The 144,179-nt window shown below is 41.8% G+C and overlaps 1 protein-coding gene across 3 annotated transcripts; it reads right to left on the bottom strand.

Moving 5' to 3' along the window:
- Nucleotides 1–3,900: 3,900 nt before the first annotated feature.
- Nucleotides 3,901–91,058, bottom strand: LOC126284726 (chymotrypsinogen A-like). Of its 3 annotated transcripts, XM_049983861.1 has the most exons (4): nt 90,942–91,058; nt 37,986–38,084; nt 13,429–13,565; nt 3,901–4,275 (listed from the first exon to the last, which is right to left on the bottom strand). In XM_049983861.1, the coding sequence occupies exons 1-4, from the start codon at nt 91,021–91,023 to the stop codon at nt 4,111–4,113; spliced, it is 483 nt and encodes a 160-aa protein (XP_049839818.1). In that variant the 5' UTR covers nt 91,024–91,058; the 3' UTR covers nt 3,901–4,110. The 3 variants fall into 3 exon arrangements, 1 of the variants encoding a protein (XP_049839818.1); XR_007551534.1 differs by lacking the exons at nt 37,986–38,084; nt 90,942–91,058 and adding an exon at nt 34,815–34,865; XR_007551533.1 differs by lacking the exons at nt 37,986–38,084; nt 90,942–91,058 and adding an exon at nt 34,788–34,865.
- Nucleotides 91,059–144,179: the final 53,121 nt, after the last annotated feature.

The following is a 144,179-nucleotide window of genomic DNA, read 5'->3' on the forward strand; positions in this document are numbered from 1 at the left end:
CGATTCCCATTTGCAGTGCACAATCAGTGTAGACACAGTGCAAAACGCCATGTGCAGCAAACTAGATGAGTGAATGTACGTGGAGAAAAATATTTGTTGTTTGTATCAAGACCTCACAATGAGGAAACAAGTGTAGGTATATTATGTTTTACCTTACAGTAAACTCCACCGTGAATCATTCTTATCACGATTTCTTATGTTAAAATCTGTATATGCATATACATTATGTGATAAGAAGTATCCGGACACACCTAAAAACATAGTTTTTCATATTAGATGCATTGTGCTGCCACCTACTGCCATGTACGCCATATCAGCGACCTCAGTAGTCATTACACATCGTCAGAGAGTAGAATAGGTTGCTCCGCGGAGCTCACGGACTTCGAATGTGGTCAGATGATTGGGTGTCACTTGTGTCATACGTCTGTACGCGAGATTTACACACTGCAAAACATCCGATATGATAGTGCACAAAAGCGCACAGGAGGACCTCATCTGTTGACTGACAGAGACCCCCGACTGTTGAAGAGGGTCGTAATGTGTAATAAGCAGTCACAGGAATTCCAAACTCCATCAGAATCCATTGAAAGTACTGTGACAGGCGGGAGATAAGAAAACGTAGATTTGATGATCGAATGGCTGCTCATAAGCCACACATCATGCCGGTAAATGCCAAACCACACCTCTCTTGGTGTAAGGAGCGTAAACATTTAAATATTGAACAGTGGAAAAACGTTGTGTGGAGTGACAAAACACGGTACACAATGCGGCGATCCGATGACAGAATGTGGACACGGTGAATGTCCGGTGAACGTGATCTGCCAGCGCGTGTAGTGCCAACAGTAAAATTCGGAGGCGGTGATGTTATGGTGTAGTCGTGTTTTTCATGGAGAAAGTTGCAGCTCTTGTTGTGTTGTGTGGCAATATCACAGCACAGGCCTACATTGATGTTTGAAGCAGCTTCTTGCTTCCCATGTTGAAGATCGATTCGGGGATGACGATTGCATCTTTCAACACGATCGAGAGCCTCTTCATAGTGCACGGCCTTTGGCGGAGTTGTTACACGACAATAGCCGGCCGCTGTGGTCGAGCGGTTCTAGATGCTTCTGTCTGGAACAGCGCGACCGCTACGGTCGCAGGTTCGGATCTTGCCTCGGGCATGGACATGTGTGATGTCTTTAGGTTAGTTAGGTTTAATTAGTTCTAAGTTCTAGGTGACCGATGACCTCAGATGTTAAGTCCCATAGTGCTCAGAGTCATTTGAAACATTTGTTACACCTCTGTGATGTTTTGGAACGCCGACTTCGTGTCAGGCTTCACCGACCGACATCGATACTTCTCCTCTTTGCAGCCCTCCGTGGCCAATGGGCTGCCATTCCCTATGAAACCTTCCAGCACCTGATTTAAACGTATACCCAATAGAGTGAAAGATGTCATCAAGGCGCTAAGGGTGGACCAACACCATACTGAATTTCAGCATTATCGACGGAGTGCGCCACGAACTTGTAAGTCATTTTCAGCCAGGAGTCCGGATACTTTCGATCACATAGTGTACACATGTAAATAAGCAAAACAAATATTACCGTAAATGATAGATTTTGGGGTTCCCATCTGTGTAATATGTGATCGGGACAAACACAGAAGACAGTTCAGTCGAACTGTATATTGAGAACTAGAGACCTTGAGATATGTAGTGAAATGGTACACATTCATTAACCCAGGTGAGTGTATTCTCATGTTTAATTTATGATGTTTCTTGTAATGTATCGCTGTTTCTTTCTGATGAATTTATATTAATGATTAGGCACTCAGGTACTAAATATTTGAGTTGATTAATGTCAAATGCGGGAATAATTGGTCAAATAATGTCACAATGTCACTTTTTTATACTTCATTTATATTTGAATTTCCTTTTTGTTTTAATATACTAGTCTGTTGCTGAAAGATGATATAATATATTTAAAATCATGATTTCTGTATGACTGGCATTATGAGAATGGGTGTTAAGTGTCTGGAATAATTGAGAGGGTGTGGAAACAATATGTACAAGTAATTTGTGTACATAGTTAAATGGAGCCATCGTAGAGTGTGAGTGACAGACTGTTGCGACAACACAAGGGGCTTCGTTATTATGCAAGTGAAGGACAGTGTTTCATTTCGTAAAAACATGGGGGTGTGAATGTGGAAATAGCTAAATACTAAATCAAGCTGTTATGTGAAGCAAATTCTGAGCCTTCTGCAGAATGGATGGATATAACGTTGGATCAAATGTACGAATGTGGGAACACATGGGTCAAACTTGTAACCATCATCTCCTTTCTTTGCAGCATTTGGACTTGTCAGTTCGTTTTGAGAAAGTGCTCGGGGAAGGTAGCATCCTGCTTCTCAGTGTAATCCCCCCTGGTGTCAGTTTCTGTTATGAGTAGGGAGGTGATAAGCGTTGTCGGTCTTGTCTAGGCGTTCTCCTCACCTTTATATAAACATAGAAACATTTACATCGACTACATCTAGATCTAAATTATGCAACCGGCTGTGAGGTGCTTGGCAGACGGTACGTCCCACTGTACCAGTTATTAGGGTTCCTTCCGGTTTCATTCACGTATGGAGCGCGGGAAGGATGATTGTCTGAATGACTCTTTGAGTGCAGAAATTATTCTAATCTTAACCTCACGGTGCCTACGTGACCGATACGTAAGGTGTTCTAGTATACTCCTGCAGTCATCACTTAAACCAGGTTCTTTACATTTTGTTAGTAGACTTTCTCAGGATAGTTTACGTCTATCTTCAAGAGTCTTCCAGCCCAGTTTCTTCAGTGTCTCTGTGACACTCTCCCACAGATCAAACAAACTTGTGACCCGCCGTGCTACACTTTTCTGTAGACCTTCAATATCCCTTGTTGGTCCTACTTGGTACGGGTCCCGTACAATCGAGCAATATTCTAGGACCGGTATCAGGAGTGGTTTGTAACCACTCTCCTTTGTAGACTGACGAATCTTCCCCAGGATTCTACCAATGAACCTAGGTCTACCACCTGATTTACCCACGACTGAGCCTATGTGGTTCAAATGGTTCAAATGGCTATTAGCACTATGGGACTTAACATCTGACGTCATCAGCCCCTAGAACTTAGAACTACTTAAATCTAACTAACCTAGGGACATCACACACATTCATTCCCGAGGCAGGATTCGAACCTGCGACCGTAGCAATCGCGCGGTTCCGGACTGAAGCGACTAGAACCGCTCTGCCACAGTGGCCGGCGAGCCTATGTGAACATTCCATTTCATAGCCCTACAAAGGGTTACACCCAGGTATTTGTGTGAATTGGCCGATTCCAACACTGATTCATTGACATTATAGTCATACGGTAATACTTTTTCCTTTTTCTAAGTGCACAATTTAACATTTCTGAACATCTAAAGGAAGTTGCCAGTCTTTGCACCACTTTCAAATCTTATCAAGATCTGACAATATTTGTGCAGCTTCTTTCAGGTAGTACTTAATTATAAATAGCTTCATCACCTGTAATAATTCTGAGGTTACTACTAGCATTGCCTGCAAGATCATTAATATACGACATCAACAGCAAGGGTCCAACACACTTCCCTAGGACACACCTGAAGCTAGTTTTACATATGACGATGGTTCTCCGCCCAAGATAACATGCTGCATCCTCTCTACCAAAAAGTGCTCAATCCAGTCCCAAATATCGCTTGATACACCGTGTGATAGGACAACAAGCGTACGTGTGGTACAGAGTCAAATGCGTTTTGAAAATGAAATACTGCACCTACCTGCCTTGATCCAGGGTTTTCATTATGTCTCGTGAAACATATCACAAGTAGTTAACTTCTATGGATTACGATTTACTGAGTTAGCAGACAATGAGTGATTACGAGATTTGCAAGTAGTCGTTTTTTATTTCCGGTTTGATTAACTTTATTTCGCTCTAACCTTTTGAACTAACAGAATGGACTGAGTCTGTCCATGCCCTGGACGTGCAGTTCACACAAGTAAGGCAGTTTCACTACTGGCTCTCGCAGTTCAAAGAAACTACCATTGCAGCAGATGGCGTCACATTTGAACTGTGTCACAGAAAATATTAGTTTCTCATTTTGCCATTTCGCAGGTCGTGGTGATCCACTCGAGGAAGGACGTCACTCTGGTGTAGGCGGTCGGTATTCGTGGGTCGCAACACTCGGGACCAAAGCTAACGATGCCGATCTGCTTGTAACTTCCTCCGGTATTTACAACAAGTGCACTTCCGCTGTCGCCCTGCAATGTAAACAGCTATTTTTGCTCAAACATCTAATGAAGTTTTGCTACAAGTATTAAGGGAGGACGTGTGCAAAATTACAAACTCTTTGGAAAAAAACCTTATTAAGTCTAAAGTTTTCAAGGCAATGAATTGAATTTGACATAGTTCTTAAGAAATGTCACATGGATACACACATACGTTTTCTTGACTGTTGAAATTATACTTTTTAAATTATAAACAATTGATTTTTTTAAACAAGGTGAGTACAGTTATTGCTTTTAGAAGAATCTATCATAACGAACTTAATGTATTTTTTGTACAGAGTTTAGTATACCGTTGTTGCAAATATCTATGGAACAGAATATTGACACCTTCTTTTGAAAGACTTACACAGCTCTCCATATTTCTGTGAAAAAACTTCAGAGCTTTTTTCTTACATAAATGCCTTAATATTGTAGTAAATAAAAATTCCTTCCACAGAGTGTTTCATTATAGTATTGACTAATTGTATGCAACATTTAAGTAATGTAACGTCAGTTGTTTGTGAAGAAAAGGTACATTAAGTTGCCAAGCGTAACCTGAATCAAAGATTTCACACTGTTTGTGTTAGGCCTTACCTTATCTAAATGAACTAGAGGAAACCATATGCATTCTCCTCTTCGTCCTCAGGCGCCTTTCTTTGCCTATTCTCTTACGTTACCGTGTTTCTCGAGCTATTCTAGGGTAGCGTCTTTGAATAATTATCAAAACGCCCTCGCTAACGGGTTCGAACCCCGCCAAAGCTTAAATTTTGAATGATAATCAGCATTGGAGGCCAAGACTTCTTCATTTTGAAAATTGGGGGTGGGAGGGGGAGGAGCGGGAGCTCTATTTCCCTGGAGGAAGGGGAGGGGGCAGAATTCACACCTTCAGGAGAAGAATCAGCAATGATTAACGGCATGAGGAGGCAGAAAACAATGGAAACCACTGGATTAAAGATACATGACCTGTATCCAAAGGCCGTGTGCCCTCTAACTGACCGTGAAACTCGACCTGCTCTGAAAGTCGTGCAGCACCTCCGTGGCCAGTATGATCTTCAGAATTCTCTGTAACCAAGCACGTGTGGGATATTATGGGCTGAGAACTGACCCGTGTGACTCGTCAACCAACAACACTTACTTAAGTAGGTGGATAGGTCGAGCAGGCGTGACATAACGTATCCCAGGATAGTATTCACCACCTGTACAATCGACCGGATTCCAGAGTCAGTGCCTGCATTGTCTTATTTATACTGGTGTTTCAGCAAGGGACGATACCTGGGACCTCGGAACCACTTGTGCTATTGATCTGTAAATGTGATCATTTTGTGTACTCCACCAGCGCTGTTACACCAATACGTCTTGAGCGAATTGGAAACCTCTAAAAGAGTGTGCTGTTTTTTTTCCGGCAGTGTATACTCCAGAGTACGGTCTGAAGACCGTCGGTCTTTGGACTGAAACCGGGAAGCAGTAATTGTGATTTGTGCGATCGAGACTGTTTTTCCAAGTACAAACTATTTTTTGCCGTAACATCGCTAAAATATTTATGGTTGATATGAAATTAAGCGAATGCACGGACGGTGAATGTGAGACAGATCATTTCGTCTGAGCCACATGCAAAGCGCTAGACAACCATGGCTAGAGTACTGGTTCAGCTTTTGGAGTCCTTCTCTGGTTAGTAAGCAATAGGCATGAAATGAATTTAAAGGTAGTCTCTTAGGTTCGTAACATGTCGGTACTACACATTAAGAAAAAGTAAAAGAGGTCTAGGGGGTCTGAAATGGGAATCTTGGGGACAAAGCCGACGTAATTATCACGAAACCCTGCTCAAAGACAATATTATCATTCTGTTACCGCAGTAGTACTTCGAGGTTAGAGGCTGCATCTCAGGAATATGTGAATAAGATAGGAGACATCTGGATGCTCACAGAGGAGTGGAGATACTTATATCCCCCATGTCGCAGCCCCGCTCAATACACATATGGTTCAAATGGTTTAAATGGCTGTAAGCAATAAGCGACTTAACTTCTGAGGTCATCAGTCGCCTAGATCTTAGAACTAAACTAAGGACATTACACACATCCATGCCCGAGGCACGATTCGAACCTTCGACCGTAGTGGTCGCTCGGTTCCAGACTGTAGCGCCTAGAACCAAATGGCCACTCCGGCCTGCAATACACATATGGAATGGCATAGAAAAGAACTAATATTTGTACGAATTCTTCTACGCCATACACTGTACAGTGCCTTGTAGACCATATACATAGAAGTTCAAAAGGTTAAAGTGACGAACGACCCAAGGGTATGAGCCTGGTCATAGAGAGATGGGTTTTCGTGTTACCGTAAACTAACGCTTGCACTGATCTGGTCAACACTTCGCAGTTCTTCGGAGCCGAGCAGCTAACGTTACGTCATTACCTGTAGTCAGATAAAAGAAAATCTGACACTCTCCCTATCGAAAGATGGTTCTAATGGCTCTGAGCACTATGGGACTTAACATCTATGGTCATCAGTGCCCTAGAACTTAGAACTACTTAAACCTAACTAACCTAAGTACATCACAAAACACCTAGTCATCACGAGGCAGAGAAAATCCCTATCGAAAGACTGGAATACATGTTAAATGACTAATTTAGAAGGCATACTAATTATGCTAGTCTTCTGCGCCAGTAGCATCATTTCTTGCGTAGCGATACCACCACTTTAAAATTATCAAGGCGTTTATGTGATATCACGAGTCCTGTGCGTGCGTGCCAAGGAATGAGATACTGGCAGTCATAACATTCTCACAATTATGTCGTCTTGCAGAAGGACACGACCGACCTAAGTACAAAGATACAAGGATTTACATAATGGTTCATATTGCTTTGAGGAACATGGGACTTAACTTCTGAGGTCAGCAGTCCCCTAGAACTCAGAACTACTTAAATCTAACTAACCAAAGGACATCACACACATCCATGCCCGAGGCTGGATTCGAACCTGCAACCGTAGCGTTAATATAATGAGTGGTGCATACGTTCGTAGCCTTTTCCCATTAGTTTAATAAACACAACATAACAGAGACTTTAGTCATCACTAATGTATTGTCCTTCACTATTTACAACAGTCTGTCAACACTGGAGTAACTTCACGATTCTGCTACGGTAAGACTTGTCTAGCCATGTTCGAAACGCATTTCCATCTGGAAGGTAAGTTCCTTGAAGGTTGTTCGATAGAGATCGGAAAAGGTAAAAATCTAAGGGTACAAGATCAGATGAATAAGGTGGGTGTGACTGACTTCTAAACTCAACTCCTGCAAGTGTTTTTTGTCAGTGTAGCAGAATGCGGGCAGGCATTATCGTAGAGTAGCATCACTTCACGCAGTCTTTCTGGCCGATGTTCTTGGATTGGTCTGCAAGGGGTCTCAGTTGTTGACAGTAAACGTCAGCAGTGATGGTTACACCTCGGGAAAGCAATTCCTAGTACACCACACCTTCGCTGATTCACCGGATGCATAACATTATCTTTTGTGGATGCGCCCAGGTATTTGTAGTGGGAGCTGCTGCTTTATTTGAGCTCAGCCATTCCTCTTTTTTCCGTACGAAAGCAGAGAGACTACACTTATCGTCGCCATTCTGTCCATGCAGGATAAAATGGTCGGTGTTGTTCACGAGCCAATGGATGACGAGCTAGAAGAGGTGCACATATCGTCACCCGCCGATTTTTGTGATTTTGGCTTAGAGTATGCTGTACACACATCCGATCTTTCAACCTTCCCCATTTTATGCAGAAGTCGTACAACGGCGGAATGATCACAGTTCATCTCATTTGCCAATTCTCGAGTACAGAGACCAAGATTACTCTGGATTAATGAGTTCAAACGATTTTCATCGAACTCCGAAGATCTTCCTGCGAGTGGAGAGTCACTAATGTCAGAAAGATTCTTCTTAAAACGACAAAACTATGTTATTATCGTGATCTGTCCAACGACATGTTTCTGGCTGTGTCCGCTGCCGTCACCGCTCTATTGAACTCAAACAGAAGAATATCTGCATCTACATCTACATGGACGATCTGCAAATCACATTTAGGTGCCTGGCAGAGGGTTCATCGAACCATCTTCACAATTCCCTATTATTCCAATCTCGTATAGCGCGCGGAAAGAATGAACACCTATATCCTTCCGTACGATCTCTGATTTCCCTTATTTTATCGTGGTGATCGTTCCTCCCAATGTAGGTCGGTGTCAACAAAATATTTTCGCATTCGGAGGAGAAAATTGGTGATTCGAATTTCGTGAGAAGATTCCGTCACAAAGAAAAATGCCTTTCTTTTAACGATTTCCAGCCGAAATCCTGTATCATTTCTGTGACACTCTCTCCCATATTTCGCGATAATACAAAACGTGCTGCCTTTCTTTGAACTTTTTCGATATACTCCGTCGGTCGTATCTGGTAAGGACCACACACCGCGCAGCAGTAATCTAAAAGAGGACGGACAAGCGTAGTGTAAGCAGTCTCCTTAGTAGATCTGTTACATTTTCTAAGTGTCCTGCTTTTAAAACGCAGTCTTTGGTTAGCCTTCCCCACAACATTTTTTATTTGTTCCTCCCAAGTTCTTCATAATTGTAATACATACGTATTTAGGTGAATTTACGACTTTTAGATTATACTGATTTATCGTGTAATAGACGTTTAACGACTTCCTTTTAGCACTCATGTGGATGACCTCACACGTTTCGTTATCCAGGGGCAATTGCCACTTTTCGCACCATTCAGATATTTTTTCTAAATAGTTCTGCAGTTTTTTTGAGCTTCTGATGACTTTGTTAGTCGATAAACGACAGCGTCTGCAAACAACCGAAGACTGCTGCTCATATTGTCTCCAAAATCGTTTATATAGATAATGAACAGCAAAGAGCCTATAAAACTACCCTGGGAAACGCCAGAAATCACTTACTCGATGACGTTCCGTCAATTAGTACAAACTCTGACCTCTCTGAGAGGAAATCACAAATCCAGTCACATAACTGAGACGATATTCCATAAGCACGCAATTTCACTACGAGTTGCTTGTATGGTACAGTGTCAGAAGCCTTCCAGAAATCCAGAAATACGGAATCGATCTGAAATTCCTTGTCAATAGCACTCAACACTTCATCTGAATAAAGGGCTAGTTGTGTTTCACAGGAACGATGTGTTCTAAACACATGCTGACTGTATATCAATAGACAGATTTCTTCGAGGTAATTCATAATGTTCGAACACAATATATGTTCGAAAATCCGGCTACATATCGACGTTAACGATATGGACCTATAATTTAGTGGATTACTCATACTACCTTACTTGAATATTGGTGTGACCGCTGCAACTTTCCAATCTTTGGGTACGGATCTTTTGTCGAGTGAACGGGTATATATGATTGTTAGTTATGGAGCTACTGCATCAGCATACTCCGAAAGGAACCTAATTCACTTAAAGTCTAGACCAGAAGATTTGCTTTTATTAAGTGATCTAAGTTGCTTCACTACTTCAAGGTTCTACATTACTCATGTTAGCAGCTGTTCTTCATTCGAATTCTGGAATATTTACTTCGTCTTCTTTTATGAAGGCATTTCGGAATACGTCGGAAATGTTTCGATTTTTCCACTTGGCGCTCAATTTTATCTATTCACTATCTCCAAATGACAAAATGACAATGTGTAAACTCAAATAGCAGTAGTTAACCACAAATAAAAATGACGAGGACCGATAATTAAACACGAAGCAGCCGGAACACCAATAAACAAAACAAAAACGCAACGAACTTATACGCCAATCTAATAAATGCTGCGCAGTGGTTAGCACACTGGACTCGCATTCGGGAGGACGACGGTTCAATCTCGCGTCCGGCCATACAGATTTAGGTTTTCCGTGATTTCCCTAAATCGCTCCACGCAAATGCTGGGATGGTTCCTTTGAAAGGCCACGGCCGACTTCCTTCCTGTCCTTCCCTAATCTGATGAGACCAATGACCTCGCTGTTTGGTCTCTTCCCCCAAACAATCCAATTCAATCCCAATAAATGCTAGCATGCAAAACACTTGTACACAAATGTGGACGATAAAAGCCATCTTACGATAATGATAAGTACATTTAGTCAGAGAAAACCCCATTTTATTTAAAATTAGAAAATTACTAATAATAATGGCGTGTGACGAGGGCCTTGCGTCGGGTAGACCGCTCGCCTGGTCCAAGTCTTTCGATTTGACGCCACTTCGGTGACTTGCACGTCGATGGGGATGAAATGATGATGATTAGATCAACAGAACACCCAGTCCCTGAGCAGAGAAAATCTCCGACCCAGCCGGGAATCGAACCCGGGCCCTTAGAATTAACAGTCTGTTGCGTTGACCACTCAGCTACCAGAAGCGGACACTGTAATTTAAAAATCACAACGTGCACCGATATTGGTTGCTCTACGCTTCTGCGCAGTTTCTGCTCGTGAAATCACAGTCTACCTCAATTTACGCAGAACTTTTAACATCGTTTGATTCAGTTCTCAGACATATTCGGCTGATGTACCCTTATAGGTTTATTTTTAAATACACCCACAAATCAGGCGCGCCGTAACTTAGCTAACTGTATGTTCGTCGGAGAGGGCTTCATGAATACAAGACAGAGACTGGAAAGAAGTGTGACACGCAACTAATAATGTATGAGGATAAGAAACGGGATATCAGAAAGTTTCAAATTTGAGGTCTTGAGTGCGTAATAACACTGTATAAGTCTAAGACTCTGTCTTTACGAAAATCGCATGACAATTTTTTTTGTCGGCTACCAATAATTTTTCATAAAATTTTCGCAACCACCAGAACCAGAATCGAAGGGTTACGGTTACACTTAAAAAGGAGCTATCACCATTAGACATCCATTTTGTTATCGACGTTCGAAACCATTATTGACAGGAATATCGGAGATCGGAAACTATTGAAGAAATCCCTTAAATGAGACAGAAAGAATGCAAGCATCAGACATCCCTCAGATTTCACAGAATTCAGCACAGTTCAGTTGAATAACTTACAGAACGACTAGAAGGCACTCACTGCACTTTGAAGCATCAAGCTACAGCTCGAATTGAGACAAGTTACCACGTCCGTTACTTGAATAGGAGATTAGGTGAAGGGGGCAACGTGCTGCTTATGAATAGGAGCCGCATTTATCTTGGACATACAGCAGTCTTGATACTGCAGACAAATGTCTCTTCAGCGGGTAACAGGGGACGACAATCACGTTGAAGGGCTTTCCTAGACTGGATGTAGCGTCCGATACAATACAATAGAAAGAAGCTGGTAGAACACTTCACTTAGTGGATTTACTTCGAAACACAGATCTGCTATCAAGTGTGACGCATCTACCGTAAGTGGTCCTTGTGGCGCCTTGTTAGTCAACGGCCGGCCGGTGTGGCCGTGAAGTTCTAGGCACTTCAGTCTGGAACCGCTTGACGGCTACGGTCGCAGGTTCGAATCCGGCCCCGGGCATGGATGTGTGTGATGACCGTAGGTTAGTTAGGTTTAATTAGTTCTAAGTTCTAGGCGACAGATGACCTCAAAAGTTAAGTCGCATATTGTTCAGAGCCATTTGAACCATTTGTTAGTCAATGACTTTCAGTGTGTCCTATGGATGGCAGTAGCAGATTCAGGCTGGAGGAACCCGACACAATGCATGTCGGTGCCCCGTATGTCGGCGACAACGGACATTAATTGAGCATTCGGAGAAGAAAAATTTGTGACATAACAGAATCCGAGGTTTTGCACATATTGACATGATGACGCTGGAATACTTTTAAGGGATAAACGTTCTTGGCCGGTGTGTGTGTGTGTGTGTGTGTGTGTGTGTGTGTGACGCGAGGGTGAGTGGAGGGGCACGGAATAAGGAGTTACGCAAGAGCGACAAAGCTTTCTAAAAACTCGTTTCATTGGAAAGATAAAAAATCCACGCTGGTTAGTTAGATGAATATTCACGAACAATGACTGTTTTGAACGCAAGGTGAGAGACTTGCACGTGGTGTGGAATAGTTTCTGTGAGGCCTCTTGTGAGGTACTTGCACGCTTGCTCGGACGCGCAAGAATTTTCTTATGTGTGTAAACGATCTCGGTCAAGATTTTTCTGTCTGATATAGCGTCCGAAAGCCGCCTTCTTACCTTCTGTCGATACATTCTGCTACCTCAGGCGCACTGCACTGTAATGCCACTACGCCATCTCACCATCGCTGCAGAGACTAATAACGAAACTACAGCACTTCCATGAAAAGTCTGGGACGATTAAGATCCAGGAAAATAGTGGTAAGACAATTATCGCAGTTGGCATATTTCTACTACTTTTTTGTTTAACAATTAACTGAAAAGTCTTTAATGAGTGATAATAAGCATTGTAAATTATCACTACAATCGGTCTACATGCGATCAAAAAGTGGTTTGATGGAACTTAAATGACTGTAATATAAATGGCTCTGAACACTATGGGACTTAACTGCTGTCATCAGTCCCCTAGAACTTAGAACTACTTAAACCTAACTAACCTAAGGACATCACACACATCCATGTCCGACGCAGGATTCGAACCTGCGACCGTAGCGGTCGCGCGGTTCCAGACCACTGTAATATAATCTTTTTACGTTTCTCAAGGTGGTGCACGTAATCCTTTTACATGTTATAATTCAAGTACAACATTTTTATAATTTACAATTGTGATTAATGTTTATCAGTTTCACGAGTGCTTTTATTAAATACTTCCAACACCACGTAACTTTATTCTCATTGTGGGTACCAACAGGCTAACAATGGTAGTGGGAGAGAAACGCATTAAACGATTTCTAGGTCTTACATCTTCTGTTATAATCACACTCGCTCACGGTGACAGATCAGTAACAACTGAAAACTATGGAGATTAGATGTCGCACTAAATTGCGTTACAATATATGTTAGTAGGTCAACAGTGCGTGGAAACACAGAGTGAGCCTCAACCATCAATAGCAAATATTGTTAACCTGATATAACAAGTTGTGACAAAATGAATTAATTACAAGTTTGCATTGTACATAGCATTTACATTTTGACAACTACTGTATAGCTTGAAAGCCACAGGAGGTGTTACTAAGGAGTAAGTAGGATGTACTACTTTCCACTCACAAAGCATGCACTTGTGTCGACGTCATGGGCACACAACATACTTTCAACAATGATACCAGGTTTGAAGTACTTCTTGCATTTTATATTGGAGATGACATACACCGTAGTCCATTGAAGAGTCTCTTGAGTGGTTGAATCTGCAACGAAAAGAATTTGATGACATCGTACTTGTATTTCTTAGCAACGTGGACATCCATTTACTATACTCTTCCGCAGCGATTTAAAATAAATAAGTTAACAGTATCGATTCACAGATATTCTGTATTTAATGATCTGCGCTGAAGACGAAAATTATAATAATAATCTTTGAAATAATTAGTGGCAGTTCTTACTTCAGTTACTGAATCCCGTACTTCCAATTTGTTTCATTGTGATACAGAATCGATCAGTTCTTCTTTGTAAACCATAATATTTTGTATGTACCGGGTGATCAAAAAGATAGTGTAAATTTGAAAACTGAATAAATCACGGAATAATGTAGATGGAGAGGTACAAATTGACACACATGCTTGGAATGACATGGGGTTTTATTAGAACCGAAAAAATACAAAAGTTCAAAAATTGTCCCACGGATGGCGCTTCATCTGATCAGAATAGCAATAATTAACATAACAAAGTAAGATAAAGCAAAGATGATGTTCTTTACAGGAAATGCTTAATATGTCCACCATCACTCCTCAACAATAGTCGAGGAATAATGTTGTGAACAGCACTGTTAAGTATGTCCGGAGTTATGGTGAGGCATTGGCTTCGGATGTCGTCTTTCAGCATCCCTAGAGATGTCGGTCGATCACGATACACTTGCGACTTCAGGTAACCCCAAAGCCAATAATCGCATGGACTGAGGTCTGGGGACCTGGGAGGCCAAGCTTGACGAAAGTGGCGGCTGAGCACACGATCATCACCAAACGATGCGCGCAAGAGATCTTTCACGCGTCTAGCAATATGGGGTGGAGTGCCAAGCTGCATAAACATCGTACGTTCCAGCAGATGTTTATCAGGCATGCAGGGGATGATGCGATTCTGTAACGTATCGGCGTAGCTCTAATCCGTCTAAGTAGCAGTTACAAAACCAGCATCACGCATTTCCTCGAAGAAAAAAGGCCAGATAACGGTAGATGTGGTAAATCCAACGCATACCGTGACTTTCTCGTTGTGCAATGGAGTTTACACGACAGTTCTAGGATTTTCGGTAGCCCAAATTCTGCAATTGTGGGCGTTGACAGATCCTCGGAGCGTGAAATGAGCTTCGTCGGCCCACAACACGTTACAGTAGATGTGGTAAATCCAACGCATACCGTGACTTTCTCGTTGTGCAATGGAGTTTACACGACAGTTCTAGGATTTTCGGTAGCCGAAATTCTGCAATTGTGGGCGTTGACAGATCCTCGGAGCGTGAAATGAGCTTCGTCGGTCCACAACACGTTACGCAAACAATCGTTATTTTCCGCCATCTTTTGAATCGCCCACACCGCAAATGCCCTCCGCTCCACTAAATCGCCAGGTAACAGTTCATGATGCCGATGGCTTTTTTACGGATAGCGTCGGAGGGTACGCCTCAGTGCCAACCAAACAGTAGTGTATGGAATGCCGGTGCGACGTGCGACTGCACGAGCGCTGATTTCCCCGAGCGTAGACGAACCCGCTACAGTCTCCATTTCTTCCTGAACTGTCTCAGCAGCATTACGCCTTGTGCTCAGTCGGCCACTACGGGGTCTATCGTCTAAACAACCCATCGCTTCGAACTTCGAAATCATTCTCGCCAAATCTACATTTGTCAACGGACCTTTACCCGTTCGAATCCCCTTACTATGGCGATAGGATCGTAACGTTGACCTAGCACATTCTCCATTCTGATAATACAGCTTCACTAAAAGCGCCTTTTCAGGTAACGTCAACATGCTGCGACTGCTGGCGCATCTGTTTCTCTCTCTCATTACAGCTCCTTTTGTACACGATTGTCATGCGCAGTCACTGACGTTTTGCTGTCCAGTGCCATCTGTCGGACATTTTGTGAACTTTGTTTTTTTTTGTTCTAATAAAACCCCATGTCAGTTCAAGCATGTGTGTCATTTTTTACCTCTCTTACTACCTTATTCCGTGGTTTATTAAATTTTAAAATTTATACTGACTTTTTGATCAACCGGTATTTACATATTGGTTATTCACTGGCGAAAAATTCTAATTTTTATTGACGGGTTTACACAGGGTGGTCAGAAACAGTCTGAAAAGCTTGTAGGTGTGTTCCAAGGAAGGTTGTTCTGAAAAAAGATTGTTAAGATAAAACTTCGATGCGTAACGCCGTTTCCGAGTTCATAGGCTTTGAAATTATCCAGTCAGGCGTGCGCAAATTCAAGTGGCCTGCTCTGGACGGTGTCCCCAAACGTGTTCCTCGTTTGGTTTCCTAAAACTAAACAAGACAGCGATACAAAAACTGGCCATGGGACGGTAGTGAGGATCGAACCCGAGTCAAACGCTGAACAGTCTCGTGCGTTATGAGAGCAAATGATACTAATTGTAACTGGCGGCCGGCTTGAATGTGCGTTGGCAATAGCCCGATTGGATATCTTCAGTGCTATTTAATTCGGAAACGGCGCAACGTATCGACTTTTTCTCTTAACGGTTATTCCAATCACAATTTACCGTGCAGCACCCTTACAAGCTTTCCATACTGTTTCTGACCACCCTGTAAATATCACCCATCCAAAACGTTCCGAGACTGATTTCTTTCGGACAGATACTATCTTCATATAGATAAGACTTTTGGACTGATGACCTTTCTTCGGTGTGGATGCACTCACATTGCCCGAACTCTTACGGGACCCTGTAGATTGACTGTGGCGAGTAATGAGTATAGCGGGCACGGACACTAGAAATGTAGTGTGTCGGCAGTAAGTTGGAAATGTGAGTCTCACAGGGAGCGTGCCAGAGATAAGTTCCTGCAGTCGCACAAACCTCTGTGTCCTCGATGGCTCAGAGGGATAGAACGTCTGCCAGGCAAGCGGGAGATCCCGAGTTTGAGTCCCGGTCGGGGCACACATTTTCAACTGTCCCCATTGATATGTATCAACGTATGTAAGCAGCTGAAGGTCTGGATTTCACTGTAATTTCATAGATAATATGTAATCCTTCCTACCTGTTATTCCCGTTAGTCGTTTATTTCTACTCTGGTAGTCGGAATTATGGATTTCGTTAATCATTATAATAACGCTTATCATTCGCACACCCAATCAACTATATATATAAAAAAAGTAGCGAATGATATTCACCGGTCCTGGTTCATTAGGGTTAGCTCACATATCCCGGTCCCCTACTTTATTTCTTGATGCGAGGGGGATTTCCCTGGCAGAGCCATCACGAACACTATGCACGCATGATTAGTTCAGAAATCAACTAAGAATGTGTTCAAAAATGTTCAGAAACCAACAGGGAAGCGATTCTAAATCATATGAATAATTGACAGATCAACGAGCACTGGATGCTAGACGCTTTGTGAAACAAGATTTTTTTTCTTCAAGGATATGAAATTGGCACCTCCTTAAATTGCCGCCCCAGCTAGTCCTCAATCCCCCCCACCACCGTCCCCAAGACACGGGCCTGGCTTAAAGTAACAATTGACGTCCATTCGACCACTCAATTGCGCGTAGTCAGGTTTAAGTTGTGAACGTGTGATGATTGTCAATGTTGCTGTGTCACATACCGCAATGGAGCAACATCTCTAAGTCAAACATTTAACTATTCCCCAGAATGTTCTGAAGAAGAGAAAGCTGTATGCAAAGTTTGTCCCACGCCTACCGACTCCCGAACGAAAACGACGACGCATGGACTCTTGCCGCGACTGAAGTGCAAAACGTTTTTTTTTTTGCCTCAGAACGCCATCGCGTATGACCTGATTAGATGTTATCAGTACGAACCTTTCTCAAAACGATAGAGAGTAGAAATTCTCATAAAGGTACCATTCTTTGACGAAATAACCGAAACTGAAGCTAATGCGATGTGCGAGTTGAACAACATCCCAAAAATCACTTTTCTGTCAGTTTCACATGGTCGCGTAAAAGTTATGTGTATTATATTCAAGTTGTGAAAGACAATGAGAACACCTGAAATGTTAAATCTACCATATTGACTTGTCTCAAACTTTCATTAAACCAGTAGCTAAACTTTTAAAAAAATCTGTGTGAAGTGTTCAGTGATGAACTATTTGAAGGGGTGCCATGTGACATCCGTCCATACCAAGTGACGAAAATAATTAAGAACAAAATTTAAAGGAAAATAGGTAATGTGTAAGACTATACATCTGAAAAGGTCTCCCTTCTGACCCTGGTCAGTCATAGGATTTTCACTTGTCAGTTATCACTTCTTCCCTTTTTGGTAATCTTTGTTGAATGAGAAACAACGAGTCGCTCGGTGGTTCGGAATTCACGTTAAACTGTTGTTCCTTCTGCAACTGGGTGGACAAATCCGTCCCAAGATGTAAGAAAGGTAAAGCCACGCATCCTCTAATAGGACCGTGCCTATTAAAGTGCTGTGCGGTTGAAAACAAGCTTCGGATTGACAACAGCTTTATTTTACTTTTAAAGAAAATGTCTTTGTCCTCTTCCCTATGTATGTACACTGTGTTTAATCTGAATTCGTCAGTGGGATGAATAAAGTGGCCCAAACAAACAATTGCAGATTAAGTAAAAGGTGTCCGTCGCAACTGTCTAACGTCTCTTGCTATTAGGGATGATCTAGACGTCAGTGAACTATAAGGTGGGCTCTCTCTACAATTGTGAGGTCTCATGATCAAAGTCATTGACTTACCCATGCCAGCAACGGCTGGCCCACCTTACCGATAACATCTCTTATCATTGACATTATCACCCTAATAGTGACGACACCATTATTATCAAAAATGTAATCAAGCCCTGTTCTTTCCCCCCTCCCTCTTACCAGCCAATAAAAATCCAAGATGGCGGAACTAGACGAGTTGTACTGCTGGGAAAATAAAAAAGTCGTCGTGTAGTATTAAAATGAGGCAGTCAACTGCGTAAAAATGGCGCCAACATCGCAGATATCCAGTAAAAGATTATGTACCTTTCATTTGAATAACCTCCTCGGTCAAAGATAAACATTATTTCCGTGAAATGCAAAGATATTTGCATTCACTTACGTAAATCTATATTTAATGAGAATAATAATAAAATAATGTTAAAATTGTGTCACGTTGCGAAATATCTGACGAATTCAAACATACACTCATGCTCAAAAGAAACAGAAAACTTGAATGACTAAAAATAAGACGTTCATATTCACAGGACGTGTACATTAGTACACTACTGGCCATTAAAATTTCTACACCAAGAAGAAATGCACATGATAAACGGGTATTCGTTGGACAAATATACTGGAACTGACATATGATTACATTTTCACGCAATTTGGGTGCATAGATCCTGAGAAATCTATACTCTGAACAACCAACTCTGCCCAAAATAACGGCCTTCACACGCTTGGGCATTGAGTCAAACAGAGCTTGGATGGGGTGTACAGGTACAGCTGTCCATGCAGCTTCAGCATGATACCACAGCTCATCAAGAGTAGTGACTGGCGTATTGTGACGAACCAGTTGCTCTGCCACCATTGACCAGACGTTTTCGATTGGTGAGAGTTCTGGAGAATGTGCTGGCCAGGGCAGCAGTAGAACATTTTCAGTATCCAGAAAGGCCCGTACAGGAGCTGCAACATGTGGTCGTACATTATCCAGCTGAAATGTAGGGTTTTGCAGGGATCGAATGAAGGGTAGAGCCACGAATCGTAACACATCTGAAAAGTAACGTCCTCTGTGCAAAGTGCCGCCAATGTGAACAACAAGTGACCGAGACGTGTAACCAATAGCACCCCATACCATCAAGCCCGGTGATACGTCAGTATGGCGATGACGAATACAAGCTTCCAATGTGCGTTCACCGCGATGTCGCCAAACACAGATGTGACCATCATGATGCTGTAAACGGAACCTGAATTTATTCAAAAAAAAAAAAAAAAAAAAAAAAAGAGACATTTTGCTATTCGTGTACCCAGGTTCGTCGTTTAGTACACCATCGCAGGCGCTCCTGTCTGTGATGAAGCGTCAACGGTAACCGCAGCCATGGTCTCCGAGCTCCATGCTGGTGCTAACGTCGTCGAACTGTTCGTAGAGATGCTTGTTGTCTTGCAAACGTCTCCATCTGTTGACTCAGGGATCGAGACGTGGCTGCACGATCCGTTACAGCCATGCGGATAAGATGCCTGTTATCTCGACAGCTAGTGATACGAGGCCATTGGGATCCAGCATGGCATTCCGTATTTCCCTCCTGAATCCACCGATTCCATATTCAGCTAACAGTCGTTGGATCTCGATTAACGCGAGCAGCAATGTGGCGTTAAACCGCAATCGCGACAGGCTACAATCCGACCTTTATAAAAGTCGGAAACGTGGTGGTACGCATTCTCTTCCTTGCACGAGGCATCACAACGACGTTTCACCAGGCAACGCCGGTCAATTGCTGTTTGTGTATGAGAAATATGTTAAAAACTTTCCTCATGTCAGCACGTTGTAGGGGTCGCCACCGGCGCCAACCCAATATGAATGCTCTGAAAATCTAATCATTTGCACTCACAGCATCTTCTCCCTATCTGTTAAATTTCGCGTCTGTAGTACGTCATCTTCGTGGTGTAGCCATTTTAATGGCCAGTAGTGCATGTTCTGCTGAAATGATTCGCTCAGCCTGTGTCGAAGTAGGCGCAGACTCCGCCATGGACCCAGGAAACTTGTTGCACGCGTAATGGCATCGACACGTATGGTGTCCTGTGGTACCGCCATACATGCTGATTTCACATGGTTCCAAAGTTAATCTGTGGTGGTAGGCTTTGTGTCACAGCGCTGTTCAACACATTTCTGACTGGCGACAAACCTGGTGATCTGGCAGGCCAGGGCAAAAGGCTGACATCCTGCGACACCAAGAAGGCACGTGTTGGGGCAGCAACGAGTGGTCGTGCGTTGTATAGCTGAACAATGGCGTCTGGGGTGCTGTGTATAAATGGTATGGTTACGGGTCGCAGGACATGTAGATCACACTGGTTGCAGTTTCCTGGATATGTTCCACCTGTGATTTGTGTTTGTACCCAATAACACCGCACACCATATGGCATCGAGTTGGCGCTGTATGCCTTGTATGAATGCAATCACTGTGATGCCGCTCCTCCTGTCTGATGCAAACCAAAATATGGGCATCATTCTCAAACAAACAAAACCTGGATTAGTTAAAAAAACACTTTGTGATGCCATTCCCATTCCCAGTGAGTCGTTCCACACACCACTGCCGTCTAGCATGTTTCTGCACATTCGTCAAAGGCGGGAGGATATGTGGATGACACGCACGTAACCCATGCCGTAATAATTGGCTCGAACTGTTATCCTCTGATAGTGTACGATGTGTTACAGTGTTCCACAGTTGCGCCAGATCCGTCCTGCAAAGTTATTTGAGTGAGGTGTCGATCTTCTCGGGAGGTGTCGGCCTTCTCGGGGGTGGTGCGACCTAACCCATCTCGTCGTGTTCTATGGCCTTCAATGAACCATTCTGCACACACGTATTGCCGAAACACTTCGTTCATACGAACAGAAATTTTGCCGAATGATGCAGCGCATTCTCTCATGCCAATAATGCTGAGCCGTGCTGTGGCTCGAGGTGGTGCTGCTTGTAGGTTTGCGCCCTCTGATGGGTGCCAGACGGTATCGTTTAGTTGGCATGGTTGCAGTCGTTTGTCTTCTTCTCGTGTTGACTGGTGCCACTCGGTATAGCAAGCGTTGCCTGTCCGCTAGTGGCAGCAGTGGCTGCTATCTTTGGGGCGACGACGTTTTTTTCCGGGTCGTGTGAGTATGCCAAGTTCAGTTAGGGACTTAGGAGGAGCCAGGTCCGCGCAGTGCGAGAACACACTGGGACCGCTGGCGGCGCGCATTGACTGCCGGATGGAGGGGCTGTCGTTACGAGGGTGCACAACCTCGTCGTAAACCGGATTCAGCAAGCCTTAAGCTGAGTGCATATCAGTCCACGGAGAGAAACCTCCACCATTGTGATATCTCGGATTCTCCAGTGACTTGGGTTCGTGTTGCTGCTCGTAGTGTCACGGAGGTGAAGAGCAGCGAGCGGAGTGCTTTCTACTCTGGTGGTAGTGGTTCGTTTCTCGTTACGGGCGCTCTAAACACAGTATTCTGGGGACGTAGTGCACACCTCCGGCGTCTTGTTCCATCGTTGCATTTGGTTTATCGGACGTCAGGTAGCTTCAGCAGGATTATCATTAGGTATTCGTTAGGCTGTCACTAGTCTGAGTTACCATCTTGCGAAGTGAATGCAACTCTTGGCTACCTATCTCATCGCTCGCGAAAGTGTTTGTTGCCAAACCTTCTCAGATGTCGATTCCTGAAGCACTGTCTGTGGCCCCTTGTGTTACAAAGTTTACCATCATCCCATTTCACCCGTTTGATGCTCAGTTGCTTTCTTTTTGTTTTTTATAAAACTTTGGTATTGAATTTGCTGTTTTGCAGCAGGTTTCTAAATTTTTTCATATTGATGCCATTCCTGGTGTGTAAGGCATTCAGCCATGATTTTGGTCATTTGCCTTAAAATTCTAATTTGGTATCTGTAGTATAGCAGTAAGCCTTAAAACCTTATTTACTGCCATTCCTGGCGTCTGATGCCTTCTGCTGTGTTTGTGGTGACTTACCTTTAATATTTCAATACCTGTAAGTTGTAAATTTCAGCGAGTTCTTAAACAATTATCAATTTATTGCCATTCTTGGCGTGTAAGGCCTTCAGCCGTGATTGTGGTCACCTGCCTTGAAATTCTAATTTGGTGTTTTCATTTACACAGTAAGCTTTTAAAATCTTATTTACTGCCATTCCTGGCGCCTGATGCCTTCTGCTGTGTTTGTGGAGACTTGCCTTTAATATTTTAATACCTGTAATTTGTAAGTTGCAGCGAGATTTAAACAATTTTTAATTTATTGCCATTTCTGCCGTGTAAGGCCTTCTGTCCAGATCACAATGGCTTGTGTTTAAAACATTATCTGTATTTAATGATGATTTGCTAAATTGTAGCTCAGTAAAAACACTATTATTTGCACAGTTGTTTATTACTTCATTAACAACGTGCGGTATTTTATTTATTGTTGAGTCTGGAATTACTAGTTTAAAATAATTTGTGTGTAACTGTAAAAGGCAACCAATAGTAACTGATTAAAGCCCCATCCACAATCAAACCGAATTCTGCCTTCCCTTGGCTACCAGGTTTCAATTTTGCCCTCTTTAAAACTCACTGATATGACGGTAGGTTCGCTCATACGTCTGCGAGGCATCCTGCACGTCTGCTCAAATCACGCTGATCTGTTACCTTCGATTTACAGCGAGAAAGAGAGCCGCAGTCACATTTTACCAGTAGGTGGTGCTGAGCCGCGATGTCGTTGTTGACCTCGAACTCACAGGCAGACATAGCTGAAATGCTTATCACTTCTGCTGAACGTACTAATGTACATGTCCTGCGAGTATGAACGTCCATTCTAGGCGTTCTGTGTGTTCTGTTTTTTTTCTGAACTTGAGTGCAGTTTTGTAAAATACTAACGCGAGTTCTTCACAGACGAATGGAAAAACTGGTAGAAGCCGACCTCGGGGAAGATCAGTTTGGATTCCGTAGAAATATCGGAACACATGAGGCAATACTGACCCTACGGCTTATCTTAGAAGCTAGATTAAGGAAAGATAAACCTACGTTTTTAGCATTTGTAGACTTAGAGAAAGCTTTCGACAATGTTGACTGGAATATTCTCTTTCAAATTCTGAAGGTGGCAGAGGTAAAATACAGGGACGAAAGGCTATTTAAAATTTGTACAGAAACCAGATGGCAGTTATAAAGAGTCGAGGGACACGAAAGGGAAGCTGTGGTTGGGAAGGGAGTGAGACAGGATTGAGCAAGCAGCGAAGCAAAAAAAGAAAAATTCGGAGTAGGTATTAAAATCCATGGAGAAGAAAAAAAAATTTGAGGTTCGCCGATGACATTGTAATTCTGCCATAGACAGCAAAGGAGTTAGAAGAGCAGTTGAAAGGAATGGATAGTGTCTTGAAAAGAGGATATAAGATGAACATCAACAAAAGAAAAACGAGGATAATGGAATGTAGTCGAATTAAGTCGGGTGATGCTGAGGGAATTAGATTAGGAAATGAGACACTTAAAGTAGTAAAGGAGTTTTGCTATTTGGAGAGCAAAATAACTGATGATGGTCGAAGTAGAGAGGATATAAAATGTAGACTGGCAATGGCAAGGAAAGCGTTTCTGAAGAAGAGAAATTTGTTAAAATCGAGTGTCGGGAAATGGTTCCTGAAAGTATTTGTATGGAGTGTAGCCATGTATGGAAGTGAAAAGTGGATGATAAATAGTTTAGACAAGAAGAGAATAAAAGCTTTCGGATCGGTTGGTAGGGCATATTCTGAGGCATCAAGGGATCACCAATTTAGTATTGGAGGGCAGCGTGGAGAGAAAAATCGTACAGGGATACCAAGAGATGAATGCACTAAACAGATTCAGAAGGATGTAGGTTGCAGTAGGTACTGGGAGATGAAGAAGCTTGCACAGGATAGAGAAGCATGGAGAGCTGCATCAAACCAGTCTCAGGACTGAAGACCAGAACAAGAACAGAGTGTAGTTTAACAGCTGAGCCAGGTAATTGCATTATTCACCTTGTTACCCTACGAATGTGGCAGTGATATTTACTTTAATTAAATACATCTAATGACTGGCGTATCTGTTTAATGGCTCCACAAATGGGTCTGTGACGCGCTTATGTAAATCTGCATTCTCGCTGTAACCCGCGAAGCACACAAATCTTACATTCGTATACACAATATTTAATACACTCAATTATTTATTCATAATAACCACAAGTAACATATATATGTCTAATTTCAGTGTAAGCATTCGATGAAACTCATACACCTCCCACATTACACCCTCATAACAATTCATATTAGTCTCAGCACAGATTAAAATTAAGTCTATGTACATACATGGCATTTTTTCCCTTAAATTATTACGTGATTCATCTAGTTTCATTATCCAGTTCCACAGTTACTGACTGACTCAGCAAATAGTATTATTTTACTCTGTGACGTTATATGTAGAGTGTAAATGAATAACGGGCTAAGTGAGAAAAAACATTTTTTAGGTAGAGCCGAGAAACCAAACCAAGTTCCGAACTTCCAGTATGCTGGAGGAGATATCGGCCAGCAACTGCTCTTAATCAGTACAACAAAAACCGGACGAAATTTGCAAATTTTAATTCCTTCATTCACTTGATGACTAGTTACGCACCGAAGCCCATCTTCAAACCATGGTAACATAGAAATGGTATTTCCGAAGATTTGTAAACTATATCAAAATGTACAAAGAACAGTTACAGCGCTGTAACTTTTCGTTGGACATTTTTGACATGGTTTTCACATCTTCTAAAATACTATTTGTGACTAAGTTGCGATGATTTGAAGAAGGATCGCGGCCAGAAACTAGTTGTCGAATGAATTTTTTTAAAAAAAGTAAAATATGCTACTTGGGACTGGTTTTTCGTTGCACTAAATCTAAGTTCTGCTGCCAAAAACCTGCTCTACAATCATATCTAATAGTGCCTACAAGGTCGGAAAGACAGCGTGAGCGGTATGTGGCGGTCCACTGGTGAGTCCAAATTGGGCTAACTGGCATACAGCTTTTCTCATTGCTTGCAGCGTGTGACAGAGATTTTGCCCAAATTGAAAGACATAAGAGGTTGGAAGAACGTCTGAGTGTCAAGTAAGGTCCTTGTAAAACTTCTGCAGAATGCGACTCCTAACAATCTACTTGTGGTTTCTATTCTCCAATCTGAGGACGTATTTTTTTCTTTCTTTTCAAGTGAAAAAAATCGGGCCTGTTGTCGTCAAGATGAGAACAATTTTTAACGAACTTGATGACTGGCGCTCCTACAAGATCTTTATGAAAAGGATTAACACTGACATAATAAAGAACTTTGTTTTAGCATCACAACAGTCTACAAACAACTTGTCAGCTGAAATGAAAAAGGATCTGCAACAAATGCTGCCGCATTTGAAAGTAGCTAACAGAACATTTTCCAAACAGTCCATCAACAAAAATTTCTTTGTGCACAATAAAATTAAAAGAAGGAATAATATTAGTTTAATCACAGGATAGTTCATTGGTAAAATGTTTATTAAAAAAGCTGATAAATGCCTATCTATCTTTTGCCGATACCTCTATCACATTTAGCATGTTCTGCGTTTTTTATAACAAGACTTTTATTTTTATTTATAAAAGGAACTGAACTTAAAAAAATTTCGATAGTTAAGTGACTCTTACTGTAGACAATAAATAAAATGTTGTCAAGGATTTTTCAAAACAAAAAATCTGAATAATTCGGAAAAAGTTTATTGGCACTTAGCCAGTTATAGAGTTCCGTTGTACATATGTCAGTAACAGGAATACATCTCCCATTCTGAGCATATATTTTACTAAATGGATTAGTTTTTTCATATGTAATACCATGTAGCTCTCTTCTACTAACTAAATAACATGATATGTCTGTAATGGGAGTAAATCTTTCAATATGTGTATTTAGAAGTGCTAAAGTAACTTAATTCAGATTTCTATTAGACAAAATAAAAGTGCTACACTGAAGACAATAGGATAATAGTACATGCACTGATTATCTTTCGTGCCAGTGCCAGTGCAGTGCTTCCCTTATGTACTACCAATATTTAGTTATCTTTCATAGTTAACATCCTAAAGCATTAATTCAATGATCATTTACCAACTAACTCCACAAAAGTGACGGCTAAATTCATTTTAAATAAATTAAAAAATTAAATAAATTATGAAATAAATTTTAAAAAATTAAATAAATATTTCATTTTAAACAAATATTTTAAATGACAGGTCAAGTAAAGGGACCATCATATTTATTATGCAGCCATACAATGGTGCCAGCAAGAATTTTGTTCAACCTTATCCATATGCTCTTTTGCACTAAAGTAACGTTTCTGTAATTGCAAGTTACCTTTCTGCTACAGCAACTGAAAACTACTGAATATTTACAACATAATGCACTTGTTTCCAAGGCCATCTTGCGCAGCAATTGTTAAAATATGTTACTACTGGTTGTCTGTCTTGAGCTAACTGCAAGTTAATTAAAAATAATTGCACCAGACGCGTTCCGCTTTTATTTATAAAGCATCTTCCGTGGTTATTCTGCAAATTAGGTAGATACATTTCCACATTTTTGTTTTAGGTTAAAGACATCGGTTTGTTTATACCGGTGATTTGCAAGTTACTTACGGTGTTTCTTTACATACATTGCTCCTTCCCTCCTTACCAGCACCTGTTGACGCCGAAAGAGTTCGATTCACATTTGAATTAGGCAGTTTTCCCAATTCTTCAGTATTCATCGCCCTGAGTTATTTACATTCCAGTTTTGTACACTGTTTATCATTACACTCAGTAACAGTGTTTATGTCTGTTCCCTTCTTTTTCGTTGGCAGTCTGTGAGCCTACATTTGTGTGTGTGTGGGTGGGTGGGGGGGTTAGTAAAACTTTGTGAAAATGTCTTGTATGTTTGTAAGTTAAGTAGAGACGTGAGAGGAATGCAAGTGAGTTGTCAGTTTTGTTTTGTGAGGGTCGGGGGGAGGGGGGGAGTGAGGATGGGCCTAGGCGGTGATTATAGGACAGAATCTGGGAGGAGATAGTAGTGGTAATTGAAGCCTGTAGTTATACAATTGTATTTAATGGTGTAATAGGTAATCAATGAGTTTAAAGATTATGTGGTTTGCCAAGTTGGTCTGATCATTTATGAGTTGTTTCTTTTCTGTTATGATTTTTCGGATGTGGTAGTTTTCTTGTAACGTGAGGAGGTGTCTTTTGTTGTTGTTTATTCTTACGATTTTCATGTCTGTGTATCTGTCCGTAGTTTTATGTTGGTGTTGGGGTAAGTGTTCTGCAAAAGTTGAATGATTTGTCCTATACATCCATGACCTTACATGTTCTTTGTATCTGGTATCAAATGTCCCCCTGGTCTACTTGAAGTTTAGGAGAATGCATCTCTAACCTTCATAAAACTGTCCAAGAACATTTGCAGATCAGATACATAAGTGTACTAATGTACAGCTTAAATATAGTTCTCCAACGCACAAAAAACGAAACAAATAGCTTAAAAGATTTGGCTAAACAACGAAATCAAGTCTCTTTATGCCAAAAACCAAACCATAAATTGGGAGGTATATAAATCAAATTTTAATCTTGGGAGAGTTCTGAATAATGCAGCTGTTTCCTCCGATCTTGTGAGGAAAGTTGAAAATCGTACATATGCAATATAGAAAAAATAAGAAAATTCAGAAAATAAAGATGGCAAATTTAAAACCTAAACAAACACCCAACTCAGACACAAATTACACCCAGTCTATCGAAAAATATCACTTGTGTCCAAGACTGGTCAACATCATTGACACTGTTTTGAATACAGAAAAAATAAAACTGCTCGAAAAGGATCTGAAACACAAGGCAATCACACAAATACATAGAAAACCTCATAGTTACCTCAGAAAGCATTCTCACACTGGAAAACGGAAACGAAACAAGTGAGGTAAACACTGGTCTGATGACAGAGCTAATCGCTAATGAAATCAAAAACATAGTAACACAGATGAAAGAAAACAGACGAAAGCAAACCATTACAGATTCCATAACACTGACGAAACTTAGAAAGAAACTACAGGAACAAAACACCATAATCACAAGGACATGTGAAGGGAACACAGTGCTTCTCATGTCTAAAGAGCAATATGTTAATTATATACAAAGAGTTCATCACAAAAAGAAAAACGGATTCTAAAAGAAGTTGAGAAAAGCTCTGAAAGGCATTGACCACACAATAGAAAACAATGAAAAAAGAAAACTGCTACAAACAATTCACAGTGCACCTTCCCTCCGACGTCTACCAAAACTACACAAGGAAGGTCTCCCCATCAGAACTATTGTGAACTGTAGAGACACTCCCACTTACCCACTGGCAAACTACATGCTGAAAATCGTAGCAGAAAACTGCAAATTACAAGAAGACAGAACTACAATAAACACCTGACTATTGATTCAGTACATAAAAGACATACAAGTTGCAGACACAGCCACCCTGCTGTCATTTTATGTAGAGAATATGTAATCAATATACCAATAACTGAAACGATAAACATTACAGAACAAAATCTTAAGACACACAGTACACTACTACACGAATACATCAAGGAAACAGTCAGGATTCTAGAGATAATAACAGAACAGGACTATTTTCAGTTCAATAATGATCCCTGTTTGCAAAGTAAAGGATTACCAATGGGATCCCCAGCGTCTGGAACCATAGCAAACATGCTTATGAACCATGCAGAACCAATTAAGTTTAACAAAATGATGCCAAATAGGTACAACATCCTATACTGGGTTAGATATATGGATGACATCTTTTGCCTGAGGGATGAACCAAGCAATAAAATTTACCAATTACACACACATAAATTCTGTTCATAGTAAGATACCAGAACTACTGGCAGCCTTGGGAGAGCCAGGCCTAACAAAACCCTACCATCTAGTGAGCAAGATGTATGAGACAGGCGAAATACCCCCAGACTTCAAGAAGAATATAATAATTCCAATCCCAAAGGAAGTAGGTGTTGACAGATGTGAAAATTACCGAACTATCAGTTTAATAAACCATGGCTGCAAAATACTAACACGAACTCCTTACAGACGAATGGGAAAACTGGTAGAAGCCGACCTCGGGGAAGATCAGTTTGGATTTCTTAGCAATGTTGGAACAGGAGGAGGAGGAGGAGGAGATTATTGTTTAACGTCCCGTCGACAGAAATGTTGGAACATGTGAGGCATACGACCTATCTTAGAAAATAGATTAAGGAAATGCAAACCTACGTTTCTAGCATTTGTAGACTTAGAGAAAGCTTTTGACAATGTTGACTGGAATACTCTCTTTCAAATTCTGAAGGTGGCAGGGGTAAAAGACAAGGAGCGAAAGGCTATTTACAATTTGTACATAAACCAGATGGCAGTTATCAGAGTCGAGGGATATGAAGGGAAGCAGTGGTTGGGAAGGGAGTGAGACAGGGCTGTAGCCTACCCCTAATATTATTCAATTTGTGTGTGGAGCAAGCAGTAAAGGAAAAGAAAAATTCGGAGTAGGAACCAAAATCAACGGAGAAGAAATAAAAACTTGGAGGTTCGCCGATAACACTGTAATTCTGTGAGAGACAGCAAAGGACCTGCAAGAGCAGTTGAACGAAATGGACAGTGTCTTGAAAGGAGTATATAAGATGAACATCAACAAAAGCAAAACGAGGATAATGGAATGTAGTCTAATTAAATAGGGCAATGCTGCAGCAATTAGATTAGAAAATGAGAAACTTAAAGTAGTATGTGAGTTTTGCTATTTGGGGAGCAAAATAGCTGACGGTGGAAGAAGCAGAGAGGATATAAAATTTTGACTGGCAATGCCAAGGAAAGTGTTTCTGAAGAAGAGAAATTTGTTAACATCGAGCATAGATTTAAGTGTCGGGAAGTCGTTTCTGAAAGTCTTTGTGTGGAGTGTGGCATGCATATAAGTGAAATGTGGATGATAAATAGTTTAGACAAGAAGAGAATAGAAGCTTTCGAAATGTGGTGCTACAGAAGAATGCTGAAGATTAGATGGGTAGATCATACAACTATTGAGGAGGTACTGAATAGAAGTGGGGAGAAGAGAAATTTGTGCCACAACTTGACTAGAAGAAGGGATCGGTTGGTAGGGCATATTCTGAGGCATCACGGGATCACCAATTTAGTATTTGAGGGCAGCGTGGAGAGAAAAAAATCGTAGAGGGAGAGCAAGAGATGAATACACTAAACAGATTATGAAGAATGTAGGTTGCAGTAGGTACTGGGAGATGAAGAAGCTTGCACAGGATAGAGTAGCGCGGAGACCTGGATCAAACCAGTCCCTGGACTGAAGACCACAACAACAACAATAAGATACATTTCATAACAGAGGAAGAGTAAAATAGACAGTTAAATTCGTTAGACAGCACCATAAGATTAAAAAAAAACCAACACTCATTTGAAATACACCGAAACTCGACAATAACAGACACAGTTATACATGAGACATCACAACAACCCAGTGTTGAAAAACAGGCAGCACCTAGATACATGCTCCACTGACTAAACATAGTACCATTAGATACAGGCAATTGCAAGAAAGAAATGAATACCATAAATAGTCGCAAGTAATGGTTACAGAGAGAACTTAGTAACAAAGCTGAATGAGGAAATGAAGAAACAGAAAAGAACAAACACTCAGCTGTCATCAACACAAGGACAAAAACACACAAACAAATACACAAAACATAAGAATAGGAACAACACAAAGTGTGAAAGAAACAGAAAATAAAATATGGTACGTGCTGACATACAATAAGAAATACACATACAGAATATCCAATATTTACAAAAATGACAAGACAAAAATAACCCATCATAACAACAACTCAATGCAGAAATACTTCCCAAGAACAAGATGAAAAATTGATCTATATCAGAAATCAGGGATATACCAACTGAAATGCAATATATGTGATGAAAGAAACATAGGTCATACCAAGAGGGCGTTTGACAGCAGAAACAAAGAACAAGTAAGACCATGGAATTATAGGACAAATCATTCAACTTTTGCAGAACACTTACACCAACACCAACATAAAATTACAGCCAGAGACACAGACATTGAAATCATAAGGATAAACAACAAAAAACATTCTTCACCTTACAAGTGAACTACCAAATCCAAAAATCTATAACAGAAATGAACAACTCATAAATGATGAGACCAACTTTGCAAGCCACACACCCTTTAAAGTGATTGACGACTTAACCACATATACACATATAACCACAGGCTCCATTTACCACTACCACCTCCTTCCAGACTGCCCTCTAATCTCCGTCTAGGCCCATCCCTGTTCTCCCCACCCCCTACACATGCCCCCCCCCCCCCCCGCCAAAAAAAAATTATCAACCCACCCTCGTTCCTCTCACGTCTCTACCTGACAACACAGAATTTCACAGAGTTTCACTAAGTTACACACAGACAAAAAATAGGCTCATAGGTTGGCAACACTCACAACATGAACAAAAACAGACGAATAGACATAAACACTGTTACTTTGTGGAGTGAGAAACAGTTTAAAAAATTTAAATCTGAATAATGCAGTGCAAGAAAAACTGCAACATGGCAAAAACCGCCAAGTGCAAACGTGAATCGAAGTCTTTCGACTTTTACCCCTGCTGATATGGAGGGAATAATATCTAAAGAAACACTGTAAGTAACTTGCACACCAACTTTATAAAAAAAACGCTGTTTTTAACGTAAAACAATCATATAGAAATGTATGAGTCTGACTTGCGGAATAACAACAAAAAATGCTTTATAAATAAATGCAAAACGCACGTGGTGTAATTATTTTTAAGTAAATTGCAGTCACCTCAAGAAGGATAACCAACAGTAACAGATTTACAACGTTCTTCATTTTAGGTAAAAGTTCAAACTCTTGAAACTTCATTATTTTCATTACACTATAAACAAATAAATGTGCAAAAAATCAGGTCTATTTCACCTCAAGTGAATAAATAAGTTAAACATACTTGTGTAACTATCTCTAAATGAATTTGAACTAAAGAAAAGTTTCTTTTGAGTTCTTTGACTGGTTAATGAGCAATTATCTGTCTCACCCTTAACATAAAGTAAATAGTCTCCACTTGGATCTGAGCAATAATTGTCTGTTATTTCAATCTTTCTGTAAAATATCCACTTCCTTGTAGCAAATACCATGTATCTACGTAATGTAGCAGCCCTGGCACAACCCAGAATCTGTCGCCAATAAACTTGCTTCTCTGAAGTGACCAAAACTGATACAACACATCATGTAAAACCCATAATAGCTTGAAGCTCCATTCAAATCACTAAACATATTAATGCTCCACTAGAAGCCATATGTCTCTGACCCACACTGCATTCAAAGGTTCAACTGAATATTCATTGTCGTTTAAATAAATTACAAAGTTTAGTCATCATATTGTCTAGTACACTCTCTAGAACACAGAGATTCTCTGTTGAATGTTGTTTGGAACTTAATATTTTGAATTTATCTTGGTATTTAAAACCACATCCAGCAGCTTCTGTTCTTAACTGGCCAACAATAATTCTAATTCTCTTAATATTTATCCAACGTTTCAGAAATATTCCCTCAAATAATTTAAAAAATACCTCTGGTTACATATCGCATATTGCATCACATGTAACCAACTTACGTAACTCTAATTCAACATATTTCGCCATCACCTTTCTTAGAAATGTGTTTGACAGGTATAAGTACATTATATTCTGATTGAACTTATCAGATGTATTTTCCACAATAGTAAATTGAATTTTGCACTCAACAATTTCGACATGTTTAGTGTCTCCTGATATCACTTGATCGAAATTGTTAGATAAGGTTTCTATTTCTGCTAACTGGTTCTTGTATACTAGTTCACATGGACTCTCTAATTCACAGATTTCATTTCTAGCCAATGAGGAAACTTGATCTTAATCTTGCTACTTTTCATGGAGGACTTAAATTTATGATTTCTGCGATTTGACTTGGGTGCTTCAATGTGAACTTATTCCTTTTGAAGTAGGTACCCCTAGTTGCACTTAAATCTGGCCAAGGCTTATTGCAGTTGACTTTACGTAAAAGACTGGATTTATGCATCATTTATTGAAAGTTGCCGCTGCTTAAAATTGTGTGTTTTTAAATAATGTCCCTTTCGGCAAATTTCAGCAATATATTGTGTCCAGTGACGTTTCTACAGCCACTGCATCGTATAACGGTCGTCTTCCATCGGTATCCACAGTTTTGTCGCTATTTGTTACAATGTAGCTGATCTTCCAAAAAAAAAAAAAAAAAACAACACGCTTTTTGGTATCTTAAATATGTAACTTTAACAAATATCACGTGGTTTTTTTTGCGAAGATCTCGTCGAACCATGTTCGGAGTGCATTTTCATACGGAAAGTAAGTTCCTTGAAGGTTGTTCGACAGAGAGCGCAAAACGTAAATATCTGAGCACGCTATACCAGGTGAATAAGGTCGTTGCGTAAAGACTTGTCAACCCAACTCCCGTATAGCACTTTTTGGCAGTCTATCGGAATACGGACAGACGTTATCGTGAATAGAATCACTTCATGTAGTCTTCCTGTTCGTTATTCTTGGGCTGTTTCAGTTATTGAGAGTGAATGTCAGGAGCGATGATTACACCTCCGGAAAGCGATTCGTAGTACACCACGCTGTCGCCGTATCAGATGCATAACAAATATCTCTTGTGGATTCGCGCAAGTCTTCTGCGAGGAACTGCTGCTTTGTTTGGGCTCAACCACTTTTTTTCTTTCCCATATGTAGCAAAGACACCATTTCTCGCCACCATTAACGATACAGGTGTTCTTCACGAGCCAGTTGATGACGAACGAGCATAAATGCGCATGTGGCCACCTGCTGATTTTTGTAATTTTGGCTTAGAGCTTGCGGTACCCATAAACCCGATTTTAGAACCTTCCACTGCATGCAAATGCCGCTCGATGGCGGAAAGATCACAGTTCATCACTCCTGCCAGTTTCCGAGCACAATGACGTGTATCATTGTGAATTAATGCATTTAAACAATCTTTATGAAACCTTGAAGGTCTTCCTGCACGTGGAGAGTTACTAATGTCAAAACGACCCTCCTTAAATCGAGAAAACCATTTTTTTGCAGTGCTCTGACCAATTAAATTATCCCGATACACAGTGCAAATATTTTATGCTGCCTCTGCTGCTGTCACCCTTCTATTGAACTCAGGCAAAAGAATATGCGGTAAATGTTCCTATTTCTCGACTTGTCACTCCATTTTCTAGTATCCACAGCTCCACTCACTATCTCTAAATAACAAAATGAGAACTCGTAAACTGAAATAGTGAACTAAAACAGTGAACTAAAATAAAAAAATGACAATCGGTAAATAAACCTACAGCTGTCAGAATACCAACATGGAAAACAAAAACACTACGAACTTACGCACCAGCGTAACACATCGCCGTCATCACTAGGATAGGAATGTAAACGGAGATGACTACTGTTTAACGAGTCATTTACACTATGGTTTCTGTGCGGGTGGGATGGGCACAAAGTTTTTGTTACTGACCACTGTCATCACCGGCCAGTGCCCCACCTTTTCTGCGGTAGATGACAAAGTGAGCGGGCGCAACATTCTTCATCGAAGGCTTCCACCGAACTGGACGTTTGGAGCAGATAACTCTCTGCCCCTGATCAAAGGACATCGGGAAGATAAGACTTCCCTTTGCGCTGCTGCTCCCAAGGGTCATCGTGAGCGCCGAACCAGTGCGGCAACAGGCAGCAAACACGTGCCACTGTCTCACAACGCGTTGTATATGAAATTGTTTCTGACATCATTTTGCTCGAGTTTGTACGACTTTTTCGGTATCAAAGGCTCTCAGCACATTCATATGTACGGATGTGAGTGAGCGAGCCAAAAAAATGGTTCAAATGGCTCTGAGCACTATGGGACTTAACATCTCAGGTCATCAGTCCCCTAGAATTTAGAACTACTTAAACCTAACTAACCTGAGGAGATCACGCACATCCATGCCCGAGGCAGGATTCGAACCTGCGACCGTAGCGGTCGCGCGGTGACAGACTGAAGCGCCTAGAACCGCCCGCCACCAGCGGCCGGCGAGCGAGTCAAATACACGAGTCCAGTTCTCAGTTTTTTGGGCACATCAGATCAGCCAAACATTAGCTGGAAGATGGGAAGACACACAGTTCATAGTTACACAATAGGTTTTGGAACGGACAGCTTCGTTTCACTTATCCAGCACATCTGATATGCGATTTCGAATTCCATCATGTTCATTACACCTTACATTCAGGTGCCTGGTCCGTTGTGGGCAATGCAGATATTTGAACTATCTACGACACGAAATACAAATAAAAAGCTATTGCTTAATTTTAATTATTTAATTAACCGACCTGCTTTGAATCTTTAAGTAGCTTAAACTAATGTCACAGGAAAAAATTTGTGAAAAAATTCAACAATTATAAACAGAAATAAAGTGAGTGCATTAGTAATTTGTTTTCTTAATTTTATATGTTATTAGAAGAATGTAATCTTGAATTTTAAACGTCTTCCACAATGCCACCTTCCTACGCATCGGCTGATGAAGACTATTGAATCGAACAGAGGAGAACAGTAGTTTACTTTGCAACGTGGCTGAAAGGACGGTTCGATTAATAGGAAGCATCCTGAAACATTAAGGCATTAAGGCAGTGCAGGGAAGTGCAGTTGCAGTTGGGGGCTGGGGGAGGAGAGAGCTATTATGAGGAGATACAAGTGGGCGTTGCTTGCAGTACTTGCAAATCCTGCTGAATTGTATTTTTAATGTGATCCAAAACTAATAAAATAGGGACTCCTGAACTACATTTGAACCATATCTTCAGCCAAACATAATGTTGGTCAGAATGACTTTTAACTCCTGATTGATTTCGGCAGACTACCTTGAAACAGATACGTTTAAGATAGTAGTGGGAATTGTTGCCGAATTCTTGTAGCAACCAGTTGTGTGGCTGTATATCTTCCTTTTTTTTAATGTCGGGCACTGCGTGGGTGCCTTTTTTGGTTACGAAATTATATACGTGTGAAACCAATAGTATTTTTAACACTAGCAACACAACATCCAAAAATTTCTAAATACAAACTTCTGAACTTAAGAACGTTCATCGCTCGATAACCCTACTGAGCGAAACATATACACCATTGGCCATTAATTACTACACCTCGAAGATGGCGTGCTACAGACGCGAAATTTAACCGACAGGAAGAAGATGCTGTGATATGCAAATGATCAGCTTTTCAGAGCATTCACACAAGGTTGGCGCCGGTGGAGACACCTACAACGAGCTGACATGAGGAAAGTTTCCAACCGATTTCTCACACACAAACAGCAGTTGACCGACATTGCCTCGTGTAAGGAGGAGAAATGCAAACCATCACGTTTCCGACTTTGATGAAGGTCGATGGCGGTTTATAATATCACGACATAGCTGCTCGCGTTGGTCGAGATCCAATGACTGTTAGCAGTACATGGAATCGTTAGGTTTAGGAGAGTAATACGGAACGCTGTCCTCGTATCACTAACAGTCGAGATGACAGACATCTTATCCGCATGGCTGTAACGGATCGTGCAGCCCTCAGTCAACAGATGGGGACGTTTGCAAGACAACAACCATCTGCACGAACAGTTCAACGACGTTTGCAGCAGCATGGACTATCAGCTCGGAGACCATGGCTACTGTTACCCTTGACGCTGCGTCACAGACAGGAGCGCCTGCGATGGTGTACTCAACGACGAACCTGCATGTACGAAAAGCAGAACGTCATTTTTTTCTGATGAATCTGGATTCTGTTTACAGCATCATGATGGTCGCATCCGTGTTTGGCGACATCGCAGTGAACGCACATTGGAAGCGTGTATTCGTCATCGCCATACTGGTATCTCACCCGGCGTGATGGTATTGCGTGCTATTGGCTACACTCGGTCACCTCTTGTTCACATTGACGACACTTTGAACAGTGGACGTTACATTCCAGATGTGTTACGACCAGTGACTCTACCTTCGTTCGATCCCTGCGAAACCCTACATTTCAGCAGGATAATGTACGACCGCATGTTGCAGATCCTGTACAGGCCTTTCTGGATACTGAAAATGTTCGACTGCTGCCCTGGCCAGCACATTCTCCAGATCTCTCACCAACTGAAAACGTCTGATCAATGGTGGCTGAGCAACTGCCTCGTCACAATATGCCAGTCTCTGCTCTTGATGTACTGTGGTGTCGTGTTGAAGCTGCATGGGCAGCTGTATCTGCTCACGCCATCCAAGCTCTGTTTGAGTCAATGCCCAGGCTTATCAAGGCCGTTAATACGGCCTGAGGTAGTTGTTCTTGGTACTGATTTCTCAGGATATACGCACCCATATTGCTTCAAAATGTAATCACATGTCAGTTCTAGTATAATATATTTGTCCAATGAATACCCGTTTATCATATGCATTTCTTATTGGTGTAGCAATTTTAATGGCCAGTAGTGTACCTCTTTTATTAATGTGCAGATGGTCATTACTGAATGGCCGTCGTTTTCCAGCTGAGTTTCGCCATGAAAGCATATCAGAAACGATCAATAGTTTCAAACTTTCCAGCACGAAAATATGCCCAATACGAACTTCTACTTTGGGAAAGAATACAAAAGGTACTGACTGTCAGAAACAGTATTCATTCTGTTCTGTATTTCAGTACCTGCAACAAAATGAAGTAAGTCACTACACTTACTGACAACAGTCATTCCCCAGCCGCTGATCAGAGCTGGTCGTCCCACGAAGGAGTCATTGACGTCGAGGAGGGAAGGTAACGCCACTGGTTTGATGTACCCTAGAGGACAAAATATTACAAATCACACTTACAATATGTCTTAGATGAGTTCTCGAAATGTAGGAAAAAGTATTTAAGTCATGACGATGACTGAAATACTACTTCATTCTAAAATTCTTGTTACCTTGACAAGATGTACTAAACAGCGAGACTATGAGGTGGCAATACAGTTCGTTAACACAATAATACTAACACCTTATGGTATTTGTGTTACATCGTGACATGTTTCTAGAGGATGACGCTTTGGCACCAATTGTGACATTACCTTTGACCCAGGAAATGCTGAAAAATCTGAACCGACAGACGCTCGAAGGTAGAATCCAATTACCCGACGAAAACCTAATTGCAAAGTTTCTAAACCATTATTATTGTGTTAATTATTGAGAACCATTCTTCAAACTCCACGTACAGCATCCGCGAACGTAAAACTAGACTTCTTACTGCTGTATGAGTCATTTAAACAGTCATTTTAACCAGTCATTCTTCCCACGCTCCATAAGTGAATGTATCACGAAGAAGTCAAAGTACGTGGCACAAAGAGAAGTAGCCTCTGTCATTAATTTCACGTGGTTTGCCGAGGGCAGATGTAGATACCGCACTCTCCTTCTTGTCCTACATTGTCATCAACGTCGGCATCATCAACACCTTCGGTGTAATCATCATCAGCATTTTCATCGTCGTAGTCATTGCCGTCTTCGTCATCGTCGTAGGTACCTTGCTCGTCATCGCGATCATCATTGTCACCGTCGACATCAACATCGACGTCGCTATCGTTATCATTGTCGTCATCATCATCATTGTTTAAAAATTAGGCTAAATACACTGTTTGTGTCATTCAGATGGTCTTTGTGCGTCCCTCGTACTGGTATGTTGATTCTCCTGTCTTTCACTTTGGCTGGCCAACTGATATACGGGTTCAGTGGTCACTCCGTTTACTGTACTCACCTACCATATGTACGACGCTATATAGGTCTAATTCTTATCGGATGTCATCTTTGATTCCCTGAAACGTCCATTAACAAGGATACCTCTCGTTTCCGTGGACTCTAAAGCTGGAATGGTCATTCAGTGGAATATTTTACTTGTTCTTGTGGAATTTGTGTATTTTTCACGTCTGTGGCGGAAGGAGGAGAAAGGATGGTTTTTGGCTTTACGTCTCATCGACGAAAGGCCACTGGAGACAGGCTGCTTGCTGTGCATTGAGGAGGCGCCAGATAGATAACCGACTGCGTCCTTCTCGAAGAAACCGCCCCCGAAACTGCCCTATCTTGGCTACTGCTCCACCTTCCTCGGTAGATAGTAACTTACAGGGGTGTGTCATAGTGATGGAGTGACTTTCGTGCCCCTTTTGGATTGTTCGCGGTCTTTTGTATTACTTTTAAAAATCACCAATGTGTAAGTCAAAATAATCTGTGCTTTGGCTCAATCTACTTATATTTGCCTGATTTCTCCCTAAAACCACAAAGGCTACATAATGAAACTTACAAAAATCGCATCAATATACTTGTAGGAATGGACATTGCGATAACAAAGGATAGCTAACTGTACACCTTGTTCTTCGGAGATGGTCAGGTAGTGGTGGCCATTGAAGAGGATTTCTGCCCTAAGCTAAGTAAATTGTTAGAGCAATGTTATAAGTGGGGACTGAGAGTATATTTTCAAAAGGTAAAATATCCATTCAGTAACGAAAATATAGCAAACATAATAGTAGAAGGCCAGCACATCACCTTTAAAATTTAAATATTTACGTAGTGTCCTGTCGGAAGACGGAACAAGTGATTGGGAAAGCGTTCGGAAAGCAGCAGTCCAGAAGCTGAACTCTGTAAAAGTCTTCTAAGACGAGTTGCAAAGTAAAAAAAGATGCTCTGTAAAAGTACCGTAGAGGCTATAACGATCTATTAATGCGAGGGCTGGGAGCTTACTGGATAAAATTTAAACAAAATAAAAGTTGTAGAAGTGCACTATTTCCGAAGATCTTTTAGAACAGAATTGGAAGGAAAATCAGACTTGGTCGTATTTTCTTTTATTGTCAGCCAAATCGATTTTCGGTCACTTAGTGACCATCCTCAGTGCTGTAATATACAATTAAAATTGCTAGGCACTGATATCAAGCTATAACCACAAGCTTAGAGCGATCACATAAACTCGCTGTGATCGCTGTAAGCTTGTGGTTATAGCTTCATATCAGTGCCTTTTAATTTTCATTATGTGTACAGCACTGAGGATGGTCACTAAGTGACCAAAAATCGTTTTTGCTGACAATAAAACAAAATACGACCAATGCTGATTTTCCTTCCAATTCTGTCCACTATTTGGTCCTGGTGCACAGAACACTCCATGGAGTGGCCAATCGTTTAGAACATCTCGGCAAAATTACGTTCGAAATACGGCTGTTACGGAAGTCACTAAGAGAAATGAAAGTATCAAAAATGGAATAGGAGCACATCTGTTCGCCTGGTATGGCTAAACAATGGGAATGACGGGTGACAGACGGCAAAAGAAAATTTTCAGGTACCATCCTCAGGACAGGAGAAGAAGAGGTAGACAGAAGGTTGCTGGTTAGAAGGGAAAAAAAGAGGCCAAAGAGAAATAGAAGAAGGCGGCGACGAATAGGAAGGTACACTGTCCACTCGCACTAATGTGACCACCTGTCCAAAGCCTAAATAATCAAATTTCGGTTTGCAGACCACTGCGAAGTTTGCAGGAGAGAGTCAACGAGTTACTAAAAGCTACCGTCAGGGATGTAGCGCCGGCGGACTATACAGCCGTCGTCAGCTGTCTACCTCTCTCGTTTGAGGATCCTCGGTGTCTATAACCCGATCGACGTGATGCCACAGCTTCTCGATTTGGTTTCAATCCGAGGAGTTTAGTGGCCAGGTGAGTACGGTAAACTCATCAGTGTGCTCTTCGGACACAAGGCATTGTGCTGCTGGTAGATGCTATCGTGTCTACGAAAAATAAACCGAATCTAGGGGTGGACATAGTTCTCAAGGCAGATACGTACTTCTGTTGACCCGTTGTGCCTCCCGATATGATGTGATCACACACATAATGCGATGAAACTATTCCCCAGCCCATGAGGCTGCCTCTTGGTTGCAGAGTATGTGCTTTCATATGTTTCACGCCGTACACGCCAACGGTCAACTGTCCGATGGGGCACAAAATATGATTCATCTGAAACAGCCACCTGCCGCCAGTTGCAGTACTGGTGTGCAGATTCCAGACTTCATCGCTGGTGAACAGCGGTCAACATGGGTGCATGAACCAGGCGCCTACGGCGATTCCACGTGCTCAGCAGTGCTTGCTGAGCTGCCGTTGAGAATACACTGTTGGTAGCTCCTTGGTTCTTCTGGGCACTGAGTTGCTCAACAGCCAGAGAAATCGCTCCATTTCCGCATTACGACAACGACAGCATTGTTACACACGTCCATTTTACACGCTTTTGTACTAGAAACATCGTCACGATTCTCTATTATTTCAATCTCGTATAGCGCGCGGAAAGAACGAACACCTATATCTTTCCGTACGAGCTCCGACTTCCCTTATTTTATCGTGGTGTACGTTTCTCCCTATGTAAGTCGGTGTCAATAAAATATTTTCGCACTCGGATGAGAAAGTTAGTGAGTGGAATTTCGAATTTCGTGAGAAGATTCCGTCGCAACGAAAAACGCCTTTCTTTTAATGATGTCCAGCCCTAATCCTGTATCATTTCAGTGACACTCTGTCCCATATTTAGCGATAATACAAAACGTGCTACCCTTCTTTGAACTTTTTCGATGTACTCGGTCAGTCCTATCTGGTAAGGATCACACACGGAACAGAAGTATTCTAAAACAGGACGGACAAGCGTAATGCAGCCAGTCTCCTTGGTAGATCTGTCACATTTTCTAAGTGTCCTGTCAATAAAACGCAGCCTGGGAAACGCCAGAAATCACTTACTCGATTACTTTCCATCAATTACTACGAATTGTGACCTCTCTGACAGGAAATCACAAATCCAGTCACATAAATGAGACGATATTCCATAAGTATGCAATTTCACTACAAGCCTCGTTAGTGGTACAGTGTCAAAAGCCTTCCGGAAATCCAGAAATACTGAATCGAACTGAAGTCCCTTGTCAATAGCACTCAACGCTTCATACGAATGAAGAGCCAGTTGTGTTTCAAGAACGATGTTTTCTAAACGCCTGTTGACTGTGTGTCAATAGACCATTTTCTTCGAGGTAATTCATAATTTTTGAACACAATATATGTTCCAGAATACTGCTGCATGTCGACGCTAATGATATGGGCCTGTAATTAAGTGGATTACTCCTACTGCCTTTCTTAAATACGGGTGTGACCTGTGTGACTTTTCAATCTTTGGGTACGGATCTTTCGTCGAGCGTACGGTTTTACATGTTTGTGAAATATGGAGCTAACGCATCAGTGTACTCTGAAAGGAACCTAATTCGTATACAGTCTGGACCAGAAGGCTTACGTTTATTAAGTGATTTAAGTTGCTTCACTACTACGGGGATATTTACTTCTATGTTACTCATGTTGGCAGCTGTTCTTGATTCGAATTCTGGAATATTTACTTCGTTTTCTTTTGTGAAAGCGTTTAGGAAGGCTGTGTTCAGCAAATCTGCTTTGGCAGCACTGTCTTCGATAGTGAATGAATGAATGTTGTGTGACTAGGGGCTCCCGTCGGGCAGACCGTTCGCCCTGTACAAGTCTTTCGATTTGACACCACTTCGGCGACTTGCCCGTCGATGGGGATGAAATGATGATGATTCGGACTACACAACACCCAGTCCCTCAACGGAGAAAATCTCCGACACAGCCGGGAATGGAACCCGGGCCCTTAGGACTGACATTCCGTCGTGCTGACCACTGTTTTTTTTTTTTTTTTTTTTGTATTCTCATTTTGTTCGTAGAATCTGCTCGGTGCGGACGTTGTAAGACGTCCGTTTAAGTTCGTTGTTGATCGATTAACTCAGGTCTCTTTTTTTTAAAAAAAAAAAAAAACAGAGGGCAGCTAACGCTCTGACCGAACACGCTCCACTCAGCTACCGGTGGCAGACGTCTTCTATAGTATCTCCATTGAGATCGCGCAGACCAAGGCATTGATTGTTTCTTGCCGGTAACATACTTCACACACGACCGGAATAATTTATTTAGATTTTCTGCCAGGTTTCGAGACAAAGTTTTGTTATGGAAACTGTTCTGTTATGGAAACTGCATTGACTTTCACCCCAAATTTCGTCCTTGTGTAAAAGATAGCCAATCCTGGGAATTTTCTATTTAAATTTGGCATGTTTGCTTCGTTGTTTCTGCAACTGACACGTTTTGTGTACCAAGGAGGATCCGCTCCGTCGTTTGTTAATTTATTTGGTATAAATCTTTCAATTGCTGCCGATACTATATCTCTGAATTCAAGTCTCATCTGGTCTACACTCATACTATTAATTTGGAAGGAATGGAGATTGTCTCTCAGGAAGGTGTCAAGTGAATTTTTATCTGCTTTTTTGAATAGGTATTTTTTCGTTTATTTTTGGAGGATAGGGGGCTTACAATATTCAATCTCGCTACGGCAACCCCGTGTTCACTAATCCCTGTATATGTTGTGATACTTGTTATTAACTCAGGATTATTTGTTGCTAGGGAAACTAGAAAATCTGAAAAGGGAAATGCGAAGGCTCAATCTACACTCCTGGAAATGGAAAAAAGAACACATTGACACCGGTGTGTCAGACTCACCATACTTGCTCCGGACACTGCGAGAGGGCTGTACAAGCAATGATCACACGCATGGCACAGCGGACATACCAGGAACCGCGGTGTTGACCGTCGAATGGCGCTAGCTGCGCAGCATTTGTGCACCGCCGCCGTCAGTGTCAGCCAGTTTGCCGTGGCATACGGAGCTCCATCGCACTCTTTAACACTGGTAGCATGCCGCGACAGCGTGGACATGAACCGTATGTGCAGTTGACGGTCTTTGAGCGAGGGCGTATAGTGGGCATGCGGGAGGCCCGGTGGACGTACCGCCGAATTGCTCAACACGTGGGGCGTGAGGTCTCCACAGAACATCGATGTTGTCGCCAGTGGTCGGCGGAAGGTGCACGTGCCCGTCGACCTGGGGCCGGACCGCAGCGACGCACGGTTGCACGCCAGGACGGTAGGATCCTACGCAGTGCCGTAGGGGACCGCACCGCCACTTCCCAGCAAATCAGGGATACTGTTGCTCCTGGGGTATCGGCGAGGACCATTCGCAACAGTCTCCATGAAGCTGGGCTACGGTCCCGCACACCGTTAGGCCGTCTTCCGCTCACGCCCCAACATCGTGCAGCCCGCCTCCAGTGGTATGGCGACAGGCGTGAATGGAGGGACGAATGGAGACGTGTCGTCTTCAGCGATGAGAGTCGCTTGTGCCTTGCTGCCAATGATGGTCGTATGCGTGTTTGGCGCTGTGCAGGTGAGCGCCACAATCAGGACTGCATACGACCGAGACACACAGGGCCAACACCCGGCATCATGGTGTGGGGAGCGATCTCCTACACTGGCCGTACACCTCTGGTGATCGTCGAGGGGACACTGAATAGTGCACGGTACATCCAAACCGTCATCGAACCCATCGTTCTACCATTCCTAGACCGGCAAGGGAGCTTGCTGTTCCAACAGGACAATGCACGTCCGCATGTATCCCGTGCCACCCAACGTGCTCTAGAAGGTGTAAGTCAACTACCCTGGCCAGTAAGATCTCCGGATCTGTCCCCCATTGAGCATGTTTGGGACTGGATGAAGCGTCGTCTCACGCGGTCTGCACGTCCAGCACGAACGCTGGTCCAACTGAGGCGCCAGGTGGAAATGGCATGGCAAGCCGTTCCACAGGACTACATCCAGCATCTCCACGATCGTCTCCATGTGAGAATAGCAGCCTGCATTGCTGCGAAAGGTGGATATACACTGTACTAGTGCCGACATTGTGCATGCTCTGTTGCCTGTGTCTATGTGCCTGTGGTTCTGTCAGTGTGATCATGTAATGTATCTGACCCCAGGAATGTGTCAATAAAGTTACCCCTTCCTGGAACAATGAATTCACGGTGTTCTTATTTCAATTTCCAGGAGTGTAGATATAGTAGGGGTCAGTGAAGTGAAGTGGAAGGAAGACAAGGATTTATGGTCAGATAGGTATCGGGTAATATCAACAGCAGCAGAAAAGGGTATAACAGGTGTAGGATTCGTTATGAATAGGAAGGTGGGGCAGAGGGTGTGTTAATGTGAACAGTTCAGTGACCGGGTTGTTCTAATCAGAATCGACAGCAGACCAACACCGACAACGATAGTTCAGGTATACATGCCGACGTCGCAAGCTGAAGATGAACAGATAGAGAAAGTGTATGAGGATATTGAAAGGGTAATGCAGTATGTAAAGGGGGACGAAAATGTAGTAGTCATGGGCGACTGGAATATAGTTGTAGGGGAAGGAGTAGAAGAAAAGGTTACAGGAGAATATGGGCTTGGGACAAGGAATGAAAGAGGAGAAAGACTAATCGAGTTCGGTAACAAGTTTCAGCTAGTAATAGCGAATACCCTGTTCAAGAATCACAAGAGGAGGAGGTATACTTGGAAAAGGCCGGGAGATACGGGAAGATTTCAATTAGATTACATCATGGTCAGACACAGATTCCGAAATCAGATACTGGATTGTAAGGCGTATCCAGGAGCAAATATATACTCAGATCACAATATAGTAGTGATGAAGAGTAGGCTGAAGTTCAAGACATTAGTCAGGAAGAATCAATACGCAAAGAAGTGGGATACGGAACTTCTAAGGAATGACGAGATACGTTTAAAGGTCTCTAACTCTATAGATACAGCAATAAGGAATAGCGCAGTAGGCAGTACAGTTGAAGAGGAATGGACATCTCTAAAAAGGGCCGTCACAGAAGTTGGGCAGGAAAACATAGGTACAAAGAAGGTAGCTGCGAATAAACCATGGGTAACAGAAGAAATACTTCAGTTGATTGATGAAAGGAGGAAGTACAAACATGTTCCGGGAAAATCAGGAATACAGAAATACAAGTCGCTGAGGAATGAATAAATAGGAAGTGCAGGAAAGCTAAGACGAAATGGCTGCAGGGAAAATGTGAAGACATCGAAAAAATATGATTGTCGGAAGGACAGACTCAGCATACAGGAAAGTCAAAACAACCTTTGTTGACATTAAAAGCAACGGTGGTAACATTAAGAGTGCAACGGGAATTCCACTGTTAAATGCAGAGGAGAGAGCAGATAGGTGTAAAGAATACATTGAAAGCCTCTATGAAGGTGAAGATTTGTTTGATGTGATAGAAGAAGAAACAGGAGTAGATTTAGAAGAGATTGGGGATCCAGTATTAGAATCGGAATTTAAAAGAGCTTTGGAGAACTTACGGTCAAATAAGGCAGAAGGGACAGATAACATTCCATCAGAATTTCTAAAATCAGTAGGGGAAGTGGCAACAAAACGACTACTCGCGTTGGTGTGTAGAATATATGAGTCTGGCGACATACCATCTGACTTTCGGAAAAGCATCATCCATACAATTCCGAGGACGGAAAGAGCTGACAAGTGCGAGAATTATCGCACAATCAGCTTAACAGCTCATGCATCGAAGCTGCATACGAGAATAATATACAGAGGAATGGAAAAGGAAATTGAGAATGCGCTAGGTGACGATCAGTTTGGCTTTAGGAAAAGTAAAGGCACGAGAGAGGCAATTCTGACGTTACGGCTAATAATGGAAGCAAGGCTAAAGAGAAATCAAGACACGTTCATAGGATTTGAAGATCTGGAAAAAGCGTCCGACAATATAAAATGGTGCAAGCTGTTCGAGATACTGAAAAAAGTATGGGTAAGCTATAGGGAGAGACGGGTCATATACAATATGTACAACAACCAAGTGGGAATAATAAGAGTGGTCGATCAAGAACGAAGTGCTCGTATTAAGAAGGGTATAAGACAAGGCTATAGCCTTTCGCCCCTACTCTTCAATCTGTACATCGAAGAAGCAATGATGGAAATAAAAGAAAGATTCAGGAGTGGAATTAAAATACAAGGTGAAAGGATATCAATGATACGATTCGCTGATGACATTACTATCCTGAGTGAAAGTGAAGAAGCATTAAATGATCCGCTGAACGGAATGAACAGTCTAATGAGTACACAGTCTGGTTTGAGAGTAAATCGGAGAAAGACGAAGGTAATGAGAAGTAGCAGAAATGAGAACAGCGAGAAACTTAACATCAGGATTGATGGTCACGAAGTCAATGAAGTTAAGGAATTCTGCTACCTAGGCAGTAAAATAACCAATGACGGACAGAGAAAGGAGGACATCAAAAGCAGACTCACTATGGCAAAAAAGGCATTTCTGGCCAAGAGAAGTCTACTAATATCAAATACCAGCCTTAATTTGAGGAAGAAATTTCGGAGGATGTACGTCTGGAGTACAGCATTGTATGGTAGTGAAACATGGACTGTGGGAAAACCGGAACAGAAGAGAATCGAAGCATTTGAGATGTGGTACAATAGACGAATGTTGAAAATTAGGTGGACTGATAAGGTAAGGAATGAGGAGGTTCTACGCAGAATCGAAGAGGAAAGTAAGAGGTGGAAAACACTGATAAGGAGAAGGGACGGGATGATAGGACATCTGCTAAGACATGAGGGAATGACTTCCATGGTACTAGAGGGAACTGTAGAGGGCAAAAACTGTAGAGGAAAACAGAGATTGGAATACGTCAAGCAAATAATTGAGGACGTAGGTTGCAAGTGCTGCTCTTAGATGAAGAGGTTAGCACAGGAAAGGAATTCGTGGCGAGCCGCATCAAACCAGTCAGTAGACTGATGACAAAAAAAAAAAATCAAGTGTGTTTTTACAGCCGTTTACTATTGGCGTAGGCCCATGAACTAACTGTTCGAAATAATGTTCAGAGAATGCATTTAGCAAAATATCGGATGATGATTTATGCGTACCTCCGGAATTAAACATGTTTTCCGTCAACATATCGAGGGCAAATTAAAGTCACCACCAACTATAATCGTATAAGTCGGGTACGTGTTTGACATTAAACTCAAGTTTTCTTTGAATCTTTCAGCAACTGTATCATCTGAATTCAGAGGTTGGTAAAAGGATGCATTTATTATTTTATTCCGGTTGCCAACAATGTCCTCTGCCCATATTACCTCACAGGAACTATTTACGTCAATTTCGTGACAAGATAAACTACGTGATACCTTAACTTTTCCCGGCGAATCAAATGTTCAAATAACTTACGGGTTTGCTGCCGGGTGACGTCGTCGAACACCGCCGATATTTCGACAGGAGCACACCCTGCCATTCTCAAGGCACAAAGGCAAGTAAGAAAAAATGTGCAAGCAAATTTAATACCTCGGTTCACAGAGGAGAAACAAGGAAGACACCACACACAGAACAAGTGTCAGCACATCCAAAGATAACCAACACCAGAAATATCGATAGTTACTATTAATCTACAGGTGAGGTAGCACTAATTCTGTCCCTCTGTTTTTTGATGAGAGACAGAGCCGGATTCGAAGCAGCATTTAAACAAAATCAACCATCTCTGTTAATAAGGTTGCTTGATAGTCTGCTTTCAACAGCTTCCTTAATAACACTATCCCAATAGCTGGTTGTGTAAGCCAGAATTTCCGTGGCGTTGTATTCCATAGGATTGCCGGTGTCAAGGCAATATTCTGCAATAGCGTATTTGCTCGGCAGCTGTAAGCGCGTGTGACGCTTATGTTCAATACACCGGTCTTCCACAGTCCTGACTGTCTGACCAATATATGACATGCCACAACTGCAAGGAATACGATAGATCCCAGCCTTACGCCAACCAAGATCATCTTTCAAGGACGCCAACAGGGCCTTAGTGTTAGAAGGTGGTCGAAAAACACATTTCACATCATATTTCCGCAAAATACGGCCAATCCTGTTTCAACAAGATAAACTACTTATAACAGCAACAAACACGCCACCACCAACCGTGTTTAGCCTCCTATACTTTCGAAACACCATTACGTTCTTCGCAAAAATTTCGGATAAGTTTATCTCTGGCTTTAGCCAGTTTTCAGTGCGTATGCCGATTTGAGCATCAGTTCTTTCTTTTAGCGCTTGGAGCTCTGGTACTTTCCCAACACAGCTACTACAATTCACAACTGTTATAACGATGTTTCCTGTATCTACGTTCATCCTGTGTTCGACCTACACTCTTTGTGACTGATGCCTATCTTGTGTTTTCCCGAGACCCTCTAACCATAAAAACCACCCAGTCCATGCCACACATCTCCTGCTACCCGTGTAGCCGCCTCCTGCTTATAGAGGACACATTATCTATTCAGCAGATCCCGAAACCGAACCACCCTTCGGCGCAAGTCGATGAATCTGCAGCCTACACGGTCGCAGAACCGTCTGAGCATCTGATTCAGACTCTCCACTCGGCTCTATTCCCTAGGTCCGCAATAGGACCTGTCGACTCTGCTTTCATCTTGCAAGCAAGACTGGCAGCCTGTACCACTTCCGTTAGCCGCTCGATACCAGAGGGAATCTCTTCTGATCCAAAGCGACACACATCTTTGGTACCGACGTGAGCAACCACCTGCAGTTGGCTGCATCCTGTGTTCTTCATGTCATCCGGGAGGACCCGTTCCACATCTGAAATGTCTCCATCCCGTATGCACACGGAGTGCACATTGGTTTTGTTTCCCTTTTTCGCAGCCATGACCTGTAACGCGCCTCACGTTGGAGATCTCAACTATCAATAATCCCACCCTCTGTCCGGATCATGCGGGCTGAGAGGTTTCCTCTGAAACAGAACACCGGGTTCAGCGACAGTATCAGCCACAGACAGCACGTGGAACCTATTTGTCAGACAAACCGGGGACGCCTTATGTGCAGCCGCCTGGGAAGTCTTTCGCCGCCTGCTACGCCCTGGGGCAATCTCCCACTCAACCACAGGTGACAGATCAACCTCAGTGCGAGCATTAACTCGGATGGCCACTGATGAGGATCGATCGGAGGACTCGGACGTGCTGGACGTCCATTGGATCCCCAATGCCGGCCCACAGCAGTGGTGCCCACTCACTGCAGCCTTAAGCTGTGTAACCGAAGCCATCACAGCCTGCAGCTGAGAGCTAAGTGTTACCAACTCGGCTAGCATCCACACACAACAATCGCAGTCCCTGTCCACAGTAGAAACCATGTAAAACTAAACTATGCTGATAAACGGACTATCGGAACGTGCTGCGCAACTATACTGTAGACCCTGATGAAAAGGCAGGAATTGTGTCTAATAAATTAGACTAATAGGCAGAGATTCAAAACCGTTACAACCGAAGCACTCAGGTGAAACTATATAATTCGTTCCTAGTTAGGAACTTGTAAAAGTCACAAAATCGGTTACTTCCTGTTGCTGCTTGTGTCTCGGCCGGCTTCTACTGCATGACTGACTTTGGTAAATCGATTGAAATATTTTCTTTCCTTGTAGCTATGTCTGACTGTTCGACATCTGTGATTGCCCTTTTTAGTACGTCCAGTCCTCTTCAAATGAACTGTCTGCTGTGCTATTCCTAATCGCAGTATCCATATCCTTAACTTCAAAGCGTCTCATCATTCCTCAGTACTGAAGTACTTCAATATACCACTTTCTTCCACACACTGATTCTTCCGCACGCTTCTCTTAAACCTCAGTTTCCTCTTCATCATTACTAAATTATGATCTGGGTCTGTATATGCTCCTGGATACGGCTTACAGTCCGGTACTGGTTTTGGAATCTCTGTTTCCAGGTTCTTCTTGAACAGAGGCTTCGTAGTTACCATCTAAGATTTATTGCAGAACTCCATTAGTCTTTTTTCTCTCTCACTGCAACTGTCTAGCCCGTATACTCGAGAAGTCCTTTCTTTTGTCCTTTCCCCTACAATCGCTTTCCCATCTTCGCGATTATTAGATTATCATCTCCCTTCATTTACTGAGTTAGCTCATATGCTTTCTTTGTCTCTTTATCTTATGCTTGTGACGTCGGCATGTATATCCAAACTAACGTTTTGGGAATTGATTTTCTGTTGATTCTGAGGCAAATACCCTCACCCAACTGTTTCCAGTAGCTCTCTGCCTGCCTACTTTCCAACTGATAACGAATCCTGTTTGCGTTGTACAATTTTCTGCTGCAGTTGACTTTATCCTTTACCCGTCTGAAGCGTCGTTTCTCCATTTCACTTCGCTGACTCTCACTGTATGATGTAGCCTTAGTAATTTTCCTTTTCAGATTTTCTGGTTTTCCTACTACGTTAAAACTTCCTTCATTCCGTGACCCTCCGGTGGAATTTTATGCCTTTGTTCGTTATTTCCCCTTTTTATCTTTTACTTATGCTCATCTCCACCTTGGAAATCCCCTCCGGAATCTTTTGCCATTGCAGAGATTATGAAAACAGTTCCAGGCGTCATGCCTTTTGGATGCACATCACGATTCTTAATCCAGTTGTTTCTGTTGCCTCCTGTATCCTCTTGTCGTTGATGATCTCTGATTCTTCTACCTGTTTAGGGCCAGTTTCTCAACCCAAGGGTAAGAGGGTGGCCTGAAACTGTGTCCACTCCCGCGTCCGCTTTTACAGGACCTTTGGCAGAGTGAGAGTGATTTCTTATACGAGAAGCTTTCGGGCGCCGTTGCTGATGATTTTTATGCAGAATGTAAGCAGTGTATGGGTTATAACCAGGGTCCATGACGTTTTGATTACGAATCAAAAACGCTAAGCCTCGACCAACGATTCCTCCAGTATTATGGTGATACATACCCGTAGTCGTTAGCAAAGATATTCTAAAGGTTGATCTTGTCAATCAGAATTAGCGACTACCGTCGAGGCTCCTGGAATTTTGTTGTGTAGCGGTAGTGTCGCTGGGTATTTATTGTAACTAATGTATACCAAACTATTGCAATTAAAAGGACCTGAAAAATATATTGTTATTTTACCAGAGTTAGCTTGTTATTTATTTTACGGTGTACAAACCTCCTCCTTGGTTGTGTTGATTTTATGCAAAGATTAATTAGGCCACCTCAGGTGGAGCTCAGTGTAAGGCGACTGCAGGACAAGTAAGGTCAGGTAAGTTTACGAGGTGTGCCGTTGAACTACAAGTACGCAGACCCAAAAGGGTAGGTTTCTGTTTGAAGTTGATCACGCCCACTATTGTTCCTCCTCTTACTACGAGTGACAGTTCATTCTGAAAGACGTTATACTTTATAGACGTGTTTTTCCAGCTTTTCCCTCAGTATATAATGATGTACTTATGATTCACAGCTACATTGTGGCGACTGACCCATCGTATAGGAAAGTCAAAAAAACTCTCAGTGAAATTAAAAGCAAGGGTGTTAACGTTCAGAACGGAATGGGAATTCCGTTGTTAAGCGGAAAGGAGAAAGCGGATAGGTGGAAAAAGAACGTTGAAGACCTCTATGAGGGGGAGGATTTGTCTGATGGCGTGAAAGAAGAAGTTGTAGTCGACCTGGAAGAGACGGAGTATCCAGTATTTGAGGCAGGATTTAAAACGCTGGAGGAAGTGAGATAAAATAAGGCACAAGGGATGGGTGACATTCCACTGGAATTTTAAAAATCATTGCAGGAAGTGGCAACTAAACGATTATCCAGCTTGGTGTGTAGAATCTACAGACTCGCGAAGTACCACCAGACTTCCGGAAAATACCATCACCACAATTCGAAGATTTCAAAGGCAGATAAATGCGAGAAATACCGCACAATCAGCTTAACAGCTCATACATTGAAGCTACTGACAAGAATAGTATACAGAAGCATGGAAAACAAAACTGAGGATCTGTGAGATCGCGATCAGTTTGGTTTGAGGAAACATAAGGGTATCAAAGAAGCAATTCTGACGACGCGCTTGATAATGGCAGCAAGAATGAAGGGAAATCAAGGCAAGCTCATAGGTTTTGTCGATCTAGAAAAAGGGTTAGATCATTAAAATGATGTAAGATGTTCCAAATTCTAAGAAAAACAGAAATCAGCTGTAGGGCAAGACGGATGATATACAATATGTACAAGAACCAAGAGGGAACAACAAGATTAGAGGGTCAAAAATCAAGTGCAAGGATTAAAAATGGCGTATCACAGGGATGCAGTGTGTCGTCCCTACTGTTCATTCTACACATCGCAGAAGCAATGACGGAAACAAAGAAGTTCAAGACAGGGATAAAAATTGTGGGTTACAGGATACCAACGGTAAAATTCCCTGGTGCTACTGCTATGCCCACTGAAAGTGAAGGAGAATTATATGATGTTTTGGATGGAATAAACAGTCCAATGATTAAAGCGTGCGAATTGAGAGTAAACAAGAAAAAGACAGAAGTAATGATAAGCAGCAGAATTGAGAGTAGCGAAATGTTTAAAATCAAAATTGGTGTTCACGAAGTAAACGAAGTTAATAAATTTTATCTTGGAATCAAAAGAACCTATGACCAGAGAAGCAAGGAGGACATAAAAAGCGGAATATCACCAGAAAAGAGGGTATTCCTGACTTAGAAAAGTCTAACGCTATCAAATATAGGCCTTAATTTGCGAAAAAATTATGAGAACGTACTTTTGGAACACAGTATTGTATGGTAGTGAATCATGGAGCAGAAGAAAATCGAAGTGTTTGAGATTCGCTGCTACAGAAAACTGCTGAAAATTAGGAATGTGTTGATATTAGGTAGTTCCCTTCTTTTACCCTTCTTCTATATCGGAGTCATTTGCGTTTTTACCCGCTCGTTTAGGACATCGCGCTGGGCGAGATTTTCGCAATAAATTCAAGGTATGTAAGAGGCAAAGGCAGAAGTGTACTCTCTGTAGAATCGAACTGTGAATTCATCTGGACATAGCAAGTTATTTGTTTTCAACTGTTTCACCTGCTTCTCTACGCTCGACGGCCAAACGACGTTATGAGTGTACGAACTTTCTGCGTCAGTGATTTGTCAAAGGCAAAATTAATACATCAGCTTTTCTTTTGTTGTCTGCTGTTGCCACAGTAGACTCGTTGACGAGTGACTGTATAGAAAGCTTCGACCCACTTGCTGATTTTACGTAGGACCAGAATTTTCTCGGGTTGTCGGCAAAATGTCTTGCTGAGCTGCTATGGTAAAATCGGTATGCTTCGCACATCGATATTTCTACTAACGTCTGCCTGTCGACATTTCCACGTGCAACAATCTCTGCGTCCACAACATTTTACATATTTTGTCTTTAATCGACGGTGAATCATTTCCGTCCTTAATCCACTTATTCGGCACATGCTTCTCCTGAGCGCGATTTACTGTGAGTTTAGCCGTTGCTCGTAATTCGTCTACGTCCATCTCACTAGAATGAAATGATGCACGTTTATTGTCTAAGTAGAATGCTAACAACCGCTTACCTGTTATTTACAGCCCTACTACTCTCTTTGCCTTCTCTCTGGTTTTAATAACTATAGTAACCAACGTCTTTATGATGACATCATGAACACTAATCCCTGTTGCTAAAATTGTTCCATTTCATGTACGTTGGCGAACTAACTGCTCAAGACTATTTTCTGAAAATGTTTTCAGGAGCACTTCACAAGACTATCTGTCTGTACTAGTTGCAATGAAACTTTAAATGACCCATTCGATACCGGCTAAATTTAAGTCGCCTCCTACTAATACTATGACTGGGGTAGGGGAAAGAAGAGTAAAACGGAGTGTGCGGATCAAACTGGGTAGCTTCAGTTTTCTATTACGATAGCGGCCATTCGTCTGATAACACTTACAGCTGCTAACAATCGTCAGTCTGGCAGTCGCAAATAGCCGTCATTAGCGATCGCCTGTTAACTTTTGCTTCATTCTTAAAGTTTTGCTGAAAATTTCTTCAATGTTGATGCTTCTTGGAGCAGTGTCTTGAGAACAAATATTAGCTGACATTAGCAGTTAAGTTACTATTTCAGCTCAGCATGTTTCTTAGGGTGTTTCAATGTTTGAGTGATGCACATGCTGTGAATGCTAGCTTTCCAAAGTCGCGTTTTGTTGAATCTTGCACTGTGGAGCAAAATAAGATATACTGGGTGGGGAAAAATCGTCTTGGAAAAAAAGCTTGTAAGTCATCCTATGAAAGCTGATCTGATAAAAAGTCCAAAGAAAACACCGACAGAAGAAATGGCAAAGGAGAAATATTGACCTTCTTCCCATGTAAAAACGATTTGGAATTTGAAGGAAAAGCCAGGAAAGATAAAGAAGAAAAGAGAAACGCAAAACGAAAACTTTATATTCAAAGAAACAAAAGAGTCAAGCTGTAATGTAGATGAAGTAGCAAAATACAACAGTTTGAAACACTAAACGAGTTAAAAAGACAAAAATTAAAAAAAAAAAGATTCTCCGATTTCATTTATGGATTCTTCCGTTACTTCTTGGTAGAACAGTTCCATATTTGAGATTGAGTAACAAGTACACTTTCTTTGTTCTACCGATCAGTAGAACAAAAACAATGCACTTTTTATTCAACCTTAAAGATCCTTCTACTTTATCAGACGAAGAATACCTAGACGAAGCAAGTATTTTTGGTAATGGGCTGTATCAAGACTCGTTATCAAGGGAGGGATGGAACCAGTCTCTATCTCATGAACAGTGTTCTAGTCCTGAGAAAGAACACAACTACCTCGTCTGTTATTTACGTTCTTAGTAAAGCTTAGTTTCTGTTTCTTATTAGGACCAATTATTGAGAACATTGACTATGTTAGTAAAATATTTCGAATTTTTGAAGTTCTTTCTTAAAAAAGACTTTTGGTATTCAAGAAACATTATCGTATCACTTGGCAGTATATTTTAATTGTTTTCATATATTTCTTGCACCACAATAAATGTTTAATATTGTTTTTAATTTTTTCCATTCTTTTAAATGGTGGTTCGTTTTTCCGTTTACCCGTTTCTTAAAATTATTTTTTATGCTGCGATGGTTCTTCTAGGCTGAAACCGGACTAGTATCATGTAAAGAATATCGAGCAATCTTAGTATTGCAAACTTGTTGATCACAGAAAATAATCTATCTGAATTAACACTTTTTCCCTAGTCGCCCCTACTGAGCGTTCACTTTCTGTGAATGATTCTTCTATAGAACTGTTACGGCGGAATCAGACGGCAAGTAAAAGCATACGATGATTAACTTGGGTCCACCTAGGCTGGTTACTCTGGACCAACACAATAAATCGTAAGAAGAGTTCTGATTCACAAAAATTCAAATATCATGTTATTAAATAAGCTACAGGCTCCATTGACTCTCTAACTACATTTCTCCATGTTTGACAGAAGTGCGAGGCCTCTGGGAAGTGGCAACTTGCGTGGCGCAAATCGTCGCACTAAAAATTACCTCTTACCTGAATGGATAAACCCTTGCGCCAAACATCCTACACACTCATTGGGAGATCATCATGTATCCTTACGGCCATATCACATAACAATGTAAGAAGTGAACTGCTGATCCTTAACTGTAAACTTCCCGAATAGACCAGTGCGTAGTGCCTGTCGAATATAGAGCTCTAGGATTCGAGATATTGGCTACTGAGCCAGGTGTTCGCCATGTTAGAACTGATAAAAGTCTGTCACATTAGTTAACTAATAGATTGCAGTACCCGTGGTCTACGGGCAGTGTCTGATTCATAATCAAAACGTCCTCGGCTCCGGGTTCGTCCCGCCACCGCTTAAATTTTGATTAATAAGCAGCGTTAGAGGCCGAAGACTTCCGGCATACGAAGTCACCCACATTGTGCCAATGACGTTGTCAAAGAGGGCGAAGGAGGAGACAGAGTTTCAGAGCATCTCATGTCCTTGGGGTGGGAAACTGCCCATAAAGGGGGAAGAATCAGCAACGACCAAAGGCATGAAGATGCAGAAGACAATCAAAACCACTCCATTTAAGACACGTAACGTGTATCCACAGGATATGTGGCCTGTAATTGAAAAGTGTAATGATGATTTCTCCATTGGCGAAAGATTCTCCATTCGGATCTCCGACAGGAGACTGCCAGAAAAAGATTGAACCACCAACGAAAGGACAACGTTCTACCAGTCGGGGCCTGGAATGTCAGAAGCTTGAATGTGGTAGGGAAGCTAGAAAATCTAAAAAGATAAATACAAAGGCTCCATCTAGATATAGTAGATGTCAGTGAAGTGTAATGGAGAGAAGATAAGTATATCTGGTCAGATGCGTATAGGGCAATGTCAACAGCAGCATAAAATAGTATAACGGGAGTAGGATTCGTTATGAATAGGAAGGTGGGGCAATGAATGTGTTGCTGTGAACAGTTCAGTGATAGGGTTGTTCTTGTCAGAGTCGACAGCAAACCAACACCGACAGCGATAGTTCAGCTATACACGCCGACGTCGCAAGCTGAAGATGAAAAATAGAGAAAGTGTATGAGGATATTGAAAGGGTAGTACAGTACGTAAAGAAAGATGAAAATCTAATAGTCATGGGCGACTGGAATGCAGTTGGAGGGGAAGAAGTACAAGAAAAGGTTACAGAGGAATATGCTCTTGGGGCAAGGAATGAGAGAGGAGAACGACTAATTGAGTTCTGTAATAAATTTTGGCTAGTAATAGCGAATACTCTGTCCAAGAATCACAAGATGAGGGGGTATACTTGGGAAAGGCTTGGCGATACCGGAAAATTTCAGTTAGACTACATCATGGTCAGAGAGAGATTCCGAAATCAGATTTTGGATTGTAAGGCTTACTCAGGAGCAGATATAGACCCAGACCACAATGTAGTAGTGATGAAGAGTAAGCTGAAGTTGACGAGGTAAGCCAGAATGAATCAATATGGAAAGAAGTGGGATATGGAAGTACTAAGGAATGACAAGATACATTTGAAGTTCTTTAAGTTTATAGATGAGAGAGCAATAAGGACTAGCTCTGTAGGCAGTGCAGTTGAAGGGAAATGAAGATCTCGAAAAAGGGCAATCGCAGAAGGTGAAAGAAAACATAGGTAAAAAGAAGGTAACTGCAAAGAAACCATGTGCAACAGAAGAAATACCTCAATTAATCGATGAAAGAAGTAAGTACAAAAAAATATTCAGGGAAATTGAGGGATACAGAAATACAAGTCGCTGCTGAATGAAATAAAAAGGAAGTGCAAGGAAGCTAAGACGAAATGGCTGCAAGAAAAAAAGTGAAGAAATCGAAGAAGAAATGATAGTCGGGAGGACTGCCTCAGCGTACAGAAAAGTCAAAACAGCCTTCGGTGAAATTGAAAGCAAAGGTGATAACGTTAAGATTGCAAACGAAATTTTATTTTTAAATGCAGAGGAGAGAGTGGACGGGTGCAAAGAATACATTGAAGGCCTGTATGAAGGGGAAGAATTGTCTGATGTGATAGAACAGGAAAGGGAAGTCGATTTTGAAGGGATGGGGGATCCAATATTAGAATTGAGAAAGCTTTGGAGGACGTGAGATCAAATAACGTAGGAGAGATCGATACCATTACATCAAAATTTCTAAAATCGTTATGGGAAGTAGCAACAAAACGATTATTCACGTTGGTGACTAGAATGTATAAGTCTGGCAATATACCGTCTGACTTTCGGAAAAATATCGACCACACGATTCCGAAGACTGCAAGAGTCTGACAAGTGCGAGAATTGTCGCACAATCAGCTTAACAACTCATGCATCCAAGTTGCTGGCAACAATAATATACAGAAGACTGGAAAAGAAAACTGAGGATGTGTTAGACGACGATCAGTTTGGCTGTAGGAAAGGTGAAGGCTCCAGAGAGGCAATTCTGAGATTGCGATTGAAAATGAAAGCAAGAGCAAAAAATAAATAAATAAATAAATCAAAAGACATTCATAGGATTTGTTGACCTAGAAAAAGCGTTAGACAGTGAAAATGGTGCAAGATATATGAAATTCTGAGAAAAATAGGGGAAAACTGTAGGGAAAGACGGGTAATATGCAATATGTACAAGAGCCAAGAGGGAATAATAAGAGTGTGCGACCAAGAACGGAGATCTTTCGTCCCTCCTGTTCAATCTGTGAGGGATGTAGTCTTTCGTCCCTACTGTTCAATCTGTACATCGAAGAAGTAATTATGGAAATGAAAGATTCAGGAGTGGAATTAACATTCAAAGTGAAAGGCCATCAATGATGATTCGCTGATGACATTGCTATCCGTAGTGAAAGTGAAGAAGAATTAAATGATTTGCTCAATGGAATGATCATTCTAATGTTTACGGAATGTAGACTGAGAGTAAATCGAAGAAAGACGAAATAACAACTATTTTATTCACTATCACACATTGTCAGGTTGGCAAGCTGTAGGTGAGTAACCAGTATCTGGCATGTGCCTATCATTCCGCCTGAAGGAACGCTCGTCATTATTTTAATACTGCCCAGATCAAGAGAATGAATAAAATCCTTTGGTAAGTTTCCAATAGAGACGCTCAGTGTTAAAAATACGATGAGTTACTGGGATTTCACCAAAATTCCACCAGAATTGGAAATCTATTTTTGTGAGTTGTTAACCTTTTCTCACTCGAAGAAGCATCACCGTTTGGGAGTAATGGCCACATTTCTCTTGGTGACTGCTGTAATTGTACTTCCTTTGTAATAGTGTAATTTGCCAAACTCATCTCACAGCAGCTACTGAGACAAAGTTCCGAAACGGAGTGCCTCATTAAACAAGTAATTGGCAATCACAGTGCTCAATAGCTTACGAAAAACCTCATAGCGTCGGTTTGCAGTAACATAAAAGAAGAAATTTCATCTTTAATTTTATGCTGAAAAGCTCTTGTTTCGCTAGCTGTCGATAACTCTAAATTACAGTCACTCGAGCGAAATAAATCAAGGGGAAGTATATATCGCCATGTACCCGTGGTCTAAGGGACGCCGGCACGGTAGCTCAGCGTGTTCGGTCAGGGGGTTAGCTGCCCTCTGTAATAAAAAAACTGAGGTAATAGATCAACAACGAACTTAAAAGGGTGTCTTACGACGTCCGCCCCGATCAGATTCAACGAACAAAATGAGATTTTTTTTTAAAAAAAAAAAGATGTGGCGTCTTTGATTCATAATCAAACGTCTTCGGTCCCGGGTTCGATCCCCGCCACTGCCTAAATTTTGATAAAATAATCAGCATTGGCGGCCGAAGACTTCCGGCATAAAAGTCAGCCTCATTCTGCCAACGGCCTTGTCAAAGAGGGCGGAGGAGCGGATAGAGGTTCAGGGCACTCTCTTCTCCTAGGGGTGGGAAATTGCTCCTAAAGGAGGAAGAATCAGCAATGATCAACGACATGAGGATGCAAAAGGCAATGGAAACCACTGCATTAAAGAGACGTAACGTGTATCCACAGGACATGTGGCCTGTAGTTGAAGAAGTGTCATGATGATATCTCCATTGGCAAAAGATTCAGGAATAGCCCCCCATTCGGATCTCCGGGAGGGGACTGCCAAGGGGGAGGTTACCATGAGAAAAAGATTGAATAATCAACGAAAGGATAATGTTCTACGAGTCGGGGCGTGGAATGTCAGAAGCTTGAAAGTAGTAGAGAAACTAGAAAATCTGAAAAAGGAAATGCAAAGGCTCAATCTAGATACAGTAGGGGTCAGTGAAGTGAAGTGGAAGGAAGACAAGGATTTCTGGTCACATGAGTATCGGGTAATATCAACAGCAGCAGACAATGGTATAACAGGTGTAGGATTCGTTACGAACAGGAAGGTAGGGCAGAGGGTGTGTTACTGTGAACAGTTTAGTGACCGGGATGTTCTAATCAGAATTGACAGCAGACCAACACCGACAACGATAGTTCAGGTATACACGCTGACGTCGCAAGCTGAAGATGAACAGATAGAGAAGGTGTATGAGGATATTGAAAGGGTAATGCAGTATGAAAAGAGGGACGAAAATCTAATAATGGGCGACTGGAATGCAGTTGTAGGGGAAGGAGTAGAATAAAAGGTTACAGGAGAATATGGGCTTGGGACAAGGAATGAAAGAGGAGAAAGACTAATTGAGTTCGGTAACAAGTTTCAGCTAGTAACAGCGAATACCCTGTTCAAGAATCACAAGAGGAGGAGGTATACATGGAAAAGGCCGGGAGATACGGGAAGATTTCAATTAGATTAGATCATGGTCAGACAGAGATTCCGAAATCAGATACTGGATTGTAGAAGAAAAGGTTACAGGAGAATATGGGCTTGGGACAAGGAATAAAAGAGGAGAAAGACTAATTGAGTTCGGTAACAAGTTTCAGCTAGTAATAGCGAATACCCTGTTCAAGAATCACAAGAGGAGGAGGTATACTTGGAAGAGGCAGGGAGATACGGGAAGATTTCAATTAGATTACATCATGGTCAGACACAGATTCCGAAATCAGATACTGGATTGTAAGGCGTACCCAGGAGCAGATATAGACTCAGATCACAATATAGTAGTGATGAAGAGTAGGCTGAAGTTCAAGACATTAGTCAGGAAGAATCAATACGCAAAGAAGTGAGATACAGAAGCTCTAAGGAATGACGAGATACGTTTGAAGTTCTCTAACGCTATAGATACAGCAATATGAAACAGCGCAGTAAGCAGCACAGTTGAAGAGGAATGGACATCTCTAAAAAGGGCCATCACAGAAGTTGGGAAGGAAAATATAGGTACAAAGAAGGTAGCTGCGAAGAAACCATGGGTAACAGAAGAAATACTTCAGTTGATTGATGAAAGTAGGAAGTACAAACATGTTCCGGGAAAATCAGGAATACAGAAATACAAGTCGCTGGAGGAATGAAATAAATAGGAAGTGCAGGGAAGCTAAGATGAAATGGCTGCAGAAAAAATGTGAAGACATCCAAAAAGATATGATTGTCGGAAGGACAGAATCAGCATACAGGAAAGTCAAAACAACCTTTGGTGACATTAAAAGCAACGGTGGTAACATTAAGAGTGCAACGGGAATTCCACTGTTAAATGCAGAGGAGAGAGCAGATAGGTGTAAAGAATACATTGAAAGCCTCTATGAAGGTGAAGATTTGTCTGATGTGACAGAAGAAGAAATAGGAGTCGATTTAGAAGAGATTGGGGATCCAGTATTAGAATCGGAATTTAAAAAAGCTTTGGAGGACTTACGGTCAAATAAGGCGGACGGGATTGATAACATTCCATCAGAATTTCTAAAATCATTAGGGGAAGTGGCAACAAAACGACTATTCACGTTGGTGTGTAGAATATATGAGTCTGGCGACATACCATCTGACTTTCGGAAAAGCATCATCCACACAATTCCGAAGACGGCAAGAGCTGACAAGTGCGAGAATTATCGCACAAACAGCTTAGCAGCTCATGCATCGAAGCTGCTTACGAGAATAATATACAGAAGAATGGAAAAGAAAATTGAGAATGCGCTAGGTGACGATTAGCTTGGCTTTAGGAAAAGTAAAGGCACGAGAGAGGCAATTCTGACGTTACGGCTAATAATGGAAGTAAGGCTAAAGAAAAATGAAGACACGTTCATAGGATTTGTCGACGTGGAAAAAGCGTTCGACAATATAAAATGGTGCAAGCTGTTCGAGATTCTGAAAAAAGTGGTGGTAAGGTATAGGGAGAGACGGGTCATATACAATATGTACAACAACCAAGTGGGAATAATAAGAGTGGACGATCAAGAACGAAGTGCTCGTATTAAGAAGGGTGTAAGAGAAGGCTGTAGCCTTTCACCCCTACTCTTCAATCTGTACATCGAGGAAGCAATGATGGAAATCAAAGAAAGGTTCAGGAGTGGAATTAAAATACAAGGTGAAAGGATATCAATGATACGATTCACTGATGACGTTGCTATCCTGAGTGAAAGTGAAGAAGAATTAAATGATCTGCTGAACGGAATGAACAGTCTAATGAGTACACAGTATGTTTTGAGAGTAAATCGTAGAAAGACGTAGGTAATGAGAAGTAGTAGAAATGAGAACAGCGAGAAACTTAACATCAGGATTGATGGTCACGAACTCAATGAAGTTAAGGAATTCTACTACCTAGGCAGTAAAATAACCAATGAAGGACGGAGCAAGGAGGACATCAAAAGCAGACTCGTTGTGGCAAAAAAGGCATTTCTGGCCAAGAGAAGTCTACTAATATCAAATACCGGCCTTAATTTGAGGAAGAAATTTCTGAGGATGTACGTCTGGAGTACAGCATTGTATGGTAGTGAAACATGGACTGTGGGAAAACCGGAACAGAAGAGAATCGAAGCATTTGAGATGTGGTGCTATAGACGAATGTTTAAAATTAGGTGGACTGATAAGGTAAGGAATGAGGAGGTTCTACGCAGAATCAGAGAGGAAAGGAATGTATGGAAAACACTGATAAGGAGGAGGGACAGGGTGATAGGACATCTGCTAAGACATGAGGGAATGACTTCCATGGTACTAGAGGGAGCTGTAGAGGGCAAAAACTGTAGAGGAAGACAGAGATTGGAATACGTCAAGCAAATAATTGAGGACGTAGGTTGCAAGTGCTACTCTGAGATGAAGAGGTTAGCACATGAACGGAATTCGTGGCGGGCCGCATCAAACCAGTCAGTAGACTGATGACAAAAAAAAATATCGCCATAAATAAGAAAGTTCCGTGTGTTTAAGAATTGGCAAAACACTCTCCTCCTTGTGTGCTATCATTCGCCAAACTTTCGTTTCGATGTCTCGAGCGGATTAGGAGATATGAGAGATGTTGCGAGTATTTCATTCTCGTGTGCGTGAGATCGGAAGTGAGCGCGCTACATAGGATCCATTCTCTCGAGATCGGAGATAGAAAGAGACCTCCTCCCAAGTCTAAACAAAAATTCTACATATTAGCTAAATTTAACACGCAGCAACATATGGTGTAATACACACCAAACACAGAATCATAGCGACCCCTAGATTTCGTTGCAAACTTTTTGAGTTTCGCGTAGTGTGTTACTAAACTGTGTACATCACAATAAGAATGGTCATTAGCGAGACGATGGGCACTTCGCCTCGAAGCTGACATATAACGCTACAAGTAAGGCAAAAATCAAATATTTTCATTGAGTAGTTTCTGTACAATTGTTCGAGAAAGATAACAGGTTGCGCGCACTTCGGTTGTGTCAGCGCAGAGCGTCGCCAGTAGGCGCGTGCGAAGTATGGTGTACCCGTCGCAAAATGCGCTGGACCCGCGTGTCTCGTGCGGCACGTGCGTGTCGCGCTGTAGTGTCGTGTCACGTCACACGTGCTATACGCGTCTCAATTTGCGCCTAGCCTAATGCTGCTCATACATGTTGCCCACCTATCACATTTATTAACACTGGTGCATACGCAAAGACTGTAGCGATTTCAGAAATGAGCATAAACCCATTGGCCTAATCTTCTGGTAACCTCGTCCCCGGTGAGGTCCGTGACAGCCAGCACTGTTTCTTTTTAATACAAACAGTGCTGCATGAGCGTCATACATTTCAAGGAACAAATGGCTGCAGAAACATGTTATTCCCGACTATGATGTGACTGAGACTGATTAGTATTAGAGAACACGTATGGAAACTAAGTGATCGATGACTTACTACACAGAGAATCATTCTGCTTAATTCACTGGTATGTCATTGTCTTTCTACACTACTCTCCATTAAAATTGCTACACCAAGAATATATGCAGATGATAAACGGGTATTCATTGGACAAATATATTATACTAGAACTGACATGTGATTACATTTTCACGCAATTTGGGTGCATAGATCCTGAGAAATCAGTACCCACAACAACAACCTCTGGCCGTAATAACGGCCTTGATACGCCTGGGCATTGAGTCAAACAGAACTCGGATGGCGTGTACAGGTACAGATGCCCATGCAGCTTCCACACGATACCACAATTCATCAGGATTGTGACGAGCCAGTTGCTCGGCCACCATTGACCAGACGTTTTCAGTTGGAGAGCCACCTGGAGAATGTGCTGGCCAGGGCAGCAGTCGAACATTTTCTGTATCCAGAAAGGGTCGTACAGGACCTGCAACATGCGGTCGTGCATCATCCTGCTGAAATGCAGGGTTTTGCAGGGATCGAATGAAGGGTAGAGACAAGGGTCGTAACACATCTGAAATGTAACGTCCACTGTTCAAAGTGCGGTCAATGCGAAAAACAGGAGACGTGTAACCAATGGCACCCCATACCATCACGACTGCTGATACGCCAGTATGGCAATGACGAATACACGCTTACAATGTGAGCTCACTGCGATGTCGCCAAACACGGATGCGACCATCATGATGCTGTAAACGGAACCTGGGTTCATCAGAAAAAATGACGTTTTGCCATTCGTGCACCCAGGTTCGTCACTGAGTACACCATCGCAGGCGCTCCAGTCTGTGATGCAGCGTCAAGGGTAACCGCAGCCGTGGTCTCCGAGCTGATAGTCCATGCTGCTGCAAACGTCGTCGAACTGTTCCTGCAGATAGTTGTTGTCTTGCAAACGTCCCCATCTGTTGACTCAGGGATCAAGATGTGGCTGAACGATCCGTTACAGCCATGCGGATAAGATGCCTGTCATCCCGACTGCTAGTGATACGAGGCCGTTGGGATGCAGCACGACGTTCCGTATTACCCTCCGGAATCCACCGCTTCCATATTCTGCTAACAGTCATTGGATCTCGACCAACGCTAGCTGCAATGTCGCGATACGATGAACCGCAATCGCGGTAGGTTACAATCCGGCCTTTATCAAAGTCGGAAACGTGATGGTATGCATTTCTCCTCCTTACACGAGGCATCACAACAACGTTTCACCAGGCAACGCGAGGCAACTTGCTGTTTGTGTATGAGAAATCGGTTGTAAACTTTCCTCATGTCAGCACGTTGTAGGTGTCGCCACTGGGTCCAACCTTGTGTGAATGCTCTGAAAAGCTAATCATTTGCATATCACAGGATCTTTTTCCTGTCGGTTAAATTTCGCGTCTTTAGCACGTCATCTTCTTGATGTAGCAATTTTAATGGCCAGTAGTGTATTAAGTACGACGGGCGTTCAGTAAGTTATGAAATACCGATTTTCTAGGGCAATATCGGTTGAAGAAACTTTGCACTTGTTGCGGGACATCGTGGAATATCCGTGCTTCAGCTTCTATTGCTTCATGAAGGATAGATGGCGGCGCTATACGGTGCTCTCAAAATTGCATCTCTAATGGAGGTGCGATCCAAAAAAAGACTGTCACTGAGTTTCATTTGGCTGAGAACCAAAACATCACAGGTATTCGCAGGCTCTTGCAGAATGTCTACGAAGATCCGGCAGTAAACAAAAGCACGGTGAGTCGTTGGGAGAGGCGTCTGTCATCATCGAAACAAGGTACCGCATACCCGTCCGATCAGCCACCTGCTAGCCGACCGCACGGGGCTGGGACTCCTTCAGTGTTGTTCTTCGGCGTGCTCGTCGCCGCATAAATGCGAACGAACCTCTCCTTTCCCATGACAACGCAAGGCCTCGTACAAGTCTGCACATCCATGAAGAGCTCACAAAGCTTCATTGGACAGTTCTTCCTAATCCATCCCACAGCCCACATCTCGCACATTGCGACTTCCATCTGTTTGGTCCAATGATGGATGAAGCAGTACGTGGATGATAGAGAAGTTACTTACGTAGCAAGACGTTGGCTCTGACATCGACCCGTAGAGCTGTGCGATGCAGGCAAAACAGGCCCACCCAGTAAAGTAGAGTACGGTCTTCCAACTGAACGGAGATTGTATTGAAAAATAGGGCTTTGTAGCCAAAAGAATGGGGAATGCTTTGGTGTATTGGAATTTTGAACAAAACCAACCAGCTTTCAGAAAAAAAATAGTTGCTTTAGTTACTGAACGTTCCTCGTACTTTATGACTGTACTTGAGGCGTAACATCAGGTTGCAAAATGTATGTTTTTGAATTCACGAAGGACGTTACACATATATACTGCAGTTAATGTCGTCTTTTACCTTGAGAATTATCTGCGTTAAGCATCATTACAAGTAAGAAAAGGGGACAGGGCACAAATCCGCTTCTTTGAGAATCCACAGCTGCCTACGCTGTCCACTCTCACGAGAGATCTAAATACTTCAGTAGTTTTGTACCTCTTCTCTGACTAAGATTCAAGTAGCTAGATCGAAAAACATAATTATAATTCTTAGACAACTTCATCGTTGTTTGGCACCCTCGTTTCGTTATCCCATAGCTCTGAAGGTGAAAGATTTTCAAGACTGAATAATTGCAGACTGGGATAACTTGTTCCTGGATGTTTGCCTTTCTTCTGTCAATACATAATTCGATTGCTTAATGTGTGACCCCACAAAACATTTTAACTAAGTTTCTTTATACATCTGCTGTAACAGCCAGATTTTAATACTTACTTTACTGTGAGACAGGACTTTATGTAGACCACAGCAATATCAAAAGTTCGTAGGTCTTACTGATACGTGTAATTTTGTACAGGCTCATGTTAAGGACAAGGGAGAGTGATGTACCTGGGTGATAGTGTACGTAGGGACACATGATGCGTCACGGTCGGTGTTTCACTATAATGAGCGATTGTAGACTCACATGGAGGAGCATGCACTACAAGCCGCCATAAACGTGTTCCTCCATTTTCCATTGTTTTTACTGTTGCGAGGCATTAGGTTGCTTTTCATGCAGCGTTTGTAAATAATACGAATTATATACATTAAAGTAATGTATAAAATATTAAAGCTACTTTGAGGATTACAGAATTTTATGGCGCGCAATATTAATTATACTTTTAAAACTCCTTAAGCGACGTATGGACATTGGCGTTTAAGCCTTACTTCCTGTGTCATGCAACATCTTGCCCGGCCGGAGTTGCCGAGCGGTTCTACGCACTACAGTCTGGAGCCGAGTGACCGCTACGGTCGCAGGTTCGAATCCTGCCTCGGGCATGGATGTGTGTGATGTCCTTAGGTTAGTTAGGTTTAAGCAGTTCTAAGTTCTAGGCGACTGATGACCTCAGAAGTTAAATCGCATAGTGCTCAGAGCCATTTGAACCATTTTAGCAACATCTTGTACCCTGAAACGGAAGCTCTTCCATCATGGAACATGTAATACTTTCTAATGAACTGAGTTCTTTGATGTCTTGACTACTTTCCCTGTCTTGAAAACGTAAAGTTTTATTTATTACCAACAGATTCAATTTCAAAATTTATTTAGCTTGGAACTGTTTTCTGATAATAGTTCTTCTTCATTTGATTTTTCTGACTGACTATTAGTGTGTAGCAGAGTTATAACGTAACACAAATATTACTAAATACGGTTCTGACAAGATTTTCTTGATTTCACCACTTTTAAGTCAGAATATTTGTTCCATATGTATGACCATGCTACACCTTGGAACACTGTTTCACATTTAAGAAAACCTCATTTTTTCTAAGTAAATTCAGAAAAAGGCTGCAGCATGTATAAAGAGAATGCTACTGTATCCGGCCGGCTGGAGTAGCCGTGCTGTTCTAGGCGCTACAGTCTGGAGCCGGGCGACGCTACGGTCGCAGGTTCGAATCCCGCCTCGGGCATGGATGTGTGTGATGCCATTAGGTTAGTTAGCTTTAATTAGTTCAAATTTCTAGGCGTCTGATGACCTCAGAAGTTAAGTCGCATAGTGCTCAGAGCCATTTGAACCATTTGAACCTACTGTATCCTATCAAAATGAAGTAAGAAAAAATGTTAAACCTCTATTACAGAACTGACCGTTGTTGAAAGACTGAAAGCGTATTCCAAGATACAACCATCTTCCCTCCTTTCTCTTTCAGCAGAACAGACTTTCTTTATAAGATTATTATAATCAGTTATAAATAACATATACTAGAGCTATGAATATTTTATAACATTTTTCGTTAGTTTACAGGACTTAACAGAGAAACGTAAGGATAAAGTAAAAGTCAACAGTGTAATCACTCACACTGTATATAAAAGTCTCACAACCACGGGGTAGTTCTTCCATTATACAGTTTTAGAAATCTATTCGTTTTGATTTAAAATGGTCAACCGAAGTTGAAGCACATCCAAAAAGATATTTTTTTGTTCTTTCTACGAGAAAGACTAGAAAAGGTAATTTTTTAGAATGCAAAATTAGGAGAAGTAATGTGGTTAGTACGTAGCTATTTTTGTCAAATCAGCCGAGGGCAGTACTTGTTGCTGTCTTCTTTGTCTTTGTTCTTACCAGAATACATTTTATGTAGTTAAGGTAAAGGCACAATACCTTGCCACAGTTATCAATATTTGAGAGGAATGCTCAGGCAGAGACAGATGACGTTCGACCACAAATGCAGATCTAAAGTTCTTTCATTTTTGTTGCTTTGGGCAAGCGGTACCTGTACACCTGATTTAACAACGTTTGAGTACAAATATTACACGAAGATTAAACAATCTCACTCGTAACATCTGACAAATACAGGATGGACCACTTAAACATTTCGGCTCAAATATCTATGGAACAATAGCGGATACTAAAAAACGGCTTTCACGGGTATCAATTTAACGTAGATGCTCATAAAAGTCTATTCTATGAGACATTCTGAAGTGTTAACAAAGCGAAGTTTCCATACTTCCTTTTATATAGACACACTTTATCATTTCATACAAAATCAATAACTTGAAAAATTAGAGAAACAGTGGTGTTGTTTGCGCTTGAAATGAACGAAATGCGCCGCCATCGCACATCCAGAAGTGCAAGGGGGAACCTAACGTTAGTAGTAGTCGCGATAAGACTGACGCACTGTGATGTGAAAAGCGGTGTACTTATCGCTATTTGCACTGTTATTAAGTGCACTGAAAACAATACAGATCTCCAGTCACCTAAAATGAAAAATAAGGAAAGGGTTACTCGTTAGTGCATTATTGATTTTCACTACAGTACCAGAATGAACATAACGGCAACAAAATACCGAATATCATCGGTCTGGGTAAACATAACTAATGGCTGACCAAGGATCTAACAGTGCTTTAAATGATAGTTATATGTAGTTGTACATCAATTAAATAACGGTACATTACACGTGCAAGACACGTCACTGAAAATTTTTGATGACAACGTTACAACTGAAGTTCAGCACATAGTGAAACGATTACATAAATGTATAATGGTACCTACAAAACAAACGTATGTCGTCTCAGAAACATACAAAACAACGCCATTATGCGGCAGCATTTCTCACAGCAGAAATGCTGCATTGTATTCTGTATACTCTCTAACGCTGATCACTCCACTAATGTCAACGTTTCTGATGTTACTGAAGCACGCACGGCGGTAGTACGAGCTTTCTGGTTGCCCATTATTGTTGGAACTTGGTTCAAATGGCTTTGAGCACTATGGGAGTTAACTGCTGAGGTCATCAGTCCCCTAGAACTTAGAACTGCTTAAACCTAACTAACCTAAGGACATCACACACATCCATGCCCGAGGCAGGATTCGAACCTGCGACCGTAGCGGCAGCGCGGTTCCAGACTGTAGTGCCTATAACCGCTCGGCCACTCCGGCCGGCGAACACGACTGCAGCAGAGGCGAGGTGCTCTACTGGATAGTATACCGACTGGTATTGTTCTGTAGTGTGTACGTAGATAAATACAACACGCAAGTGGGAATGTGTGAATGTCTGTGACAGGAAACTCTGTTACTGCTTTCGGCCCTCGTGATAACACTGAAAGTAAGATCACATACGTCAGTCACATCGCGATTACGAGCAACGTGGGGTTGACGCTTGCATTTGGGGGCGTGTGACAGTGGTGCGTTTTGTTTCAGGTGTCAACATCGCTTCGCAATTTCTCGGGTTATAACTGACGTATTGCGATGCAACCAACGCCATTATTTTGTGATTTTTCATGATCTTGATCGCGTGATAAATAATGTGGTGTGTCCATTTAAAAAGACCAGAAGTTTGTGCTGAAAACGAATATTTGTTATCATTTTAGAATGCCTCATAGTCTTTACTTTCATGAGCCGCTGCCTTATATCCGTACCCGTGAAAGTCAATTTTCAATATCTATAGTTGTTCCAAAGTTACCTGTGTTCAGACGTTGAAGTGGGTCGTCCTGTCTAGGGTACAGCGAAGTGGAGCATCAGTGATGAAACAGGCTAAATGTTCTCTATTAAAGCCATTAGATCTTTCTGAAAGTGAATACTTAGTCATGTTAGGATGGCCTTCACTGAATCTAGAAAGCCATTTTTAGATGTTGTATCTCTGATGACACTCGTTCTACACGCAGCACACTTTTTTTCCATCATTCTCCGCTATCTATAAGTGTTCGTTAAACCCAAAGTGAAAAATATATTTTAAATATTACATATTTTTCCAACTGAAGGTTCAAGGTACAGTCTTAAGCAACACCATAACCTTCAAATATGCTAAATTTAATTCATAACTGCTGGGGAACTACTAGAAGTTCAAGTAAGAAATGACAGATGATTAATACATTCTAACTATCCTGTGTATCAACACACCAATCAAAAAACTCTTCATTGACCTGGCACCTTCAGGTAAATTTTGACAGTGGCGATGGGTCACTCAGTTCAGTATTCAACACATAGTATGCGACATAGTGGAGACCTCACCACTAATGTTGTGTAATGCTAAGAGCCACTTGAAATTAAACAAATGGCACAATAAGCAGACCTTAGTTGGACGGGATATGTTCTCAAAGGAGTGGATGCAGCTGCAGTAGTTGTTTATTCCTACCTCGTTGGAGATATAGACAGTGTGGTGTAGGAGATGTTGGGAGTGGTAAGTGGATGGAGCTTGAATGACGTAATTACTCATCAAGCCTAAAAACGTTAACTCAAGACACAGTCCTGCAAACCAGAGTGCGGCAACACAATAAACCACATAAGGGGACGTTACTTGCACTGAAATCCAACAAATACAAGTGAACTTAATAGCTAACATTAAATACCAAAGTGGTAAAATTATTGGCCCTTGAAATAACTTTACAAGAACTGGAAAGCAAAAGATAAAACAATAACTGTACTATTAATTAAGTATAGATGTTGGAAGTAACAAGTTCCGGATACAGTTTACAAATAGAATGAATGTCCTGTTGTCACAAAATCCAAATTATCCAGAAACAAAAAGAAACCGTTCATTTCGTAAACATCATAAAGAAAATGAAATGTTAATATGTACTGTAATTTTAGATATTCTCAGAACTCTTAATTATTTTACTTCTTTATTTATTTACTTATTTTGAAATTTCTTCGTAACATTTGACCATTTTTTTCTTTTTTGAAAGACGCTGACATGAGGCATTTCATAAGCAAATATCTAGAAAATTATAGTGCAGTTGATTTTTTCGAAGAAATTTGACACTTTAAGTCAAAGAAAAACATCATTATTTACATCGTATATTAATGAAACAAACTATATTTAAAATACAAACATATCTCCATTTTTTATGAGAAAAATAGCAAGACAACATTTTTGTTTCTGGTTATTTAGCTTTCTGTTTTCGAATTTAAACAAGTCAGACTGTTATTCTAACAAAAGTAAATAATATGTATTAGTGTGCCTAGGTTTATTGTTTCAAAAATAAAAACTATAATAATATGTAGCTAGAAAGGTAAAAGTAAACTTCTTGTTTTTATTTCAGTCCTACTTTTATAGTTGGCCGCTGTAACAACTCATTGTAAAACCATCTGTTTTTACTTGGCCTTTCTTCGTCGTATGCTTTTTGCGTTGATAACCTGACCAAACCTGATTTGCAAGAAATAAGCTGGTATGTTTTTTCAAACGAATCCATCAATGAAGACAGATTCCTTGGGTTTTCAAAGATAAATTTATGGTATACTGATATAGAAGAAAATTCCCTTTTGCTTTCGTTTCTTTCTTACTTTCTTCAGCAGCTGAATTTTTTTTTCTTTAATTTTTTTTTTTTAGTTTGGCCATCACAGGTAGAGATAACAGTCTCACTGATGTATGTCAATAAAAAGGTGCCTATTTCGTTAGTTCCCTTTAGTGCAACCACCTCGTAACACAAATACAAATTCTCGTTCTTGGCCGTATGCACACCAAAAGGAAGAACGGACAGTAGTCTGTGATTGTTGGTAGCAAGACATTTTGCATGTAATCAAACTATAAAAGGAGTGCGTTTTCATGGATGGTACAGTACTCTTTAGTATTCGGCAAAGTGCTATAAAATTTATCATTCCTCATTGTATGGACAAGGAGCTATGAAGCGGCTACTCTTTTTGTAGCATCACTGAGCTGCGGGATTTTAAGTCTCACACTGAGCTGCTCGCACTAACTGTGCGTATCTATTTGAATCCTACCAAAACAATAACTGAAATGTTCCTTGTGAATTTTGGAATAATAACTGTTTCACAATCAGAATTACTTCAACTGCATTTTTCTTTGAACAAAAATGCATCATTTTAATGTCAATCTTTCCGTCTAAGTACATTATTTCCTCGGAAGCATAGTGGCTAGCCTCCACAGGGAATGAATTAATATGATTGTGAATCACGTCCATAAAATCCTTGGTAAACGTCTTGCGACTATTTTGCTGTCCCCTGAGATTTCTGCGACCATACCCATCAGTAATGACTCTTTTAGCTTTGACGTTCTTCTTTCACATGTACCAGACAGACTTAATAACGCTTCTTTACATACCTTAATTCTTGATTATGCAGTCATTAAAAAATTGAATGAACTTGCATGATCCGCGGAGTGACTGGGCCTAGGTTTCATTTCAGGTTCCCCATTATGTGCTATAGACCTAAGCCCAGAGCGTACGGTATTCACGGGAAACGCTTCTACTAAGGAGTGGAAAAACAAATCTTGTTCATGTTTGCTGTTAAAATCTCCACTTTTGTGTAGGATATAAGTGCGGTCATATTCAGTTAGATTATTGAAAAATTTCTGTTCGCACCTGAAAAAACCTAAAACTAGCCCACAGTAAGAATAGGGTCCTGTACTTACGTGCAAGGTATTTCTGTTGTCTGGGCTTCCACAATGTTACCTTCGTAGTTCAAATGCTCACACCCACGAATTCTTCCTTTCTTTGTTCGAGTGACTTTGTAGCTGGCAGGCCTACGAAGACCTTTGATACATTTTTATATGTGTCTAAATAAGCTTCATTAGCACTTTCCCTCTCAGTATCTGACGTTGTTCACGTCACTATGACAACAAACACTTAAAAAACAATATTTCACAAAAACTAAAATGGCACTTGCTTCGCACATTCACAGTGTAAATGAGAAGAAAATGATTAATAAACTGTGACAGAGAACAAAAGTGACCAACACAAAAGAACTAAACTAACAAAAAGCTCTGGTTCCCAGGGTGGCCACAACACTTTATATTATGAAAAGACCTCTTCTCCATGACAAGACGCCTCCCTTAAATAAACACATGTTTCATATGGTCTAACGACAGTATTGAATCCGTGGGCCAAACGACCTTTCGTAAATAAACAATGTAATCAAGCACTGAGATACCGTTTTCACATAAAATTAATTTTATTACAAAATGTGACAATAGGTCTTTCATAAATAAGCGTTTCAAATACAAATGGGAACTAACACAAAAACGATTAAATCTCACAACTTAAACATCACAGAGAATGGCCTACGCTATCCTGGAATATAGACCAGATAGACATATCTAGCAAAAACCAACAGTGGGCTATCTGATTAGATATCAGAAAATCGCCTATTTGAACACAACTTAACGATAATGTAAGACAATACTAAAGATGGTTGTTACAACTTCCAGTAAATTCCAAATTAATGAACTACACAATCAATCAGTTGCGATTTTTATTTATTTTTTGTCTTATCGCAGGTTCAAAAATGGCTCTGAGCACTATGGGACTTAACATCCGTGGTCATCAGTCCCCTAGAACTTAGCACTACTTAAATCTAACTAACCTAAGGACATCACGCACATCCATGCCCGAGGCAGGATTCGAACCTGCGACCGTACCGGTCACGCGGTTCCAGACTGAAGCGCCAAGAACCGCACTGCCACACCGGCCGGCTATCGCAGGTTCCACATCCGCTAAGGATATCTTCCTCAGAAGAAGAAGGGCTTACTTGGATTACATTATGTAAAACTTAATACATTCAGCATGTGCTGAGGCTCCCAAGTCACATGCAGATAATATTATTAAAATTAATTACAAGCGTAAAATTAAAATCAGGTGTAGCTATTGAACAGATAAATGTTAAACTTGGAGTTTGTGAGACAACACAGTTAATGCCTTCATGGAAACATATTTGCTGTTGAATACGCAACCATGATTGTATCCAAGTGTACACTTCTTCGTCCGAGGCAAATCGGCGGCCACGGAGGTCTCCCTTCAGATCTCCAAAAATACGGAAATCGTACGGGGAGAGATCGGGACAGTGTGGAGGACGAGTGAGGACTTCCCAGGGTGGGCTCACACGTCGCCAAGGTTGCTTCGAACGCGCTAAAGAAATTTCGCTGTGAAGCCCTTTCTCCACAGTCTTTTCATTTCTCCCCATGCGATTTCTCTCCACGGCGGGAGAGCTGTATTGAAGAGGCGCACCCCAAGGTAGAAGCACAGTTTCGTAGGCAATCGCAAACATTTTCCCGTGAGGGCACTGACTTTCGTGTATGGCTGTGGGATAAATGTGTTAAGAGTTGAAGCGATTACTTTTGAACTAATAATCAGTTTACTTATTTTTATTCCATCTGTTTCTTTTGTTTTGATTGCCTATTTTCTATGTCCTCCAGCCAGTTTTGTAGAAGGGTTTCACATGGAAAGAATTTTTCGTGATGGTCATTAGATAAGGAGCGACATCATGCAAGATGCGGAGATGAGGGAAGGTTTCCAAATCAAACTGTTTGATTACTTATTCTAGTCATTTTATCTTCTTTTCTTTTTGATAGCAGCAGATCGCATCGCGTTACTTGACGCCGTCTTCTAAGTCGTTTTTCTGACGGAAAGAAGTCTCGGTTATGGCAAAAAATGCCAGATACTGTGGACACAACAGTGGGGAACAGTTAATGATATACAGCACCCCCTCTGTTTCACTAGATCCATAATGTATGTCATCTGGATATTGATATAAAAATAATTATTGGACGAACCCTAATTATAATGTTTTTGCTATGCGGTTAACATAAATGCAGCATATCTGGTCACTTGTAGCGATATTGGACAGGAATGCGCTATGGAGAATTGGTGTCGTTCAAGCAAAAATGCATACACTACTCCCTTTTTCAGTTTTGCTGCTTTGAAGTAGGGCACTCTTTGTACCTGCACACCAGACGTACGAATCTTCCCCACAGCACACAAATGTCACAGGAAGGTCAAATTTTTGTTGTCATTACATTTTACAAATTTTTCGTATACTGATGAGGACCGTCAGTGGTCATACCGTCTAAGCATTTCTCGTCTCGATATTTACGTCTTCCACAGTATATTTAACTAACGATGACTGAATATTCCGTCTTACATTAGAAAAAAAACATTTACGTACGTGATTTTGCCGATGAAAATCACGTTTTGCGCAGCACAAACGTTTCGGGCTGCCTCTACTGTATTCAGCACTTTGTTAAATCCAAAGTGAAAAAGTTGTATAAATAGTTAGGCAGTGCCCCATTTTAAACTACAATTTATAAAGCATAAGTAACGCTCACAACTTTCATATATGAAAAATTTATAGCTGCCAGTAGGACAAGTACTAAAACTTCAAATTATAGAAACTTCAAACGGAAAAAAACGTTCAGAGGAACCTCCGCATCCCCGTACCAAACAAAAACACTACAAACGTAATTACCAATCTGATTGCTTAGGTGAATTCTAACAGTGGAGTAAATTATGTAGCTCAGTGTCCTTCACATCAAACACATCACGGCAATGGTGACACCCTCGTTATTATGTCACCGTGTTCCATCCGTTTAGCGATGGGCAACGTGCTCCAACCACTTGGACTGATAACAGTCGCTATGAAGCGCTGTCCGTGGCCCGTAACCAGCATTCTGTTTGTCGAGGCAAACCCTCCAGTAGAGGTGTGTTCACAAGTTTTTGCCTGTAGTGTTCTACTAGGCACTGTAATAACATATGTTTGTGATTACGTCAGACTGATACTCTTAGATGGGGTTAAAAAAAAGGAAGCTATATGCTTGAACTTTTGACTTCATCTTTATAGAACACAACCTTTACCCCTAGAGCACATACGTCACCAGAAAGGCCCCAGTAAAAGACAATACCGCCTCAACGAAGTTCTTCGTCCTACAGCGTTGCCAGGTCGTTGAGGTTTATGAGAGTCGGAGAGTTTTATTGCCGCCTTACCTGACCTACTGGACTTTGTATCTGTAAGCTGCAGCTAGTTGCGAGGTCTTATGTCAAAGGCCGTACATTCTCTCTAACGCTAGAAAGGAGTGAAATGGGACAGTTCTTAGGATTCCTGAGCTTGTATTGGTATGCAGTGAGATGTAAAATTTCGTCCCACTGTCAATTTTGATTTTCAGCAGTTTTCCGTCAGTTCTGCTGACGTGAATGTCTGGCATGTTGTTCGTAAATAGTCTCTGGTCGACCTCCTTCCCCACCATTGTTCAGACGATCTTATGTACCATCTTCAGAAACCTGCTGTCGCTGAGAAGTTATAATGTTCTTTCATCTGCAGGGGAAACCCAAAATGCACCGACGAAATTTTGAATGTTCTTCAGGAATCTTTTCATGCAATTCTGAATCACGGAACCATCAACTTCAGTTATAATAATGTTATTATAATTTCTCAGTTTGTTATTCCGAGATACTGTCATTCTGTGAAATTTCTTCTCAGCATTGAGGAAGCCTGTGATATGTAATCACCTTAAACGCGCTATAGAAAACACAGCATAGGCCAGTTTAGCGTTATTACGCTGCACCTCGTTTGAAGTGACTGAATCAATACACGAGATGAGTATCGTCCAGTTCTTCATGTGTAAACCTATCCACACTGTTGGGCACCACTATTGACGTAGAACTCACCGGGAAAACAAGCAGTTCAAAGATTAGGGTGGAGGGCAAATTGGGAATTACTGTTGTAAAAAGTTAGTATTGTCAGTGAAAGGTATAAATTTAATTCCAGATAAGACGTACACTATTTGATGAAGAGTATCCGAACACACCACCGTAATGAGGAATTGAGCGCTGGATATCACGAGAGCTGGACCCATTTGTATAAAAGATGGCGGTGAGTATTATATTGTCAGCAAAACAGCCACAACAGCAGAATGGAACCATCATGAGAGCTCAGTGACTTCGAACGTGTACCACTTATTGGATGTGACCCAAGTAACAAATCCATCAGGCACGTTTTAACCCTTCCAAAGTTGTCCAAGTCGACTGTTGGTAGTGTGTGAAGTGGACACACGAAGGAACAACCACTATTAAACCAAGACGTGGCAGACCACACGTACTAACGGACAAAAACTGTCGAGCATTGCAGAGGATGGCTGCACACACACACACACACACACACAACAATAAGAGACGCATAAAACCAGCGGAGAGAACGACAGGTTAGTTCCAGAGCACTACCAACAGTCCAGATACATCTACATCTACATCTGCGTGATTACTCTGCTATTTATAATAAAGTGTCTGGCAGAGTATTTAATGAACCAGCTTCAAGCTGTCTCTCTACCGTTCCACTCTCGAACGGCGCGGGGGAAAATGAGCACTTAAATTTCTTCTGTGCGAGCCCTGAGTTTTCTTATCTTATCGTGATGATCATTTCTCGGTGCCAACAGAATGTTTTTGTAATCGAAGGAGAAAATTCGTGATTGAAATTTTATGAAAAGATCCCGTCGCAATGAAAAACGCCTTTGTTTGAATGACTGCCACTCCAATTCACATATCATATCTGTGTCACTATCTACCCTATTTCGAGATAATACAAAACGAGCTGCCATTCTTTGATGTCATCCGTCAGTCCCACCTGATTCGGATCCCACACCACACAGCAATACTGCAGAATAGGGTGGGAAAGCGTCATGTAAGCAGTCTCTTTAGTAGACCTGTTGCACCTTCTAAGTGTTCTGCCAATGAATCTCAGTCTTCGCTTTGCTCTACTCACAACATTATCTATGTGGTCTTTCCAATTTAGGTTATTTGTAATTGTAATCCCTAAGTATTTAGTTGAATTTACAGCCTCCAGGTTTGTGTGACTCATCGCGTAATCGAAATTTAGTGGATTTCTTTTAGTACTCATGTGAATAACTTCACCATTTCTTTAATCACGGTCAATTGCCAAGTTTCGCACCATACAGATATCTTATCTAAATCGTTTTGCTATTCGTTTTGGTGATCTGATGACTTCACAAGGCGGTAAATGACAGCGTCATCAGCAAAAAATCTTAGAGGGCTACTCAGATTGTTTCCTGTGTCATTTATATAGATCAGGAACAATAGAGGGCCTATAACAGTTCCTTGGGGTGCGCCGGATATTACTTTAGTTTTACTCGATGACTTTCCGTCTATTAATACAAAATGTGTGTCCTTTCCGACAGGAAGTCACGAATCCAGTTGCACAACAGTGGAGATATTCCATAGGCACGTAGTTTGGTTAGAAGATGCTTGTGAGGAACGATCTCGAAAGCCTTCTGGTAATCTAAAAATAGGGAACCAATCTGACGTCCCCTGTCGATAGCACTCATTACTTCATGAGTATAAAGAGATAGTTGTGTTTCACAAGAACGATATTTTCTGAATTCTTGCTGACTATGTGTCAATAAATCGTTTTCTTCGAGGTACTTCATAACGTTCGAACACGTAATTCAGCGGATCTTTCTGTGGGCAAGCAGTTGTATATAATTGCTAAATTTGGAGCTGTTCTATTAGCATACTCTGGAAGGTACCTGACTGGTATACAAACTGGACCGGAGGCCTTGCCTTTATTAACTGATTTAAGCTGCTTTGCTACGCCGAGGATATCTACTTCTATGTTGCTCATCTTGGCAGTTGTTCTTGATTGCAATTCAGGAATATTTACTTCGTATTCTTTGGTGAAAGAGTTCCGGAAAACCGTGTCTAATAACTCTGCTTTAGTGACACTGTCATTAGTGACTTCATGATTGTTATCGCGGAGTGAAGATATTGATCGTGTCTTGCCACTGGTGTGCTTTATGCATGGCCAGAATCTCTTTGGGTTTTCTGCCAGATTCCGAGACAGAGTTTCGTTGTGGAATTTATTATAAGCATCTCGCATTGAAGTACGCATTATCTTTCGAACTTTTGCAAAACTTTGCCAATCTCGGGGATTTTTCGTTCTTTTAAATTTGGGATGCCCCTTTTCGTTCCTTCTGCAACAGCGAACTGACCCGGTTTGCATACCATGGATATTAGTACCATCACTTATTAATTTATGTGGTGTATATCTCTCCACTGCCGTCGATACTATCTCTTTGAAATCCTTCCACATCTTTTCTACGCTTACATGATCAGAACGAAAGGAGTGCAGACTGTCTCTTAAAAAGGCGTTAGGAGCATTTTTATTGGCTTTTTAAGCAGATGTTATTCGCGTTTCATTTTGATGGATGTCGGCGTTACGGCATTCAGCCCAACAGCAGCTGCCTTGAGGTCGCTAATTCCTGTATCCGTCATGACGCAGGAATGACTGAGCGTAGGGAGTTAAAAGCTGTGGCATACAATGGTTGAGGTGCCCGTATCAGCCACACGTTTTTGCACTCAATGTCTGGCGAGGCATGAGGTCATCTAAAGATCTTTACCACTGAACAGTGTATGAATTAAAAGCAGTGATTTGGAGTGAAGACTCAGGCTACAGGTAATCCATATGCCAGGCCTATGGAAGGGTTTATCGTCTGTGACCTGAAGTCGTAGCCAATGATTTCCAACACCCTGGAGAGAGGAGTAATACCTGCGTGCCTCTCAAAGTAACTGCAAGAGTGGGGCCTCTTTCCAGATCACCGCCATACACTGTCAACGGTCATCCAGGGCAGTGCAAAGCTGCGGTTCATCGGTGAAGATAACGCGACGCCATTTATCAGCAATACACGCTTTTCAGTCTCGACACCACTCCAGACACGTCAGTTCGTGTTATGGTGTTAACGCAGGCTACGCATGGGACGGTGATTCTTTTGTCCAGCTACTGCAGCATTTCTACCATTGGTGTGGGATAACACAGAGAGCTGCAAGGGGTCCGTTTCTTATTCTCGGGTGATGCACACAGATGTGGAACTGTTATTGTGCGCCTGACGCACAACACAGCGATCTTTCATTGTGGGTGTCATATGTGATCGACTGATGTATGTACGCTAAAATGAAGATTTGGCCCTTTCTGACTACCCCATGAAGCAGATCTTAGTATCTCTTAATTCTAGAAATTACAATCTAAACATAAATGTATGATGAAGGCAACTATTCCTATTAAATGATAAACGCTGTTCCTACTTATACAAGGTGGTCCATTGATCGTGACCGGGCCAAATATCTCACGAAATAAGAGTCGAACAAAAAACTACAAAGAACGAAACTTGTCTAGCTTGTAGGGGGAAACCAGATTGCGCTATGGTTGGCCCGTTAGATGGCGCTGCGCCAATTTTTATTACATATTCGTGTAGTACGTAGAGAAATATGAATGTTTTAGTTGGACCACTTTCTTCGCTTTGTGATAGATGGCGCTGTAATAGTCACAAACATATGGCTCACAATTTTAAACGAATAGTTGGTAAGAGGTAGGTTTTTTAAATTAAAAATACAGAATGTAGGTACGGTTGAACATTTTATTTCGGTTGTTCCAATGTGATACATGTACCTTTGTGGACTTATCATTTCTGAGAACGCATGGTGTTACAGCGTGATTACCTGTAAATACCACATTAATGCAATAAATGCTCAAAATGATGTCCATCTACCTCAATGCATTTGGTAATACGTGTAACGACATTCCTCTCAACAGAGAATAGTTCGCCTTCCGTAATGTTCGCACATGCATTGACAATGCGCTGACGCATGTTGGCAGGCGTTATCGGTGGATACGTTAGCAAGTATCCTTCAACTTTCCCCACAGAAATAAATCCGGGGACGCCACATCTGGTGAACGTGCGCGCAATGCTATGGTGCTTCGACGACCAATCCACCTGTCATGAAATATGCTATTCAATACCGCTTCAACTGCACGCGAGCTATGTGCCGGACATCCATCATGTTGAAAGTACATCGCCATTCTGTCATGCAGTGAAACATCTTGTGGTAACATCGGTAGAACATTACGTAGGAAATCACCATACACTGCACCATTTAGATCGCCGTCGGTAAAATTGGGGGGGGGGGCAATTGTTCTTCCTCCCATGATGTTGCACCATAGATTAACCCACCAAGGTCGCTGATGTTCCACTTGTCGCAGCCATCGTGGATTTTCCGTTGCCCAGTAATGCATATTGTACGGGTTACGTTACCGCTGTTGGTGAATGACGCTTCGTCGCTAAATAGAACGCGTGGAAAAACCTGTCATCTTCTCGTAATTTCTCTTGTGCCCAGTGGCAGAACTGTACACGACGTTCAAAGTCGTCGCCATGCAATTCCTGATGCATAGAAATATTGTACGGGTGCAATCGACGTTGATGTAGCATTCTCAACACCGACGTTTTTGAGATTCCTGATTCTCGCGCAATTTGTGTGCTAGTGATGTGCGGATTAGCCGTGACAGCAGCTATAACACCTACTTGGGCATCATCATATGTTGCAGATCGTGGTTGACGTTTCACATGTGGCTGAACACTTGCTGTTTTCTTAAGTAACGTAACTATCCGGCGTTCAGTCCGGACACTTGGATGATGTCATCCAGGATACCGAGTAGCATACATAGCACACGCCCGTTGGGCATTTTGATCACAATAACCAATCATCAACACGATATCGACCTTTTCCGCAATTGGTAAACGGTCCATTCTAACACGGGTAATGTATTGCGAAGCAAATACCGTCCACACTGGCGGAATGTTACGTGATACCACGTACTTATACATTTGTGACTATTAGAGCGCCATCTATCACAAAGCGAAAAAAGTTGTCCAACTAAAACATTCATATTTCTTTACCTACTACACGAATATGTAATAAAAAATGGGGCACCTGTTTTAAAAAACGTGGTTGATATCCGTTTGTCCTATGGCAGCGCCATCTAGCGAGCCAACCATAGCGCCACTTGGTTTCCCTCTTCAAGACAGACGAGTTTCGTTCTTTGTAGTTTTTTCGTTTGATGCTTATTTCGTGAGATATTTGGCCCGGTCACTATCAATGGACCACCCTGTATATTTATTTTAGATAAAAAAACCTTTATTTAACAAAGTTTACATTTACTAAGTAAAATTACTAATCAATTGACCAACCCTGCCCCTATTTTATGACTACACGGTCTAATATCAATAACGCGGAATGACTGACATCATCTACGTACCGGACACTAGAAGACACTACTTTCAAAGATAATCTACGGTATTGTGGAATCTCAGTGGAAATAAACTAACGTGATCACAGCTGTTTACCTTTTATAGCCCTAATAAGCCCAAGAAATTGCGATATCGCCGTATGTACTGCGTCCGGTGCGTCGAAGTGATGGTTCTCGTACTCATCTGCGGCGATGGTAGAGCTCCAGCCACAAATAAACTCTTTCTTTCAGAGAAGGCGGTTCTCTGACTAATATACCCTAATACTGTCTTCTATAGACAAGAAACACGAACTCCCCGCCACAAGGACAGAGTTCAGATAACGTCTCAACGTAAGTATGGGCAGAGGAAGTGCTTTCAATTACTGAAAGCTGCGCACTCAACGACGACTTCCAGCCCGGAGATGAAGTCCACAATCGTATAGATTCGCAACAGTACAGTGCCTAACAGTTCTAACTATAAACTCTCCTGAGAGCAAAGACAGCAAGTCCATCCGTACCAACAAAGCTGATTTCGAGCGACCGTCACACACGGGCGCTCACAACGGAATACCTCGTCTCTCCAGCGCTGGCTTCCCAGGATGTCTCAGCTCCCCAGCATCGTAACTACGAAAACGAATCATATTCTCGAAACCACGGAATATTCTCCGCCTCTACAGATTCTTCCGAACGCCGACCAACTATATTTTAGTGTTTTGTCGTCCAGAGCGGAAAGATTGCGACAAAAAAACTTATACTCATACAGTGGTACGCTTCTGAGTAAAAATCCTTGCGAATAACACTGCCTACGTACTTTTCGAGGTGCCGCTTCTTTGTTCCTCTCACCTGCGTCCAAGATTTGCAAAGTTCGGAGGTATTATCCATTTATCCTTCCTGTATGGCTACAATAGAGGTCGGCCGACACCCTATTGTGCTCTAGAGCTCAGGTGCCACGACGTCCAACTAGCTACTTCCTGTGTTTAAGCAGGACGAACACCTGGGCGGGCCTTCCATCCAGATCTTGAGTTCTGCCTCCACTGTCGTCTCAACCTCTACTAGTATGGTAATAAAGACACTCCGCCATCTTTCATGCAATAAGCGTTAACAATTATTTGCAAGGCGTACGTGGCAATGTCAGTCTCCTTTATATATTCATATATCCGATGTACAACCTATCACATGATACCTAATTGTATTTGTAGATCACGGCAAATTATGTGGATGGCCGCTTGTAAGATGCGAAATTATAGCCACCTTACACCATACATATGACCGCTGTGAAATCCAAATGCGCCACGAATCTGGATATTGCTCGATTCGATCAACTGGCCATATAAAGACCCTCAGTGAGAGCTACTTTAAAATCTGCAGATACTCATAACACTGTGGTACGTGAGTACGTGGCATCTATGTGTCCTTCATACTGATGATTCAACATCTGACGCTGTTCAGATCCTTTGTCTACCATACCAGGCCCGGTGACCCGACTCATACACTCTAGTGAAAGTTCTACCCATCAGAATTGCAACTCTAATCATTTACATTCCCACCGATGGTCTGCACGTGTGCCAAGTTGCAGTGACATCCGATCACGTCTCCCGGAGTTGCATTATTTTTTCGTCTGTCAGCGCGTAAATGCGGCAACAAATTACAACCTGGGGTCCATTGTACTAAAAAGTCTGGAAATATTCGTTAACAATTTGCGATATTTTGTCGGCGCTGCTTCACACTGTATACTGATAGAAATGGAGGGAGGTTTGTAGAAGTAACTTCAATCAAAATTGGTACACACATGACGATATAATGCTGAACAAAGGCGCTCGTAGCACTACTAGGAAAGTGATTATATAACGTTGGACGAGTGATGTACTGGTCCACAGGAAGTGAGAAATATTTATTTATGGTTGACATGAAAGGTTTACGTAATAAAACGAACTGTACTTATGTGTAGAAAAGAGTTCGTAAAAATATTCATTGTCTCACTGTGACGTTTATGAAAATTAGTATCTATATTAAATAATAATCAAAGTTTTGTAGCAAAGATACTGAGAACTTTGAAAACAACAGAGCATATTTTCATAATCGTTTTACTCTTGTTCCAATCTTCTTACGAGAAAGACGTGAATCGAGACGTTTGTATCTTGTAACGTATTTCTGGTATTGATAACCAAACCACCTATTTCAGTAGTATTAGCATCACTATATGTATGAAGACATAAACGTACCTTTTTCAGAGATTAGTAAGGTGCTGTACAACGTGAGTTGTAATTAGTTTGTTGGCCATTATTTGCAAGACGGCAGATTCTTTTTCAAATTATTCCAATATTACGTGCCGTAAAACCAAAAAGGAGATAGGTTACAATTAATTTCTTGAATCAGGAAACACCTTTTGCAAACAGTTGTACCGATATAAAAACAGATATCTGTGATTACCGCTTCACGGATATAAAGGTATAAATTATTATTCATGTTATAAGACATCCCGTTAAAACCCTTCGATATTTCTAAAAGTAAAAGATTTAGATGCTTCACCCCGAGCTATTCCTAGATTATTTTACATCTATACAGACATTCCAAAATGGTATATTTAACGGGAATTTGAACATAGGAAGCTTTAACATTATCAAAGGCAGAGTTTCTTACCTGTGAAATGAAACTGTCGGATCTTAACGATGAGTACTCACCTACTGTTCAGCGACTCGTCCCCACGAACAATAAACACACATTTAAAGACAACACGTTGACGCCACAACTAAACTACACATCCACATATAAACAAAAAATCACTACGGAGAGGCCGTAGGTATAGCTCTGCAACGCCTGGAACCGACTCAACCGAACATGGTATACCGATTCCGTGGACGAGATTCTGCTGAGATAAAGTATCCACACGATCCTTTGCGGAGTAAAAATCATCGAATACAAACTGGCAATTTTGTTGCTATAGCTAGGCTTGTTTGGTAAAACTCCCGACGGCTATTGTCGTAGACTTTGGAGTTAAAAAGAATGACAGGTGAAGAATACCTCCCAAATGGTCTGAGCAATAAAACCCAACTAGGTAGAAATACCGAGTACCATGTCCCACTGATTGTGTGGAAACCTGAAGTTAATATAAGGCAAAGCTCAATAACTGAGTGGCCGGTAGAGCATTATCAGGTAAATACGCTAAAGTTCATTAAGCGAACCGAGAATGGAAAATAAAAAGGTAATTCACCAGCATACCATCACAAGACTTACGAGGATTGTTTGACAAATCTGGTAAAAAAGGAAGAAAAGAGGACTGTTTTGTAAGCAATTCATCATACGTCTCGACTACAATTCACTGAGGGATATACACTAGGTCCAGCGTTCCTCCAGCTTCTTCGTCACATCGAAAAAGCAGATTCTGTCAGACTCTGCAAAATACTCGTTGACTCCAAATATCACTTTTTTGTATGACGAAAATGTCTTCCCAGAAAGCCAGCGTTTCAAGTTAGAGTACAGGAAGAAGTCACTTAAGGTTAAGCTTGGGAATAGGACGGATGATGAGCTAATTGAAACCCCAGTTCCTTCACTTTCGCGATTGTTATCGCTGATGTTTGGGATGAAGCATTATCCTGGCGAAATATCACTTTTTTGCATGTAAACCTTAGTTTCGTACGATCCGATAATGAAGCAATGATCATTCTAGATTACATGGAAGAAAGCAGAACCATAACGGGATCTATCAGGATCACTCTTTGGGAATAAGAAAACCGTGGCCCTCGACATACCTCCTGAGGAAAAGGTCTTCTCCTTCTTCGGAGAACTTCCAGCAGCCTTTGTCCATTGTTGTGACTCCCATTTTGACTCTAGTGTATAATATTAAAACAATTACGAATCGGTGCCAATGTCTTTTGCACTGCGATTAAACATCGCCAGACATTGCATTGCAATGTCGTGCCAGATGCGCTTTTAGTCGACTGTGAGCAATCGTGGTATCCACCTTCCATACAGTTTCTTCACAACCACTTCTCCTTGTAGGATATAACGAACTCACTCAGTTGAGATGCTTAGTCTTAGAAATCTCACAAATTCTTTTTGGTGGTCTTGCATTACCGTATCATGGATTTTGTCAATGGTTTCCTTTGTGGGGAGCTCAATTGGACGTTCTTGGTGCCTCTCCGATAACATTCAAATTCATTAATCCAAAAGTAAATGATCTTCAACGGTAGTGCAGCTTCCACTTCAACTTCATCCATTTCTGTTTTTATTTGTGTGGAAGACAAACACTTCAAATGAAAATGTGTAATGTTTTTGTTGTCGTCTTCAGTCCAGAGACTGGTTTGATGCAGCTCTCAATGCTACTCTATCCTGTGCAACCTACATCCTTCTGAATCTGCTAAGTTTACTAATCTCTTGGTCTCCCTCTACTATTTTTATCCTCCACGCTGCCCTCCAGTACTAAATTGCTGATCCCTTCATGGCTCAGAACATGTCCTACCAACCGATCCCTTCTTATAGTCAAGTTGTGCAACAAATTTCTCTTCTCCCCAATTCTATTCAATACCTCCTCATTAGTTATGTGATCTCCCACCTAATCTTCAACATTCTTCTGCAGCACCACATTTCGAAAGCTTCTATTCTCTTATTGTCCAAACTATTTATCGTCCACGTTTCACTCCCATACATGGCTACACTCCATACAAATAAAACAACTTCCTAACACTTAAATCTACACCCGATGTTAACAAATTTCTCTTCTTCAGAAACGATTTCCTTGCCATTGCCAGTCTACATTTTTTACCCCCTCTACTTCGACCATCATCAGTTATTTTGCTCCCCAAATAGCAAAACTTACTACTTTAAGTGTCTCATTTCCTAATATAATTCCCTCAGCATCATCCAAATTAATTCGAATACATTCCATTATCCTCATTTTGCTTTTGTTGACGTTCATCTTATATCCTCCTTTCAAGACACTGTCCACTCCGTTCAACTGCTCTTATGACTCCTTTGCTGTCTCTGACAGAATTACAATGTCATCGGCGAACCTTAAAGTTTTATTTCTTCTCCCTGGATTTTAATACCTACTCCAAATTTTTCTTTTGTTTCCTTTACTGCTGCTCAATATACAGATTGAATAACATCGGGGAGAGGCTACAACCTCGTCTCACTCCCTTCCCAACCACTGCTTCTCTTTCATACCCCTCGACGCTTATCTGGTTTCTGTACAAATTGTAAGTAGCCCTTCGCTCCCTGTATTTTACCCTTGCAACCTTCGGAATTTGAAAGAGAGTATTCTATTCAACATTGTCAAAAGCTTTCTCTAAGTCTACGAATCTAGAAACGTAGGTTTGCCTTTTCTTAATCTACCTTCTAAGATAATTCGTAGGGTCATTGTTGCCTCACGTATTACAATATTTCTACGGAATCCAAACTGATCTTCCCTGAGGTCGGCTTCTACCAGTTTTTCCATGAGTCTGTAAAGAATTCGTGTTAGTATTTTGTAGCCGTGACTTATTATATTGATAGTTCGGTAATTTTCACATCTGTCAACACGTTTTTTCTTTGGAATTGGAATTATTGTATTCTTCTTGATGTCTGAGGGTATTTCACCTGTCTCATACATCTTGAATTTTGTCGGGACTGGCTCTCCCAAGTGTGCCAGTAGTTCTAATGGAATGTTGTCTACTTCCAGGGCCTTGTTTCGACTTGGGTCTTTCAGTGATCTGTCAAACTCTTCACGCAGTATCATATCTCCCATTTCATCTTCATCTACATCCTCTCCCATTTCCATAATATTGTCCTCAAGTACATCGCCCTTGTATATACCCTCTATATACTTCTTCCACCTTTCTGCTTTCCCTTCTTTGCTCACATTTGTGTTTCCAACTGAACTCTTGATATTCATACAAGTGGTTCTCTTTTCTCCAAAGAATTCTTCCTTTTTGCCTGTTTCATTTACTGAATTTTTATATTTTCTCCTTTCATCAATGAAATTCAATATATCTTCTGTCACCCAAGGATTTCTACTAGCCCTCGTCTTTATACCTACTTTATCCTCTGCTGCCTGCACTATTTCATCCCTCAAAGGTACCCATTCTTCTTCTACTGTATTACTTTCCATCATTCCTGTCAATCGTTCCCTTATGCTCTCCCTGAAACTCTCTACAACCTCTGGTCTGTCAGTTTATCCAGGTCCCATATCCTTAAATTCCCACTACAGTTCATAACCAGTAGATTGTGGTCAGAGTTTACATCTGCCCCTGGAAATGTCTTACAATTTGAAACCTAGTACCTAAATATCTGTCTTACCATTATATAATCTATCTGATACCTCCCAGTACCTCCAGTTCTCTTCCATGTATACAACCTTCCTTTATGATTCTTGAACAAAGTGCAAAATTCTTTCACTTCTTACCCCCTTCCATATTCACCTATTAGGTTCCCTTCTCTTCCTTTTCATACTACCGAATTCCAGTCACCCAAGACTATTAAATTTTCGTCTCCCTTCACTATCTGAATAATTTCTTTTATCTCATCACACATTTCATTAATCTCTTCGTCATCTGCTGAGATAATTGGTGTATAAACTTGTGCTACTCTGGTAGGCGTGGGTTTCGTGTCTATCTTAGCCATAAGAATGCGCTCACAATGCTGTTTGTAGTAACTTACCGGCATTCCTATTTTATTGTTCATTATTATTAAACCTACTCCAGCATTACCCATACTTCATTTTCTATTTATAATCCTGTATTCACCTGACCAGAAGTCTTTTTCCTGCCGCTACCGAATTCACCAATTCCCATTATATCTAACTTTAACCTATCCATTTCCCTTTTCAAATTTTCTAACCTATCTGCCCGATTAAAGGCTCTGATATTCCTCGTTCAGATCTGTAGAAAGCCAGTTTTCTTTCTCCTGCTAACGACGTCCTCCTGAGTAGTCTCCCCCCGAATGGGGACAACTTTACCTCCGGAATATTTTACGCAATATGACGCCATCATCATTTAACCATACAGTAAAGCTGCATGCCCTCGGGAAAACTTACGGCTGTAGTTTTCCCTTGCTTTCAGCCGTTCGCAGTACCAGCACAGCAAGGCCGTTTTGGTTAGTGTTACAAGGTCAGTTCAGTCCATTATCCAGACTGTTGCCCTCTGCAACTACTGAAAAGGCTGCTGCCCTTCTTCAGGAACCACTCTTTTGTCTGGCCTCTCTACAGATACACCTCCATTGCGGTAGCACCTACGGTACGGTTATCTGTATCGCTGACGCACGCTATCCTCCCCACCAACGGCAAGGTAATTGTCAACAGTGAACTGAATGCTGCAAATTGTTGTGAGTCTTCGTACGATCCTGAGAGTAATGAAGCTTACCAACTGTGAAGGCGCAACAAAAATGTTTCGTTCATTCATGGAAATTTACTAGACTTATCAAACCACCCTCGTACGTTCAGCAGCTGTGATCTGCCTCTCTCTCTCTCTTTGTCTCTGAAACAACGACGTTACTTCTGGGCTACTTACTGCTCAGAGGAGGTGCCTCAGTCAGGAAGATAATAGACACATCGTTGTTGGAATTGCCCGTTGTGTTGAAATCCGCGTACATCTTGGCCCAGATGGAGACTGTGATCCAGGCCGTGTCCTCGTACTCTCGCTGATGGATGCCTCCCAGGCGGATGGTGTACCTCTTAGCCCTGCGACAGTAAATTTCGAATTTCCAGTTTCAAGCCCGAGACTTCAGATCTGTTTTCTGAAAACTGTGCTGAGCAGCTACTTCGGTAGCCCACACGTGATGGAATTATACATAGTAATTGCAAATACGCCGGACCTTATCCATAATGTCAGTCTAGAAACGGGAATTACCGATTTTAATGTCGCTACAGCAACTATGGTTACGAAAGGTAATAAATCAGTCAACAAGGGTAGGCGAGTGTTTCTTCTAGTAAGAAGATAATCAGTTGTTAGCAGCCGGCCGGTGTGGCCGAGCGGTTCTAGGCACTTCAGTCTCGAACCGTGCGACATCTCCGGTCGCAGGTTCGAATCCTGCCTCGGGCATGAATGTGTGTACTGCCCTTAGGTCAGGTTTAAGTAGTTCTAAGTTAAAGGAGACTGATGACCTCAGATTTTAAGTCCCATAGTGTTCAGAGCCATTTGAACCATTTGAATTGTTAACATCTCAGTTAGACAGTGAAGTGACATCCCTTAGTTACAGGACGGACGTAGAGGAATTGCGGGACATGTTTAAGCAGATTGTAAATAGAGCTCTGGAGAATTATGTGCCTAGTAAGTGGATTAAGGATGGACAAGACGCACCAGAGTTTAACAACGAAATTCGGAAAATGCTGAGGAATCAGAGGATGTTTCACACTCGGTCCAAAAGAGAAGGTGAAAACTACGACTAGCAAAGGTTAGTACGGATTTGTGCCTTTGTGAAAAGGTCTAAGCGCGAAACATACAACTGCTACCATAGTCGTACCTTACAAGTAAAACTCCCCAGATTTAGTGTTCAAGTCGCTAAATGGACATTCCATCAGAAACTGAACACAGATGAAGCATGAAAACAGGAAGAAAGTGTACTGAACCGTGAGAATAGAAGCGAAGTAGAAACAGTGAACTGGCCAAGCTCAAGATGTGCAACATCGAGGGAGTTGCAGCAACACGGAGTAGTGTGTGTGTGTGTGTGTGGGGGGGGGGGGGGGGGGGTCACTGTTAGTGTCAGGTGGGAAATATGTGATCAAATCCTCCAGGTACTTGTGTGGAACGAATAGGAGGTACGTACATCTCGAGTTCAAGTCGTTTCAACTTGGCAAACAGACATACAGAACGACGCAGCACGAATCTGAATACAGGGAACAGAAATGTCAATGCCCAGAGAGTTCATAATTTCGCTATGACCGGATAGTTCATAATTTCATCAAAAAGAAAAAAAAGTCCAACACCGCAACCGCATATCCAACAGGCCGTGGCTTTTCTGTCTCCGTTGATGTTAAACATGTTAACCTTTCACCGTTCATTGTTTCCATTTTGTTTCTTTTTTCGTGGTTCAGTACACTTTCTTTCTGTCCTCATGCTTAATCTGCATTCAGTTCTTGACAAGCTGTCCGTAGGGCCATCTTACCATTAAATCTGAGGGGGATGCGCTGGGAAGTTTCCGTTGTTAGCAACATATCTGCCCAAGACCCCGAGAAAATTCAAAATGGCTCTGAGCACTATGCGACCTAACTTCTGAGGTCATCAGTCGCCTAGAACTTACTAACTAACCTAAGGACATCACACACATCCATGCCCGAGGCAGGATTCGAACCTGCGACCGTAGCGGTCGTTCGGTTCCAGGCTGTAGCGCCTAGAACCGCACGGCCACTCCGGCCGACAGAAAATTGAAAATCGCTAAGCGGACTTAAGGCTTTCGTCCAGCCTCTTGTTGACCAGTATGGTGTGGCAGCTGAAGATAGTGAAACAAAATCCCAAGTTATAAATTTCACGTTGAAGAAATCGTTCACGCAGGAAAATCGTACAAACATACCATCATCTGACCATCATACAGACTCTCGTATGGATGTCATCTGTAATAAGCATCACTGAAAGATTTGAATGCATAACAGTCACCAGGTCCGGATGGAATCACAGTTCGGTTTTACAAAGCATACTCTAGGGCATCCATGTATCGCAAAGTCCCAAGAAACTGGAGATAAGCGCAGGTGGCTTCTGTTTATAAGAAGGGTAAAAGAAGAGACCTGTAAAACTTACAGACCAATATCTCTAACTTCGGTTTGCTGCTGAATCCATCTCAGTATGAATACAACAAATTTTCTTGAGACCAAGAAGCTTATGTCCACGAATCAGCACTGTATTAGAGAGAATTGCTTGTGCGAAACTCATCTTGCCCTTTTCTCACACGATATTCTGCGAACTATGGATGAATCGCGACAAACAGGTTCCATATATCTAAACGATGCCCCATTGCAAGCTAACGGAGGCACGAACATGTGGAATAGCTCCACAGATATGTGAGTCGTTTGAAGACTTTTCGAGTAATAGCACACAATATGTTATCGTCGACGGATCGTCAGAGAGAGAGGTATCCTCAGGAGTGCTCCAGAGAAGTACGACCGCTTTTTTTTCTATTTACATAAATGATTTGGCGGACAGGGTGAAAAGATGCCTGCGGTTGTTTACTGATGGTGCTGTAATGTACGGTAAGCTATCGAGGTTGACTGACTGTAGGTGGATACAAGGTGACTTAGACAAAATGTCTAATGAATGTGATGAATTGCAGCTAGCTCTAAATGTGGAAAAATGTAAGCTCTAAATGTGGAAAAATGTAAGTTAACTCGAATGAATAGGAAAAACAACAGCATTAGTCGTGCCCTACCTGACACAGCCACGGCATTTAAATATCTGGGTCGATTCTTCTGGAACTCGAATGGGAATCCCTCGAGAGAAGGCGACATTCTTTTCGAGGAACGCTACTGAGAAAATTTAGATAACCGGCTTTTGAGTCTGACTGTCGAGCGATACTACGGCAGCCAACATACATGGAGCGCAAGGACCACAAAGATAAGATACGGGAAATTAGAGCTCGTACGGACGCATATATACAGTCGTCTTTTCCTCGCTCTGCTTGCATGTGGAACGATTTGTAGTCGTCCAGGGCACTTTCCGCCACGCGCCATATGGTGGATTGCGGAGTATCTATGAATATACAGATGTAGGTATAGATGATTATCGTACTTACAAGAAGTGTGTGAATGACTACTATGTATTGAGCTGGCGATATCATTCCAAAAGAACAAAAGAGAGAGAAATCCAAATATAGTAGAAAATTTACTCAGTTCTTCAATAATCTCAGACTGCAGCCAAGTATCTTGGCTGTGATAGCATCGTGCTCAAATATCCAAAGGTATTGCCTATCTTACACTACGTGCCTCGCCATACGTTAATCTCAGCGAAGGTAGTGCAGATAACTATAGCCCTGATTACACTCCAGAGACTGGTGCTTAGCACGTTCATCACGTCGTCACCGTATGCAGGAGTTTCTCATGAAAACTTCTCACGAAAGTTCCTCGTGAAATGGAAATGCTAGCAAATTAGCTTAAGTTGTTCATCTGACAGAATATTAAAGTAAACCGACTAATCTTCTGCTCTCGTTTCATTGACACACTGAGACGACACAACCCTGTCCAACACAAACAGGCAGGCAAACTTTTATACATATACTATGTAAAACCCATAAACGAAGCACTTGAAATCCTACATATCACGCAAAAGGGAACACTGTTGAACATCCTGGAGGAACAAAATTAACAAATTATTCAACAAAACCGACATCACATTTGCATTTCAAAACACACACAACCTCAAACATAAAATCCACAACGGCAGCTCGAAAATTCCCATACACAACAATCCTGGCGTTTACAAAATTTCGTGTAACACATGCCAAAAATTCTACATAGGGCAAACTGGTAGAAACTTCAAAATTAGATACAAAGAGCACACCAGAGAAAGTGAAAACAACCCATCTACATTTTTTCAATATTTACAAGCTGAGAAACACTATGTAAAACCCATAAACGAAGCACTTGAAATCCTACATATCACGCAAAAGGTAACACTGTTGAACATCCTGGAGGAACAAAATTAACAAATTATATCTATTAATGTTGCAACGTGATGAGTAGCTGTTTACACTGACAGATAGCCATACCAGTCACGTCACACGGATCTCTCTTGGGTTGTAACAGTTATTCTGTGCGAATTCGTTTACTGCAATTCGACATTGGCGTATTGTGATACTCATGCTCCTGTTGCTGTCGTCGTGCTGGTAGATAATGCAGTCACAATTTCGTGATCACTGTGCTGTTTCCACCTTATGTGGCTGCAACTTGGAACAGGCTAAATGGACTAGTGCCAGAAATTAATAGGATCTGGACCCTTTTGAAGCTGATCACAACAAAATACATCGGTTTACTTCGAGAGAAAATAAATGCCTAACCAACAACGTACTGTGGAACCCATTGCCTGTACGAGGAAGTGGGAGACTAACACAGACCTACATGTTGATACAGCATACTCGAAATACTTCCATGAAAATTCGAACTGTTAATTTCACCTATCCTTATGTCTAGTGCAGTCGTTCATTTCTGGGGCCCCAACACATTTGTTGAGATCGGTGCACCAGCAAATGAAGGGCAAACACATATCATAAAATCTTAATATAAAGGGTGTACCAAGAGGAATAGTCAGTATTCAGGGATATGAGAAGAACGGTGATTTGAAGAAAAGCTTCATACGGAGTTCTGTGCTGAATGACCTCTGAGATAGAACACATCTAATTTACAGTGTTATTCTTTCTTATCATTCAGTAGGTTGTGAGGTTTACACAAATATACACCTAAAGCAGTAAATGTGTAAACCAGTGTATTTACTGTCTCAGTTTCCATTTTCTACCTACTGACTCGTTTCACCCATTTTTTCACTGGTCAATGAAAACTTACCCACAACCTACACTTTCCATGTACTATAATGAACTTTTTACGTCTAACTAAATTTCATTTCAATTAGTTAGAAAAATTGCTAGAAATGAATTTCTGTCATATCATGTTCACCAATCTCCAAAACAATTTTTTTTCATAGAAAGGTGAACCTAAGAAAATAAAATTTAATATGTTTTTTATAAATGGTCAATGTAATACAATAAAATTTACTATTGTTTTTAGAAAGGTGAACTTAAGAAAATAAATAAAATGTATTATGGTGAATGTAAAATGTATCTTTTACTTTTAAAGGGTGCATGAGCATACACCCTGGAATTGTATACTGAATTTCCAGGGACCTGCTTTGAGAACCCTGGAATAATAAATTCATTATCAACAAATCCAAATTTTTCACATTGTGAATCAATACCCTGAAATTCATTATATATGTTTTTAAATTTATTGTTCTTTCATAGTTCATTTCCATCTGTTCATTTTCAACTATCTGAAAATACCAGTCAGAAAATAATTTAAAAAATGTATCTGGTAAAATCATCTTAAACTCATTATTAAGCACAATACAAATTTTTTCTCCATATACAGAATATAAATATTCACATCCAGTAACATTATATAAAACATTTATCGCTAACTCCCAAAATATTGTAATCTCTTTTGAGTCAGTTGCATTGTTGAGCTTCTTGCTGAGAGTCTCAATTAATGTACAAAATTTTTTATTAGGTTCTTTAAAATTTTTAATGACCGTATGGTAATGTATTTATTTTATTTTCCAACATATATCTTTTGTCATCGCGAGGACTCAATGCTGCCTTGTTTGTTTCACCTTGAATTATATTAATCCTTCTGACTGTTACCTATTTTGAAACAAACTATCTTTATAATCTTCTAGGTTATTCTATTTTTGACAGTTCATTTCTTAATTCCTTAAAATTTTTCTCTATTTTCTTTCCTACTTTATAAGCATACATTTTAGCCCTCAGACCATAAAATTCTTCCATTATTTTTCTATTGCATTCATCTTTCAGTTTTATTGCAACTTTCTTTTTACCTTGTGGAATACCATAAACATTAGTTTCAAATAATCACTAGTAACAAATTTATCAAATATTGATTTCATATCTTAAAAATTTTTTGTGTTTTTTATATTATATATACAGGTATAACTGTCTGTATCTTATTAACACAACTCCACATCTTCTACATATTTCAGTATCATTATTCTATTTTGAAAATCATGTGTCATTCTTTAGGTAAATCAAGTATATGTATCCCAACATAGATAGGTTCATTGAATTTCATTTTCGTCCTATACGTATGAAGAGCAGCAAGATTTTCATTAAATAAAATTCTCACTTTAAAGTTTAGCTTTGATAATTATCATGCTTTTCTTCATCTGCACTAATTTTATATCAACTCTATTTCTAATGTCTTCCATAGGTTTTCCAAAGACCAAATTAAGAAATCTTTCTCAGGATCATTTCTGGTTTTAGTTCTCATTTCTGTATTTAAATCTACATACTTCCTCAAACAGTCCAAACGCCTAAATTTGAAAACTCTATGTATTTTTGTTAATTTCATTCCTAGTGATAAATGCTGCTTAAGATTTCTTTAATGAACTGCATATTGATTTTGGTTTCTAAAGTAGTGAACAATTTGTTTTGTTTACTTACAGAGACAATTTTAGTTTCAGGAACTAATGGTAAATTACATAATTCTTTTGGATACTCTAAATCTTCTTCAAAAATATATTCAGTTTCATCAGAACCTGCAATTTCACTTATTTTTGTACTATGAACAGAATTTGGATTATCTTATTCAAATTCACCATATGGTAAACACTGACTCATGGCATATCCATATAAATTATTGACATCCAAATGTGCTAGAATTCAGTATGTTTCCACTGTCAAAACCCCTATATATTTATTGCTTGCTGTAACATATCTTTCACAACGATGTGATATTCCTCTTCTTATTCCCTTTTCAACCATTAAACTACATCATAATCATGTAACAAATCAAGTGGTTGTTTAGTTATTTTCAACATTGCATCCCAAGATAACTCTGGTGCAGTAAAGTACAAAGATGTGTAGAAATCATATGCTTTAATAAAAAAATTCTAAAATTTTCAGATCCATCAGACAATACCAATACATTAGTTTTAAGATGTATATATTATGGTATTGACCAAGACATTTAATATTAAATTTTTTCCAAACTGCTTTTGCTTATTTATAATCTTCATCACTTATTTCACAGTCATTAAGTTTATTATGGAATTCTTCTTTTGCTGGTAATTGTGTCTATTCGAATTTTTGACCAAGAATCCATGTAATCATGTGGATATATACCTTTTCTCATCATTAAATCGACTAACTATTCTGTTGGATGATAAGTGATTAAATTCGAAACAATAAACCAACTAACCAAATGTTAAATGAATGTTAGACACTATACTTTGTATCAATTATCTTTTTGCTGATGTTCATGTGTAGTCTACAGTTCTTTTAATATTTGGTTGGTTGTTTTATTGTTTTCCAAATTTAATCAATCATTGTTCAACAGAAAAATATTTGTTAATTTAATTTTCATGTCACATTTAATAATTATCTCTCCATTTTGAGTTTAATTAATTTACTTCCATTCTTAAGTTGATTAATTTCCTCTATATTCCAATAAGAGAAATACATCATTACTCAATTTTTAAAGTATGTATTGAATTTTTGTTAATGTAGCCAATGACCAATCCATTATTTTTATTAAAAAAAGTTGAATTTTTTGGGGGTAATGTTTGTAATAGTCTTATTTTCTTTCTCATGGAAAGTTATCTTGGAAATTCAGAGATTAAAAAATTTAATCTTTCAAGATCTTAAACAAACAAAACAACAAATAAAAATTATATTATTCTTCGGTAAATTCGACCCCGTTGTGCTCTTTAGGAATTTCTTCTTGTGGAAAATAGTCTTTATATTATTTACTGCTATCGGTTTCGCTTTCTACACTAGAAAACCCAATCGTTTTCATTAAAATTACATTTGTTATTGCCTTAAGAACATTTTGTATATATTTGTTTCTACTACTTTTTAAAAAATCCTTTAATTCTACAACAGCATCGTCTTCTTCATCATAACCTGTAATTTTTAGATTACTATTATTATGTAAAATAAAGTCCAAACATTCTACTTGGTTTCTTCATCTAGAAAGCCATGTAATTTTTCTCTCGTTTCTTGGTAATACATTTTATTCTTGTAGGATAGATGTAAAATTTTAGCATTTCTATTTTCATCCATTTACTACTACAAATTTTTAGTAAGCTATAAACAATTTTCACTACAATAAGTTCTCTTATTGAATATTACTTTTTATTAGTAGTAGATACTTATTCTCAACTCCTGTTTACACAGGAAAAAAATTATTAGGTTTGTGTAAAAGTAATTAGAACTAGAGATGCAAAATTATTAATAAAGAATAAAACTTAATTGTTTTCAAAAACTAGTTGAAACTGGGTGGTTGAAAGCATAGCTCTGTGCTAATATTACCTACATGAACAGCTGTTTATAGTAAGAGAAAAGTGTAGGTTGTGGGTAAGTTTTCATTTTCTTGTGAATGAGAGAGTGAAACGAATGTGTGAGGCAGAAAATGAAAACTGAGCACTAAGCTACATTTTTCATGTAGTTAAGCACTACAACAGGTGTTTTACAAAGCATACAAGGTAGCAGACTATATGAGGCGTGCAATGGGAGTGCAAGGTCCTCATCAATCGCCACTTTGCATGATTGTTTGGTTGGGTTTATTGGGGAAGGAGACCAGACAGCGAGGTCATCGGTGTCATCGGATTAGAGAAGTACGGAGAAGGAAGTCGGCCGTGTCCTTTCAAAGGAACCATCCCGGGATTCGCTTGGAGCGATTTAGGGAAATCACGGAAAACCAAAATCAGGATGGCCGGATGCGGGGTGTAACCGTCGTCCTCCCGAGTGCGAATGCATGAATGAAATTAGGGTAGTAATGACCAGTAGCGGCACTGATGTGAACAAATTTACGGCTATTCGCGCTATTCTAACAGAGGTGGCTGTGGGATGAGGAATGAGAATGTACTGCATTGCGTTAGGTGCAAACAATACTGAGGACTGAGTTTCGTTCGTGATTTTCGTAGGAAGCTGGTGGTTTGAAGCCATTAGCACGTTAGCCTGGAAGTCAAATATTACAACCTACAGCGCCCCAGTGGTTCCTGGCCCTATACGTCTGTAAATCACCCATTCCTATTTCTTTTTAATCGTGGGCAGAGGAGCTCAATGTGTCCATATAGACGCTTTTGGCAGGGAAGTATCTGGAAAATGTTTCGGGAGAGCGTTGTCTCCCAGAGGCGACAGCAGCGTATATTGATGTGACGTAAGTTTCCTGCGCGCCCACAGTCGGGCGAGACACGTGTTCATTGATTAAAATTTTGTTAAAATTTCGCTATTGCACACTTGCTGCAGCGGAGCGGCAAGCCGCACTAGATTTTGATAGAAATAGGACACTCATGTTGCAGCGTACGTCCAATAAGGGCGCAGTACTTTGTATCGATACGAAGTAATTTCGGGGTAGTTGTGTGCCTTATCCGGAAATCCGGAGAATGTCAGGGAACTGTGACATGTACGTGCAGCGCGGTGGTTGAGAGGACATCGCACATTTTTTGCGTAATACCACTACGAGGACAGCCAGCTAGGGACTCGGTCATTGAAAAGATGAATAGGTAATATACTCAGCTCTGGCCGTAGTGCGATCAGCCTTGCATTTTACAGAAGTTAAACAGTGGCCATTGACCCATTGAGCATCGCAGCACTTTCTCGCATTTAGTTCTGCGATTAGATTCTGCTGGAAAGAACGTGACGTAGAATCTTGTGCTCTCATCCAGTTAAGGGGAAGTGCCAATCCGTATTGCTAGGTTTTATACTTGTAGATTTGTGTTATACTTCTTTCTCATTATTGAGATATTACTCGTAATTTGTCCACATTTAAGAGTCATCACCTCGTTAATTCGATTTCTTAGTGTATGTAAATTCTGAAACAGAATAATTCTAATTACCTTTTCCGGTAGTTTATGGTACATATATTGACACTCCATACCTTTCCTTTCATGAAGTCTCTATGTTTGGTGTGGTTAACTTTATGTTAGCAATTTAAACGGATAATTATTTTCTAAGAGGCCAGCGACCTCACCCAATCCGATTCTTCTTCAGAGGCCAGGACTGCATAGCCACATATTAATAAGCGCGTAAGAATCGCATTGTGGGAATTTATAATAGAATTCCGAGTTCAGCAAGTAGTTTATTTGCCTATTGCCTCATGGTAGAAAAGAGAATTCAGAGGCCGCTTCCCAAGCATCGGTTAAAAAGTACATTTTTATAACACGTACACCTCAAATTAAAGCTGCTATGCAGCCAATAACAAACGTTCTAATATATCACTGTCAACTTCTCTTCTCTTGGGAGAACATGTTTTGCTTTTGTGTGTGTCTCTGCATGTTTCTTAATGATGGCAGCAGCATCCATAGTGCGATACCCATGATGCGATCGAACAGTTCATCAAGCATATTCACCTTTCGTTTGCCCATCTCAGACTTCATCCAAAAGCATAAACAACAATCTAATGAGAATCTTGGTGGCCAGTTAATTGTACTGCCACGACACAGTTAACTGATGCTTTTCACTGATACACTCTCCACGTCTCACAATACTTCACTCACAACACAGCATGTACAGCTGTACCATAGGGGTCGCCCACTGCCTGGCGATATTAGGATGCATCGTTGGACGTAATAAAATAGTATTTCAAATGGTTCAAATGGCTCTGAGCACTATGGGACTTAACATCTATGGTCATCAGTCCCCTAGAACTTAGAACTACATAAACCTAAGGACATCACACAACACCCAGTCATCAGGAGGCAGAGAAAATCCCAGACCCCGCCGGGAATCGAACCCGGGAACCCGGTAAAATAGTACTCAAGATTATTCTATTTATAATCAGAATGCAAGTCGTTGCCGTGTCTTATGCGACAATGGGGCTACGTAATCCGGAGAGGAATTCGCGGAATCCAATAGCTGACTCACAGATGCCGAGGGCGCTCATCAGTTCGAATTGGAAGTCGATGAGACCCTGATGGGGCGATCTGCAGCCTTCTGGCAAGGTAGGCATGCCCCGTTGGTGATTCTGTTTGGAGATGGTGACCGCGACCTGTGTGTTAAATTCACACGCCATTTTGGGGAGTACTCACTCCCTCACAGATCACTGTTCGGTTTGTTCCATCAGGCAGACCGCGATATCAGATGCAGTGATGTGCTCAACTCTGAAACTGCCCCGTCGGTATGGAAGGCCATCACACTCGTGAGACGCTGGAGTTGTAGGGTAGCTTCTGCTCTGAGCCCGTGGACTACCCGTCATCGCTGGCTGCTGTGCTGACTTTAGGACTGGATTCTGAACTTCGTTATCTATGGAAATGGAAATGAGCGTTTGGCGTCATTGGCCGGGAGGCCCCCTACGGGGCAGGTCCGGCCGCCTTGATGCAGGTATTATTGCATTCGACGCCACATTGGGCGACCTGCCCGCCGGACGGGGATGGAATGATGATGAAGACAACAAACACCCAGTCCCTGAGCGGAGAAAATCCCCGATCCAGCCGGGACTCGAGCCGGGCCCCTTAGGACGGCAGTTCGTCACGCTGGCCATTTAGCTATGGGGGCGGACTTCGTTATCTATGGCTGCGGATAGCTGATCGTCTCGTAGGGGAGCAAGTGTAAGGCCAACATTAAAACACTCTCACCCACGTTATCATAACCAGAGAATCAACTGCGAACGACATGGCCGCCATGGATACTCCTGATGAGTGCTGTAGGCTAATGGGGTGGAGTAGTTATGTCGTCGACGGCGCCCTACGGCGTCATCCTAAGTGATCAGATCGGTTCTGATTTCTCGACTCGTTAGCGGTCTTCACTTGCTCTACATTTTCTTAACGAATTTCATACAGCGTATTTACTGCTTAGTCAAACCTCGGAAAAAGCAGGGTGATACGGGAAGATATCAGTTAGGTTACATCATGATCAGATAGAGATTTCGATATCAGTTATTGGTTATTAATCCTTACCCAGGAGTAGATATAGACTCAGATCACAATGCAGTAGTGATGAATATTTGGCTGAAGTTTAAGAGATTAATCAGTAAGAATCAATACGCAAAGAACTGGGATACAGAAGTACTAATGAATGACAAGATACGCTTGAATTTCTCTAAGGCTGTAGATACAACGATAAGGAATACCTCAATAGACAATACAATTGAAGAGGAATAGAATTCTCTAAAAAGAGCAATCATATGAGGTTGGAATCAAAAATATAGTTAAAAAGCAGGGAACTGGGAAGACATCATGGCTAAGAGAAGAAATATTTCAGTTGGTCGATGAAAGAAGGAAGTGCAAAATGTTCAGAGAAATTCAGGAATACAAAAATACAAAAAATCCGATGAATTAAATAAATAGGAAACGCAGGGAAGTTAACAAGACGTGGCTACATAAAAAATGTGAAAAAATCGAAGAAGAAATGGTTATAAAAGGACTGACTCACCATATAGGAAAGTCAAAATAACGTTCGGTGAAATAAAAAATAAGTATGGTAAGAATAAGATTGGAATAGGTATTCCATTGTTAAATGCAGAGGAGAGAGCCGATATGTGGAAAGAGCACATTGAAGGGCTTTATGAGAGGGAAGCTTTGTCTGATGCGATAGGAGAAGAAACATGAATCGATTTAGATGAGATAGGAGATCCAATTTTACAATCAGAATTTAAGAGAGCTTTGGAGGATTTAAGATCAAATAAGGCAGAAGGGATAGATAACCTTCTACTAGAGTTGTTAAAATCATTGGGGGAAGTGGCAACAAAACGATTACTCACGTTGTTGTGTAAAGTGTATGAGACTGGCGACATACCATCTGAATTTCGGAAAAATATCATGCACACAAATTCGAAGACTGCAAGTAGTGAGAAGTGCCAGAGCTTAACAACTCATTCATCCCCCAAGTTGCTGACAAGAATAATATACAAAAGAGTGGAAAAGAAAATTGAAGATACGTCACATGAAAACCAGTTTGGCTTTGCAAAGGTAAAAGTGCTAGAGAGGCAATTCTGACGTTGCAGTCGACAACAGAAGAAAGAGTAAAGAAAAGTTAAGACAGGTTTTTACGATTTTTCGACTTTGAAAAAGCGTTCGACAATGTAAAATGGTGCCAACTGTTCGAAATTCCGAGGAAAATAGGGATACGCTATAGGGAGAGACGGATAATATAGAACTGCAGAAGTGTCAAGAGGGAATAATAACAGTGGACGACCAAGAACGAAGTGCTCGGATTAAAAGGAGTATAAGACAGGGATGTAGTCTATCGGCCCTACTGTTCACTCTTTACATCGAAGAAGCAAAGATGAATATAAAAGAAACGTTCAGGAGTGGAATTAAAATTCAAGGCCAAAGGATATCAATGACACGATTTGATGATGACGTCATCCTGATTGAAAGTGGAGAAGAATTACAGGATCTGGAGAATGGAATGAATATTCTAATGAGTACTGAATATAGATTGAGAATGAGCTGAATACCTCATCAGAGAACAATTTCTCAGCGAAGGCGGCATGGGCTCTTAGCTTACTTCCATCTGCAAAGCACAATATCGTGTGCCCACTTTTAGAGTACTCGGTTTCCATTGCTAGCAAGTGGTGGAAGAGAGAAAATATACCATCTGTACGTACACATACCTCTTTAACGGTAAACGCGTATGGAAGAAGGTAAAACATCGTGATACGTTCTCAGGCTTGAGAGTAGTGTACAATAAGGCACACGAACATGTCAAAAACTAAAGTAGCCTGTAACACGACTTGAACCACACAACTGACTATAGCATACCTAATGGCAGGTACAATACAATGAGTAAGACATCATAATACCCTGTCGACACATCTGACAGGGGGCGAATGCAATTACAGCAGTACAATGTGCCATACCACACATCCAGCACTGTTACAGAGTAGCTCCAGGAATACTCTTCTGAGTTTTAACACTTACGCTGGCCACCAGATTCCCCAGACATGAACTTTATTGGGCATATCTGGGGGTGCCTTGCAACGTGCTGTTCAGAAGAGATCTCCACCCCCTCGTACTCTTACGGATTTAGGGACAGCGAAACAGGATTAATGGTGTCAGTTGCCTCCAGCACAACTTTAGACATTAGTCGAGTCCATACCATGTAGTGTTGCGGCACTTCTGCCTTCTCGCGGTGTATATGTTCCATGACAAATGGTTCATTACATTCGTCATGAACTGGAAGTATTGAATTAACTCATAATTTACTTTACAGTAACGAGTCGACATGACAAAGGTGGAAAACATAATGTGCCGTGGCGGCGGTAGTCCAGATCGATTCTAGACCGTTGGGCCTCTGAGAGGTGTTTCTTTCTCCGTTGCGGGTGCGCCTCCTGGTGGCGGGTGGCGCCATCTCTGCCTGGTGGCGTGTGCGCGGGCAGTTACGTTTGGGCGCGAGCGGCGGGAGCATTCCCTTTTGCATCGGACGGTGGGCCCCTCCGCGCTGTCGCTGGCCGGGGCTGGTGTTACTTGCTGCTCCCCGGGTCGGTGGTTGGGGTCGTCGCCTGATTAGCGGCTTTCCTGCTCTGTCTGACTATGCATTGTTGAGGTCTGGGTGACGATACTTATGCTGGATTATCTTTCTCGCGGCCATTTGCCTGGTTCGTGCTTCGGCAGGAGTTTGTGGGTGTGCTGCTTCCGGATATAGTTCACAGGGGAGTACTTTTCCGTCCTAGGAAGTTTGGTGCTGATTGTGTGTTCCAGCGTGCTACGGCTAAGAAGATTATCTTCTTTGTTACGATTGTGTCGGAATCGTGGGGGCAAACCCCAGTGTTCGTGTTTCTCGGCATTTTGTGGGGTGATGTACCTTACTCAGTGTGTTTTTCTTGGCGTTCTATTGTGCCGTTGGAAAACTTTGTTTAACCTTTTCCCTCCTTACTCTTCTGCAGAGTGCCTTTGGATCCTGTGGTCCGTAATTTCGCTTGTGCCAAGATCCGGGGTTTTGGGGATAATTGATTAAATTATGTTTTGGAATTTATGGGATTCTGTGTGTTTGTCTGGAGATTTTGCTGGCCTGTGCCCGTACGATTTTCCGTTTCCTCGCCTGGGGGTTGTATGTAAGGTTTACGGTGAGTGAGTTTCGGTAGTTCCGTCCAGTGTGGTTTTTTTTTTTTTTTTTTTTACCCTGCCTGTCGTATCTCCCTGGCTCAAGGTTGGCTCCTCTGTGCCCGTCCGCGAGTGTCTATGTGGGCGACGGTGAACGTTTCCTGACTTGTTTACCGTTTCTTGCCGACTTCTCAGCATAGACTACCGAATCTGTAATTTGGTCTGTGCCATGTTATAGTTGCTTCAAGTTGGTTCGCACACTCCCCCTAGCTAATGACATCTGCGCGCCTATGAGACTGAATGTTTTGAACTATTGTAAGCTGGGACCTGTCGCCGTGTGTGTTAAATTTTAACTTTTATTTGAGTTTTGGTGTAATTGTATTTTGTTAACTGAGCTAATTTTATCGTGCCTACTGCCGCGATGTCAGAAAAAAAAAAACAAATTAACAATCATAAATTTAATCTTACCTGTGAAGCCATATTTGTGGAGACTTGTTATTTATATTTCATTGTCTTCCCAGGTTGCCCTTTGCTACTGTATTAAAAGTGTTTGTTTTTTGACTAATTGCAGCTGCTTGCCTTAAAGAACTACAGTTGATTTGAGAGATTGAGAATTAGTGTAGCTGTTCACTCCAATAAAGCCACCCTGTTAAAAGAAAAATTTTGGTGTTACTATTTGCTTCGCTATGTTCCCCTACCACAGCTGATATTGCAACAATAAACTCATGAAACTCATAGCTGGAATTACTGGAACCAATTATGTTCTAAGCTGTAACATGCGACATAATACACTCTAACAACAAACAGATTTTTGGCACCCAAATTTAGACATAAACCTGCGAGGGACGTTCAGTAAGTAATGAAACATGTTTTTCTGAAACCAGGCTGGTTTTATTTAGGAGTCTAATACACCACACTATTCCCCTCTCTTTTGACTGAAAAACACTATTTTTCAACGCGGTGGCCTTAAGTCACCTTAATGGGGGGGGACTTGTATGCCCACATGGTACTACTCTACTGGTCGATGCCAGAGCCAACGTCTTGCGCCATCAGTAACCTCCCCATCTTGTAAGTACTGCTTCTCTCGGAACGCACCCTGCATTGTGCCAAACAGGTGAAAGTCGGAGGGTGCGAGGTCATGGCTGTAGGGTGGATGAGGAAGAATAGTTCAGCCAGGTTTGTGAGCTCCTCTCGGTGCCTATACTTGTGAACTCCTGTGAACACTCTGACATCTTGAGTGTCCTGAGGGTAGCAGAGTTAATCGTTGTGATGTGAGTGAGGACATCAAACAGAGTGTCCTGAGGGTAGCAGAGTTAATCGTTGTGCTGTGAGTGAGGAGTCCCAGAAGACCTTTCAGGCTGATGGCGCGACTTTGAAGCTTTTACTTTGGACGAGAGGTAGTGTGGCGCCACTTCACAGATTTAAGTTTGGTTTCTGATTCGAAGGCATGAACCCATGCTTCGTTGTTTGAAACGATGTTCGACAAAAAATTATCATGATCGATCTCGTAATGCGCAAGGTGTTCCGCACAGATCGTCGTTCATTGCTCTTTATTGTCTTCTATTAGGCAAAGAGGTGCAAAGCGGGTACACGCCTTTGAATATTCCAACTGGTGGACGAGTGTGTCAGCTCTACCAGCAGAGACGACCAGTTGAACAGCGAGGAGTCTGTGATTTGTCAGTCACTTCGAATGAGAGTGACCGGATGTTCCAGCATTGCAAGAGTCAGAAGTCATAGCCGTCTGCTGCCGTCCGGCACGCCGAAGATAAGGCACGTTTGGTGACCTTGTTGCCATGGTGACAAACGCCTGGCCCAACTTGATACCGCAATTTAGCTCACTGTCTCGTCTCCGTGACATTATGCGAGTATCTACTACACTACTAGCCATTAAAATTGCTACACCACGAAGATGACGTGCTACAGACGCGAAATTTAACCCACAAAGAGACGATTCTGTGATTAGCAATTGATTAGCTTTTCAGAGCATTCACACAAGGTTGGCGCCGGTGGCGACACCTGCAACGTGCTGTCATGAGGAAAGTTTCCAACCGATTTCTCATACAGAAACAACTGTTGACCGGCGTAGCCTGCTGAAACGTTGTTGTGATGCTTCGTGCAAGGAGGCGAAATGCGTACCATCACGTTTCCGACTTTGATAAATGTGGGATTGTAGTCTATCGCGACTGCAGTTTATCGTATCACGACATTGCTGCTCGCGTTGGTCGAGACCCAATTACTGATAGCAGAATATGGAATCGGTGGGTTCAGGAGGGTAATACGCAACGCCGTGCTGGATCTCAACGTCCTCGTATCGCTATCAGTCGAGATGACAGGCATCTAATCTGCATGGCTGTAACGGATCGTGCAGCCACATCTCGATCCCTGAGTCAACAGATGGGGACGTTTGCAAGACAACAACCATCTGCAGGAACAGTTCGACGACGTTTGCAGCAGCATGGACTATCAGCTCGGAGACCATGGCTGCGGTTACCCTTGACGCTGCATCACAGACTGGAGCGCCTGCGATGGTGTACTCAGCGACGAACCTGGGTGCACGAATGGCAAAACGTCATTTTTTCTGATGAACCCAGGTTCTGTTTAGAGCATCCTGATGGTCGCATCCGTGTTTGGCGACATCGCGGTGAACGCGCGTTAGAAGCGTGTAGTCGTCATCGCCATACTGGCGTATCACCCGGAGTGATGGTATGCGGTGCCATTAGTTACACGTCTCGGTCACCTCTTGTTCGCATTGACGGCACTTTGAACAGCGGACGTTACATTTCAGATGTGTTACGATCCCTGCGAAACCCCACATTTCAGCAGGATAATGCACGACCGCATGTTGTACGGGCCTTTCTGGATACAGAAAATGTTCGACTGCTGCCCAGGCGAGCACGTTCTCCATATCTCTCACGAATTGAAAACGTCTGGTCAATGGTGGCCGAGCAACTGGCTCCTCGCAATATGCCAGTCACTACTCTTGATGAACAGTGGTATCGTATGGAAGCTGCATGGGCAGCTGTACCTGTACACGCCATGCAAGCTCTGTTTAACTCAATGCCCAGGCGCTATTACTGCCATAGGTGGTTGTTCTGGATACAGATTTCTCAGGATCTATGCTCCCAAATTGCATGAAAATTTTATTGACATGTCAGCTCTAGTATAATATATTTGTCCAATAAATACCCGTTTGTCATCTGCATTTCGTCTTGGTGTAGCAATTTTAATGGCCAGGAGTGTAATATCTGTAATGCCATGACTTTCCTCCCAAAGAAACTCGGCTGTCTTCTTGGAATGCACCTCGTTGAAGACGCCATTTTGAAGGCGCCGCCACCTATCGGAACTTTATGAAACTACAGGGGATGATGCGGAAGTATTCCGCAATATACCACACGAAATTCGTAATTTTTTCAACTGAAACTGCCCGAGAAAAAGTTGTTGCTTTACCTACTGAACGCTACTCGTGTGTTGCTTTTGGGAAATCTTATACAAGTCGCCTCCTAGCGGCTGTTGCAACTCACACGATGGTGCAGTGCGCGGCGGTGAGGATTGAAGCCTTGGAGATGAGCGAGCCGCCGCACACGGAGTGCTGGCCGATGACGACGAGGGCCTGGTGTGGGAACTGGCCGGCCGCTGCGACCTGCCCGTTAACGACGCGAGGCAGGGGCCTTCTGTCTGAAACAATACCTGTCGTACTGATACATGTCTGTAGCACTCTCCGCTCTGTTTACCAGTATGAGATCGTTTGCGTTAGGGTAAAAGTTTTCATGAGGCTACCTCATCTACTTTTTGAAATACGAGGGTCACTGCTGAAGAAATACACACTATTTTTGTAAAAATACAGTTTTCATACTGCATCACGTAATAGGGTTTTGGAGCATATACTGTATTCAAACATTATGAATCACCTCGAAGGGAACGATCTATTGACACGCAATCAGCATGGTTTCAGAAAACATCGTTCTTGTGCAACTCTTTATTCGCACGAAGTAATGGCCGCTATCGACAGGGGATCTCAAGTTGATTCCGTATTTCTAGATTTACGGAAAGCTTTTGACACCGTTCCTCATAAGCGACTTCTAATCAAGCTGCGGGCCGATGGGGTATCGTCTCAGTTGTGCGACTGGATTCGTGATTTCCTGTCAGGAAGTTCGCAGCTCGTAGTAGTAGACGGCAAATCATCGAGTAAAACTGAAGTGATACCAGGTGTTCTCCAGGGAAGCGTCCTGGGACCTCTGCTCTTCCTGATCTATATAAATGACCTGGGTGACAATCTGGGCAGTTCTCTTAGGTTGTTCGCAGATGATGCTGTAATTTACCGTCTAGTAAGGTCATCCGAAGACCAGTATCAGTTGCAAAGCGATTTAGAAAAGATTGCTGAATGGTGTGTCAGTTGACGATAAATAACGAAAAGTGTGAGGTGATCCACATGAGTTCCAAAACAAATCCGTTGGAATTCGATTACTCGATAAAGAGTACAATTCTCAAGGCTGTCAATTCGACTAAGTAACTGGGTGTTAAAATCACGAACAATTTCAGTTGGAAAGACCACACAGATAATATTGTGGGGAAGGCGAGCCAAAGGTTGCGTTTCATTGGCAGGACACTTAGAAGATGTAACAAGTCCACTAAAGAGACAGCTTACACTACACTCGTTCGTCCTCTGTTAGAATATTGCTGCGCGGTGTGGGATCCTTACCAGGTGGGATTGACGGAGGACATCGAAAGGGTGCAAAAAAGGGCAGCTCGTATTGTATTATCACGTTATAGGGGAGAGCGTGTGGCAGATATGATACACGAGTTGGGATGGAAGTCATTACAGCATAGACGTTTTTCGTCGCGGCGAGACCTTTTTACGAAATTTCAGTCACCAACTTTCTTTTCCGAATGCGAAAATATTTTGTTGAGCCCAACCTACATAGGTAGGAATGATCATCAAAATAAAATAAGAGAAATCAGAGCTCGAACAGAAAGGTTTAGGTGTTCGTTTTTCCCGCGCGCTGTTCGGGAGTGGAATGGTAGAGAGATAGTATGATTGTGGTTCGATGAACCCTCTGACAAGCACTTAAATGTGAATTGCAGAGTAATCATGTAGATGTAGATGAAGTCTTATAGTGTGTAGGTACATCCTTCCCGCTCGTTTCCAAAGTTAGTTCAACCTGTTCCCGTGAGTGGTTTCGTCACACCGTGTCTTCAAGGTGGTTGCTATACTTGACGTACGTGAGAAGGACCGTTTTGACATAGAATTCCTGTGCTGTGAAAACGAGACAATGGGAAACATCCACAAGAGGTTGAAAAAGGTGTATGGAGATGCTGCTGTCCATCGCAGTACAGTTAGTCGGTTGGCAAGCAGGTTACGTGATGAAAGCGGACACGGCAATATTGAGGATTGTTCTCGCAGCGGCAGCCCGCGTACTGCACACACTCCAGACAATGTGCATTGAGTTAAGGAATTGGTGACTGCTCACAGACCCATCACAGTGAACGGATTGTCACGCTACGTTGGGATAGGGGAAGGAAATGTTTGCAGAATACTGAAAGTGTTGGCGTTAAAAAAGGTTTGGGCCAGGTGGGTTCCCAGGATGTTGATAGTGGCTCACAAAGAAACAAGAAAAACGGTAGGCAGCGAACTTTTGGAACAGTACGAGAATGGTGGAGATGAATTTCTTGGAAGCACTGTGACAGATGATGAAACATGGCTCCATCACTTTTCACCAGAGACGAAGGGGCAACCAGTGGAGTGGCATCATGCAAATTCACCCAAGAAAAAAAAATTCAAAACCACACCTTCCACTGGAAAAGTTATGGCTTCGGGGTTTTTCTGTTCCGAAGGATTCTGCAAAAAATGGCTCTGAGCACTATGGGACTTAACTTCTGAGGTCGTCAGTCCCCTAGAACTTAGAACTACTTAAACCTAACTAACCCAAGGACATCACACATATCCATGCCCTTGGCAGGATTCGAACCTGCAACCGTGGCGGTCGCACGGCTCCGGACTGTAGTGCCTAGAACCTCTCGGTCACTCCAGCCGGCCGAAGGACTCTTGCTTGTGGACATCATGCCAAGTGGAACCACCATACATTTTGATGCATATGTGACGACACTGAAGAAACTTCAAGCTCGACTGAGTCGTGTTCGACAACATCGGCAAAAGCAGGATGTTTTGATGTTGCACGACAATGCACGGCCACATGTCATGGAAGCGATCACAAAACTCGGATGGACAACACTGAAACACCCGCCTTACAGTCCTGACCTGGCTTCATTTCTTTGGGAAACTGAAAGACTCTCTTTGTGGAGCCGGTCAGAGTGGCTTCAGTTTAGAACCGCGCGACCGGCACGGTCGCAGGTTCGAATTCTGCCTCGGGCATGGATGTGTGTGATGTCCTTAGGCTAGTTAGGTTTCGGGTGTTCTAAGTTCTAGGGGACTGATGACCTCGGATGTTAAGTCCCATAGTGCTCAGAACCATTGAATAATTTTAACTTTTCTCTTCGTGGAACAGGGTTTGAAGATGATGACGCCCTTGTGCACGCTGCCAAACAGTGGCTCCAACAGGTTGGTCCAGAATTTTACAATGCGGATATACAGGTGTTGGTTCCAAGATGGCGTAAGGCAGGTGAGAGGGGTGGAAATTATGTGGAGAAATGAAAATATTGTTCCTAAAGAATGTAGCTACATACTGTAAAACTTTCAAACACGTAGAATAAAAGACAGATTTTTCAAAAATATAGTGTGCATTTCTTTTGGAGAGAGCCACGTATTAAAAAGGAAAAACAATCGTACCTCAAATTTGTTAAACGAGTTAGATTAAGCAATTTTTTGTTGTTAAGATATAAAACCGCGGCTGCGGCACAATATTTATTATACGTAATAACGAAGCTGCAACAAGTGTGATATTGTAATTTTACGAAGCTACAGAATTTAAAATAGAGACAGTTCAGAGGGCCTATCTATTCCCGATTTTATTTGAAAATTATCGAGATCAAAATTTAAAAATTATTGGGCTAAGGAATTTATCGAACATAAGTAAAATACAGATTTACGTACAGAAAAAATGGGATCGTTGTTAGTCTTCAGGTAACAGCGATATAAATAATTTTGTAGTCATGAAAGGTACTGAATGCGCCCTGCTGCCAAAGCTGGAAGCACCGAGCACATATAAAGAATGAGTTGTCTACACCTGAGACGTTATCCGATCTTTGTCAGTCATACGAAAGCGAGCTACGTTCCGCTACAGAATGTGCCGTGATTTAGTCTCGCAACAGAGGCCGCATATGCCTCGGATGGCGTTGAAGATTACTGGCATTGTTGTGTTCCGGTAGATTGACATGTCGCTCATATCTTGCGAAACTGTGTAAAACCGAATTTCAATGGATTAACGATTTATCTGGAAATCCCGTGCTTTGTTCTCCGTGTTCTGCTTTGTGTACTGCCCGCTATATAGTAGAAAACACTGCGTTTACGTGTCGGAGATTATTCTCTACTTTTAAGACGACCAGTTAACTTTACATGATTGGGAAGAAAGAGTAGAACTAGTCTCTGACCTGTTTCGAGTGCTGAGAACGATGGGACAAACTTAAAACATTTTCATACTTATTACTTGTGCGTGTGAATACTTATCAGAATGTGCTGATCTCTTAAATGACAGGAGACTTGTATATGGTGGTGTTCCTTACTGCACCGCAAAGTTTTAATGTCACTTTCGGCGAGCTGAATTGTAAACCTGTGGATTGACGACAATTGAACAACACGTTTGTGTCAGCTCCTGTGGGAGTCAGAAAGAACACAAACGAGGAAGGAGAAAGCTGAGAATACATAATCATCTGTACTAAACATATACTAATTAACAGAAAACTTTATTTCTAAATAGAAAAGAAATTTAGCTTCTCTTGATTGTTGTGTCTCCTGTGCCTCCTACATACATGTGCTTTACTCTCTATTACTGTTCGCAGAACGCAGGCTAAGTAACGTTTTCCTATTACTCAGTACTGGTGCTTTCGAAGTCTGCGACAGAACCGGGGAGATCAGCGATTTCCTATGGTTAAATCAGCGTTGACAGGGGGCGCTGAACACTTGTCTGCCTGGGGGTGTTGCGCTGCCAGCTCTTTCCACTGATGCACAGGGCAGCGCCTTCTTGATGCCGTTTTGCGGTGCTGCGACCCACCCACAAAGGATAGGAGAAAAATATGGAAATACCAAAAACATAAAGCACTCTTATGCCTAATACGGCGTAGAAAACAAGCTGACGCTCACAACACTTCCCAGATTCTCTCAATGGATGAATACAAATCCTGTACGGTTTTCAAGGAATCGCATATCAATATTCTTCCTTAATAGTGGCAAGTTCAGATAATGATTATGGAGGCGGATAGCACTCATGAACCCACTCCTTCCACGCAGGTCACGAGGGTTCAGTAGTATTTATACCTGGTGGTGGTTCAAATGGATCTAAGCACAATGGGACTTAACATCTGAGGTCATCAGTTCCCTAGACTTGGAACTACTAACACATCCATGCCCGAGGCAGGATTTGAACCTGCGACCGTAGCAGCAGCGCGGTTCCAGACTATACACGCTGACTGTGGCGGTGAGGGCAGATGCCATAACTCATCCTCGTACTCACTGAACCGTTCAGGGACTTCGCGAACTGTGTGAACAGCTGCCCTGGCGCCTTGCGACACTGCATTACCACTGGGGAACAAATACACTACTGGCCATTAAAATTGCTACACCACGAAGATGACGTGCTACAGATGTGAAATTTAACCGACAGAAAGAAGATGCTGTGATATGCAAACGATTAGCTTTTCAGAGCATTCAGACAAAGTTGGCGCCGGTGGCGACAGCTACAACGTGCTGACATGAGGAAAGTTTCCAACCGATTTCTCACACACAAACAGCAGTTGACCGGCGTTGCCTGGTGAGACGTTGTTGTGATGCCTCGTGTAAGGAGGAGAAATGCGTACCATCACGTTTCCGACTTTGATAAAGGTCGGATTCTAGCCTATCACGATTGCGGTTTATCGTATCGTGACATTGCTGCTCGCGTTCGTCGTGATCCAATGACTGTTAGCAGAGTATGGAATCGGTGGGTTCAGGAGGGAATACGAAATGCAGCGCTGGATCCCAACGTGCTCGTATCACTAGCAGTCGAGATGACAGGCATCTTATCCGTATGGCTGTAACGGATCGTGCAGCCACGTCTCGATCCCTGAGTCAGTTGATGGGGACGTTTGCAAGACAACAACTATCTGCATGAACAGCTCGACGACGTTTGCAGCAGCATGGACTATCAGCTCGGAGACCATGACTGCGGTTACCCTTGACGCTGCGACAGGAGCGTGTGCGATGGTGTACTCAACGACGAACCTGGGTGCACGAATGGCAAAACTTCATTTTTTCGGATGAATCCAGGTTCTGTTTACAGCATCCTGATGGTCGCATCTGTGTTTGGCGACATCGCAGGGAACGCACATTGGAAATGTGTATTCGTCATCGCCATACTAACGTATCACCCGGCGTGATGCTATGGGCTGGCATTGGTTACACGTCTCCGTCGCCTCTTGTTCGCACTGACGGCACTTGGAAGTACAGACTTTACATTTCAGATGTGTTACGACCCGAGGCCTTACCCTTCATTCGATCCCTGCGAAACCCTACATTTCAGCAGGATAATGCACGATCGCATGTTGCAGGTTCTTTACGGGCCTTTCTGGATACAGAAAATGTTCGGCTCCTGCCCTGGCCAGCACGTTCTCCAAATCTCTCACCAATTGAAAACGTCTGGTCAATGGTGGCCGAGCAACCGGCTCGTCACAATACGCCAGTCACTACTCTTGATGACCTGTGGTATCGTGTTGAAGCTGCATGGGCAGCTGTACGTGTACACGCCATCCAAGATCTGTTTGACTCAATGCCCAGGCGTATTAAGGCCGTTATTACGGGGAGAGGTGGTTGTTCTGGGTACTGATTTCTCAGGATCTATGTACCCAAATTACGTGAAAATGTAATCACATGTCAGCTCTAGTATAATATATTTGTCCAATGAATACCCGTTTACCATCTGCATTTCTTCTTGGTGTAGTAATTTTAATGGCCAGTAATGTGTACTGCAAATTGTCTCTCTTTTTCTTGTGCAGAATTTGTTGCTTACCACCACCATGAACAGTGGCAACTCACAACTAACTGAATAAAAATTCACTGAATAACTCGCTACAATCGCATTTAATGCTCTGTTTGGCAACGACATTCACAGCAGAAAGCAGAGAACATTACTGAACGCTCATTGCTTGTCGGAGAAATCGTAACGTACGTGCGCAAAAGAGCCTAAACTCGATCGCCATTGTTCGTGACTCCAAATACAGGGTTAGCACAAAGTTGAGCCCTGATTATAAAAATTTATAACAAAATAACCGCTTGACATAATAAGTTACACTTGATGCCGTTACATAGGTTAGTGTTACTAGTTGTTGTGACTAATAGATGGCGCTAGTGCTCCACGGCAGCGACGCGGTCTGTTAGGTCACGCTAGTTGCTGGAGAAATGGCGTCGAAGCAGGAGAAAATAAAATGTGTGCTTAGACATTTTGCAACAGTTCATTGCCCCATAGTTACAAGAATGTCAACCCCGGTCCAACACCATGGCCACTCTGCTCTCCATACATTACGCCCCTTAGCTTTTTTTCTGGGGCTATATCAAGGACAGAATCTTCGTTACACCAGTTGCTGACGTCGACGAACTGAAGGCTAGGATACCAAGCTGCTGTTGGTACTGTGACAGAACACATGTTACGTAACACCTGGCGGGAACTGGAATACTGCTTCGACATTCTCCGAGCTACCAAGGTAGCACACGTTGAGGTTTACTAACGTAAGTGGTGTCAAAAACAAATAATAATAATAATAATAATAATAATAATAATAATAAAGCCCTAGTAACACTAACCTATGTAACGGCATCAAATGTAAATTATTATGTCAAACGGCTATTCTGTAATAAATTGTTATAATCAGGGCAAGACTTAATACTCACCCTGTATACCACAAGAAAAAGGAAGGGATGGTTGAGCCCAAACAATGCAGCAACTTCTCGTACAAAGACCCGCACGCATCCACAAAAGAAAAAGTTACGTATCTGGTGTAAAAGAAGCGGTGTAGTGCACTACGAATTGCTTCTCGAATTTGTAGCCATCACTGCTGACATTGTCGAAAATTGTGTCTTGCAGACGGAACCCTACAACAATGACCAGGAAGACTGCATGAAATGATGCTACTCCAATATATCGCCTGCCCGCATTCTGCCAGACTGACGAAAAGTACTATACAGTAATTGGGTTGGAAAGCCATTCCGCATTCACTTTATTCATCTTATCTTGCGTTCTCAGATATTTTCCTTTCCCGCTCGCTATAAGACAATCTTGGACATCCATTCAGAATGAAAATGCGCTCCGAATTCTTCGCCTCAAAACCACGTGATTTCTACAGTCGCGGAATCTAAAAATTATCCCAGCGTTGTTAGTCTACACTCCTGGAAATTGAAATAAGAACACCGTGAATTCATTGTCCCTGGAAGGGGAAACTTTATTGACACATTCCTGGGGTCAGATACATCACATGATCACACTGACAGAACCACAGGCATATAGACACAGGCAACAGAGCATGCACAATGTCGGCACTAGTACAGTGTATATCCTCCTTTCGCAGCAATGCAGGCTGCTATTCTCCCATGGGGACGATCGTAGAGATGCTGGATGTAGTCCTGTGGAACGGCTTGCCATGCCATTTCCACCTGGCGCCTCAGTTGGACCAGCGTTAGTGCTGGACGTGCAGACCGCGTGAGACGACGCTTCATCCAGTCCCAAACATGCTCAATGGGAGCGGAGATCTTGCTGGCCAGGGTAGTTGACTTACACCTTCTAGAGCACGTTGGGTGGCACGGGATACATGCGGACGTGTATTGTCCTGTTGGAACAGCAAGTTACCTTGCCGGTCTAGGAATGGTAGAACCATGGGTTCGATGACGGTTTGGATGTACCGTGCACTATTCAGTGTCCCCTCGACGATCACCAGAGGTGTACGGCCAGTGTAGGAGATCGCTCCCCACACCATGATGCCGGGTGTTGGCCCTGTGTGCCTGGGTCGTATGCAGTCCTGATTGTGGCGCTCACCTGCACGGCGCCAAACACGCATACGACCATCATTGGCACCAAGGCAGAAGCGACTCTCATCGCTGAAGACGACACGTCTCCATTCGTCCCTCCATTCACGCCTGTCGCGACACCACTGGAGGCGGGCTGCACGATGTTGGCGCGTGAGCAGAAGACGGCCTAACGGTGTGCGGGGTGCGGGACCGTAGCAAAGCTTCATGGAGACGGTTGCGAATGGTCCTCGCCTATACCCCAGGAGCAACAGTGTCCCTAATTTGCTGGGAAGTGGCGGTGCGGTCCCCTACGGCACTGCGTAGGATCCTACGGTCTTGGCGTGCATCCGTGCGTCGCTGCGGTCCGGTCCCAGGTCGATGGGCACGTGCACCTTCCGCCGACCACTGGCGACAACATCGATGTACTGTGGAGACCTCACGCCCCACGTGTTGAGCAATTCGGCGGTACGTCCACCCGGCCTCCTGCATGCCCACTATACGCCCTCGCTCAGAGTCCGTCAACTGCACATACGGTTCACGTCCACGCTGTCGCGGCATGCTACCAGTGTTAAAGACTGAGATGGAGCTCCGTATGCCACGGCAAACTGGCTGACACTGACGGCGGCGGTGCACAAATGCTGCGCAGCTAGCGCCATTCGACGGCCAACACCGCGGTTCCTGGTGTGTCCGCTGTGCCGTGCGTGTGATCATTGCTTGTACAGCCCTCTCGCAGTGTCCGGAGCAAGTATGGTGGGTCTGACACACCGGTGTCAAAATGTTCTTTTTTCCATTTCCAGGAGTGTATTATATATACTGAAGGAGAATATATTATTGATGTCTGAAGTCTCTGTTATGTGTGTCTGTGGTGTTTAATAAAGTCCCGAAAAGACACTATGAACTAATGCACCAGTCCAATAACGTTGCGACTGCCATATCCACACAAATATAAAAACTTAAGGGCCTTTGAGTAGAAGAGCCTGTTGTTGTCAATACCAATTGAATGAAATACAAAATGAAGAATGCAGCGCATTCCAGAGCGCTACGTGATGTACAGGCCACTGTTTGTGTAGAGAATCAACAACAGCACTGACGAAATGTCTGTGCAGTTGACCGCCACATGATGTAGCTTTATTGTTAGCACTGAATAAAACAGAGTACGGGACGCCCGCTGGCTCTCGTCTGCCCTTTTCTCCCTAATGGGTTTCCGTGGCTAAATCGAATGTAAGAATAAATGTTAAAATAAATCACTAAAGGAGTTTGAGGCCTCTCATAGCACGGTGTCCTCTTCTCGTGAAGACCCGCCGCCTCCCATCCCCCCACATTACGGGGCCGTCATTTACGCCACTGAACCTGAGAATGTTCGCTGAAATTCCGAGAATAAAATACAGTCTCCGTTTCATTCATACGACCCACTGTCTCCCTATTTCGCAATAATCCCAACCCAGCTGGCTTTCTTTGTACTTTTCGGCTGTGTTCCGCCAGTCTATCTGGTAAGAGTCCTACGCTGCACAGCAGTAGTCTAGCAGGGGACGGACAATCGTAATATAAGCAGTCTCTTTAGTAGACATGTTGCATTTTCTAATTTTTCTGCTAATAAATAACAGATTTTGGTAAGGTTTCCCCACAGCGTTATCCATGTGATGTTTTATATTTACGTTGTTGCAGTTGTAATTCCTAGGCATTTAGGTGAACTGGCAGCCTTTATACTTGTGTGGTTTAATGTGTAACCGAAATTTAACAGATTCCTTTTAGCACTCATGAAGACCTCACACTTGTCATTGTTCAGGCCCAACTGTCACTTTTCGTGCTATACAGGTATTTTATTTAAATCATTTTGCAATCTGTTTTGATCTTCTGATGACTTTACTAGACGGTAAATGACATGATTATCTAAAACAATATAAGATGGCTGCTCAGATTGTCGCCTACGTCATTTATACATATTAGGAAAAGTAGATGGATGGCTCATAACACTTTCTTTGGAAACTGATGCTATTTATACTGGAACGTTTCTATTAAATCCTGCAACAAATAAAACGTAACGAAATGTGCTTGAAATGTTCTGAGAGAATTAGAACAGGAAATTATTTTAGTTCCAAATATAAATTGATTGTTGCCTGAATTACAAATCCTCTCTACTTTCTGTTGAAATTATCAAAATCAACCGTAGTAGTTCAAATGACTTAGACAAATTAACAAGTTTACAAACTACCATAATAATTTTTTACGGGTCGCGGACTGATTGAAGAAATGATATAGTTACTTGGCACTTGAAACTTATTATGCTTCCGATAAATCTATTTATCTTCCTCATTTGGATTCCTAGCTCTTGTATTTTCGTGTCTGCAGCTAAAAGTTTTGGATTTAAGGACTTCCAGTTATGCAAAGCAGCGTTTTTCAAAGTCCCCAGACATGTTTGGGCACCTCTGTGCCATTGTCACTGGGTTTCTGTTTTACTTAATCTGTAATGTGAACATTTTTAGTAAATCTACATCTACATCTACATCTACATCTACATGAGTACTCTGCATTTCACATTTAAGTGCTTGTCAGAGGGTTCATCGAACCACAATCATACTATCTCTCTACTATTCCACTCCCTAACAGCGAGCGGGAAAAACGAACACCTAAACCTCTCTGTTCGAGCTCTGATTTCTCTTATTTTATTTTGATGATCATTCCTACCTATGTAGGTTGGGCTCAACAAAATATTTTCGCATTCGGAAGAGAAAGTTGGTGACTGAAATTTCGTAAAAAGGTCTCGCCGCGACGAAAAACGTCTATGCTGTAATGACTTCCATCCCAACTCGTGTATCATATCTGCCACACTCTCTCCCCTATAACGTGATAATACAAAACGAGCTGCCCTTTTTTGCACCCTTTCGATGTCCTCCGTCAATCCCACCTGGTAAGGTTCCCACACCACGCAGCAACATTCCAACAGAGGACGAACGAGTGTAGTATAAGCTGTCTCTTTAGTGGACTTGTTGCATCTTCTAAGTGTCCTGCCAATGAAACGCAACCTTTGGCTCGCCTTCCCCACAATATTATCTGTGTGGTCTTTCCAACTGAAATTGTTCGTGATTTTAACACCCACGTACTTAGTTGAATTGACAGCCTTGAGAATTATACTATTTATCGAGTAATCGAATTCTAACTGATTTCTTTTGGAACTTTTCGTTATTTAGCGTCAACTGCCACCTGACACACCATACAGCAATCTTTTCTAAATCGCTTTGCAACTGATACTGGTCTTCGGATGACCTTACTAGACGGTAAATTACAGCATCATCTGCGAACAATCTAAGAGAACTGCTCAGATTGTCACCCAGGTCATTTATATAGATCAGGAACAGCAGAGGTCCCAGGACGCTTCCCTGGGGAACACCTGATATCACTTCAGTTTTACTCGATGATTTGCCGTCTATTACTACGAACTGCGACCTTCCTGACAGGAAATCACGAATCCAGTCGCACAACTGAGACGATACCCCATAGCTCCGCAGCTTGATTAGAAGTCGCTTGTGAGGAACGGTGTCAAAAGCTTTCCGGAAATCTAGAAATACGGAATGAACTTGAGATCTCCTGTCGATATCGGCTATTACTTTGTGCGAATAAAGAGCTAGCTGCGTTGCACAAGAGCGATGTTTTCTGAAGCCATGCTGATTACGTGTCAATAGATCGTTCCCTTCGAGGTGATTCATAATGTTTGAATACAGTATATGCTCCAAAACCCTACTGCAAACCGACGTCAATGATATAGGTCTGTAGTTAAATGGATTACTCCTACTACCCTTCTTGAACACTGGTGCGACCTGCGCAATTTTCCAATCTGTAGGTACAGATCTATCGGTAAGCGAGCGGTTGTATATGAGTGCTAAGTAGGGAGTTATAGTATCAGCGTAATCTGAAAGGAACCTAATCGGTATACAATCTGGACCTGAAGACTTGCCCGTATCAAGCGATTTGAGTTGCTTCGCAACCCCTAAGGTATCTACTTCTAAGGGACTCATGGTAGCAGATGTTCGTGTTTCAAATTCTGGAATATCCCATTCGTCTTCCCTGGTGAAGGAATTTCGGAAAACTGCGTTCAATAACTCCGCTTTAGCGGCACAGTCGTCGATAACAGTACCATCGGCACTGCGCAGCGAAGGTATTGACTGCGTCTTGCCGCTTGTGTACTTTACATACGACCAGAATTTTTTCGGATTTTCTACCAAATTTCGAGACAATGTTTCGTTGTGGAACCTATTAAAGGCATCTCGCATCGAAGTACGTGCCAAATTTCGCGCGTCTGTAAATTTTAGCCCATCTTCGGGATTTCGCGTTCTTCTGAACTTCGCATGCTTTTTCCGTTGCCTCTGCAACAGCGTTCGGACCTTTTTTGTGTACCACGGGGGATCCGTTTCATCTCTTACCAATTTATGAGGTATGAATATCTCAATTGCTGTTGCTACTATATCTTTGAATTTGAGCCACATCTCGTCTACATTCGCATTGATAAATGATTAAAAAATTACGGAAATATCTAGTTCAAAAACTATTTGTTTCTGTTAGTTAATACCATACATTCGTCTTGCATTGGGTTTGCAGGACCACTTACGTATTATTTCGTTCTGGTAGCTTGCCATCTGCAACCGAACGATGTTGATGAGAAATTTCGCTGGGCTTTAACCTGTCACTTTATGCTACTTACGTAATTTAGTTTGTCGCGATATTTCGCGCATATATTCGTTTTTACTTACGTTTTTGTGTGGCAGGCCCTTTTTTCTCAGCATCCTGGTAAGGTGTTGAGAAACACTTGTAAATATAACACATATTTTCAGAAATTTGGACGTAAAAATCACTTTACACTTCACCAAAACACATTGTCATTGTGGTTGTTGTGTTTCCCAACACAATCTGTGTTCGTTTGTTCACCAGTGAGTTCTGGGGGCAAATTTGAATTTTGTTTACATTTTATCTTTGTGTGTATAAATGTATGTGTGTGTGTGTGTGTGTGTGTGTGTGTGTGTGTGTGTTCTGTACGCTTCTTGGCTCTTTGTGTTGTTTTTACGTGGTGTTCCTTCAGTGTGTAAAATTGTGAGACTTTGTAGCTTTAAGGGTATGAACTACTGGTAACAGAAACAAACAGTTGTTTGAACTAAGTATGTCCGTAATTTTGTTATCATTTAGTAAAAACGTTCACATTACAGATTAATTAAAACAGAAATCCACTGATGATGGCACATAGGTGCTGAAACATGTTTGGGAGCTTTGAAAAAGCTGTGCTTTGTATAACTGGCGTACCTTACATCCAGCCATATATCTCCCATTCGTATTAACTCTATTTTATTTGTATGGCTAAATAGTTGGAAATAAATTACATTTCTCTATTTTGTAGTGTCTACTGCTCTAGAAAGGAAAAGGAGTCCAAATATTGGCAGTGGAAGCGATGACGACCGTAACAAAAATGAAGTGTCACAATCGACACCTAAAGGTGACACTGAGCAACACTCACATGCGACAGCAATATCTGTAACTGTAGCAGTCCCTGTCCATAATTCTCAGACAGTATACCAAATAGCTCGTATGTTCATAGACGATTCGGAAACTGCAATTAAGAGTGACAGCAATGAAAACGATCTGGGGTGCTATATTTGGCCAATAAGAAGAAAGAGCTCTTACTAAATCCTTGGACCACTTCAAGTATTTATGACTCTAAAAGTGATGCAAGCCATTTGCAAAGAAAATGTAATCGTACTGGGTTAGAACAATATGCACCGCGGCTCGTATATTTCAAGCTACTAAAAGGTGCTCTATGCGAGCACTGCGTTTTGTTTCGTCTGTCACTGCCACTGTTAGAAGCATTATGGGATCATTCGTGATTAGACCATTCACAAAATTCAAGATTATGATGTTTGGTTTGTGAGGCGCACAAATGCGTGGTCATCAGCGCCTGTACAAAGTTCAAATTTTTACGCAGTCCAATTTTTTCACAGTCCAATCTAGCCACTGTCACGAATGATGATGAAGCTGAAATGATGAGGAGAACACAAACACCCAGTCCCCATGCAGAGAAAATGCCAAACCCGGCTGGGAATCGAACCAGTACCCCGTGATCCAGAGGTAGCAACGCTAGCCACTAGAGCACGAGCTGCGGACACAGTGCAAGAATATGCATGGAGACTGCCGGAACAAGTTAAAGCCTAGCTTCACTTAACAGCATCAGCTGCAGCAAAAACTTTCTTGAACATGTACCTGTAGACAGCCAAATCCACAGCGTGCATCAAAATGTGATCGACGAAAACAGGCAGATATTGTCATAAATTTTTTCTTGTATAGTTTTTTGTGGTACACATGATGTGCCTCCTAGAGGAAAAAGGGCATATGAACGCGTTTTATTAGATTTATTGAACATAAAAATTGATTCTAACGACAACAAGTTAAGGAGTCATCTGGAAAATTTCCATAGCAATGCTGTTTACACATCGGTGGAAATATAAAATGAATTGATAAATCTGTGTGGTGATGTTATTAGGGAGAATATAGCCACTGCCAATTAAAAAGCTACAGATATAGACGGGAAAAAACAATGATCAGTAGGCTTGCGGTTCTATGATGAAAGCAAAGTGAAAATCCCGGAAGAATTTGTAGGTTTTGTAGAACAAAAGCCACAAAATGCCTCATTAATCGCCGAAGCAATTGAAGTTTTCCGATTTGCCTATGTTACACCGGATTTTCTTCTAAAATTGTTCGTACGATGGGAATCATAATCTAAAATATGTTTTGTTATATTGTAACTTGGGGCAGACTACCAGTACTATGCAAGAGTTACTTTGTGCCCTACATATTTTCTTGGGTGTTATCAATTTCTTTTTTAGTTTATTTCATGTCTTTAAAAGTGGCATTTTACCATTCAGCAAAATGTGTACCAATGGTTTCTTTTCAAATTTTAAATCCCTTCAGGATATGGCTCATACAGGCCTCTTTTTCAAACTGAAATTCTGTCATGACACTAGTCGCTACCTGTTTAAATTTACTTTGTTTTTCCTTTATCTAATTCAAGTTTTTCGCTAGCATTTCCTACCCACTCAAGGGTCTAATCAAGATCTGAATAACCTTTAAGGTTACAAGATATTATTAAAGTTTCCTTTCAAAAATACCTTTCGCTCATGGTGAAATTTTTATAAAGATAATAATAATATTACCGTCGATTGTCCATCTGGCTTCGATTGTTTCGGTGACCCTGAGTGCACCATTACGTGTACTTGAAAATATTTCAGTGTTTGCTATATTCACTCGCAAAGGAAAATAATTCTAAGTGCCTTTATGAATTTTTACAATCAGTTTTCAAAATTAAAGTTAATATTTTTGATTACGAAACTACTTCAGAGATTTAACAACGCAAGGTTTAGGTGAGCTTCGCCTCTGGTTTAAAATATTTTCAGTTAATTCAAAGGATTGAAAGTTAACTCAATTGCTAAAGAGATAAAGTTAAGAAAAATCTTAGCAATTATTTCAAAAAATGGATAGGTGTTTGTATTATTCTTTGTACCTGTGAAACACTAGAGTAATTTGCTGGGAAAAGAAATCATTTCATGCTCTGTATTATCGCTGCGTTAGTTGAAGGTTACGTTACGTTGTATTAATTGAAAGAGAGGGTAACATTTCCATTAATAACAACTTTTTTCCAGCGTATTGAGATTAAGTCACGCTACGTATTTTTAAGACGCACTGACTCGCGCTCAAAGTATACGTGGCGTTCCCAAAAACAATATTCAGAATTTAAACTGCTATCTTGCATCACCATCACTGCAGGTTGCGATCTGCGCTGAATTATACGAAATAATTAAAATTAATTCCACTCCATAACAACTACGCAGAAAGGAGATAATGGTAGAAACAGCAGTCTGCCTTGGTCACGCCACTCTGCCAACAGAAAGTGAGAACATTGTCAAGACAACCAGTACAATTCAAGTTATCAAAATGTAAGTAGTTGGCAAGATCATCCCAGGAGTGGTCACAAAATTAGAATTGAAAGACTTGTCCTACGGAGTCAACGGTGGGAGAACTTTCCTACCACTTCTGAGCAGGGACACTACGAGAAATCACATTAAGCCGAAAAATCCTGGTTGTGGGTACGAATAGAGGCAATGACAATAACACAAATATGCCCCTGGATGGAATTTTCAATATACTGGGCTTAAGATTTACACCAAGGATCATTCCCTAATAGAGATGTTTAACAGTACATGCAGCTGGTTTACGAGAAGCTCCACCTTCCAGAAGAAAGAATAATGTTATCTGACTAAGGCTCAAGGCACAAAATGTTAAAAATGTGCATATCCACACGAATACTCTGTACGCCAATAAATTTTTTTATCAATCAATACTGGCTGTGATATATATCAAAGATATTATCTTACGTACAGCTTATTTTTTAAAATACAGAATAGTAGTACAAGTAAACGCAAAAAAATCATATCAATCCCCTACAAAAAACTCTTTGTAAATCACACGTACTTGACACAAAACATGAGTTTGAAGGTCCGGTCTATGGCCTTACCCTGTTTCTCCATATATCACGTTTGAATGGGGGATAAAAAGACAATCCAGGAAGCTTATTCCTGTCTCACGCTATTGATATTATTTTCAGCAAATTAATACAAAATTTTGAAACGTATAATACATATTATGGTGTCATTTCATTCTACAGTGCTGAACTGTATTTCTTTTGTCAGTACATATAAATAACTGTCTGCATTGAGTTAACTTTCATTCAAAAACAGAGTCACTTATTTTATTGACGTAGCTACATTAAGCTTAAAGGTGAACTGTTCTGTATTGTACATGATTCATCTGTGACATAATTTGTCTGTGCTATCAGTCATGTGTTTGTGCACATCCAGAGATATCCCTTACTTCACTCTTCCCTGTATAGTCAAAGACAGGTAGCAAAGATGTACCTAATATCAAAAGAAATTAACATCAAGAAGCAAGAAAAAATAGAATGGTGAGAGGCAAGTTTGCAAATGTAATTATTTTTCCCATTATGGGCTCTGTAGCGTCTCAATATAAATTCAAAATGATCAGTGTGGAGATTTTAAGTCTCTCTGCGCAAACGCCAGCTGGGAATAGATATGTGGTAACTGCAATCGACCAATTGTCACATTTCTTGCACGTGATCATCATACCAAATCAACAGGCAGAATGAGTGGCAGAGACTATGGTTAACCAGTGGACACCGAAATTTTGAAACGCGAGAAAGTGTAATAACTAAACAAGAAATTAACTTTATGTCCGAGTTATTGAAGAACCTGTGCTGAGTATTACACATTAAGAGGTCACAGTGTAGTGCACCAATCCTCAAAAAGCGGTAGAACCGAATGTTAGGAAAAATTCCAAGTGATTGTGTAAATAGTACCCACAATGATTGGGACCCTCTGCTACCATATGTAGTAGTAATGCATGACTTGAAGATCCATTAATATACGGGCTTGTCACCAGATAACATGTGTTTGGCCAAAACAATGTTTTAGACCCTCTGATACCATGTGTAGTAGTACTACATAAATTGAAGATCCACTAACATAAAGGCTTATCACTACATAAGGTGCGTTTGACCAAAATATTCCCTCCCCTTTCAAATTATGTGAACCTACTCCAGGAGAATATATGAAATTATACCATTAAGTTAGAAACGTGTCTGGCACCAGGTTCAAAGCACTCCATCTTGAGGCCACAGGTGACCTGCTGTCGAGAGGGTGTTGGCGGCATGTTGCTTGTGGGTGGGTCTCTGGCCCCTCTCGTGATAGGTGCACTTGATCCAATGCATACTATCGTTCTTCACGCTGCATCTTTGCCGACCAGTGTGCTAGCGGCAGGTTACATCACCACTTCTTTACTGAACCCAGGAGAGTGAATGAACAAGACTATCTCTAAAGCATCTCAGTCAGTGTGTTGTCCAAAGTTTCGAGATGTAGAACTAGAGTCCATATGAGTCACATTACATGACTACAATATTGTAAGAGGTCTCGCAACATCTGTAGATGACGTGTTACTGATATACGCAATGTAGTATTGTTTGATTATAAAATCTTCATATAGTATATGTGTAAAATCACAATGTTAGTTACAGGAGACAAAGTAAATATTCCATAAAGATCTCGAACAGTCCACAGGGTATACTGCCGAAATATTGTGCCTGTTGGACACTATGAACCGGCAGTATACCTGTGGACTGTTCGAGCAACAAATATGCTGGGAGAAACTGAAGAATCGCATTCCATAAAGAGAATTTTTCAAATTCATCCTGTTGTGAATAATAACATGAAGTGTCCATCTAATAAATTAAACAAATACTTGAATAACGTTTTAAAACCACTATAACGTTGTACAAGCACTATACTCATATGAATGATATTTCAGTATCAATAGTAGTTATAACTAGTGCAGATTAGTGTAATTATTGATATTCATCATGATGTAACATTCGCATCGTTGAACTCTATAAACCTCTACACTAACATCCCACTTACAGAAAGTATAAATATTATTACAGAAAATTTGATACTGGCTTGAATACTAGAAAACTGGTAGAATTCATTGATAATATACAACGAATTAACTATTTTTTAATTAAACAATAAGTTGAACAGTAGCTGATATGTTAGTGAGTCATACTGACTGTAATTTTTTTTCAGATAAACCGGTATTAAATGACAAAAATATCTACTGTAAAAGATATGATGATGCCACATTAATATTGTACACCTGTGGAAAAGACTAAATAGATAATTTGGCAGCCACATAAAGTTAAATTTATAGTTGGCGAAATTGACTGTCATTCTTTGACTATTACATGTTTTGAAGGAAAGCATTATTTTCTAATTTACAGAAACCCTACAACAATTGAAGCTGTAATTAATGTGATATATTATCATCCATATAAATAAACAAGCATTTTTCAATGCTACAGTTCACAGAATATGAAGGCTATCCCTATAACCTAATGAGGTTCACAATGACATTTCTTTCTCGAAATATAATGTAAGAGCTAACGATTAAAGTGCTGTTGAGGCTAACACAATATTGAATAAAATGAAACATGGACCTTTGAATATATTAGCCACAGATATAATGAGTTTTATCAGTATGACATATATGGGTGGTGTAGCAGATGAAATGTGTAGATTATTCAGGAATAAAGACATTAACATCAGTTTTGTTATTAGCTTTTCCCTTAAGAGAAAACTGAAACGCTGTGTAAGAAATCACTGTAACAGATTTGACGGCTGTGGTGTTTACAAAGTTTTGTGTAGTGAATGTGATACATGGTACATAAGGCACACAGGTCATAATTTCAATATTCGATTTAAGAAACATGCTGTTGGACTTGAGTGGAGTAAATGCTCGTTAGTAGGCATCCACCACTACAATCAACATTATGTGTGGAAGGAGAGAAGGCAACTGAAAAAAAATGGCTCTGAGCACTATGGGACTCAACTGCTGTGGTCATTAGTCCCCTAGAACTTAGAACTACTTAAACCTAACTAACCTAAGGACATCACACACATCCATGCCCGAGGCAGGATTCGAACCTGCGACCGTAGCAGTCGCACGGTTCCGGACTGCGCGCCTAGAACCGCGAGACCACCGCGGCCGAAGGCAACTGAAGGGCAACATTCATTAAAGGAAACAGTATTCGTTGACTGAAGTAATTTCAAGGTGGATTTAGTAGTGGAAACAATGTTCAGTACTATCGATGAGTAAATTCTGTAAAAAAATGAAGACCCTACTTAAGACAGTAAGAAATGAGTACCCAAAGCAGTCATAGAAGCAGTAGTACTAATGGTAGTTCTTGGGGTCTGGTGATTGGCGAAGCGGTCAAATGTAGCATATTAGTGGTAGGAAGTAATTTGTCCTTTTTTTCTCTCTTATGTTGTTGTTTAGTATTACTTTATTCTTTCCATTATTTATATGTAACAATTAGTAATAGTTATTGTAAATATTGTGTACAAGTATTTGGTTTGAATGAATTATTGCTATTTTAAGAAATTCTGTTATTGTTTGCTGGAATGTAGGTCGATTATATCCTTCGTCAATCAATTTCTCAGTTAACTCTAAGGATGTTGAATTTACCATAACCAAGAGGCTAGATGAACACTTTTTGTAAAATAATGTGACTACCTAATGAAACACATTAGAGAACCACTAAATCTGTATAGATTTTCCTAAGACAGCCTTTTGCACTAAAAGAAAGAGGTATGACAATCTTATAAAAATAGTGTAAATGAAATGGATAAAAAACATAGTCATGAAATGGTTATGTGGGACTGTTAAAAGAAATTAAAATGATGACTCCATTTATAAATTAGTAGAATGTTATGTGGGACCTAAAGGTAATGTCAGATTCAAAATTTTCAAGAAGTTTTGTAAAAGTATTTTATTCCATAAAACCAAAACCACTATCAAATATGCAGATCAGTTGACAACTTAATACTTCATAGCTATGCACACTATACTGCCAAAACATATTTGCTGATACTCCTGGAAAATGAATATTGTTGTTGTATGACAAAGACTATTCACAATTAAAGAATATTAATCTGTGAAAGACATTTATTTTATCAGCAGTTCTTGGTGGTACATAAATATGGCTGTATTTAAATACACCATGAGATAAAAGAAAACCGATGCACCACGATGGAAAACTGGAAAATTTGATGATAGTATTCAAGAGAAAGAACTTGAGTTAGTCAGTAATGCGTTGGTTTACCTCTGTCACTTATGGAAGTAGTTATTAGATTTGGACTTGACTGTTGGATGTCCTCCTGAGGGGTATCGCGACAAACTCTGTCTAATTTTTGCATTAAATCATCAAAACCCATAGTTGGTTGGAGTGTCCTGCACATAACGATCCAGAAGTTCTCATCTGTATGTATGCGTGTGTGTGTGTGTGGTGGGGAGGGGGGCGATTCGGCTACCTTGCTGGCCAAAGCAGGGTCTCATAAGCATGAAGACAAGCACTAGAAACGCTTGTCATCTGCAGATGGGCATCATATTGCTGAAAAGTTGCATGGCAGGGCACGGCAGACTGGGGCAACGAAACGGGGCTTAGAATATCATCGATGTATCGCTATGCTGCAACGATGCCGCGAATGACAACCAAAGGGGTCCTGCTGTGTAAAGAAATGGCACCTCAAACCATCACTCCTGGTTGTCGAGCTGTATGGCAGACGACATTCAGGTTGACATCCCACCACTTTCTGAGGCGTCTCCAGACAGGTCTCTGCTGGGCATTGGGGTACGTTTCGAAGCGGGACTCGTCACTAAAGACCTATGCCAGTCAATTAAATTCCAGGCTGAAGTCGTAGCTATCACCAACTTGTAGGGGCTGGAAGGATCAGTTGAATGAGAACAAATGGAATCACAGAACAGTTGGACGGTGCTAAACAGGGCTCAACGTGAAGACTCGGGGACAACTCCTCAGCTGCCACTGACAATTAAGAGACTACGGTTCTGAATTCAACGTATCCTGCTTATACCTATTGCATACCTCATTTATCAGTAAGGAAAGTAACGTACTTGAATGCTATCCTTGATACTGTCAACACTGGATAAGGTGTCATTAGTACAAGGTGGGCGCTGCAGTGGCCATGAATTGTGCCAACATATTCAGCAATACCACCATGTTTAAGGGCACTGAATCGTGGTAATAGAATTTACGACCTTGGGAATTTTCTTCATCTTGATCATCGTTTGGGTGGCCTATGTCCACCATCGAAAGAGAGTTTTAAGTTAAATTGGCGGAGAATTCTTGCATTAGAGGTCACCATATGCCATATGACAGAGAGTGTAAGGTGAAAGAACATATAGTGGGGGAAATGGAAATAGTGTTGTGGGAAAGAGTTCATCCCAGTATGAGAGTGACAATTGTACATACAGTAGTATTAGGCTGGAATTTCGAGGACAAATTTCTCACAAGGGGTGGAGTACTATTGTGGCTTGAGCTTCAGGCAGGTCTTCACAATATGTCAAGTCATATGTGCCCACCCAGCGACGTAATTCTGCAGCTGCTGGGCGCCATACTAGTGCTGTCGTAGCATCTGGCAGCAAGGCATTCTGCAGCCTGTGGTTCATTGTGTTGGTAGGTGGTGTAGCATAAGGGACCGTTTCGACCTCCAAGTCTGTGACCTTTCAGAACACACCTTGCCAGAGGAAGAATAAATACTCGCACATTAGTCTGTGTTTGACGTCCTGTATCCGACCAGCGCAGTCTCTGCATCAGACATCAGTCGAAAGTACACAAAACTTAATCCAATCTTATCGAGCAGTGTCACCTACTAGACAGAGCCCGTGAAGAAGGCACCACGAAGAAGTTATGCAAATTGTACATAAATTGATATTTATACAGGTATTGATGGAAAATGTTAAATTTTAAACTTTCACCAAGCAGCTACCAAGGATAAAATAAGAGGCATGTTGATATCATGGCATAAATTCTTTGCGAATTCTTTCCTTGTACTCAGTTGGACAGTAACTGTGCTCGCATGCATGCATGCATGAACAATATACGTAGATCTCAGCATTTAAGAAAGGACGTGTAGTTTGGATCAAAGAAACTGGTTGCAGGAATCGACGAACCTCTCGACGTCTGAACAGGAGGAATGCCGCTCTTGCTCGATATTGACAGGAATGGGTGAACCATGGCAGAACACAGCGCCAAGAAGGACCAAGGCGACCTAGAAAGACGCAGTAGATGAAGTTAAGGAATTCTGCTACTGGGCATCAAAATAACCAATGACGGATCGAGCAAGGACATCAAAAGCAGACTGTCTCTGGCAAAAAGGACATTTCTGGCCAAGAGAAGTCTGATAGTATCAAACATAGGCCTTAATTTGAGGAAGAAATTTCTGAAAATATATGTTTGGAGCACAACATTGTATGGCAGTGAAACATAGACTGGGAAAACAACAGAAGAGAATCGAAGCACCTGACATGTGGTGCTACGGACGAATGTTGAAAATTAGGTGGATTGATAAGGTTAGGGTTGGGTTGGGTTTTTCGGGAAGGAGACCAGACAGCGAGGTCATCGGTCTCATTGGATTAGGCAAAGAAGGCGAAGGAAGTCGGCAGTGCCCTTTCAAAGGAACCGTCCTCCCGAATGCTAGTCCAGTGTCTAAGATAACGTAAGGAATGAGGAGGCTCTGAGCAAAATCGGAGAGGAAAGGAATATGTGGAAAACACTGACAAAGAAAAGGGACAGGATAATAAGACCTCTGTTAAGACATCAAGGGTCTGACTTCCATGCTACTAGAGGAATCTCTATAGGGCAAAAAGGTAGAAGAAGGCAGAGATTGGAATATATTGAGCAGATAACTAAGAACGTAGGTTGATAGTGCTACTCTGAAATGAAGAAGATGGAACAGGGGGAGAAATTCATGGCGGGCTGCATCAAATCAGTCAGAAGACAGATGACTCAAAAAAATGTACACATGGTTTGTAAGGACAAATTATTTGAAGCACAGATAGTAAAAATAGGAGAGCTAGTAGTAGTAGCAATAGTAGCTTTATTTCAATGTGGAAAACTTTTAAAAAATACTGGACATGTCATGGTTCTGGGTGGTCATAAGCAAACTTACTGTGTTCTGAGTGCTGCAGTGCGGGATGTGTACATCACAGGACGCTGAAACATCGCAGATATGTCCATTAATCGGTGTGATAGCAATATATGCTGAAAAAATAGTTGTTCCACTTTCTGCCACCAGATGAAAATTGGCGCTCTAGAGAGACAAAATATGACGTTTTCCTGCTTTCACCTCAGTGTGCTTTTTGTCGTTTGGCAACCTGTGTTGATTTCTTTTCTGAAGTGAATGTTAGAGTGATAGGTTAAGAAGGTTGAAGAAGGTTTGTGCACTGGTGGTAAACATATCTTATCAGAACGGCAGCAATAGCAGAGCCGCATTGCGGGAATATATCCAGCAGAAATAGCTGCAAAGAGGCCGCATGTCAATAAATGGGCCAAATAGCATGTACAAGAAATTTGAAGAAGTAGGAAAATTAGGTGGTACAGCAGGGAGAGGGACACTACCCATTCCTACGGCAGTTGTTAATAATGTTGCTGTAGTTATAGCAGACCGTGCAGCACAAGCCTCAAATTCTGCAGCCAGAGCTCGAGCAGTGTCGTGGGACTTGTCTCTTCCTTGGCCCCCAGTTCCAAAGATTTTGAGATGCATTTTATACTAGTACCTCCTCAAGTTTCAGAATGCGTACCAATTGAAGTTCCAAGAAAGTCTACAACGCAATGACTTCAAATTTCGTGTTTTTGGCAGGCGTGGAAGTGGATGACATGTGGCCGGGTAACATTCTTTGGAGAGACGAAACACATGTTACATTGCACAGTTCCGTGTAGACAAAGAACTGCCGCGTGGGGTCCTACTCCTACACATGTTGCGCAGAAACATTTCCTGCACTCAGCTTGAGTGACTCTGGTGATATGGTTTCGAAAGCCCCTTCATTCCGTTTTTCTTCGAATAGTTGACATCTCAGTGGCTGTTAGGTTTACAGTGACATCTGCACTCCATAAGGACCTCCTTCTGCAACACGTGATTTCAGGTTTGCAGGAACGCAGCCGTATCCACACTATTGATTTTTATACAAAATGGGATACACCACGTGTCGGTTGCCAGATGACAGATTCTCTTCATGAAACCATCGTTAATGACAACATAGTCTCTAGGTAACTTCAAGGGGTGTGGCCTGCCAGTTGCCCAGAACTAAGATCATGTGACTTCTGATTATGGAGCTATTTGAAAGATCGTCTCTATCAGGGACGTATACAGAGTCTTCCTGACCTAAAAGATGACATACAACGGTATACTGCTTTGATTACGTTGGATGTGTTGCAAGCAACTGTCGGATGCAGCATGTTGCTGAGTTGGGAGACCGTACTGAAAACTTGTTACAATTTGTAACCATATCCCATTAAACGTACCAGAACCACCATTATCATGTGTTTGAAGGTTCCTTTTTCCCTTACCTGAATCCACCTCACTTTCTGACTGCCATATTTTCACCCTGTGGCAGAAAGTGGAGGTATTATTTTTTCAGCATTCTCCACGAATGCATCGATTAATGAAAATACCTAGGACGTTTCTGCATCTCGCAATCTATACGACCCGCACTGCAGCGCTCGGAGCACTTTTAGTTTAATTGTAGCTACTCAGCATTACAATTTAAGAATAATGAAAAGTAATTCATATATACAGGCACTTACATGCCCACACGCCTAATTTGACATGGATGCAACAGGTAGACCAGTTCTTTCAGTGGATGTTGTAATGTAGTTGTTGAGACTTGCAGGTATAACTTAGAACAGTTGCCGCGAATTTAGTGTAAGATTAAGTTGTTTAGAACGTATTCCATGAACTTCAGATGGAATTATGAGGTTGAAGTGTTCATGTCATTAGAAAAGTGAGTCATTTTATGCTATTAGTTTTTTTCTCATGTCTCTCAGTTCCTAATCATCTGTCATGTGTGCAATTTCGAACAAAATAGTGGGAGAACTTAGTAATTTATACTTATCTCTAAGAGGTGGAAGAATCCATAAAGTAGCTCATATTGACCTACATCATGATGTTTACCGTGGCTTGTGTACTGTATACACTTAGGCGACAGCAGATATGCGACGGTGATATGCACAAGTACAGATGCTGGTAGTATAGTGCACACAAGGTATAAAAGAGCAGTGCCTTATCGCAGCTGTCTTTTGTTCTCACGTGATTCATGTGAAAAGGTTTCCGACAGGATTATGAGCGCATGGTAGAGTTAGCAGCCTCTGAATGCGTAGTGGCAGTTGGAGCTAGTCACATTGGACATTCCATTTCGGAAATTGCTAGGGAATTCATTATTCCGAGATCAACAGTGTCAAGATTGTGCTGATAACACCACATCCCAGGCATTACCTCTCACCACAGACAACGTCGTGGCCGACGTGCATCAGTTACCGATCGAGAACGGCGGAGTTTGCGTAGAGTTTCAAGTGCTAACAGGCAAGCAACACTGCAGGAAATAACCGCACAAATCAATGTGGGACGGAGAGCGAACGGATCCATTAGGACAATGGGGAAAAATTAGGCGTTAATGGGCTACGGCAGCAGACGATCCATGATAGTGCTTTTGCTAACAGCACGACATCGCCTGTAGTTCTTCTCTTGGGCTTGTGACCATATTGGTTGTATCCTAGGCGACTGAAAAACCACGGCCTGGTCAGAAGAGACCCGATCTCAGTTGGTAAGAGCTGGTGGTAGGGTTGGAGTGTGGTGCAGACGCCATGACCTCGTGGTGCACATGGACATTTGGACATTTGGAGAAAGGGAAAGGAAGTTTTTGTTATGAGACGTATGAATTATAAATTATTTTAAGACTGTGTAAGTGTGCGCGATGTATAACAAATAGTAAAGAACGTAAGTTATTATTATCAAAACACAAATATCGATGTAATTAACACAGTTTTTTGTATAATCTCTGTGTAACATAAGCCATGAAGATGAGAGAAAATGCTTTGATTGAACGATCGCTCCTCTTTTGTTTCGTCTAGCGGTAGGCCGCCATTGTAGTGCTGTCTGATAGTTAACGTAAGTGCTATCTGTATTTTTGAAAATTATAATAGAAATTGTTATTAGAAAGCGTGTATTATTGACTTAGTAGTCACCTCTCATGACTGCAACCATTCATTATAATTAACAAATTTTTTACAGAACTTCGTAGTGCAGGGAGCTCATCTCCCGTAGCAGGATTTAATCGGCCATTACGCTGATTGTATTATCTAATTAAAATTTCAAGCCATACTATTAAATGTAAATGAGATAGAATTCTCAATTTTGATCTTTCATTCATTTCGAAGTTAAAATTAATTTCAATTACCAAAATTCAAAGCACTGAATCAGTTCAGTATGTTTCATTTTTGGCCGCCTAACGGCAGACGAGATTCTCTCCAGTTTTGCCTTGCAAATAATGAATAATAAATATTGAAAATCATTACATTTCGTAATATCTCAGTTAATATTTATGTAATTTGGTACATAAATAACCAGTAGCCCCTGAGACCCATATCAATCATTACAGTTGCGTAAGAATATGCATATTTTCTAAATAGCAGCGCTGACGTAAACTATTTATTAGAAGGCGGTGAGTCGCGCGTTGTGTTTAAAAAAATATTATATCGTACGTCCTTCGGGGGCAGCCGATGTCCGTACGAGTATTATCGCGGTATAAGTTAGTTAAAAGTCTCATGCTAGCCCACAATATTTAAAGCCACCACAACCAAAATCATATAATATATAATTATAAAAATAGAAATAAACACTTATACCTTGATAGTTCCAAGTTTTCAACAAGTCACTACAAATTGGTTGTGGCTCCATAATAGAGTGGAATGGACTGGGTCCTCTGGTCTAACTAAACCGATCATTGGCTGGATGTGGTTACGTACGGCTACGTGGAGACGATTTGCAGCCATTCATGGATTTCGTGTTCCTAAACACCAATGTACTGTGTCACTGGGGAAAAATTGTTCGCAATTGGTTTGAACAACAATCTGGACAATTAGACAATGATTTGGCCACCCAGCTCGCCTGACATGAACCCCTTCGAAAGGGACATAATCAAGAGGTTAGTTCTTGCACCAGATCATACATTGGTAACAATTTTGGAATTATGGACTGCTATTGAAGCAGTGTGGCTCAGAATTTGTGCACGGGACTTCCAGCTAGTTGTTGAGACCATGCCGCGTCGTGTTGCTCCACTACACCGGGCAAAAAGAGGAACGATACCAGATTAGGAGTTATCTCATGACTTCTGTCGTCTCAATGTATAACACTGCTCGCAATGATAAACCGCAACAAGTCCGCCAAACGAAACTGATTTTATCCGAGAATCAGTTTTCAGCAGTGTATCTATGTAAACTGTTCAAGCACGGTAGCTAGATAGAGCGCCTGAGGCAAAAGGAAGAAACAATAGGGTTACCGTGAAGTTTACAGTGAAGTCATTATAGACGGAGCAGAAGATCGTACGAGGGAACGATGGGGAAGAAAATCGATCGCGCCCTTCCAGAGAACCGAGCGGTTCTAGGCGCTTCAGTCCGGAACTGTGCGGCTGCTACGGTCGCAGGTTAGAATCCTGCCTCGGGCATGGGTGTGTGTGATGTCCTTAGGTAGGTAGGTGTAAGTAGTTCTAAGTTCTAGGGGACTGATGACCTCAGATGTTAAGTCCCATAGTGCTCAGAGCTATTTGAACCATTTGAACCTTCCAGAGGAACCATCGTGGAGTTTTACTTAAGCGATTAAGGGAGATAACAGAAAAATGAACTCTGCATGAGCGAAAACGAGTATGAACAGGTGTCCCACGAATGAGAGTCCTATAAGGGAACCGCTACACCATCTCTATCGATGTGAGCAACAGGTCATGTTTTTACCTGTTAGTGTTAAAGAAGTATGAGCCTGGACATAGGCCACTATCATGTGTAACATAGGTACTACAAATGTCTTAACTAGTTTGTGACAAACATTCTTTTTTGTTCTCCTTTTTCTCAATGTGTGGTATTTGGAATGCGAACGGTTGGTAAGTACTTTCTTGACACAAAATGAGACGGTAACCCAAATGAGTAATGCTAACAACGCTAGAAAGCGTATGTTTAGGTAGTTTATTGTAAATTGCGGAGTAATCTTACGATAAGGTGTCCAAACCTAAAAGGTACTATAACCTTTAGATATACTTACCCGACACAGGCTGAACCACATCTCGACAGAATTCTGACGAATCTGCAAACGAAGATACACTCGTTTAGTGACAGAAAAAAAATCATTTCGTCCCAATTTAATAGCGCTCTAGAAGAACATAATCAGCTGAGAGTTTGACTAAACCACACATACAGATTTTAAAAGCCTCCGGTGCTGCGGAGGAAGCTAATCATGAAGCTACAGCACCTTCCAATGACAATCTCATCTCACGTTCCGTTCTTATATTTTCTAATATACTTTCTTTTAGATCCAGTCTTCCTTTTTGTCTCTGTCAATTTCTATAACTCTATCTCAGTGTCTCTCTCTCTCTCTCTCTCTCTCTCTCTCTCTCTATATATATATATATATATATATATATATATATATATATATATATATATATATATATATTCCTTCATTTCTCTCTTGGAACCGATGACCGTTGCAGTCTGGTCCCTTTAATTCCCCAAACCAACCAACCAACCTCTGTCTCTTTCTCTTATCATCGCACTTTCCCCCACTTTCCCCTCTTTTCCACACAAACACACTTACATAGACTCACACACACACACACACACACACACACACACACACACACACACACACCAGCGAACACACACTCATAAACACACAAGTACCTACACAAAAGTTGGAGAAATACTTATGAACATTAATATGATAGATCATTCAGACAGGCAGCAGAAAATTACAGAAAACTGTAAAACAGTCTGCTGATCATTAGAATTGCAACACTATAAACACAGCAACCAATACAAGTATAAAGAGTGCTACTTCCTTGGGCATGCACATAACGAGCATTTCGGCACAAACGCTGTACATTGAAGTGTCAAAGTCATAGGATAGCGATTTGTACTTATACGAATGGCGGTAGTAACGCGTACGCAAGGCATAAAAGAGCAGTGTATTGGCAAAACTGTCATTTGTACACAAGTAACTGTTATGAAAAAGTTTCCTACGTGATTATAGCCACACAACGGTAATCAACGCACTTTGAACGCGTAATGGTGGCTGTGGCTAGACGCATGGGACAATCCATTTCGGAAATCGTTTGGGAATTCAGTATTCCGAGATCCGCAGTGCCAAGAGTGTGCCAAGAACAACAAATTTCAGGCACTACTTCTCACTGCAAAAATGAATGTGGGACGTATGATGAACTTACTTTTTAGGACAGAGGGCGAAATTTTGCGTCAATAAGCGACGCGAGTGCCTTTGCTAACACCTCGAGACCGTCTGCAGTGCCTCTTTCTGGGTTCATGACCATACCGGTTGAGCCCGAGACGACTGAAAAACAGTAGCCTCGTCAGATAAGTTCCGATTTCAGTTGACGTGAGCTGATGGTATGGTTCGGTGTGATCGACCTCACGAGGCCATGGACCCAACTTGTCAAGAAGGCACTGTGCTGGCTGGTGGTGGCTCCATAATGGTGTGAGTTGGATTACCATGGAGCTGAACGCATCTTTGGAAATTGTTATTTAAGCTACTTGTTAATCATTTTCAGCCATTCAGGGATTTCATGTTATCATACAACGATTGAATTTTTGTCGAGGACAATGCGCCGTGTTATCGGTCCAAAGATGTTTGGGATTGGGTGAAGAACGTTCTGGACAATTTGAGTGAATGATTTGATCATCCAGATCACCCGACATTCACCCCAGCCGACATTTATCGGACACAGTCAAGAGTTCAGATCGTGCACAAAATTCTGCATCGGCAACATTTACGCAATCATGGATGGCTGTAGAGGGAGCATAACTCAACATTTAAGCAGGAGTCAACGACTTGTTGAGTCCACGCCACGTCGAGCTGCTTCACTACACCGGGCAACAGGAGATCGAACGCGATATCCGTAAGTATCCCATGACTTTTGTCACTCCAGTGTAGATAATTGAGACAGGTAGCAGAAAAGTACTTAATGCTGTAAAATAAGCTGCTGATTATTGAAGTTGCAACACTATAAATACAGTAAGCAGGAAACATATGAAGACTAATATACACTACTGGCCATTAAAATAGCTATACCACCAAGATGACGTGCTACAAATGCGAAATTTAACCGACAGGAAGAAGATTCTGTGATATGCAAATGAGTAGCTTTTCAGAGCATTCACACTAGTCTGGCGCCGGTGGCGACACTTACAACGTGCTGATATAAGGAAAGTTTCCAACCTATTTCTCATACACAAACAGCAGTTGACCGGCGTTGCCTGGTGAAACGTTGTTGTGATGCCTCGTGTAAGGAGGGGAAATGCGTACCATCACGTTTCCGACTTTGATAAAGGTCGGATTGTAGCCTACCGCGATTGAGGTTTATCGTATCGCGACATTGCTGCTCGCGTTGGTCGAGATCCAATGACTGTTAGCAGAATATGGAATCGGTGGGTTCAGGAGGGTAATAGGGAACGCCGTGATGGATCCCAGTGGCCTCGTATCAGTCAAGATGACAGGCATCTTATCCACATGGCGGCCACGTCTCGATCCCTGAGCCATCAGATGGGGACGTTTGCAAGACAACAACCATCTGCATGAACAGTTCGACGACGTTTGCAGCAGCATGGACTATCAGCTCGGAGACCATGGCTGCGGTTACCCTTGACGCTGGCAACCACATTCTCCAGATCTCTCACCAATTGAAAACGTCTGGCCAATAGTGGCCGAGCAACTGGCTCGTCACAATACGCCAGTCACTACTCTTGATGAACTGTGGTATGGTGTTGAAGTTGCATGGCGCCGGGATTAGCCGAGCGGCCTGAGGCGCTCAGTCATGGACTGTGAGGCTGGTCCCGGCGGAGGGTCGAGTCCTCCCTCGGGCATGTGTGTGTGTGTTTGTCCTTAGGATAATTTAGGTTAGGTAGTGTGTAAGCTTAGGGACTGATGACCTTAGCAGTTAAGTCCCATAACATTTCACACACATTTGAACATTTGAAGCTGCATAGGCAGCTGTACCTGCACACGTCATCCAAGCTCTCTTTGACTCAATGCCCAAGCGTGTCATGGGCGTTATTATGGCCAGAGGCGGTTGTTCTGGGTACTGATTTCTCAGGATCTATGCACCCAAACTGCATGAAAATGAAATCACATGTCAGTTCTAGTATAATATACACTCCTGGAAATGGAAAAAAAGAACACATTGACACCGGTGTGTCAGACCCACCATACTTGCTCCGGACACTGCGAGAGGACTGTACAAGCAATGATCACACGCACGGCACAGCGGACACACCAGGAACCGCGGTGTTGGCCGTCGAATGGCGCTAGCTGCGCAGCATTTGTGCACCGCCGCCGTCAGTGTCAGCCAGTTTGCCGTGGCATACGGAGCTCCATCTCAGTCTTTAACACTGGTAGCATGCCGCGACAGCGTGGACGTGAACCGTATGTGCAGTTGACGGACTTTGAGCGAGGGCGTATAGTGGGCATGCGGGAGGCCGGGTGGACGTACCGCCGAACTGCTCAACACGTAGGGCGTGAGGTCTCCACAGTACATCGATGTTGTCGCCAGTGGTCGGCGGAAGGTGCACGTGCCCGTCGACCTGGGACCGGACCGCAGCGACGCACGGATGCACGCCAAGACCGTAGGATCCTACGCAGTGCCGTAGGGGACCGCACCGCCACTTCCCAGCAAATTAGGGACACTGTTGCTCCTGGGGTAAAGGCGAGGACCATTCGCAACCGTCTCCATGAAGCTTTGCTACGGTCCCGCACCCCGCACACCGTTAGGCCGTCTTCTGCTCACGCCCCAACATCGTGCAGCCCGCCTCCAGTGGTGTCGCGACAGGCGTGAATGGAGGGACGAATGGAGACGTGTCGTCTTCAGCGATGAGAGTCGCTTCTGCCTTGGTGCCAATGATGGTCGTATGCGTGTTTGGCGCCGTGCAGGTGAGCGCCACAATCAGGACTGCATACGACCCAGGCACACAGGGCCAACACCCGGCATCATGGTGTGGGGAGCGATCTCCTACACTGGCCGTACACCTCTGGTGATCGTCGAGGGGACACTGAATAGTGCACGGTACATCCAAACCGTCATCGAACCCATGGTTCTACCATTCCTAGACCGGCAAGGTAACTTGCTGTTCCAACAGGACAATACACGTCCGCATGTATCCCGTGCCACCCAACGTGCTCTAGAAGGTGTAAGTCAACTACCCTGGCCAGCAAGATCTCCGCTCCCATTGAGCATGTTTGGGACTGGATGAAGCGTCGTCTCACGCGGTCTGCACGTCCAGCACGAACGCTGGTCCAACTGAGGCGCCAGGTGGAAATGGCATGGCAAGCCGTTCCACAGGACTACATCCAGCATCTCTACGATCATCTCCATGGGAGAATAGCAGCCTGTATTGCTGCGAAAGGTGGATATACACCGTACTAGTGCCGACATTGTGCATGCTCTGTTGCCTGTGTCTATGTGCCTGTGGTTCTGTCAGTGTGATCATGTGATGTATCTGACCCCAGGAATGTGTCAATAAAGTTTCCCCTTCCTGGGACAATGAATTCACGGTGTTCTTATTTCAATTTCCAGGAGTGTATTTGCCCAATGAATACCCGTTTATCATCTGCATTTCTTCTTGATGTATCAATTTTAGTGGCCAGTAGTGTATGTTGGATATGCAAATAACTAACACTTCTGCACAATCGCTACAAATAGGTAGAAGAAACTTCAACTGAGTTCTGTATACACGGGAAGATTACACAAAGTGTTTCTCATTCAGGAAGAGCATTTGTATTTGGTTCTTTTTGAGAAGGTCGTGTTATGCTTCGTGTACATATACGATGGAGAAACGTTTCACAGCCCCAGCCGGAATTCTACTAGGAGAGGATCGTCGTCTGTCGAGTTTGCGTTTTATCATTCTGCGATACTGGTGTTTACGAGTATCGTGATAGTTCGATTTCCATCCGAATATGGGCTTGATGATTTCAGAAGTTCCATAGGATCTCAGTGCTCACATGCTGCTAACGTCTGAAATGACACACTGTTGGCCGACGTGAGAAACGTAAGCCACGCCACACCTCTGTGTGTGGGCCTGTTTCCGGTACAACACGTACGTATGGACTGTGCAACGACGTGTAGGAGCCACACAGACTGTCAGCACGACGATCGTTGTGCCTGCTGCGTCACGATCGACGTTCGTA

This window comes from Schistocerca gregaria, chromosome 8, assembly GCF_023897955.1.
Source record: "Schistocerca gregaria isolate iqSchGreg1 chromosome 8, iqSchGreg1.2, whole genome shotgun sequence".
Lineage (NCBI taxonomy): Eukaryota > Metazoa > Arthropoda > Insecta > Orthoptera > Acrididae > Schistocerca > Schistocerca gregaria.

Coding starts and splice junctions, on each gene's coding strand:
- LOC126284726 (XM_049983861.1), bottom strand. CDS start 91,023: ATGTACGCGGATTTCAACACAACGGGCAATTCCAACAACGATGTGTCT. Junction 38,085..90,941: donor TGAGGCACCTCCTCTGAGCA/GTAAGTAGCCCA, acceptor TTTGTCCTCTAG/GGTACATCAAACCAGTGGCG. Junction 13,566..37,985: donor CTGGGGAATGACTGTTGTCA/GTAAGTGTAGTG, acceptor TTTTCGTTGCAG/ATTCAACCACTCAAGAGACT.